The sequence below is a fragment of the Syngnathus typhle genome, linkage group LG15, assembly GCF_033458585.1.
Source record: "Syngnathus typhle isolate RoL2023-S1 ecotype Sweden linkage group LG15, RoL_Styp_1.0, whole genome shotgun sequence".
Classification (NCBI taxonomy): Eukaryota; Metazoa; Chordata; class Actinopteri; order Syngnathiformes; family Syngnathidae; genus Syngnathus; species Syngnathus typhle.
In genome coordinates, this window is record NC_083752.1 from 2,921,422 (window position 1) to 3,050,092 (window position 128,671).

A 128,671-nucleotide genomic window follows, 5' to 3' on the forward strand; every position below is an offset into this window, starting at 1 on the left:
TATTGCCGCATCCGCCAATATAATTATTTTAACTTGCAATATACAGATAACGTGATTAAAAAATGATGTAAAAACAAGTTTTAGAGAGTCTCGTCATTTGTAATCCATTTTATTTTAATAACACTGCCATTGTTAATTAGCAGCAAAACAAATTATTGTGTTCACTCACATATAGAAAGGTTTGAGATGTGCTTATACTCAGAACGCAGCTTTGCCAAATTAAAGATGTTAGTGATTAAACTGTTTGTGTAATAAAATGTATTCAAAGCCGGAAAAAGAGCAAATAAATAAATAAATAAATAAATAAACAAGCTTCCGTTGCAAAATCATTCGCCAATTCATCGTCCAAGAAACGCAGGTGGGAATGCGCATTTGTGCGCATTTTTCCATGAAGAAAATCTTGCCGGCATGAGAAAGATGAGGATGCTGCTAAGAATTGGGGGGGCGAGTGACGTCACTGAACGGTGAGGGCACGCAGCCCCCCGAAAAAGCGACGAGCCGCCGCACACGCTCCAAAGCAAACAAGTCGACGCACGTGAACGCACCACCTTGTGGATTTGAAGCGTATGCAGAAAGCCTGAGCTTCCGAGCACTTTTTTTTTTCATTCTTCTGTGAGCCGACACACAACCGGTAAGGAGAAACGACATTAACAACTATATGGACTCCATTTTAAACAGGGCAGGAGATTTTTTTTAAATGGGTATTTCAGACACCTTTGGCTGTTTGAAAGGGTGTGGGGTGAAGCATCTTCTTTAACACAAGCGATCTTTGGCAGCGGCTAGACTAAATCGTGTGTGCGCGCACGCGTGTGTAGTCAAACTAATCCAAATGTAAAATGTATTTACTCACTCAAAACTCCGTTTGAATTTATGACAATTTGTTGTTTAAATTAAAAATTTGCTCACCGCGATCCTTCAACACTGTAACATCTCGGATGGTTTGTTCATTGACGCGCACAGTTTAACCCCAACATCTTAAACAGATGACTTTTTGTGTTATTTTCATTGATTCCAATTTGTGTCTCTGTTTACAGCCCCTTGCCCCCCACCCCCCACCCCAGGCAGCTGGATTATGGAACTACATCTGTCCAAGAATATCATCTCATGCACGGGTGCAGGTACAAATCGAGATCTTACTTGACGATTGCAATTAGATGCAGTTGCATGCCTCGTCAGCTGCTTGCAAGGGGGGAGAAAAAAAGGATCAATTTGTGATGCTGACACGTGCTAAATGAGACACGACGACGAGCCAAAGTTTTCTTTTCAATACTCGCTGCTCTTACACTAATTAAAAGCGCATTTGTCACTCTCTGGATTAGGCGACACCATTTCCTGGTGTCTTCATTTTCTTTTCAGTCCAGACATATGTGATTACATGATGACAAGCTGCAATCCCTGCAGGTACGTTTTTGGTGCAACAATATGGATTTTTAATAGCAGAGCGCTGTGGGGCTATGGAGAAAATCTATCAATTTGAATTAAAAAGAAACATTAACTACACGAGAGGGGGGGTGAGACATTTGAGTTTCCGCTAAATACAAGAATAGAACAATCCTAAAATAATTTATACTTACAACACCAAAGACGTACACTAATTAAAATCTCAACTGCAATGTAAAACGCACGCAGTACATTTTCTGGCGTTTCCCCTTACTTTTGTGCTCATTTGGAGTTTTGTTTCCCCACCTGCCGACAACGCAGGTTGGTTAAAAAAAAGATATCACCAAGGTAATAATCAGCCGTGTCCTTCTCTTGTTACGCGGCATGGAAGCGGGCTCCACTTTCAGCCGAGTGCTTCTCGCTCATGTTTGGACCACTTTTTCACAACACGCGCGCGCGGCCTTTTTTTTTTTTTTTTTGCACTTCTCGACCTGCGGGCAAAATGCACCGAGCGCTGACCTTTAACCCGTCGGTGGCGAACGGCGGATGGAAAGGCTTTCTGAAGCCATCCATCACAAGCAAAGTGGGATGCGGCAGCGCGAGGACTACAGGGAGGCTGACTGTTTACATTAGCGCCCATCTATCAGCCTGCAAGAAAGAAGTCATGTGCGATTCATGCCAGGAGCAAGAGGAGGACGAGGATTAATTAGGCGCGTCATTAAGTGGAAGCGCTACTAAAAAGACGTCATCTGTCATGTTAGGATGCATCCGAGTGCAAAAAAAATAAAAAGACAATAAATGAATAGGAAAATTGCTGTCTAATCTGAAATTGGAAGTTGCAGCACTCAACCGTGCCTGCAATACCGATTAGAAAAAACATTTGAAATTTAAAAATGAATCACCCTGGTGCGCTGTTGAGACACGTGTCATAATATTTACGCATTCGGATCAAATTCATAATTGCCTTAATCTATAATAATCCCTTTAGAATGATCAAATAAAACACTTTTAGTCTCGAGATAAAAGTCCTTAACGCGAAATGTAACACGTCATTCAGACATGGGGACGCGGGCGGGGGAGGTCAGAATTTTGAAAGCTAAGGGCCTTCAGGGGGACTTTTCCGGTCCGACTGCATGGGATTTCATTTTCAAAAAAAAAAAAAAAAGGGTCTTACAAGAGGGGTTGTGGCGCCGATGACAATCCCAGTCGGAGCACGCTGACAGACAGACACACATGCACGCAACATACACACACACACACTAGTCTCCTGTGTTTATGAATTACTGCAGTGGCTCACCATAACTATAATCATAATCATAATCCTAATTGGCTTTCTAAATATAATAAGAAACATAATACACAAGTGGTTCAAATTATTTTCAAAAACAAGACGCAGGTTGTATTCCTTAAATTCAAGTATTACAAAAAAAAGGCATTTTCCAAGAACAAAGTCCAAATTTTACATGTAAAAATTGGACATGTATAAACTGGAACTTCACTTGGAAACTGATCAGTAAAGTGTAAGCATTTACTAAAGAAAGAGATTCCAAGAAAGAGACATTTAAGGATCTTTCTATAATCCTTCTATACACTCAAAAATGTAGGTAAACGTGGAAAATGAGTCATGGGGGCCACTCGCCATGCATCAAGAGGAAATACTGGTGGTGCGTTCAGTGACGAGTCGACGAAATTGGACATTTTATAAAAATAATAAAAGCGGGATGCCACATGGAATGTTACATTCAGAGACCGTTCATTAAATTTGAATATAGGCTATGGCCTAAGAGGCGCGAGTTGGCTGTGAAAATAAAAAGTAGTCAGAAGATGCATTCAATGACAGGGTCAATTGTCAAAACGTTAACTGTAATCAAATACTGTACAGAAACGGAAGTCAAGTGTAAGTGTTGCGTTCAATCACTCAATAAAATTGGATACACCCCGTCTCAAAGCAGCAGGTCGCAATGAGTTCAAGTAGTCATAAAAAGTAATAAAATTAAAGATCCTACATGAAGCGATGCATTTAAGGGCGGTCCGACAAAAACGGTCAAAAGGACTCGTGAGAGACGTAAAACAGACCATAAGTCAGGTCATGTGGAAATGTTGCATTCAGTGACCGTTCAATAAAACTGGATAAAGCCTGGGATTACTTGAACAAACAGCAGGTCATAACGAGTTCAACGCAATCATAATAAAAACAAGTTGTAAAAATAACATCTGAGGAGGTGCGTTCAAGGCTCGTTCGATAAAATTGGGCACTCAGACGTCAATCTTTGACGTCCATCCTCATCAATACACAAGCAGTACCATGTTTTGTCATTCGGTCGGAGACAACGTGGGTGCGTTCAAGTACACTGATACAAAATTGGAGATAAACCCAAACCGGTGAGATGATTGGCACACGTAAACGTTGCGTTCAAGCGAGGCTCGATTACAAGTGTCAGTGTGGAAGAGGTAAAATAAACACAACAGTCGGTGCTCATCCTGTCTTAAACAGGATTAGAAAAAAAAAAAGATTATTAAAACCGGATATTAGGGTATAGCGTAAACGTGACTAACGTGACTTAACATGTAATTACAACCCACAGAGTTTATAAGCACTAATGGCTTTAAAAAAAGTTTTCCCCAAATCTACGCAAGTGGTGCGTTTAAAACAGTACATTTGGGTATTTCTACTAAAATGTGGAAAATTTACGTGGGGTACTATATAGTCAACATTTCTATAAAAAAATAAAGAAATCTATAAAAAATTAGCTACAGAATTTCGATCATGACATCCGCCGGACATGCAAATCAACATTACCTTAATTACTACCTTAATTAGGCAAGTGACGCGCGTCCAAGGACGACTGAATAAAATGTTTATTTTTTTTAAAGCGTGCCTTGACCCTGTTGGCATTTATTGGAGCTGATTGTTTACTTATTAGACAAAAGGGTCAGCTGGGATGGCGATAACACACACGCACGGAGGCACCCACGCGCGCGTGCACGCTCAAAGCTATGTTACGTTGATTGAATAGGGAAACAGTAACCGGGCAGGCCCGTTTGCAAATGTTTGCTCATTCACGCGTCGATATAGAGGCCGTGTTGTGTGTGTGCCGTGGCGTGGCGTGGCGTGGCTCCGTGCGGGGGTGTCTGCACACATTACAAACATGCCTGCACTGAGCTAAAACCAAACCAAAAAAAAACTTGTATTGCATCGGTATGACAACGTTTTCTTGTATATGGATTCTGCGGGTGAATCCATGCACATTTTTCCCGAGACGTTGCGTGGGAGTGTTTTAGTTCCACGCCACTTAAAAAACAAAAGTTGCTGATTTGCGCGTTGCACATTTTTAGGTCTCGTCTGGTGACGTCACGCTCGGGGCAGGCTCAAGAGTGGGCGGGGCCGCGTGAATTGGGTCCCACGCAAGCAGAGCTCAACCTTCTCCTCCACTGTGGTCACGACTCGCGTGGAAGGAGCTGGCGAGAAGACAGAATTGCTCCAAAATTGCACATCCCCCTGCCTGTTTTTTTTTTTTTTTTTTTAATAGGACTATAGTGGATCTTTGTCTGTCCTTCCCTCCCATGTCGCCACGCGTGTCGGCTTCGGCGTGGACTTGTCTGCGCCTCGCTACGTCGAACCAACGCTCGGCGCTGCATGCAACGCGGGCCTGCCTGACTCGTCTGCATCCCTCCTTCTAATCTCCTCCAAGGTGTCATGAATTTGGAGAGACTCTCCGAGACCGCGGCGGTGGTGCGAGCCCACGCCAATCCGAACCCGAACCCACCTCCTCCTCCCCGCGTGTCACGCGACGTGAGCCCCGCGTTCCACTTGCAGCCTAGAAGCTCCAACATCACCACGAGCGCTCGCGGGGGGACTTTAGAGCACTCGAGCAGCGACTCTTCGGACGCAGAGCTGGCAGGTACATGAGGGAAAGGGGGTCATACGCAATTTTTTTGCGTGCCTAACAGTTGCAAATGACGTCTTTGGGGACCTTGATCCTGCCATGTATGTTAATAAGTCTTTAGCTAAGCCAATATAACCATGCGTACTGATCGAAATGATAAAAAAAAATACATTTGAGAGGGCATTTTAAATTACCATATATTTTTTTTAATTTGCAGTTTGATGCGAGTGCCGGAGTTATGATTATTAGATGTTTTATTTTTTGGAGGAAGCAAGAAACCAAGAAAATGAAATAGAAAAATAATCAAACTTAAATTGAGTTGCGGGACGCCAAGCGTAAAAGTTAAAATGATCATATTTATTCTTTTATATTTATTTTTTAAATTATTTAACAGTACATTTAAAAAGCAGCATTCAATTTTTTTTTTTTTTTTTAAATCCTCACGTCAGTGTTTGCAAATATTTAGTTAATAGACAGTGTTTTTAAAATGCGCTTTAAAAAGCATTTAAGATGCATTGTTTTTTGCAAGGTAAATTTGTTTTACTGGGAAAACCTTAAAAATGTATATTAGGGATATTAAAGTGTCCGTTTAAGGGGAGGTGGAGGTCATTTTGGATGATTTAATGTGGGGGTGGGGGGGTCGTGCACGCCAAAGCTGGAAAAGTCTTGTTTTGATGTCACGTCACTGAATAACAGTTTGCACTGGCACATTTCGAGGGAGCAAAAGAAAAATTATGGAGTTTGTGGAGGAGCCGTTTAGGGAAGCTCATTAGATTTTTGTTGCCCAACTTAAAAATAAGAAATTAAATCAGTCTTTACGAAACAACTTCTGGCAAGTAGAAGATTAATTTATTTAAAAAAACGTCATTTTTAAAAATTCAGTTATATAAAAAAATATTAATAAAGTATTTTCCTTCTTACGATTATGGTGAGTGACTCATGTACCAAAAATAGTCAGTAGATTTGATGTTTGGGTTTTCGACATCAAGCAGTTGAAATATTTCCAAATATGTCCAAACAACCATCAAGACGTTTCTGAGCACTGCACGGATGCCTGATTTGGGATTAACCTTTGCGCGCGTGCATGTTGACAAAAAAGTGCTGCATGGACACGTTGAGTCATGACAGTGAGGGGGTTATTTTAATTTAAAATTATTCAAATATAATCGAATATTTTATTTTTGCAATACTATAACCTACCCCTCCCCCCAAATGTTGACATAAAACTGAAAGTTGTGGCATTTAATGTAAATTTTAACCGCATCGTAAAACTCAACTTAAATAAAATACACTAGTGACGTCAAGGACATCGCCTTTGAATAAGTGCACTTATTTATTTATTAGAAAGCAGAACTCACTTGGACATTTACACTATTGTGTCCCTTTTTGCTGAACCGTTGGATGTTTTGTCATGCAATCTGCATGAAGTGACGGTTGCACTTTTTGATGTCGACTATGCAGCGGAAAAGGAGCGTAGCAGCAGCAGCTGCGGCGGCGGCGATGTGCGCGTCAGCGGCGGCGATGTGCGCGTCAGCGGCGGCGGTGATGAGGCGCTGTCGTGCGCCGACGACCCCAAGAAAAAGAAGCAGCGGCGGCAGCGCACGCACTTTACCAGCCAGCAGCTGCAGGAGCTTGAGGCCACCTTCCAGCGGAACCGATACCCGGACATGAGCACGCGCGAGGAGATCGCTGTGTGGACCAACCTCACCGAGGCCAGAGTCAGGGTGAGACGCGCCGCGCGCCAACAAATGGAAGGGGCGGGAGGATTTTAGTTGCGCAAGAAAGGAAAATCTGAAGGATATTCTCAAGTTTGTCAGTTGAGGGGGTATTTGGATGAATATTCACTCAACGTTGACTGCAGTCATTATAACCCCAAAGGTGTCGGATTTAGAAATGCATTTCCTAAAATAAATGTGTTTGCGTGAAGCGCGCGTAAAAGTGCGTTTCAAAGCTGAAAACGACGCATCGGCATAAAAACTATTCACAAATTTTGAGGGAAGTGCGTAATAATGAGGTCATTTCGGATATTTTTGGAAGGAGGTTTATAAGGGTAGTCATTACAACTTTACCACATAGCCCAACAAACAGGATTGTAGAAAAACATTTTGTCACTCCAAATCCCAAGTTTTTTTTTTTAAACATGAGAGAAATGCAAAAGGTCCATATCGGTCGGTAAAGAAGTGTAGGTATAAACGTGCTTATAAATATGTTTATGATGACGTCAGCACGAAGAGACAATTAAAAATTCATGAGCATTATTTTTCTTTTTGATTTTAAGCGGGTCAACGCTTCTTTCATTCAAGGAGTTCATATCAAAATGTTTTTTTAATCTTTACATTTTTATCTTTTTTTATATTATTTTAGGAGATTTAGGTGCGTGTTATTGTTTTTTCAAGCGCAGACGTTAGCGCTGTCATTTTCCCTATTTGTCTCCATATGCTTTTTTTCATTTGCTAAAAAACACCAATAAATAATTGTGTTTTATCCGTACCACCACCTGCGCTCATGGATTGCCGATGCTAACAGACTCATGATGGGTTGCTGATTTATATGTTAAAAAAATAAAATCAAAACGAAGCATGCCTAGCTGCATTTCAATCACGCTCACATCAAACAGGGGAGAAATAAATCCAACAGTTTGGAATTTATTGGCTGCTGCAGGTGCAGTCAGGCCCTTTTATACATTCCATATTTAGATTCTCATTTAGAGAGTGCAGGCAACAAATACAGATTTTGCCAGCTCGGACAATTTAGGCGACGACCTTTATTCCCTTTTTAAAATGTAAAGGTTAATTGAATGGGACTTTGAGCGTTTTCTATTCATCGATGTAGCCGCACTGCCAGCCAAAATATTAGGTCCACCCAAGAAATACATTTTATAGGTGTACCTTATAAAATAAAAAGGACATTTTTAGAAATGCGTATTTTTTTTAACGATTTGTAAAACGCTGCGGTCGTTTACGATTGATGCATTTGAAGATATACTTAATAAATTGAAACTTTGAGGGATGTATTTTTATTTAGAGTTGCCTAAAAACCTTTTGGGGGGTAAGAAACCAACATGTGACTTTTTAAATCAGCGCGTGTACTTTATAAAGAGGCATTCCGACCTATATGTAAAGTTTGGAAAACGGTTTCTCCTTCATTGCCAGGCGTGTTTTTATACAGCATTTTGGAGCAAGTACTGCATGTGCGCAAGCTTGCCCATGCAATTAAGTGTCTCCAATAATAAGGCTCACGCCATTTTCGTCGCATAGGCTATATACTGAGTGCATTTTGCCGTTTGTTGGTCGCGCGCAGGTGTGGTTCAAGAACCGGCGCGCCAAGTGGCGCAAGCGCGAGCGCAACCAGCAGATGGACCTGTGCAAGAACGCCTACCTGCCGCAGTTCAGCGGCCTGATGCAGCCCTATGACGACCCCATGTACCCGGCGGCGGCGGCTGCGGCGGCCGCATACACCTACAACAACTGGCCCAACAAGAGCCTGCACGGCCCCAAGAACTTCCCCTTCTTCAACTCCATGAGCCCGCTCACCTCGCAGCCCGTCACCATGTTCTCGTCGTCGCCGGCGCCCATCACGACCATGAGCGTGCAAGCGGCCGCCGCTGCCGCCGCGGCTGCCCACGCGCACGGCGGCATGCCCTCCATGGGCGGCCCCCCGCCAGGCCTCAACAACATCGGCAACCTCAACACGGCGCCGCCGCCGCCTCCACATGCCCCACCGGGCCTCAACGCAGCCGGCATGTCGTCGCCGGGCTGCCCTTACGCGGCGGCCGGCTCGCACTACGGCGTCTACCGGGAAACGTGCAACCCGAGCCTGGCCACGCTCAGACTCAAGTCCAAGCAGCACCACTCCAGCTTTGGCTACGGGGGGCTGCAGAGCCCCGCCTCGGGCCTCAACGCCTGCCAGTACAACAGCTGACCCGACCCCGCTCGCGACGTGACGTAACGCGACGAGACGTGTTGCTCTGTTGTCAATGGAACACTTGTTACTCTGTACATACGCCATGCACATGTAAATATATACTGGCTTAACATGGACAATATAGTTGTCTTTTTGTTTGTCGTGCCCGCTTAGCAATTCTAAAAAGAATTCTCAATAATGGCGTGGGGGCGCGTGGGCGTTTTTTTTGTTTTTGTTTTAGTCCAAAGTGAGGACTGGAAAAAGAAAAGTTTTTCGTGCGGCGTGCACAAGCCGCTAAATTTTATATAAGGGGGGGGGGGGGCGCTTGAATATGGTGCGACGAAAATAGAATACACAAGGCAGAGCTAAATTTAATTTCTAATTGTGCACATGAAATTTGCATGAAGTAACGTGAGCTTGTCCTTTTTAAAATGTAAAACGCGCCATTTCCGAGGTGCTCATCAAGTAATCTAATCCACGGGCCATTGATATCCTATCAGCACTCGACTGATATTGATTGTGTGTTTTAGATGATAACAAGGTGCAAGTGAGGATTAGGCATGTAACAAGAGTAAGAATAGGAATACAAAAGGATCATTGGAGGGTTTATGAGTGAAATTATAGGTCAATATTTGATGCGCTATTTCCGTCTACACCTGCAAAATGTGACGTCAGGAGTGGTTTTGTCTCATGAAATTCATTTTGTAAACATCATGCAGCTATAAAATGCAAAAGAAATCTTTCAGTTTCATTTGAGTATTTTCAGCCAAAGAAAAGGTGTGGGAACAAATTTTTTTTTGTCATGTAACTTAGAAATGAATTGAATTCACATTAAGCAGTGCGTATTTTAAAAGAAGGGTTTCTTTTTCGCGAGTGTTTTCTTTTGGACTAGTACCCTGACAACTCTAACTTTTCATAACATCAGTAAAATGTAATTACTCAAATTATTTGACTTTGTAACCTATACTTGGAAACATTTTAACTGCTTAAACAAACGAAACCTGACAACATTTACTGTCAGTGTCGTGCTATAGATAAATGTCCATTATTTTAATTTTGTTTATTAATTTGAAAAGATGGGAGGGGTGGTCGTGTGTCAAACATGATTGCTTATAAAAACAAAAAAGATGCGAGTTTCCCAACAAGTCCCAACAGTGAAAAAGCAACCAACTTGCGTCACATTCTTTACCTGGGCGTGGTGATGGTGCACTTGGTTCGGATCCGCTGCATTCGAACCCATCGACGGGGACAGAAACAGAGGGGGTCGCTTGCCACAGCTCGCGAGAAACAAAAAGGGGGGGAAAGTGAGATCTGTGATTATGAATGAAACACGAGAGGGAGCGCACGCGCATGCGCACAGGCTTGGCTTGCTAGCGTGACAACGCAGGAGCAAAACGCAATGACAGAATACAATTGGAAATGTTCACATTTTGTGAGATATACAAAATCGATGTTAGCTCATCATAAAATATACACACAAAGTTTACTCAACTACAGAGTGAAAAGCGCACCTGTTTGGGGGAAGGTGCGCTTCATAACATTGAATGTCTTCAAATGTATGCACATATTGGATGTAAATATATTATAAATGTTGTTTTCAGGGAACTTTGGGGTCAGTCCAATTCAGCCTCATTCTCCAAAGTGGCTGCCAGTAAAACATGGAGGTGAATGTTTTGAAAGTGCAAATACAGACCAAGTTGTGAGTGCTAAGCTAACTGCTAAGACAATCCTCACCACCTGCTGGCATTAGCATTGGTCACCTAAAAACAGGTATTATTGCTTTTAAAAGGAACTTTTGGGGTCAGTCCAATTCAACCTCATTCTCCAAAATAGCCACTGGTAAAATGTGAATGAAGTGAACTTTGGAAAGTGACAATTAAGAGCAACTTGCAAAAGCATTAGTGAGCTGTCATACCTTTGCCTGCTTCCATTGGCAAAAGATTCAAGCTTCCGGAAGTTTCTTGTAAGCAACCAATGAGAAATGAGAAAGGGGCGGGGTCTTTAAACGTCATCAGCCAGCAAAATGCTTCTGCTACATTATGGCACTGAAGATGGATTAGGAAATCCTGTCAAGTGGAATCCGGACACTCACAACATAAATCCACATTAGTTGCGTGTGCGCCGGGCGGGAATGCAACACGCACGCAAACGCCCCACGGCTGCACACTCATTTGGGGATTAGGCCAAAATGATTCGTCGGGTTGTAGCCACCGCGTGCAACTGTCAGTGCGTGGCCGCCGAAAGCGGTAGACGTGCAAATAAAAAAATAAAAAATAAAATAAATAAATAAATTAAAAAAAACTGAGAAAAAAAACCAAATGCATGTTTTCTAATTGCTCATCTTTTTTCCACGTTGGTTACCTGTCAGACTCTTCTAAAAAAAAAAAAAAAAAGCCTTTCACAAACAAAGCCCAATTCAAAAATCAGTGTAGAAATTCCATTTATGATTGAACGAAACAAGACAAACATGAACACAGTATTGGACAAAATAAAGTTGGGAAGAGGCAAAGCGGTTTTCAGACTTTTCTGCGAGTGAGCGCTCTTGTCTGGAGGAGCTCTCTTTGGAGCCCAGTCTTGCTGAGGTGGCTTCTTTCTCCTCTTTTTGTTGAGGGGGGATTCTAATGATTTTGTTGTTGGGGGCGAAAGACAAGTGTAAATCAACCCCCCCCCCCCCCCCCCCCTCGCAGCCCTTTCAAAAATACGCCAAAGAATCCACGAGAAACAGAGACTCGGAATAAAACTTTATGCGGTCGTCTGCATAGTCCCTCTTCGCATTTTCGACTGGAAAAAAAGACACTAGCGAGCATCGCGCACGGAATATAGGAAGAAATACATAGAGATGACGCTATGCGGGTGTCTGCAAAGTCATTTTAAGGCGCCTTTTTCCAATACAATAACAATTATAGCAATAATATGCAAATAAATATATATTTGTTGTATTTACATGGAAAGAGCCACCTTGTCAATAAACTTGGCCATCTTGATGTCTCGCTTGGACAGTCCGCCGCAGTCGTGCGTGGTCAATGTGATGTGCACCTGACACACACACACACACACACAGATTTTTTTTATTGGCCAGCAACAGCATTTACATATATTTTGTCATCTTATTAAACGTTTTAGCAATGTATATCTTATTAACACACCTATTAAGAGTTGCAGCATTTATGCAAAGTTTTTTTCATGTATTTTCAGGATTTACTGTTATTGTTAACACACATTTTCTACGTGTGACTTTCTTTAGAATGAACTTTGAAATGAAATAAATCCATAAAAACAAAACCTATATTAAATACTTCAAATGTCAGCTAGCTGTATTGTTAATTTGCTTCATCTGGAAAAGTTTCTTGGGTTTGTAGTCACCTAAAAATGTATATATTTTTTAAAAATGCAATTGTGAAAACGAAATAATGTTGAACAAAAAATAATTGCAATCGATGAATCTCGTAGTGATGTTTTGTATTTTGAGTGCGGTGTGTGTGTGTGTGTGCGGTCCCTGCATATCACCAAGACGACAAGCGTGCCAGCGCGTGTTGTCGGCGCTCACCTTGTTGTAAGTGTTGAACCACTCAGGATGATGGTTCATCTTCTCGGCCTGCAGCGCCACGCGCGACATGAAGCCGAATGCCTGAAAATAAAAATAAAAGCCGTCAAATTCAAAGGACATCTCGGGTGGCAGTAGAAGGAACCCCATTGAGAAAGCTAGCATGAATTGAAAAAAAAAATAGTTAAACAACATCAATGAGAATAAATGGAGTCAGCATAAAAATGACTTTTCTAAAAACATGCCGCTTACTTCCTGTGATCTTTTGGCAGAGCAAGAGAGGCTCATCTGACGCCACGTGCGCACACAGGAAACGGCGGCCGCACACACGCTTCCCATTGGGCGCGCTCCAATCAGGACGCGGGCGGCCATTACGCTTCTTGTAATTATCTACAAAGTCCCCAGCGAAATCCCCGCTCATTGCCCGCCGCGAGGAAAGCCCATTTCGGAGCAATTTCCCACTGCAATCTCAATTAAGCCCCTAAACACTTCCTCCCTGCCTAATTAGATCAACTGAAAGGCCATTGTTTACACGGCGGCCCGCGCCCGCACCTGACATGGGCAAACGGCATCGCCGGCGCAGGAAATTGCGCTAGGCGGCTTCTTTTCTTTCCCAGCGTCGGGAAAAAGTCCGAGCGACGGCGTAAGGTGAGCCGGCAGTCCGATTGGTTATCGGCCCCGCCGATCGATTGAAGTAATTGGCATATTCCTGCAACTTGACCTTGCTGCCACCAATTTGGCGTCCGAGGCGGGTCTGCTTTGTGTCTGCCGTGTCAGTCGTTGTCCTCGCTCAAATGCGACGAGCCCGTTGGACCGTAGGCCCATGGCCGTTGGCGCTTGGTTCGGGTTCCGCTTCAGAACCGCTCTTGTAGTTGGTATGAGCCAAGGTTTATCCTTGCAACATAGTTTTCGACTTGGACAAAATTCTAATGTGTCTTTGACAGAACAAGTCATTTGCTTCAAAGCTAGCATTTGGCTAGTTTGTCAACCTTAGCCGCTAGATAGCTTGTCAACACAAAGCGACAATTTTACAGGATGGCGCTTCTTAGCTTTAGCAAATCCACTGACCCAATTAAAATGCTGTGTTAGCTCATTTTAATCATACTGATTGGAAAATTGTCACAATTATACTGGAGCAACATTTTTGCGTGAGGTCATTAGCTTTTCCAGGTGTAGCAAGTGAGCGTGTACTCGGCTTGAGAGAGTCGAACGTGAAACCAATGAAGAAGAAGCGGGATGCAACACGAACCCTAAAGATGAAGACGTAGATTGGAGAGAAAAAAATGAAGGGGGTGTTAAAGTAGGTGGGGCTCCACTAATCCCACAGTACATATGATTAGGGATTGAATGTCCAGAGAGGTCGCCAGACATTGGCCTTCTCCCTCAGGGGCAGTAACGGGAGTGGCGGGACACAATGGCGGCCAAGTGTTGGAGCAGGGAGGGGTCAGCCTGCTAACGGCCCTCCACTTGGACACGGTCGACAAGGGTCAAGGACTAAGACGGTCAATGTTTGCCTAGCCTGAGCCGAGTCGGAGCCAAACACTCTGAATTGACGTGATTGAACGTACACCCTGGACTGGTCGCACAACTTGCCTGAATGACGTCATTTCAGCCAATCGGAAACCCGAAGGTGCGTAAAACACTGACCCCACCCCCCCGGAGCTGTCAAAGTCCGCTAATTTGACATGACGCTGCGCAGGCCCCCACCTCCAATAATCAGAACCACACCAGTCGATCGCCCCCGACCTCCCCCGATCTGCCATTTTGCAGCTATTACAGCATGATTGTCACACAACACGGGATGAGGCGCTCCGACCGCGACCGCCGCCTGGAAGAAACACATGTCTGTTATTTACAGATCGGCTTTCCGCCGCCGCGCCGTCCAAAAGAGGGCTTAAGACAAGCGCCCGCTCCGCCTTGCCAGGACTAAGTGCATGCAGATCTCTCTCTCTCGCCGGCCCGTGCGTACAAACGCGCGCACATTGTCAGCGCGCCAATCGCGCGCCCGACGCTTAGCGCCTGGCCACGCCCTCCAGGAACCGTTTGAACAGAGGCGGCTAATGAGACCGATGACGGGGTGGCCGCGCCTCTCCTTTGTCCTTCCAGAAGCTTCCAGCTGCTGCGGCGGGCGTGACCTCCGCCAAGGCCCCGCTCTGAGCAAAAGTCTGGAGTCTCGGTTCACCGAGGACGACGGACAATCGGTGTTTATGTTCAACTTTCGAGTCTGCTTTGTGCAATTGCTTCTCAAGAGCGGCGTACGCACCATGCAGAACGGTCGCTGCCAAATGCCAAGCAGATGGTCGCATCCGTAAACAATACGAGCGCATAAACAGACTTTCAAAAAGTAACCTGGCGCCATTAAAAAAAAAAAAAAAGCCGCCATCCAAATCCCATGTTGCCAATAGGAGTGGGCGCCGGCCCCTCCCTGACAGGACGAGCAAAAGTGGGCAACTGGCGAGAGCACTCGCCCGACACTTTCCACTTGCTTTCGTCAAAGGAAAACCAACTGGGGTAACAAGCAAGGAAGGTCAGATGGAAACGCTTCATCTTAAAGTTGGGGAGGGGGCTCTAGCGCCCCCTAAAGGCCACCCGTGAAAGTGAAAAAAGGAAATATTTGGAAGTGCTACAGAATCAGAAAACCTTTCCAGAAAATGTAGTAGTTCTAGTTGAGTAATTTGGGTGATTTTTTTTTATTTTTTAAATAGCATCTTTATTGGAACAAATGTCACAAAGAGGGTATTTTACAGGCAAATGTTTTACTATTTCATTGTTTACTGTCATGTATGGTTTTTATTTGTTTGATTTGATGGCTGAAGCCGCGTCTGAATGTTCTAAACTTCTGCTTCCAAGCCAAGCTTCCTGCGGGACTCGAGTCTGAAGCTCAACTTGCCATGTTGCGCTTCTGTGCCTTGCATCCAAATTGGAATTGTCAGTCTCCTGAGAACTTTTTGTTTTGTGGGCAGAACGAAGCCTCCGCATGTCTGATGAAAAATGAAATCTACAATGGCTTTTGCCAACATTTGTCCAGACAGCAGGCCTGCCAGGATTTTTTTTTTTTTTTTTTTAACGCTGGCCAGATGAAACTTTTTAACCAATTTGATTTGTTTGCAAAAGAAAGGGCCACCTGGCTCGTGTCAGCGTAACGCGGGGTGACACGCGGCGGTAAGGGAAGAGGAGGAGGCGGTCCGCAGGGGGAGGCCGGCCCCCCACTTCAAAAGCAGGGAAGTGTAAAAAGGGCAAAACCAGCACGCTTCCAGGGGCTAAAACAAGCGGCGGGATTAGAGGAAGTCCGCTAAGTGGCCTTGAGCGCTCCCACCAAGTTTTAAACAACTTGGGTGTTTTTTTTCTCTCCTAAATACAATACTACAAATTGTTCCATAAATTTAAACACGAAAATCTTGTCTAGTCACCCTAACTATTAAGCATATGTTGTTTTTGCTCATTCTCCTAAATAGTAAACATTAACCATTTGTTTATGTTTTTAATCCAAATTTATATTAGTAAACAGTAATAACTCTTGCGGTCATATTCCATTTTAATTTTGTGAAGTCACCTGGTTGAAGGTTTTAAAGTGAAGTTCTTTGAAGATGGCATCGCGGTCCTCCACCTCCATCCAGCCCGCGGCCCTCAACTCCATCACGTGCTGGTCCCGGTCGGCTGGAGGGAGCCAATGAGAGTCGGACGACTGCACAAAAGTGAATTTTAACTTTTGCAGTTAAAACGACACATAATAAAGCCGCTACACGCATATTCTAGTAAATAAACCCAGAGATAAAAAAGATGCGTTATGGGTGCGATATCCGCTGGAACCGCTAGACGGCGGTGCAACGCCATTAGCAATGAAAACCGACACGACTTTGCAGGCAGGAACCAACGAATTAATGACTATGAATGGCTGACTCACCTATTTTAAGGCATACAGTACTATTATTATTACTCTCGATTTAACACAATCCGGGCTGGGCTTCTTATGTTTTATGGCTGGATCTTTAATTGGGCGTCGTAAAGTCGTGACAAAAAAATATAAACACGCGTGAAACGCCATCAGTGGCCAACCCCACAGCGTACGCAGAAAACATGATAAAAGTTGAAAAATATCAGATACCTGTCGTCACATTTTTGCCGAATGACTCCTAAAACACTCAAAACAGTCTAAAATTGTGTTTAATCTCGAACTTTACGAGCGCAGACGTTTTTGTTTTTTGAAAGCCTTTGACCAGCAGGGACAGGCGGAAGTTTGACGTCACAGTACGGCCACGCGTATGTAGACTCGCTAATAATTCAAAACAAACACGCGACGTGACTATGTTACTCACCATTTTAGTAGTGTAGTTCCTGGAGATTAGAGCCAGATTGAGGCCGTTGATTTTGGGCAGACCGCGGGGCCAAAGGCTGCTGGCTGCCAGGCTAAACATTAACCAGGACATGCTGTGTGGAGCTCCGTGGGTTGTCCTCTGCCGCCACCGCCGCTCGTCAAGTCCTCTGCACCCTCACAACAAGCTAACACACTCCACTTATCTCCTCACTCTGCACTGGAGCTGTTCACGTCACTGCCTGATTAAAATAACCACTTTCTCCATGCTATGTTACTTGTTAAACATTTCCTACTTTCACTACAAACTGCATCAAGATGACCACGTTGACTGACCTGCCTCTATTAACAGCGAGGATAATTTACAACTTTCTTATTTTACCCCAATTCAGCAATTTAAACTGTATACAATTGGACACACACACACAGAAGCAATTTTCTTTCTCGTTTGACAGGAAATGACTGTTTTATCGGAAAATGTCAAATATGTTAAGCATCCAATAGTAAGAGAGGTACACACGCACAGCAACAATTGCTACACTGTTGAGGATTTTCCCTTGCTTCCAATTAGTCAGAAATATTGCTGATTAACGGATGTCTGTGATTTCCCCCAGTCACATCAAGTCTCCCACAGTGGAAAAACCACCTCAAGGCAGTGCCTTCAAAAGAAACGTCCTCCGTAAAAACATTGGGTCTTTTCCATCTGGCCTTTGGCTCAGTCCTGATGTTCGTGCTCATGTCCCGGGATGAGCCAGCGGATGCCGTCAGTGCGGAGGATCCCGTAGGTGGTGAATCCGGCGATGAAGAGCACGGAGAAGACCAGCAGCCAGTCCACGCCCTTGACTGGCACGCCGGCAAGGGGGCCCAGGCGGTCGGCGTCCGTCACGTTCCTCTCCGGCCCCGCCTCCAAGCCTTGGAAACAAGCGCATGGCTGCGGTCATTTATCAAGCAGCTTTTGGACCCGCGCGGCACGTTGGTTATTCACCCGTCTGGTTGGTGATGAAGGAGGCCAGCGTGTCCAGGGTTCTCTCGGTGTGGTTGAAGCGAGCCATGGGTTTGGCTCCTTGGAAGAGGAGGATGTTGGGCACCGCCACCGTCCCGAATCGCGTCGACAAGCTGACAAAAAAAATGCCCGGAGGCTTTGGACTGTGTTGCTTGTTGGGTTTGCATTGCCACCGCCTACAAGATGGGAGTGGAACTGCACAGACCGTGAGCCAGTCGGCCATCCACACTGCGTTCTCGTGAACCTAACACAGTCGGCGGCGCTCACCTGCTGTGCTGCGAGGCGTCCAGGGCCAGGAAGTGCACGGCCGGAAAGACCCGAGGCAGGGCGTTGAAATGCGGCGCCAGGCCGGCCGAGAACTGGCACCAAGCCGTAAAGAAAAGCACTACGGAGCACTCGCTGCCGTTGACGTTCAGAAACTCCATCAGGTCCTGAAGGGGATGTCAAGATCGGTCTTTGAAAAAATACCAAGGCCTTTACTTGTACAAAGTTTGGGCTTCACATAATCTCAGTCTCAATTTTTTTTAATATCACAGAAACCCGACATATGAGGTTGTCTAGACTTTTTCTTTCTACTGCAGTTCCTTCAATGAAAAGTGCTGCAGAGTGTGTGATGAAGGCATGTTACCTGCGACGCGTTGAGGACATTAACGCTCAAGGCGTCCACGCTGCTGACGTTCTTCTGCTCGCAGTTGACCTTGAAGGTCTTCGTGGCCTCCGCGTTCTTCTCCTCAGCGCCATGAGGGTGGACCATTTCCAACGCGACCTAAGCCACCAGAACCGTCAAAACAAGTCGGCACACGCGACGAGGAAATCGCCTCTTACCTGCTGGGACGACTCGGCGTCCTCGGCGCCCGCGGTGAGGCACTCTGCGCCATCGTCGCACGGCGGCGAAAAACCCGACTGGAAGTCTTTGACGTTCTTGAGGAAGAGAGACTCCATATCGAACGGGTCGACGGGGGCCTCGCTGACCATCACGGCGTCGGCCATCTCGGCCGTTTTGAACTGACGCTTGTGGTACCTCGGCTCTTCGCCCTCCACAAAGTCAGGGATGCCCTCAGACTGCAACGTTGCAGCCGATTCCTCTTCAGATGGCATTGACTCATCGTGCTCTGGGAAAGCAATTTTAAAGTTCAAAGGTAGTGGTCAGTTGTAGTCGTTGACTTATAAGAATGGCAAAGACATCAATTTACTCTGTTTGTGCAAAGAGAAATATTTAAATTGTCATAGTAAATTGAGATTGAATTCAAATGCTTATAGTGTTTTTTTAAAACGGCGTGTTTAAGCTTTATCCCTAATATTGTGGCCAGTGATGACAGATCTCGCCAAAAGTGGAAGACGTAAACGCACATTACAACTCAAGTCGTCGAAACTAGCTGATGAAATGAATTACATGTGAAGGAATACTTCATTTTGAAGGATTATGAGCGTCAGTTTGCCCTCCGACCTGTCATGTTTTGCTAGCACAGCGACTGCTAAGCTAGCCGTAACTTACCGTGGGATGTCACCGGCCAAAAGCTCAATACCAAAATGAACGAAACACAACATAGTCTAAGACTCGCCGAAACAGTCCCCGACATGTTTCTTAAGGAAAAGAGTAAAAGTTGTGTGTCGCTCCCGTTAAGACATGTTAGAGCCGGTGAAGTCAAATGCGCGAGGTGGAACTAATGTTTGCGAGTTTAACAGCGGACGATTTAGAATGTGACACGGTCAGTCCCTACGTCATTGTATTTTACTACGTAACACACTTTCAATTAAGTTCATAATTCTTTTGTGATTTATTTATTATTCCAATAGGGTTTTTTGTTGTGTTATGAGGCAATTTTAAAAATCCCCAAAATTGTGAATGTTATTTGTAAATATTTACAACAGCAATAAAAAGACAAGTGAAATGTCCAGCAAATGGGAGGGGAGAAATAAACAAGTTTCACTTCTGTCTTTATTACACAACTGTTGGACATTCCACAACAAGCATGCAGAAGTAATATGAACAAGTGTATACACAGGGGGATGAAAAAGTTGTTTTAGTTTGTTTTCACGTGTCACCGTTCACACGTCAACACATGATTTACGCGTCGTGACGTCATACTGGTGACGACAGCAGGAAGAAATGACTTCAGTCCATCTATGTGCACTTTCCCCGACATTTCCTGCACAAAACCACATCCCTGATGACCAATTTCTTGCACTCTTCATTTCTCTCGGACATAAATACATTCCAAAGCCTTGAAAAGAAAGTTTGCTCACAGTGCATCTGGACAACCTTTAGTAATTAAAGTCCTCTGACCAACAAATGATAACATAACAAATGTTTATTATTACAGTATATACAGGTGCATCTTAATAAATTAGAATATCACGGGAGATCTGCCACAATATGTGAATAATCGTAATATAGACACCATGTAAAAAAACTTTTTCTACTTTTACGCCTGCATCACATTTTAACTTATTAAAACAGAATACACACAATTAACCAAACAAATATGAAGGAATGGGAAATAATATATAGTGTCTGAAATGAGCGAGGGTGTGCATTGGGCTCTTCGACCGCCAGCCTAAAAGTGCAAAGGGGAGTGAATGAGCAACCAACATTTCAATGCTTGAAATTATTTTAGATAAAGAAATTGGGTAGAAATGGGACTTTTTTCAAACTACCAAATTCAAATTTATTGAGATGCACTTGATTGAATTTGTGAATTCAACCTGACACTTGTTGAATGTCCGCAGCCTCAAAATGGTGTCTACGGAAATATTACATATATTCATTTAGGAAAAAAAAGAAAGACTAATCTAATGTGAGGAACATTTACAGTGTGTTTTACAGGCACCTCATTCAGTCGCTCTGAGCCAAATGAAAGTTGTTTTTTCTTTTGTTTTCTTTTTTTGACAAAAAAAAACTTTCATACTGAAATGAATGACATCGTTGCTATTCTTTGGTCCGGGTGAGCCACGCGCATTTTTTTTTTTTTTAATCAAAAGATTAGCTAAAACATTGTTGAGTATGAAAGTTGGGACGCTACAAGACATGGAACATGATTATTGCACCAAAGGGAACATTTTTGGAGTGCTTAGCAGCACAAAAAGGGCCAAACGGGCGAGTTTTGCACTTCTTTTAGAAAGTCGGCAGTGCGTTCTACGAAGAAAGAGTAAAAAAAGTTGTAAATACTGTATCGACAATAATGCAAAAATTGAAAAAGGTGAAACAATAAAACGAACATTAGAAACAATAAATATCCATAAAATAATGTACATTGCTTCTGACTAAGCAATTCCTAAATTAAAAAAGTAAAAACTTTTATTGCAGGGGGTGGCCATGGTAGTGTAGTTTGGTGTAGACATTGGTTTGGCCCGATCACAAAAACTGGATTGGATGAAAAGAAAAATCAGTGGATACAAATTGACGGCGAAACTCTGTGTCATTACACAAACACACACTCGCACTGGAACAGTCCAAAAAAAATAATAATGAAGCCACGTCCATGTGATGTCCAACTTGCATGCAAACTGGATCCATGTCCGGAATGATGGATTCCCCTTTTTCAAAATTGCTGTTCGAGGGTTCTAAATTGCTGGAGGCAACATTTGCGATGCCTTCACAGGACGTGCGGTCGCACAAAGGTCTCCTTCTGGAGCGCGTCGAAATGTTGTTAGTGAGATCGTAGAAAAGAATCCAAAATTCCAACGGCATCGGGTTGAACGATACCTCACTCGGCATCGGTCTTGTCCTTGCAGGAGGCTTCGCAGAGGATCTCCTTGTGCGCGAGTGGGTACGGGAAGGCGGCCCCGCTGCAGGACCCGCCGAATGGCAGTTTGTTGAGTCGGGAGAGGCCCTTGATGCTGCCGGGTGGCCGCCCGGGGCTCACCTTGTAGCCCGCCGCCCGGGTGGTGCCCAGTGGCCTCCCGGGACTGGTTTTGAAGCCGGCGGCGCGAGTGGTGCCCAACGGGCGCCCGGTGCTGGTCCGGTAGCCGGCCAGCTTGGTGGTGCCCAGCGGGCGTCCGCGCCGCCCCGTCTTGCCGGCGCCTTTGCTCTTTTTCTTACTGCCGTCTTCCGCCGCCGGGTCGCCGCTTTTGCCGTCAGGGAGCTTGGCGGGCCCCAGGACGTCTTGTCGGGGGCACGCCATAGGCTTAAGCCCAGAGCCGACAGGCGACGCCATTGGGCCAAGAGTCATTTGGACGGATGAAGGCGGTGGAGGAGGCGTGTAGAACTTGTTGGGCTGCGTGGAGCACAGGTCAAAGTGTGCGGCGGGGTGGCGGGTGTCCTCGGCCAGGCACGACGGCCGGGCGCTCATGCAGAAGTCGCCGCTCGTCACCTGGCGCATCATCTTCTGCGTTGGGGGCGGGATAGCTGCTTAGATGGGCATGTATCGGTGAAAATGTTTTACAGTACTCCATCATGAGCAATGTTTGTCTGAATAATTCATGTCTGAAGCAACGAGGAGCTAACGGCAACGAGCGGAGCTTGCGGAAGAAAGCCAAATTGAAGAGAAACAAAGCAAAAAGGTTTGGGGGGACAAAAAGATACTTTGCTATTGATGGTGGAAAACAAAACTCACCAATGTCGCCTTGGATGACTCGAGTGCAATGATTTCAATGCTGTTTTGTGGCTTAATACGATTATGGACGTTGGTTCACTCCTCATCCTCTGCAATTTGCACATATGTACTACACTATCGGCCGGCAGAAAGACACTCAGGAAGACGCTGTGATCACGACGCCTTTGATGCACTGGTGCAAAGAGACTTTGAAATGCTCCTCTCTCATCTAGAACTGCTTAAAACTACAAGGCACAAAGAAGGATGGTTATGTTTGTATGATTGCCAATCTTTGTTTTGTTGTTTGAACTGTTCGGAAAGCGCTATATAACTAAAGATGTATTATATTGACCACCTCATCTGGATGTTCTTTGGATTCATGTGTGAAATGAGATGGTATATAAATATGACACCACAAATGTATTTATAAAGGCTATGTGGTAGGCTGTGACATTTTCAAATTAGGAAATAGGCGCCTTGGCTCAGTTATTTAGGAGAAATATTTTTTCAATGGCAATTGTCAACACCAGGTCTGCGAAATAAATGTTTTTTTGTCTTCACGTCCTGTGCGAGCACTTTCGACATGAAAGGGCAGAGACATACGTAATTGATTTCTCGGGAGGTGCGTGGAGCACTCAACGTACTTGTACTATGGGGGTGTCACTCATTCACAAAATATTTTTTTCTTTAAAAGTAAATTGGACACCGCTCACTTGCTTACGGTTCTGGCATCTTTTTTTCCAGTGTGACGAAACGGCGAGAAGTGCACAATGGTTCTTTTAGCATCGATGCTATTTAATAGCGGAGATGTCAATAATAAAACAAAAGTCCGTGTTAGCAATTAGCACTATTTAAAGAATGAGATTGTTACCTTGCTGCAACGTTTGTCTGGCCTCGGCGCGGAAGGAGTTAAGGAGGGGAAAAAATAAAAAGATTTTTCATCCCTTAGAGCGCAAAAGGGTTCATTTTTGCCCCTTCACGACACCGCTTTCTTCTTTCTTGCCTCTCGAACGGAGGGGGGGGGGGCGTCACCGCATCCCACGGCCGTGTTTTCAAACGCCAAAATATGAAATATAGCTTCAAAAATACACAAATATAAATTTTATCTTCTGGCTCCGCAGCTTTAGATGAGAAAAGCAGCCATTTTCCATTAAAAATTAATAAGCGTCGAGAGCGCTGTCGAACGCGCATGCGCACAAAGGAGACCCTCGGTCTCTCTCGCGTCCCCGCCCCCTCCTCCTTCCCCACAGTTGATGTCGATTTGTTGACCCATGAAAGTCCATTTTTATACGCCAAATATTAACATTTACAAACACCAATCGCCCCAAAACAAACCATTTTGTTCACCTGCTCCCCCGTGTTAATCTAGTTCTATCGCGAAGTGCCTTTGGAACGCCTACATCAACCCCAGTGTACCCCACCACTTATAAATAATATACAAAGTAGACTCTTAAATAATGTAAAATGCAGTCTGCATTGCAGCCCCATATATTAATACAAATGAAAAAAACATGACGTCCTCACCAACACGATTTATTTAAGGGGGGGGGGGGTTAAAAAAAATGGATTGCTTTTTTTTTATACAAAGATGAAACTCGGAAAAATTGCGCAAGGGTTCAGTGATGACGTTGATTTGTAGCTAGGAGCTACATATATTTATACAAAACAAAAACATTGAAAACCCGTGAAAATGCAGGAAGCGTTTTTTTTAAAAACAAAAAAATATTCTTTGATGACAAGTCTCCTTTCTTTACAACACTTTGTATCGTCCTTTACTAGTTGGCTGGTAGGAGTTTTGCTGGAAAAGAAAATATGTTTTAATAAATACATGTTGACCAGGGCAACACAATGATGAATTAAAATGCTACTTACTAATCTGATGAGTTCTTCCTTGATAAGACGCGTGATCTCTGTTTTGGCTTTTGTCACAGCCAACTCGTTTGCACCTAGAAATATTCCACAGTTTAGAATCAACACGAAATCAAACTTTTAACCTCCGGGGCTTGTGGAAAAATCAAAAAACACGTACGAGCTTAGCTTTTCTTGCAAATACGTACTTTCAATGGCCAGGTAGATCTTGCGCTCTCCCTCCTTGGGCTCCTTGCCCGGTGGGAAGTAGGTTCCTCTGATGGTGATGGCGGCCTCCGAGTACTCGCCGATCCTCTGCAGGGCTTCCTTGGACGTCACCTTCCACCTGGCCGTCTGTGGAAGAGCGCAATCGAATTGAAAAGTGACCCAAGATTGTTCTCTCGAGATGCATGACTCATTTGCACAAGATAAGACAAGTGGCAAATGTCAAATGAAACATGAATTGTAGGGACGCGTCCCACCTGCGGGAAGTCGTTGATCTCCAGCTCCTCCTCGTAGCGCTTGACCGTCTCCGACTGCTCGGCAGCCTGCCGCTCCTCCTCCAGCTTCTCCACCGGCGTGTAGTTGAGCTTGGCGTTGATCTTCTCGGCCAGCTGCTCGGCGATGGTCTTGGCTGACACCGACGGCGTCATGATGGTGCCGCCGCGCAGGATGGCGTTGGTGGCCTGCTGCATTACATCCTGGAAAACGCCAGACGTCTGCTCGTTGAGCTCGGGGGAATGCAAAGCGTTCGTAAAAAACAAAACAAAAAGTCGATCCCAACATTGTCGGGCTCAAGTCAGAAGCTCGAGGTGCTTCTTGATGATAGTTTCAGAGCAAGGGCAGAGACGGTTTCCTCGTGACGCAATGTTATTGGTCAACATACCTGAGCTTCGGCTCCCAGGTTCTTCTGGGCGTTGATCTTGAGCGCCAGTCGCTTGGCCATCTCCAGCTTCTGGATGTTTCCAGCAGACGTTGGTCCCAGCCCTGATAGCCCGCTCAACGAGCCCGACGAGCCGCCCGATGAGCCGCCTGACGCTCCGGGTGCCATCAGGTCCTTGACGCGCTTCTTGGAGTTGAACATGCTCTCGATTTGCTCCTCAATCTGAAAGGGGAATTTTACATTTCGGGGGCTGAGTTGGCGTGACAATTTCTCTGGGAAGGCTCCGATTTGTCCCAGCAAGGACGCAGCCCACTTGGGGCCCGTTTGAGTTCCTCACATCCAGAGCTCCATCCTCGTCGTCGGAATCTTGCAGTCCCAGCGCCGCCTTCTGCAGCTTCTTCCTCTCATTGGCCAGCGCGTGCTCCGTCTCGTCAAACTTGAAGCCTTTGCCCGAGAAGCCGCTGCTGCTCCTGATGCTCTTGCCCTCCTGCGACGGTGGCGACACGCCAATCAAAGGCCGAAGAGCTCCTGACGGAGCCGCTTTCTTTGTCTTACCGCTTTCTGCTGGTCTTTGAAGGAAGCCCAAAGCTGCTCCAAATCAGCCGGGACGGGGGAGCCGGACAGCTCCAAGGCTTTGATGATGTCGCCGGCGTATCGGACCTGATCCCCCGTGATGAAGGTGTAGGCGAATCCCTGGAACGAACGAGCGGACAATTCCAAAAAATTTGACGGTCGTTTTTTTCGCTCTTTCGAGAAGATGACGATGGCCGCATTGGGGGCGGACCTTGTTGCCTGCTCGGCCCGTGCGTCCGGCCCTGTGCACGTAGTCCTCGTAGTGGTTGGGGCAGTTGTAGTTGACCACCAGGATGAGTTGCTTGACGTCCAGGCCCCGCGCCGCCACCGAGGTGGCCACCATCAGGCGGCAGGCGCCGTTCTTGAAATCGTTGATGACGCTGTCGCGATCGTACTGGTCGATGCCTGCCGAGGAAAGCCGCCGAGTAAGGCTATGGAAAAGGAGGGCGGGCCGAAGCGCGAGGGCACAAGTGGCCGCGTTACCTCCGTGCAGGGACATGCAAGGGTACGAAGCCTTCATCAGGTCTTTGAGGAGAGCGTCGGCGTGCTCCTGCTTGTCCACAAAGATGATGACCGAGCCCTTCTCCTGATAGTGGCCGAGGATCTCCAGCAGCTTCAGGAACTTCTGGTCCTCCTCAATTACCAGCTGCAGGAAATAAAACAATGAGATTCAGCGGCTGCGGTGAACTCGCGAGCTCGGAGAGCTTAGCACATCCCGGAGACTCACCACGTGCTGCTCCACGTCCGAGCAGACCACGCTGCGTCCGCCCACCAGGATCTCCAGCGGCCTGGATAGGATCCTGCGAGCCAGGGCCTCCATGGCTCGAGGGAAAGTGGCGGAAAACATCACCGTCTGCCGGTCCGGGCGAACGTTGTCCACGATTCGCATGACCTTGGGGTGGCAATTGGGCGTCTGTGACAAATGTCCGCGAACGCGGCGGCGGGCGGGATGGTCGGCGGCGCGCGCCCGGTGCCCACCTGCGGCTCGAAACCCATGTCGAACATCCTGTCCGCCTCGTCCAGCACCACGTACGTCGCTCTGCGCAGGTTGGTGACGCGACCTACACGTCAGGATGGACAACCATCAGCCGAGTGTGAACATCCCACTTCGTAACATCATCAACTTGTGCGCCGCCGCGGACTACTTTAAGGTGGCAACTTTTCAAATTTGGTCAAACGCGGCTCGTTTTTTTTTTTTTGGCTCAGGTCTTGCGTACCATCTTGGCGAGGGACCTGAAAAAGTCAGAAAACAGCCTCAAGATACAAAACAAGAGATGGTGACCGTAGGCCTTTTCACCTACAGAAGGGGGAAAAAAAACATAATGCAGATTACCTCGCATGTGTGGAAGCCACAGAAGCCGCGTCAACGCACGTGCGCTCGTGACACTTTCCCATCACATTTTGGCGACGAGCTCGCCAAAAACGCAAAGCACCGTATTTGCTCTTGTTGACTTGATGAAAATAAATCAAAGCCATACGACGCACGAAAATCACGCTTTCCTTCCAGGCGGCTCCAACAACAGCGGGGAAAAAAAAGCTCCTGGTGGCCATCGACGATCAAAAGATGGGAGCACTCACCGCTGTTGGCGCCCAACATGTCAATCATTCTGCCCGGCGTGCACACGATGATCTCGGCTCCTCGCTTCAGTTCGGCAATCTGGTGCAAAAGGGAGGGTCGACTCACGAGTGCTGCCGCCAGATGTGGGAGCGCAACGGCCGGCCGTCTTTATACCTGCTCGCTGATACCGGTGCCTCCGTAGACGCACACCACCCTGAGCCCCAGCGACTTGGTGAACTTCTTGCACTCCTTGGTGATCTGCAGGGCCAGTTCTCTGGTGGGCGTCATGATCACGGCTGAGGGAGGACAACCACACATCGTTTCTTCCCTCCGTTTTCTACAGCGCCGGACTCCAAAAGTGTATTTAAAAAAAAAAAAAAAAGGAGCCGGGGAGCAAAAAGGTGCGCCTCTTACCGATGGGCCCCTCGGACTCCTCCAGTGGCCTCTGGTCCACGATGTGTCTGAACATGGGCAGGAGGAAGGCGACGGTTTTGCCGCTGCCCGTCTTGGCGATGCCAATGAGATCTCGGCCCGACATGACGGCGGGGATGGCCTGGGCCTGGATGGGGGTGGGCTTCTCGTAGCCTTGCCTACAATTGGGTAAGAGAGGTCAAACTTTGTCGCCACGGACTGACCATTCGCCATCGACGTTGCTACTGACTTCTTGAGGGCATTGAGGATCTTCATGGACACGCCGCACTGCACCCAGGTCTTAATGGGCTTGGGGCAGCCTTTCCCCTTTACCGTAATTCCCTCCAGTTCCAGCCGGTATGCGATCACGTCTGGAAGAAATCACAGACGGGTTGGAATCGCTCTGCCGGGAAACTCGACATGGACCCCCTCGCCAAATACGAACCCTCGTTGGACATCCGGGCCAGATCGGGCACCTCCACGTAGAAGTTCTTGCGGTAGGGCTCGTATTGGATCTTGCCGTGGTCAACGGGTTCCAGGATCTTCCGCTGCTTGGTCTGAAAGCCCGTCAGCGCCGTCTGCAAGTCCACTTCCTCCTCCTCCGACGAGTACTGAAATTGTGGCAGAAATGAGTTGGCTGGCTTTATTCGACTCGCACGAAAAACTCCCCAATGGCACTGACGGGAAAAGCTCACTATACCTCCATGGCGTCCTGGTCGTTCTCCATCAGCTCGCCCTTTTTCTTGTGAGTCTGAGGCCCTTTTTTGGTTTTGACCACCGTCACCACTTTGGTTATCATCGCTCCCTTCTGTTGATGGGGATCACAACAAATCAATAAGGAGTTTGCTGTAATTCACTTCAATTAGGGACTTTTTTCCTCGACTGTCCGCTCACCTTGTCGCTTCCTTTGACGCCTCCCATATTGAACTTCTTCACCTCCTGCTTGACCTCCTCCATGTAGGCGTCCAACGGGTCCACGTCGTCCTCGTCGTCCTGCATCTCGGCGGCGGCGGCAGCCTCCGCATCCTTCTCGCCTTCATCCATCTTTTCCTCCTTGGGCTCGGTCTCCTTGGCTTCCCCTTTGCCTTCAGCATCCTCGTCGTCTTCGTCATCCCCCTCTGCGGGGACGGGGGTGTCCTCGTCGTCATCTGTAACGAGGATGGCGGCGTTGAGAGCCGACAGAGCGCGAGGCGTGCGTTTGCCGTGGCCCGCGCTTACCGTCGTCGTCTTCGAGACTCCACTTCTTGCCCTGCTTCATCTCCTCCAGCTCTTTCTTGATCTCGCCGATGTTCTCGATGGCCTTCTTGCGCTGCTCCTCGCGCCACTTCTCCACTCGCTCCTTCCGCTTCCTCATCTCCTCCTCCAGCTTGTTCTGGTCAAAGTCCTGCTGCTGGGGGGCGCACGTTAGACGGCAGTTGTCACATTTGATTTTCGGCCTGCGCCAATTGGTGACTTGTAGACAGATTAGAATGCTCTTTCTGGGCGCTGGAGAAGTTTTCTCACAATTTTCACAAAACTTACATCCTCAACTTTCTCCTCTTCCTTTTCCTCCTTAATTTTCTTCTTTTCCGTCACAACATCAAGATTTTCTTTCTCTTTGCTCTTTGCCCTGCAAAAAAGTTAAAAGGGGACACCTTCAGAATTTTAAGTGTAAGTGTTATGCACCACTTTTTGGGTTAAGAAGACGGACTTTTCTTCGGTTTTCCTGCTCTTGCTGGGGCTGGCAGAGCGCGACCTCCTGGCTCGGCTCCTGCTGCCTGACCTCTTGCGTTCTCTGCTTCTGGATCTCCTCCTTTCCCTGCTCCTGGACCGTCTGAGCAGAAGAAGAATGAGATCACTCGAGAGAAAAGTAGCTTTCTTCTTTAACTTGTATACATGGTGGGTGTCTGCAGGGCCTGACCACTCATCAAGTGTACAGGTAACCAAGTAAACGTTTGGTTTTCGCTGCCAGTTGACTCAAATGCACTTGCATTTTCCCAATTAGTTGTGTTTGGCAATTTGTTTACAAGTGCCCTTTAGACTCACCTGGCTCGCTTTCTGTCTCGGGAACGGGAGCGAGAGCGGGTCCTGCGTCTGTCTCGGCTCCGCGACCTCTCTCTCCGGCTTCGGTCCCGGTCGTCCTTCTTGGAACGCTTGTCCGGAGAGCGACTCCTCGAGCGGCTACCGGAGCGCCGGGGAGACGTCGAACGTTTCCTGTAATGTCTTAACAACACAATAATAGTGGCATCGTTAACACGAATCATGGGTGGGAAAACTATTACTAGGATGGGATCGAAATCAGGCGGGCGATGTTTCGTCAAGTGAAACCACGAAGGCTCCGTTAGCACGCTAATGTTAGCTTTCTCGATTATCTCGTTGGAGAGACGCGGGTTGATTCTAAATGAGTTGAAATAGAAAAAAATTGAACAAACTTGCGGGCGTACCGCGACTCGCGACCCATGGTGACGGCACGAAGTTGAGTCGTAAAACAAGTGGTCAATTAATCCTTGACGTCGGTGCAGCGCTTTCACGGGGGCTGGCGGGCTGCTTCCGTTCAAGTCTGCTACGTCACTAACGTGCGACACATGCCGTGAAACTGTGGCGCCCGAACTACATTGCGCCACCAAGAGGTGGGAGGTACTCATCATTTTTTAATCTCACTAAATAACTGGACAAACATTTAATACTCTTGAATAAATATGTAAATCATAATGATTACGGTACAATATGCGCCCTTTTCCATTGGTATATATAGGCTAATGTCAAACTGAGCAAGGCATTGTTTCATGTTTCACGTAATAAGTATCAGGAAAAGAAACCATTTTCCAAGGACTCGATGTTGTTCTTACGCTTTTAAATTACAAGTTTGAATTTAGTGTTATAAGTTGAAAGTCGCTAAGTAAAAGAAGACATGACAGACTGGTTGTATTCGTTTGGCTTAACTGTTTTAATAATGTCAACACTGAATTAGTTCACATGTATTTGCAATATGTATTTCCAAGGGCAAAATGCGATACGAATGATAGCAGATTGGTCTGCAGGTGATACACACGTTGCTTACATCTGAAAAACTGTCACGATAATAAATTAAAAAAAGAGGCATCAGCGAGTATGTAGAAATCGCGTAAGGCGGACGTGGAACACTAAAGCGGAGAGTATACTGGTATCTCGACCTACGAGTTTAATTCCAACTGAAACTAAGTTGATGACTCAATTTTCTGAAACCAATGTACCTCATTAAAATGCCATGACGGTGGACTTAGGGTAACAATTTTGTGTCCGCGTTTGACCGTCCTCTTTAATAAAGTGCATCGGGGGAATTGGCTCGGTCACTGTGCCGTTGCCGCCGCAGGAGGAGCCCCCCCGCCCTGGTCGCCGGCCTCGGAGCCAACGAGGAGCAGGACCTGATGCGACAGGATGAAGGTGAAGAAGTAGGCGCAGAGGTCGGCAAAGACGTCGCCCATGCGCCGGTACGTATCCATGGAGCGGTTGATGACTTCGCCGGGGATGCCCGACAGCAGCAGAGCGGTGGTGAGCACCGTGGTCTGCGTCTTCTTCTCCACCTACAATCACAGCGATCAACATTGTCCAAAGATATTGTTACGCTAATCTTGCACTCAACAAATAAAACAATAATTTAATTAAAATGAAGGATTTTTTTCATTTAAAAAAAACCCAACATGTTTTCCAATATAAATAAGAAACTTAATTAAAAGTCAAAACTAACTAAAATGAGAAAAAAAACAAGCAATTCTAACCCAAGCAGCTTGATCTTGAGTGTGGAAACTCACCTTGGGAAAGTATTTGGACAAGCCCATGAAGGCCAATTCCAGCGTCAGAAATGGAGCAAATATCGACTAAAATCACAAAAGCCCAAACAGAGCGTCACCTTGCGGTCAAAACATCTCAAAAAAAATGCGACTTCTGATGACTCACCAGATACTTGCAGACAAACACTCGGACGAAAATGGCGAGGAGGACGCTGCAGACCAGCCTGAAAACGGCGAAGGGGTCAAACTCTTCGCTGTCAGCTTCACTGTCCTGCGACGGCTTCTCACTGCCCATCAGGCCCTTAAGCTTAAGGGCATCGTCAAAGCGGGAGAAGTACTGCTGGAGGCCGCTGGGGTCGTCCCCTGCCACCATCTCCGCCTTGGGCCTCTGCCGGACGCCTCGGAGGTGGCTGTCTACCAGCGCGGTGTCGCCCGGCAGGGGCGAATCTCTCCTCTCCGGGGTGGCGCCACGAGACAGGCTGGCTGACTCCGCCAGGAAGGGGGAGGGTCTTTGGGACGGCTGGGAGGACGCCCACGCCTCCGTGCGGTCCAAATCCAGGTGGAAGCGGGGTTCAGGGCGACGCAGGGGTGACCCTCCTGGGTATATGTGATGACAACCAATATGTGGGGGAGAAAAATAGTGTTGGTTTTTTTCATTGTGGTGCATGACTTGGCCACTGGGGACAGTATAACATAAACATAGACACGAAGAAACAAAGAGTCACCGCAGATGAAAAAAAATATAAGTACTGTGCTTTCTAAATGTGCTGCTCTATTGTTGTAGTTCCTTAAAGATTGATGAAGCCGCAATTAAAAAAAAATACAAACCAAGAAGTACCAATCGTTAATTATAGAGGTGGTTTTACAGAATTCGCCTTCAGCCCTGATGTCATGTCATGTCGATGGGAGAGCAAATCCAGCGTCAGTTCGTGTTCAGAAATGTGTCCAAAAGCAGGCTGTAAATGAACGTACCGTTACTGTCAGCCTCATTCTTGGTGTAGCCTACGATTCTGTTCATCCTGTCTTCTGAATTCATGAGTAGCTTCCTTCTGCGGATCTCCGCTCGCCTCTGCGTCGCTGACAGCGACGAGCCCGCCGTCGTCGTTTTATTGTCAGCGGCTGCTTCAGCAGGCTCCATGTTTTCAAAAGAATAAGCACGCGTCAACCAATACAGAATTAAGCACTGAAAAACATCAAAAAGAATTAAGCACTGAAAAATATCAAAATTGCGGCAATAAGTCGTTGGCCTGGACACGGCCGAGAATTATCACGCGCAACACTGACTGATCCGCCGCTGGTGTCGCGCGGTGATGACGTCATTAGTAAAGTACGCAGAAGGCGAGCGATAATTTCTTTATTTTAGTCTAGTTGTATATTTTAAGATCAATATCACCTGGCAATACAGGAGTGCGACTTGTAAGCATGGTATTCTTTATTAATAATTTTGAGACAGACAATTTTTACCTAATCGTCTGTTTCCTAAATACGTTTTTTTATTTTTATAATACATCAATTACAAATGACCAAATTACACTTTTTGAAAAAAAAAAAACCAGGTAACTACTTTGGTCCACGTTCTTCAGGTACAATCCCAAAAAACCCACTGCGTTTAAAAAATCCCAAAGATTTTATTTCGTTGACAGTTCACCTGAATGGTCATACTAAAATTTTATTAGCATCTCTCCAAGATTGACATAATGCAGTATTTTCAATATACAAATCTCAATAAGCATGATTAAAAAGAAATCAATGGCTTTTTGTGTTACGTCTTGTGTTAATAAACAATAAACAAAAAGATCCCACATCCTATTATATTAAAATAGTTGATATATATAGTCTGCGTTTTAACAGGAGGCGTGATAGTAAAACTAGAGTTCCCATTCAAGGCAATTATTGAATTTTAATCACATTGGGAGGCTCATAAATTAACGCAGCAAAGGGAGCGAAGAAAAAAAAAAAAAAAAAAAAAGCACATGAGGTTGCAACAACATTCAAGTGGGCGCCTGATGCCTTCTTCTGTCTTTTGTTCAGAGTGACACACGGATGAAAATCCCCAAAAAGTGATGACTGTTGAAAATTCTTGAAATAACAGTCAGACACCTCAGTTCACCTTAAACACACACACACACACACACACACACACCCTCGCGTGAACACACACACTCAAACTTGCATACACGTGACGTATTTGAGAAAAGGGCTCTTTCTGTGCTTTTGCCATCAACGAGCTCACATCTGAGCCATACTTCAAACTTTGGACATTATTGTTCTATGAGAATCAACACTGATACTTTCCATCTTTTACATACATATGTGTATGTGTGTTTATATATATTTTGAACCACCTTCGCGGCTAAATTCAAAGTGTCTTCCGCTCTTCGCGCGTGCACAAACTGATCATTTGGAGATCTGCTGCTGCAGGTGGAGAAGGAATTCGTAGTAGGAGAGCGCCGACTCGGTGCGGTCTTCGATCAAGTTCTGCATCAATGCCACTTTCAGCTGGCTCTCGTCCCTGGGAGCAGGCACAGGATGAGATTAGGGAAGAGAAAAAAAAAAAAGGAAACGAGGAAATAACACACTTGCTCCTTGTAGACAACACGATGGCCGCATCCTACGTCTAACCGTTGCAACAAAAATACATCATTCCTGCCCACCTGACGACATGCAGCGAGGGGAAGAAGGGCCTTTGCTCCCTCAGCCACGCCACGAAGGCTCTGGTCCTCTGCGACTCGGCAGTGTCCAGCTCTGGCAGCAGATACTGGCAGAGGAAGAGCGTCGTTAGCATTGGGCTTGCAGATGAAAAGAAAACCAAGTGGGTCGAATCTTACCAGGTTGTCAGGCACAGCGGCGTAGTTGGGGACCCCGAGGACTTGCGTGAGGAAGTTGGGGTTGCAGTTGCGTCCGATCCACAGATACATGACCTGCGACGTGACGAGTTTGTAATGGGTTTTGAAATTAGAATGCTGTTATTTGTTTCAACGTTAATTATTGAACCTCCCGTTGGCTATTTTGACAAGGGCTGTTATGGTGTTTTTTTTTAGGATTTTTCCCAGCAGGCTTTATTGAATGTACGCTTTCTGCTGGCTGCTTATCCGGCGGCCGGTTTGCAATACGTTGAGTCTATGAACTGATGGCACTGAAATTCTTGTTTTTCCACTTGCCTATTTTGAAGTCGTATTCTCAAACTTAAATCATCAATTTACACATCACAGTGACTTTCTTGCGATTGCGCACCGTTCCGGCATCCATGAGGAAGGCTCCCTCCCTGCTCAGCTTTTCCACGGACAGCTGCAGCACTCTGGGCTGAGGGACGGTCCGCTCGTTGACGTTCAACGCGCCCTGGGAGGGAAGGCGGAGACGTCACAAAAGTACTCGGAAAGTGAGCTGAGCCGGGTAAAAATATCCGTGGGGGGGGGGCACGCGACGCCGTCCTCACCTCGTCGGTCAGATCGTCGAGTCGGTACAACGCGGGATGGATCATCAGCATGGCGTAGGCCAGCGGCTGGTGCTTGAGATGACACATGGCAGACACCCGGTCGTCCAGCCTGGTGCTGGTTCCCGTCCGGAACGCTTTCTGGAAGAAGTGAAAAGGGGGGGGGGGGTAAACATTCCGCATTTAAGAACAAATAGAAAGTGAGCGCGGCCGACCTGCTTGAGCAGCGCGAGGATGTAGAGCGGGAAGAGTCGGAGGCAGGCTGGAGCGAGCAGGCCGGGCTGCTGGATGGTCAGCACCGACTGGCGGTACGACGACAGGGAGTCGATGGCGGCGTTGGTCATGGCGTCCCTGGCGTCGCTCAAGCTGGCCGTCACCGAGCGGTCCACGGCTGAAAGCAGAGCGCACCGTCGACATGGCGGCAAACGAGCAATTCGCAAGGACGTGCGCACGAGCGACCCTCACCCATGCACGCCAGCAGGCCGGCCATGGCTTGAACGTCGGCGCCGGCAAAGATGTCCGACAGCGACTGGACCACCGGGAGGCAGAGGGTGTGCACGCGGATCCTACGCTCTCCTGTTAGGAGCAGAACCAGGAAGGCATCACGACAGGAGCGCTTCTCGACCACGATGCCAGCCAATTTCAGTGACAGCTCCAATCGGGTTGCTGCCTTGACTGCAAGCGTGTGTGCGGCGTGCACCTTTGCTGGAGGTGTAGAGTAGCGCAGCCTGGAAGGAGACCACCTGCATGTCGTCCAAGTTGTCCTCGATGGACATTTGCACGGCAAAGCCGGCGTCCGGGTTGACGTTGGGCAGCGATAGCAGGTCGGTGGAGCGCACAAAGAAATTGCCGTGGAACGTGTGAATGGACAGACCTGCAGAAAGAAAGGGGGGGGGGGAAAAGTTGAGGCTTCAACCCACCATGGAGAGCACACGCTCTAAATTGGACAGAAATGGATTTCAGCCAAGAGTGGCCGGCACTTGCAATTGGCGTCGGGTTTACCTTTGGTGCAGCGGATCCTCATGACGGCCTCAAAGCCGATCTTCCTGGTCAGGTATCTCTTCAGGTCCTTCTGGAAGCGCTCCACCTGGGCCGGGTTGTGTTGGTGGTGGTATGAGGGGAAGTAGTAGATGCTCCCGGCGGAGTAGCGCGCGACGCAGCCTGCCAAAAGACGCAGAAAACAAGAAGCGCTCACTGCCTCGCCCGGCTGAAGATAGGTCACCTTGATCGTGACAAACGCGGCCTCACCGAGAGACGCCAAGTCGCAGTACTGCGAGCTGAGCAGAAACAGGTCGACGGCCACTTGCTGCCCCGAGCAGTCCAGCGCCAGCTTCTTGTAGAAGTCAGTCGCCGGCGATAGGTGCTGGATGTCCTGAGAGAAGAAGAAACGCCGGTGAGGACGCGAGCGCCGTCTCGATTCGGAGCTGGAGCTGGCACCTTGGCAGACGCTCTTTGGTTGGGGTCCTCCCTGGACTGGAGCAGCCCCGCGCCCAGGTTGGGCAGCTGCGTCTGGAAGACGGACAGGCGGCCGCCAGTGGGCGACAGCAGCTTGAAGGCAGCCTGCAGGGCCGAGCCCAGCGCCGACTGGGTCTCCATGGTTTTCTCAAACATCGCCGGCAAGCTCTTCAGGAGATCCTGCACCAGCTGGAAGCAGACGCAGTCACGCGACATTAGGCCCGTGCAGCTTTGGATACCGTTTGTCGAAGACATTGCGGTTACGTGTTTTCAGCATATTTCTCACCTCTTTGCTCTCGTTGAGGTTGACTAAAAGGCTGTCAGGCGTGGGTAAAAAGATATCTGCGGGGAACACAAGCACAAAGTGTCAAAACACAAAAGCTCACCATTTGCGGCAAACGTCTCGAGTGAACCGAGGCAAAAGTGTTGTAATGGCTTACAGAAGCCACAAGATGGCAGCAGCATCTTTTTAGACAAGGCTGCGATCAGACAACACTTCTCGGTGACATAAGATGACTTTAATTTGTTTTGGCGACCATACTCGTCACTTCTCGGTCAACCGCAGCATTTTCTGAAGACGATTTCTGTCTAGAAGCGTTGCTGCACCGTTTTTGTTCAGTGGCCTTTGGATACGAAACGCATCACCTTCGATGTCTGACACGATGAGCATCTGAGGCTGGGAGAGTCCCTCCTGGAGGTTGTAGAAGTGGATGGTGCTGTCAAAGGTGACGAAGCCGATTTTTGTCCGCGAGTCTCCGGGGAGCCTTTACCACCCGTAGAAATAAAGGGGCTGTCAGTATGAGGCCAAACGGAAGAACCGACGGCGTTCACATACGCGTTGATGTTGTCCAGCACCGACTGACAAAAGACCTTCAAGTAGCCCGTCTCCACCGCATTGTGGGACACGTCCAGGACAAAGAGGTACACGGCTGGCTGTGGCGGCCTCAGCTAATGGTGCAGATTGGAGGGAGAAGAGAAAGTAAAAAGAAAGAAAGAAACGAACTTTCTTTTTTTTTTTTTAATTCCAACTTGGGCCAACCAAAGACACCTACCATGTACTCTGCAGGAGCGATAAACTCAATGGTGGCATTCTGCACTTCGGGTCTTCTTTGTGGTTCCCCGTAGGATCGACTGACTGGATTATACATGAACTCCTCTGGAACTTCACACACACATGCACAAAGCTGAATGCACGCAAGCGAGCGGGCAAGGTCATAAACGGAGCAGCAGGCTAGGAACGGGTCCCCCCCCCCCCCCACCAACTCAACATCCTAAGACCAAAAATCAACACTCAAATGCAATTGATTTAGAATGAACCTTCACGAGGGGACCTAAAATTGGAATAGCTGTTTTTTTTTTCTTCTTACCATCATTGACCCTATAGCACATGTTGCACTTCCACCTCCTCTGGTCCAGGAAGGACACGAAGGGGTTGATGTAGGTTCTGCAGGAGCGACACCTGACGATGGCGCTGGACGTCACCACGGGCAGCTGCTATGAAAGGCAGGAAAGGCAAAATGAGCTCAAATTGCAGCCAGGGAATAGGTTCAAAGCTTTCCATGGGCTCGGCCTTACCGAGAGGTCTTTGAAGGGGTGCAGCAGGAGGCCCAGCGGCATCTTGGCTTTGTTAAGCAAAGACTGCGTCTGAGGGATGCTGGTCAGCGTGCAGCGAAAGACCCTGGACACACGGACGCGAGACTCACGTAAGTCGCATGCAGCGGCAAAGATGCGATTGCGGGATGCCACGTTTGGATGGGCTCTGGTTCAACTTGGCCTCGGGTGCTTACTCTGGACTGCAGTTGATCTTCTGCAGGTCTTGGGGCAAGCAAGGTGTGGGGGCGGGCACAGGGCCCGGCGGCAGCAAGTTGCGCTCCTGGAGCAGGTTGACCACTCGCAGGCTCTCAGGGGTGCCCGACTGCAGACTCATACCTGCCAGGGACGGGCTGAGCTGGGCCGGGCCGGGCCCGGGAGGTGCCTGCCGGGAACGCCGCCGCCATTAACTTAGATTGTAACATGCTGGTACTCATTGTTTTGGCTTAAAAAAAAAAAGAGCCTTTGCGAAGCAAATACAATGTTTGTAGTCAAACTTGAGAATGCGTTTATTCATGCAAAGCGAATGTGTGGCAAGCGGCAGAGCGGGTCAGGTCGGGTCGGTCCACAAACACTGAGACAACTTGATAATGCGTTTACTCTCGCTGACGGTGTGTGCAAAGCAAACGCATGACGAGCGGGACAGTGCGCTCTTGCGCAAACAGTCGGATTCACATTTGACACACGTGCGCAGATTAAAACCGACAGAGAGAAGAAGACAACAGAAAGGAGACACGCCCCCTCACCTGCCGAGGTGCTTGGACGTAAGGCTGAGTGGCGCTCTCGAGAGCCGGGTGCGTGTTCGGGGGGCCGGCGGCATGCTGGTACCCTGGTGGCAGGGAGGGGTAGTGGCCCAAGTGGCGGCCCGGCGGACCGTGCTGGGGTGGTCCGGCTGTGGGGGTGGGATAAAGCAACGTGAGGAAAAAAATTGGTGACATTGTGTCCGTCTTTTCCTGGACGTACCCGGTTTAGCATCCGCGTGATTGCCGCCGAAGCCGGATCCTGTTTTGAAAGACATTTGAACGCCACGAAGGTGAACGGTGTGAACCGGCAGCGACGAGATGGAACAAACCACAGAATGTATACAAAAAAAATATATCTCGGGGAAAGAATCTGCTCTCTCCAACGAGACATTAACGCAACTAAAAGGCCAAGGACAAAAAGGACAACCAGCTTACCATCTGCCTTTGGGGGCGGAGGAGTGGCGTTGGCCATCGGGGGCGCCGCGGGTTTCATGGAGGTGGGCGGGCCCGCCGGAGGGGTCCCGTAGGGAGCTCTGCTCGGGTGGTATTGCTGCACGGCTGGCGGATTCATCGGCGGAGGAGCGAAGCCTTTTGGAAGAAGAGGCGAACTTAGTGGCCACATGGATGAGCTCTTGCTTTGCAATAATTCCTCCTAATAGTTGAACTGACTGGAATGCCGCCACGAAAAAACCCAAAGGGGCCTTTGCACGGCAGATTCAACGACTTCCGTTTGACACAATCTTGCTATGACAAGATTATTTTCTTGCTTTGCGAAAAGCAAAACCAAACGCAATTGAAAAGGGGCCTGGTTTCCTGATCCAGATTTGTGTCGCACCGTGCCATTGAACTTTGAACAGAATCAAAGTGAACCGAGTCCAAGCTGCTGGCGTCAACTTGTTGGAAGCGGCAGCGGAGGGAGGCCAAGGTCCGCCCTCCAACACATCAAGTCTTCAGATACTTTATCTGCCAGCAGTGACTTTCATTTCAAGTGGCAGACACGAATAAAGCAGATCAAGACGGGATTTGTCAAATTTGGACAAGCTCTCCAGCGACAAAGTTCACCAATCACATTACGTCATTTTTATTGACTTGGCGACAGGAGTGCCCTGTTGCTATCTTCCAGATAAATTTCTTTCCCCCTTGGGATGATTTCCCTTTGTGATAGTGGAGGGCAATTTGATGATCTTACCTGGACCCGGCGGGCCGTAACCTTGCAGGCCGGTGGGGGGCCGCACGGCACTAAGGGACAAAGAAGCCGAAGGTGCCGAGCTGTAAGGCGCGGGGGAGCTCACGTGGTTGGGTGCCGGGCCCCGAGGTGGGCCGTTAGTGGCAGTGGGGGGTCCCGCGGGCGGAGGAGCCGAGTTGTACTGCCAGCCTGGGGCCGGCTGCGGATGATGTTGCGGGTTGGGGTAGTAGCCGCTAGAAGACACCGCAGGAGGAGGAGGGGTACTCATCGCGGGGGGCGCCCGGGGACCGGGGCTAGCAGACTGGGGAGGGGTGTGGGATGCGGGGCCGCCTAGAGGGGGTCGGGTGAGGTGAGGTTGGCCGGGCGGGACCGGATAGGACGCGGGAGGCGGGCCAGCTTGGTACGAGCTGACTTGGGGGACGTGCTGGTACGGCGCCGAAGGATAGATGCCGGGCGCGGGGCCGGGGGGCGCTGTAGCCTTGGCTTGCATTGGGCTGTAGTTGTAGTTAGCTTGGTGCGTCAGCCCGTAATTGATGGCAGGGAGCTCTTGAACCCCGACGGGATTCTGCGACGGACCTGCAAAATGTTGGAAACGTTATAGAAGGCGCAAAGCAGGAAGGGAATAGCATCAAAACCGCAAATGGCCAATAGCCCAAGACAAGGGCATGTCATGTGAGCAGAGTCAGCAAAACTGCGGCTACCGCTAATGCTAGTTCTGATTAACTCCACAAAGCGGACGAGAGAAGAGGAACAAATATGGCTTTTGCATTTCATTTTCTTACATTTAATTTTAGGTGATAAAGAAAACATCACTGAAGAATTCTTCACTTTGTGTCAGGTCACAGCAACTAACACTTGCGGCGGTGTGACGCCACTTTTGACGCATTTGTTGACTTTTACATCTACGCTTGGCATGCACCCGAACCGAAACCCACTCGTGCCGCCGGTCTTGCCGCCAGCGTTTGAATAATGGTGCGAGCAAACAAAGCGCACAAACTCATCAGTTTGGTTCTCGCACAACCGACGAGACCCGACAGGCGATGATGAAGGCGCGGCATCGGTAATCACCTGTAATCTGGTTACGTTAATCTTCGTCTTCTCTCGGTGGCTCATTGTGAGCCTTGTGCATATCGCTGACTCGCGTCATGATTCAAATTTCACAGATACAAAAAGTCACCTTTGCATATATAACTTCTCAAAAAAGGTGGAGTGTTTTAATACCACACGGCCTGTGGTCTTTTATTTTATTTTTTTTACCCCTGTTGATTAACCAGAATAAAAAGACCGCAAGTAACATGCATCGTAATTCCACCACCGCAGCATTTCATGAAATGTTGCACCCTCGTGGAAAGGGATTAAGAGGAAAAAGCTCTCTTCTCAACGGCCTGGGGCTCAATTAGCGAGGCGCCTAATCCGCTGAAAAGCATCTTCAAAAGTGTCCATTTAGAGCCCGTCTCATTTCAAATCAAGAACATCTTTCAAGCGTCAAACGTGGTCGCGCCCGGCATGTCGCGGGAAATTCGGGTCCGTAAACGCCGTGAGAACGAGAAGCTTCCCGTAGATGGCCACTTTGGATTTGAGATCTGCACAGCTTCTAAGTCGAAGATAAAAATGAGGGGGTGACTCTCTGCTTGTCGGGTCGTGTGACCAATGTCAAGTTTATATAGCGTGTCGTATAAAGTGAGCCTGCATTGTATAAAGTGCAAAAAAAAAAAAAAAGAACACCCACTAACTGTGGGAATCAAGAAGCACATCTAAAATGAGTAAGCAACAGTAGATTCGTACAAAAGAGTTGAAAGTCTTCCTCTGGATCAAGTCCAATGTGCCACATTGACAGTGAAGAAGTATCGCGAATATTAAAAAGCTATATTGATATCGTAAAACTATCCCAACTGTCGCAATGACATGGACGTGGATTTTGACCCACCATAGTAATAATTAAAAAAAAAAATTCCAGAAGCTTGAGAGCACATGACAAGGTTGTTCATGGAATCAAGAAGCGGTTGCAAACCGCAAGGGCCATCAGTGAAATGCTCTGAAACGCTCCTCAAGATGACAGAAGGCTCCTTTTTAAGCAAATTCAACACTCCGGCCCGAGCTTCCGCGGCCACTAATCAAAGTTAAACTCAAGGTGGAACGACGTCACACACAAGCGTTCATTTATAAAGTAGCAACAACTTTGAACAAAGTCATTTGAGTGTCTTGACAAACTTACGACGGTGTTTACTGTCTTTTGTCTCACACTTGTTCTAAAGTCGAGTCAGCAAGCTAACCGTTAGCAAGCGTTCACACGAGCGGACGAATAAGCGCAGCTTTGTAGCTTTTCTATCGGGTGACATTTGGTCTTGATACTTTACCGTTGGCGTACGGCTGTCCCGTCCCGTTCTGCGGGTTGATGCCCGCCATTGACATCTTGAAAACAAACACCGGGTTCCGATTCGGATTGGTTAGCTTGGGCGAGCGATTAGCAGCAGCCTCCTCCTCCCTCCACTCTTCTTCTTCTTTTAGCCAACTGGGTATGGAACAAGTCGCGGGGTTAGCGAGCAAAATGTCCGCGTTTCAGCGGCCTGGTTGTCTTGGAGGGGGGATAAATGGCTGGGTGGTTGGCTCGATCACACGGCCATGGCTGCGGGCCAAAGCGCGCCCGTCGCAAGTGACACTACGGCGAAGTGCCGATTTCCAAGGCCTAGTCGAGAGCAATCGTGGAGAAACCGGAAATTGGGATCACCCAAGAGGGATCAACGTTGAAATTGTCGGGCATGCGCAGTGTGGACACGTGGCATTTCCTCCCGTGTTCTTCTGTTTGCAAGTCTACGAGAAACAAGCGTCGCCGGGGTACGTCAGTTTGACTGTACCTCCAACAGGGGTGGGACAATATAAAACGCTCACTGTAAAATAGGCTTAAAGTGTCTTGTCAGAAACCTACGATCAATTGTTGTCACATACATAATACACACAATATTTACATCGCGTTTGAAGTTATTTTTTTTCTCTGTTGTCTTCTGTGGAGAATTAAAAACTTTCAGTGCATCAGTCAACTAGGCCCCCCGAAGAATTGTCACCTCGACGCGATTATTAATTTTACAGGTACTATAACCACCCTTAACTAAATCTAACAATATAAATGACAAAGCTTCGTTTGTTTAACTGTACATATGTTAATAATGTTTGTGATGATACGAGGAGGAACGTACGACAGAAGTAAAAGAATCCGATGACATCGGTCTTGTTGCCCCAGTCAAATGGGTCCGCTTATATAACACGATTTTTGCCATTAAAATGACTAAGTGCCTATATTGATAAATGCCCATAAGGTGATAATATTACTCGTGTTTCGGTTTAAGGCGTGTGTAATAAGTTTATAACTCATTAGACACAGTAATATGAGAAATAGCCTGTTAAAGTAGAGAGAACTTGGGGCCGTCGTCATATAGTTCCGCCTGAGTATGGTCATGTTCTGACAGCCGAACGACTCACTAAATAAAAATAGTATGTTTGAGTGTATTTAAATCTGAAACAGAGTGTTTTTGTGGTTACGATAACTGGCCAACCTCGGGTTGAAGAGTGATCAATAGGAGGCGGTAGTGCACTATTGCATTGGCAAAACGACGTTCAAAGTCAAGACGAAGAAGCGGAAGGAGCCATTGCGGTGTCGTGGCTCAGTTAACAAAACACGAAAAAAAAAGGGGAGACGGGCGAGCGATCGAAAGAGCGAGAGGGTGAGCTGGCTGTCAGCGGGATCTCTTTGAAATTTTCCCCGTGCCACATTCACATGACCAAACGAGCCAACGCACTCGGCCAACGAATCCACGCCTGAAGAACGAGTAAGTTTCCAGGCGGGTGACGCGCACTTAGTCAGCCGTTTTGACGTGAAACGTTCGCCATCGCGGTTGCTAGCCATGCTAGGCTATCAAAGCTAACGTCAACTTGGGCTAACTTGTCTCTTTTTCGATCCGACTATTACTGTTAAGAAATAGCAAATTTATTCCCAATACGAGGCGAATCAATTTTTGTAGTTCTTCTTAGCGGGTCACTCGATTTGTGTTCGCTCGATGCCGGGGTGTTTTTGGGCTTGTCGATGCTACGTCGCCGTTTGGACAAAATGACACGTAACTAGTAGCTTCTTGCTAGCTACTCAAAGAGCCTTCAGCTTAATCTTTCTCCTGAGCTGCTCCCTTGTTTGAGTTCCTATATTCAAATAAAGATCATATTAAAAAACAGTATGTCCTTGGTGTGACGTGGCGGGGTTTTAATATGAACCCACTGGTAGTCGCTGTCGTCACCTTTTATCAACTGTTTGGACGCAAGTTTTTCCGGTAGCTCGACCCGTTTTTTAAAGTAGCCTTATGAAGTTATTAATTTCACCGGTAAGACAAGTTTGCCCGTCTGAAGATGTACAAACTCCGCTGCTACGTCGACTGCAGGGCAAATGATTGACGTCCATATTGAACCCAAGTTATTTTAATTTTATTTTTTTATTTTTAGTTTGCAGTGTATGGAAAAATAACTTATTATTTGGCCCCCACCGAGGAAACTCGCCCTCTCGTTTTGTTTGCTATAATGCCATCACAATGCCAGGTCAACATTGTAACATTGCTTTTCTTGCGCAATACAAAAATTGCCATCCATTAAAATGTGCAGCTATGGCTTTCATTCACCTGTAGCTGAACCGAACCCTTCATTTAGAAATATTACTACATATATAATGAAAACTCAATGTCAGAGAAAAAATGTGGTCACCGTCTGAATAAGGGCAAAAAAAAACATGCATCTCTTAAAAGTTTTCAAAGTATAAACATTTGGGTGTAATTGAAAAGATCCTCCTTATTTATGTTGCATAGTGTGGCTTTTGTATCCTCTAGAATGGAATTACAGTAAATGTGTATTACACATTCATTATGTTAAAAGACTTTAGCAGAGGCATTGAAAGCGGAGGGATGAAACGGATGAACTGCCTGGCCCAGAATATTTCCCCGCTCAATACTGAGGAAAGACACCCTGGCGTACAGCATTCCGTTGCTCACCATTCAGAACTGCAAAATATTGCAATCACGCTCATCATGCAATTCACGGCCCATCAAAACAGCGGTCGGCACGTGCAAACTCGTGAAGGCTTCCGCTAAATTGGTTGCGCTTTGGAACCCTAAATGCGTTGACGTGGTGGCGACCTTTGATTGTTCCACTTTAGCCCTGGAGGCATTGCATCACTAAGTAGAGAAGAGGTCGCTAATAGTTAAGGGGAGGAGGGGGGGGGGATCCATTTTGTTCAGTGTGTACCATACAAGTTGTTTATTAATGCTTTGCACTTTTTTTTTTTTTTTGGTAATGTTCAGTAAAACCAATTTGAAAATTGACAAACGAGGTCAAATTGTGCCATGAACGTTTGGCCTGCATTGTAACTGATGTCCTTCCTTTTACAGGATTGAACAGCTCCAGAGATGTCATTCATATTTGACTGGATCTATAGCGGGTTCAATAGCGTACTACAGTTTTTAGGTGAGTGCGAGAACCTGGACCAGTATCCACCGTTGAAGCAATCTGCTCAATGTCAAATTGATGTGATTTTCCCCAAATGTTTTTCCCAGGACTGTACAAGAAGTCGGGCAAGCTCGTGTTCCTCGGCCTGGACAATGCCGGCAAGACCACGCTTCTGCACATGCTCAAAGACGACAGACTGGGGCAGCACGTGCCCACTTTACATCCCAGTCAGTAGCGCCGGCACCGACCAAATTGAAAATAACCGCTCCAGCTTACCCTTCGCTGACACTTTTGATTGTTTGCATCCTGCGCAGCCTCGGAAGAGCTGACGATCGCCGGTATGACCTTCACCACCTTTGACCTCGGAGGCCACGCGCAAGGTGAGTGGTCAGTCGTGGTCGCCACCAAGCCGAGCAGCTGCAAATAACCCATTTGTGCGCACGCCAACAGCCCGCCGAGTGTGGAAACACTACCTCCCCGCCATCAACGGTATCGTCTTCCTGGTGGACTGCGCCGACGGCCTCCGATTGGAAGAATCCAAAGCAGAGCTTGACGTGAGTGGCCTCAGATGGGATCGCAGACGCGTTTGCCTCTTGAGTCCCGGGTCCTGAAGAGATCGCAAGCAGTTGGAATAATCTTTTGCCACCCAAAAAGGCTTCAATTTGTGTTTTACGGTCAAAGAAAAGCACTTAACTCAGAGATCGTGTTCTTAGCGCCCTCAAGTGGCATAGGGTCGTCACTGCCATCACACCTGTAAAACTCGAGTCACGTGAACCTTTTTTCGGCACGTTCAGGGCTTGATGACGGACGAGACCATCGGGAACGTGCCCATCCTTATCCTAGGCAACAAGATCGACCGGCCCGATGCCATCAGCGAGGAGCGGCTGAGGGAAATGTTTAAGCTGTACGGCCAGACGACAGGAAAAGTGAGCGGCCGACACGGAGCTGATGGGTTGTCTGAACTGAAGCGGTTCTTAAGCTGCCCGTGTGTGTGCGCCTTACCGCAGGGCAACGTCCCACTGAAGGAGCTGAACACGAGACCCCTGGAGGTGTTCATGTGCAGCGTGCTGAAGCGCCAAGGCTACGGCGAGGGATTCCGCTGGCTCTCGCAGTACATCGACTGAACGCGGCGCCACCTGCCGCACCCTCACCGCAACTACAACAGACAGAAAGAACGGCGGCGGAGGGCGTGCCCACCCACCACCAAGACGACGACGACGACAACTCGATCCCAATAGACTTTTATTGGTTCTTTGGGTTCTGCACTTAAACACACGTTTGTTTGTCCCTCTTTATAGCGCAAAATGGACAAGTCCCCTCTCGTACTCCCACCGGCGTCCATTCAGAAGCTTGCGTTCTTTCTCTACATGGCATTTCTATTCATCACATCATTATTTTTTTGTTTACTTTTATGACAGCGTTAATAAATGGAAAGGACCAACATCCCTCCTTGCCTTGCTTCTCCTGCAAAATAAAAAAGCTTTTTTTTTTTTACATTTTGCTTTCAAAAATAGTATCATAGCTAAATATTGCAAATGTATGAAATGTACGCAAATATGCTACATGGATGTTGTATCTTTTACATTACATTATAATATGCATGTCTTGTTCTGTTCGCCACCCTTTTTTATGATTACGGTTAAGAAGATGCCATTTTTCTTTTTTGGACGGGAGGCAACATCAGCGCACAGTCAGGTTCCCTCGTGTCTCTTCATTCCAGCAGCAGGTGCCGACTGCATTCCTGGAGGTGGTGGTGGTCTTGTTTGCATCAAAAGCGTATAAGAAGAATGAGAATAAATGTTTGCAATGACAACAGGTTGTTTATATATTTGCCAATGTCAGATTCAAAAGTTAACATTTTGAAGATCAGGGTCAATCTGCAATGCTCCATTTTGAAATGTAATCTTTTTTTAATAAGTCATTCTAGGGATTACAAAATCAAAGCCACCCTTTTATCTACAAATTATTTACAAAGGATGGCAGGTGGCTCTTTATTTTAACAAAAGCTGTTAAGTGACAGTTAATGTTAAAGGTTACTTGGAGAACAGTTAAGTCTTACAGGTACACAACATGACCCTGAATGACAAAATTTCAGTCACCGTTTAGACACAGGAACAATTTGAATGTGGACCAGCTTTCAACATTTAAGTTCCAAACCGATTTGTTGCCCTTCACGAGTGACACAAATGAATTTCTAAATCATTTATTTTGGAGATCAGACCAATCCTGGACAACTTTGAAAAGGTACAAAAGAAAAAGTTAAAACACTAAAAGATGACTTCTTGGTACTGTATCTTACAAAAACTGAAACACAATTCCTTCTTTTGCAACACTATTTTGCACCGTTGTCGCTTCCTATGAAAACTTGGTGAGAGAATTAAAAAGCGAGTGGATAGAAAAGTCCAACGTACTCTGTATCAAAGTGGGTGTCGAGAAGACGGGGGCGAGGTCCGGTCTAAGGTGTGGGGGGCCCCGCGTCATTGCCGCTGTCCACGTCGTGCTCGGCGGGGTCGTCGTCTTCGTCGTCGTCGTCCAGCTGCTGGCTGGTGTAGTTGGTGATTTCCAGGAAGCCGCTGGGCTCCACCACCACGTTGGACTGGCTCGAGTCCGGCACGATCGAGTACTGTGGGATCACCTGAGTGGCGGAAAAACACAGTGCGTACTTTGGCTTACTCAATTATGTATAGATAGGGAATTGGGATGGTGTGCAGACGTACCTGAATGACCTCCAGGTGCTCTTTGGCAAAGTGTTGGGCGGTAGTCGCTCGCTTGGCCTCCAGGGCCTGCGCCAGGGGGGGCCGGTCGGCGGACGAGTCCACCAGCACGGGCTCTGTGCTGGGGTCGATCTGGGCCTCAATCATGGAGATTTTCAGGATGTCAGACACTGACGCTTCCTCGTCCGCCGCCGGCCCCGCGCTGGACTCGCCCGCCAGCTCCACCTCCCCGCTTGGAACCGGTGCCACGTGAGCGGCCTGCTGCTTCTGCTTCTGCTGCTGCTGCTGTTGGTGGTGGAGGGTGCTTCCGAAGGTGATTTTGGTGACAGTGGCACTCTGCGTGATGATTGGCAGCTGCGCTCCAACACGTGACACGACACTTGCCGTTAACTTGGTTCGCCAGAGGAAGTCACGCAAGTCATTTGTGTAAATGGAGCCACTTGAAAATATTTGTTTGAAGAACTGACCTTGTCGGTGCTGACCGGGTGGTGTGCCTGCAGGGGCGGGGGCTGCGACAGGGGCGCGTGCAGCGGCCGGTGGTGCGACGTGGGCGCCTGTTGCAATTTGGGCAGCTGCGGCGTGACGGGCGAGGTGGCAGCGCCCTGAGACTTGGCCGGACTCTGCTCTCGCAGTTTGGGGAGCTTCTTGGCCGGTGACGTCGTAGACGAAGACGAGGAGGAAGAGGAGGAGGAGGAAGGAGGCTGGCTGAGCTGAGGTTTACTCTGCAGTTGAGGAGGAGGTTGAGCGGTGCCCTCCGGTTGGCTGCCGGCGGCCGGGGGCTGCGGAGTGGCGTGGGGGGCTGGCTTGGGGGCATCCGTCTGATTGCCGGAGCGGTAAAACAAGCCTGTCTGAGGGTCCAGCGTGTCGCCTTCCAGCTCGCTCACCTCCAACAAGGACTCGCTTTTACCATCGGAGGGCTGAAACACAAAAGATGACATCATGAAGAAAAAGAAATACTCCTGGCCCTTTAAGAAGCTTCAGCTGGAGAAGTTTGTCAGAATTTGAGCCGCGCAATTGATTCAACAGCATAATGTCTGTTTCAAACGAAAACATCCAACTTCAATTGTGGCAATATTGTGCATTCTCCTCACCCTGACGCTGACGTGCGTCGCCGTGGTTACAGGTGGCGCAGCAACCGGCTTGGTAGCCATGACGACCTGACGGACGCTTTCTGAGGTATCGGCGGGGGACGGGGTCGCGGCAGCATCCTCCTCCGTCGACGCGGCCGGCCCACCGGCTTTACCTGCGGGGTAAACGTGAGCTTTATCGTTAGCTACGGAAGCGCGACGAGGCCACGCCGCGACTACGTACCTGCCGCCGGGGCGTCGGCCCTCGCTTCGGCCTCGGGGCCAGGCGGCCTGGACGACTCTGGCCCGCTTTTCTTCTCCTGGGCCAGCTGGATGGGCACGGCCATCTGGCTCAGGTCGATGTGCGTGTGCTGTTGCTTGGGTTTGGGCTCAGCCTTGTCCTTCACTGCAAGTCCGTGAATGAAAACGTATTCATGTTCAGTATTTAGAAATCCCCCCCCCTTTTTTTTTTAAAAAGAACTGATCCGATTGTCCGGTCTGGGCAACCTTACCTGAGCTCTGCTGCAGCTCCAGCAGAGCTTTAATGGTGGACGCGGCCGACTGGGAATCGATGGCGGTCACTTCCTGGTAGATGGCGGGGGCCGACTCCACCGACACCTCCTGCTCCGTCCACTCGTGATCTCGGGAGGCCGCCACGTGGAGCACCGCCTGTGTGTCCGCTAAGGGGCCGAGCGGGAGACCGCAGTCAATCATGGACAAATGCTAACACGGCGTCTTCAATACAGAACGCAAGTACTTTACTTCCTCTTTACCGTGTGAGGTTTCCCCAACTGAGCCGCCGGTTTCCGCGGGGGCGGCGCCTTCGTCCTTGGCAGCGCCATCTTGAACCTGGCTGACGTCGGCCGAGCGGGTGACCTGCTGCAGGGTTTCGCTGACCAGCTGCCGGGTCTGTTCGCTCACCGCGGTCGCTTGGAACACTGGCTTGGGCTTGATGAGCACCTGGACCAGCAAAGATATGTACACAGTCGTGACCAACATGACGGTGGTTCATTAAAAAAAAAAAAATTCAGTTGTCTGACCTGCGTTTTGCCCTGCTGGCCGTAGACGATCTTGGTGGGGATAATCTTGGCAGTGGCGGTAGACGGGGCACCGGCGCTCAGGCCTTTGGGCTGCGTGACGATCATCTTGGTGATGGGTCTGCCGGCGGTGATGATGGCCGGTTTGGCCCCCGAGACGGCCTGCAGGCTCTTCTCGCCCTGCCGCCGACGGACAACGCCCGTTGAAATGATCCCTCGCTTCATCATCGGCCTTTTCACCGCCTTGTGGAACGTACCTCCGGGTGGCGAGAGATGCCCGCAAGACGCAGCCGAGTGCGTCTATTGAGCAAGGGGCTTCGAGGCCGTTCATTTTCTGCCTTTTTGTGACAAATTTTCCCAACAGATTCTGATTTATTCATGTCAACTAACCCCTACAGCCACTCAATTTGTTTTTGTTGTTGAGGAAATGAAAAATTGGGGAATTTGCGGTTGAGGTGAGCAAGCGTCCCGCCACTCGGAGGTACCTCGGCGCCTGTTAAGAAACATTGCACTGACCCCCGCCGCGTTCAACAGCGTGGTAACCACGTTCTTGCCAGGCAGCCCTTGGATGGTGGCCCCCTTGCCGCTGGTCTTCTGGACCACGATCACGTTGGGTTTGGACGACATGGGGATGGTGGTGATCTTTGTGGTGGTGCCTGTTGACACAACACGCAGTTATTTTAGTGAGCGGGGTCCAATCAGATTCCAGCCTTGAATTGTTGCCGCGTCATCCAATCTGCCCGCCTCACTCAGACATCTGTGACGCCTTTATCTTTCCGTCTTCTGATTGGTCGGTCAGAGCAAGTTTTGGTAAACAAACATTCCTTGGAGCGGCCCCATCCCCGTAACCCTACCAGACACAATGTTGCTGCTGATGATCTTCCCGCCCAACGTGGCCAAGGACTTGGGCACCACCGTGATGATGCTGCCGCCGGTGGTCTTGACGTAGGTGGCGCCGCCGGCCGAGGCCGAGATGCGGGCGCCGAGGTTGGGCGTGACGGTGGGCCGCGTGTAGGTGGCCTGCGTGGCTGAGAGGCAAACCCAGAACAACCAACTTGAGCATCAAAGAATCGCTTTTGATAAACGACGTGCTTTGCCAGATGGACTTGTTGAAAAGCTAAGTGCTCACCAACCTGTGGGTTGAGTGACCAGCTTGGTGGTCATGATAGCTCCGTTGCTGCTGACCACCATGATGGGCGAGGAGCTGCCGCCGGACAGAGCCACCGACGACGGCTTGGGCAGGATTTTGCTGGGCTGCACCTGCTGCGTGATGATCTTCACCCCTGCGCACGCAAAAGGCCAACCAACAAGACGTGGGAAGGTTTCTGGGAAGGTCTGAATATTTTAATATCAGGGTGACTAGAATCAAAGTATGCTTTCTTACCAGATTCTGGCTTGATCTGAATGGTGGGCTTGGGGCCCGGCGAGGCGGCGGAGGCGTGGGCTTGGCCCACGCCAGAAGCCCCCATCGCTGACGCCTGCAGCTGCTTGGGGAACTGGCTGAGGATCTGCGGGGACGAGCCGACCAGGGTCTTGGGGGAGGGCAGCCTGGCCGAAGCCACCTTCACCCCTGCCGATGCGGCGCCTGAAGATCAAAACAATGACAACACGATTGGTCATCTCTTTTTGCTTTGAATTTCGCTCCGATGGAAAAACGGCCGCCAAAGTAACAATGCTTACAGGTGGAGACGGCGGACATGACGGCCGCGGAAGAGACCGCGGCGGTGATTGCGGGCGTTGCCGAGGGGCTGGAAGTGGCCGCCGGGAAGACCACCGTCTGCTTCTGGGTGGGCGTGGTCAAAATGGTGCTGGAGGCCAGCTTGGACATGCCGGCGTTGTTGTGGGACTTGGACAGAATGTTGGGCACAAAGTTGGAGCTGGGCGACGTCGTCACGATGATGACCTGCGAAAAAGGGTGTCGCTGTGAGCTGAGCAGTTTCTTTCGTTTTGTTATTATAATGACCTTTTGCGTAGCAGTGCTGGTGGTCTGGATGGTGGGCTTGGTGAAGGTGATCTTGACCGGCGACAGGTGTGGCGGCAGCGAGTTGGCGATGCTCTGCATGATGTTACTCATCTTGGGGCTGCCGCTCACCACCGGCGCCGCGATGTGCTTGGCCACGGGCGGCGACACTTTAGCCACCTCCTTCAGCAGCACCGGCGACGAGCTGGATGAGTTGGTGCGCCGTCGCTTGCGCGGCTTCTCATCCTCGTCGGAGCAGCTCACGCCTAATAAAAAAAAAAAGAAAGAAAAGCAAAACGTATTTTTTATGCATCTGGCACTTTTCAGGACACAGAGACAAGCAATTGGACAGACTTTTGACATAGACGGTGCTCCCGCTGGGTAGCACCACCACGCTGGACGACGGGCTGGGTGGCCGCGGGGACTTGGTGGCCGTCCGCGTGGCGCCGCTGGCGGCCGTGGAGCTGCTCGAGGTGCATGTCGTGCTCGTGTAGGAATAACACACCACCACTGGGAGGAAGAGGAAGACATTTATTTGCAAATATGAAAAGATGTTCGATAAAGATATGCTTCGAAAGCGCGACATGAGTTGGAGTTTTTTTTTTCTAATTCTGACACCATCGCCTCGTTCGCACCTTCCTTGTTCCCCGTCTCAGCCGGCAACTGCATGGAGGCGTTGTGAGTGGCTGTAGCGGTGGCGACCGCGTTGGCCGTGGCGGTGAACGCTGTTTGAGGGACCAGCCTGGGCATCAGCGGGACCAGCCGGCGGCCCTCGATGGACCACTCGGACGAGCTGTTCTGGCCCGCCATGCTGGGGAGAAGCCTCCAAAAGGTGAGCGAGGCGCATTTCATTCCAAGCCAATTACTTGTGGATGGTTAGTGGCTTACTGGTACGCGATGGTGCAAAGGCGCTCGTCATTGACGGCCCGGCGGACTTCGGCGCGGTGGCGCTCGGTTGAGATGCTGAGGAGAGGAAGTCAAGTAAAACCCTTTGCTCTCCCACAAACAATAAGAGAGCTAACATAATAGCAAAAGAATCGCAATGTGAAAAATATTTTGCAACGTATAGGGAAAGAGATGAACAAATTGATGTTTGAATGGTTTCGAATCATCGTGAATTTTGAGGGTTTGTGCAGGAATAGGGGTCCATGGTGGAGTTACTTGAGGATTTTGGTGAGCTCTCCCAGCAGATCCTTCTTGTCCTTGGTCAGGTCTCCTTGAGCTCGCAGGGCGCTGATGACGCCAGCATAGGCCTCCAGCTCTACAGAGCGGAAAACAACACAATCGCAAATTGGGACCTCAACTTCATAAAGTTCCATAGATTGAAAACTGAGATGCATTTTGCTACTTTCCTCATTTGCCAATGAGAGAGCATCTTGTGCCAATGAAAGTTAACAGTGCTTAGATGTCACTGAAAACCATATTGTGAGCTTTTGGAGGCCAATCTTTTCTTATAGCTTACCCAGTTTGCGCAGTATCCTTTTGCACTCATCCCTGCCCAGGTCAAGGATGGTGGGCCAGACCACTGGCATGGTCCCAGTCAGCACCGGTTTCTCCAGCTGAATCATGAGCTACAAAGACAACAGTAACAACAACGTTCCTTTCCCCAAAATACACTTTGCATTGCAGTCTTTTCCTGCTTCCCCCGTCAAAGGTGATTTGCATTTACATTTGTGGGGACAAACGTCATGCACAACTGCGACGATGCAACCATTTAATGAATGACAAATGGCAAGTGTCGTTATTTCTACAATAAACTCGCCGAGATCAATTAGAAATGGCTGTGGACGATGGGTGTGTGCATTCTGTTATTTTCTGACCATTTCGAACCAACGGGACCGTTTAACGGGCCTCGGTAGGGTGGCAGTTACGGAGCGTAACTTTACATGCACAAAAGGATATTTTGAGGAGGCAAAAAATACAAATGAACGCCGTTCGCTTAGCGTGTTAGCCTCTGCCGAAGAGGCTGATACAGTACCTTTCGTTTGCAGGACAAACTCACGGCCTCGGCAGCGTTAAAAATGCACGAATGTCAACACCCATAGCGGAGGGTAGCTTTTTATCCAAGCCGCTGCATAGCAATGGTATTCCCGGTTAAACCAAAGCGACAAATGCGCCCGAAAAGGGACGTTAAAAGTCAAATTATATGCTAATGTTTACGTTGTCTGCTAGCTGAGATTAGCCCAACTGGATGACGCCTGCTTCTTCGTGGGATATATTTTTTCTCCTTTGCGAAACGGTTTCATCCCGGTTTCTCAAATGCTGCCATCTAGCGACGAGAAATAATAGTGGTGTCTCCAAATCAAACAATCGCTTCGTGCGCCGTTCAAATACACGTGACTGTGGACAGAAAACACACGAGAACGACTTGATTGTGACTTTTTGAGACCTCGAGTTGTTGTTTTGGTCGTTTTTGTATCACTTTAATATTACTCATGACCATCACAGAGACAAATATAGACATTTTCAACTAATATGTGGCGTTTTCTCAACGTGTCGAGATAATTACGATTAGCATTTGAACGCAGCATTTTTTTCCTTAGTACTGAGGGGAAGAGAGTCGAGGCGAAAGCATTTCCTTCAATTTTGCATCCATGTGAAGTTTGGTTTTAAAAAGAAAAAAAAGAGAAGAGAGAAAAAAACCATTGCTCCGGTCGAACAAGAGACAGACGACGCATCTGAGACGGATAACTTTTAATTCTGGATTTTTAAAGTTTGACACGACTCCCCCTCCTCAGCGCTCCATCCGTGACACCAGAGTGCCATGACGGAACACTTTCCCACGGAAAATAAAAAAGATATGCACGCCTTGCTGTAACAAGGAAAGTATACCCGACGGAAGTGTTTTCCATCCTTTAATGCGGGACAACCGGGAAATGGAATATACTCCAAAGGTCAACCCTGTTGAGAAGCGGCAGTAGTGATTTTTTTTTTTCCTTCACCAGGAAACACTCCCCAAAAAGAATATAACGGACTTGGATGCTTCAACAATCCCGAAGAGACAGATGCCGTTTGAGTTGCACTAAAAGTGCTTTATAAACATGTTATTCGGCTGACAAAGACGGCCAAGAACAAGGGAAGCCCAATGAGTGGGATACAGACGACGCTCACTGATAGGTGAGCTCGCTCTTTCCCAACATTGCATAATGATGAGCTAACGAAGCTGAAGGCTCTTTTAAAGTTAATTTAACGGGGTGAGTGTGCTGTGTTCGGGATGTACACGCCGATCGCACGAGAAGGACGTGATTGAACTAAGGCAGTCTCAGAACGCTCCAAGTTGTCAGTAGTCCGAATAGATCGGCAGGCAGTGGCGTAGCCAAGCCGGGGCGAGCCGGGGCGGCGCCCCGGTTAGGACATTTTCATGCCGTTTTTTTCTTTCGGTCTTTTTTCCTGTGGGCGCGCGCCCCTACTGGAAAAATTCCTGGCTACGCCACTGTCGGTGGGCAACTTTAAATTCGCTTTTTGTGCGTGTAAAGCTAGTACGGCAATAGTTTAATTTTTGTCCAGCCGAGTAATTTTGTATTGGTTGCTTTTTAGTGATGTTGCAGCAAACAGCATTTGTTGTATTGAGGAAAATTCATTAGACAAAATGTCATGGCTGTGCAATTTATTTCTACCCATTGACGCCCTTAAATTTTTTATGTACTATTATGAATGATAGTAGATGGTTATTGATTCCGTTTGACATGAGTTTTAAGATAAGATAAGATAAGATAATCCTTTATTATTCCCTCAATGGGGAAACTCCTATGTTAGCGGCAGTACACGTAACATATACACACACACACGCATGCGGGGAAGGGGGTAAAAGATTTAAGAAGTAGAAGGTATATATAATTAAAAAAATATGGACAGTGTATACAAAATACACAATACACAATATACAGTGGAGATAAAAAAAAATAAAAAATAAAAAAATGTGATTTTAATGTGATTATTCAAAACACAGTCACCACACCCAGTTTACAGAGGGTGTGTGCACTTATGCACCAGTGTGATCTCAGTTGTTTGGCTTCCTTCCCCTCTAAAAAAAAAAAAAAAACTTCATTAGGTCACATTTGAAGAGGGGTGTGTAGACTTTGTATAGCCACTACGTACATGTCAAGAGTCTCAAGCAGTCAAGCGAAAGGCTCCTTTTCTGGCTTTTCTGCTCTCTAGGTTAGCTTTTCGAGACTTGAGCAGCCGGGTCGGGCTCGTCTGAGCCTTTCGGCCACAAAGCTTCTTTTGCTCTTCAAAACATGCGTTCATTTGTCGGTGACGACATGAAAGAAAACATTTCTTAAACACAACCTTCTCTGCTGCATTTCATGTGGTCCCCCCCCCCCTCTTACTGAAATTTGGCTTGATTTGTCTTCTATTATCTGAAGCAGGAAGCGCAGGAAAAGGTTGAGTTGCCCAGCAACGGCAGTGCCAACTTTTTTCCTTTTTTTTTTTTCTTCTTTCCAAGCGTTTCTCAGAGGAAAGAATCCGCTCCGGGATAACCGTTTGTTGCTAACATCTGGTGGGAAGTAACCAAATACTCAAGTACACTGAGTTTTTGATCCTATATTGGTTTTTTTTTCCTTCTCAGTATACGCACAATGCAAGTGCGAGAAAAACAATTTTGCCAAGTTATCAAAACGGGCATTTTTGAGTCTCGCTGCTTCTACGTGTGAATTTTTGTCCACTTGTGCCTTTGTGATTGGTTTTATCGTGAGCGAGTAGATAGTGGGCCAGACGCTCGAAGGCTGGGCTGGCCTGGTCTGCAGGCCCCCTTGACCTCTTATCATGGCAACAAAAACACTGCGCTCCGCCACGTAATTGACAAGACTTTCCGTTCTATAAATAGTTCGAAGGGGGAAAAAAAAAAAAGTCTGCAGCTAAGCTAATGTAGCTCGGCTCTCGCTTCCCTCTGAGACACGTGCACCTCCTCCACAACTTTCCCAGCCTCGTTTCACATTCACAACTCTCGAGCGGAGCCAAAAAGGCTCGCTCCCGTCGCTCGCTTTCCGGGAATGTGACCCCCCCCCTTGCCCCCTCACCTCCCCCGTGACGTGGTGGCCATTGTTGAAAAGCGCAGGGCCCCCATTGTCACTACAGTCCAAACAAAGCACCCGCCTGCTTTTCAACTTTAACCACGAGGTCCTATTTTTTTTTTACATTAATAATTTCATTTGGGATAAACATTTCAAGAGTAAAGTTGCGACAGTTGGCCATTTAAAACTGCGTTTCTTTTTTCGTGATGATGACGAGCGCGAGTTCGAGGGCAAAAGCCAAATCTGAAACGGAGAATAAACCCTACAAATAAACTCTATTTTTGCCCGTGTCTCTTCAGGACCCCAAATATTCTCAACAAGGAGAGTCCGGAGAGGAAATCAAAGAACGACAAATGCTCCGTCTCAGTCAAACAGGAGTTTGACCCCACCGGTGAGAAAGCCGCAAAAAGTCAAGTGCTTCACCAGCCAAGCCAAGCTGAACTTTTGTTTAGTTTTGTAAAGTCTCAAGGCCGCATTAGCTGCTCGTCTCAATTTTTTTTTTTTTCAAGCAGTGTTGAGAGACCGAAGGAAGAGTTGCTAAACATCTTCTGACAAATAGGAAAGAGATGAACTCAACCTCCTGACTGTACATAAGTGTCAAAGTAGCATGCAAAACGCCAGGGGGCTTAAAACAGAGCCCTGCGCAGTCCCATATTCTTTCCCTCGAAATTCCAAAGAACTTCAGCTGCATTTGACCTTCCATTATATTCCGCTTTTTGCCAGGAACTTCATGACATTGAATTGTTATGGAAAAAAAAAGGGAACAAACTGCTCTTCAAAAAGCCATTTGTGTTCTGGACCCTTGATCCTTCACTTCCTGTGAGGACACGCTTTCCCACCGCTGCGATTAAACGTGAAATATGAGCACCATTATCCCAGAAAATGCTTAGTGAATAAAATCAGGAGGAAGCCACACCAACCAGCTGACCTCATTCGCATAATCACAATTAAGATGAGTAGCGTGCAGTGAGTTGTGTCCACGGCGCGTGTGTGCTCATGACAGGCCTGGTCCAACGGTGCGTGATAATCCAGAGAGATGAAAATGGTTTTGGGCTGACAGTGAGCGGGGACAACCCTGTGTTTGTGCAGCTGGTCAAGGAAGGTGAGGCTCTCGCTCGTACGACGCTCGCGCACAAAACTGAGCCAAACGCTTTGCGCACCAACGTGATGGTTTGCCGTTCCCTAGATGGAGCTGCCATGCGTGCCGGCGTCCAAACTGGCGACAGAATCATTAAGGTGATTGACTTACCGCTGTCTAATATTTGCACTTCATTGAGAAATTCTGGGGGGCTTAGGACGGACCCCTGGGGTGCGCCGCATTGTGCAGTTTATTCACATCATTTCAAATACTAACCTAGAATTAAATGTTTTTTTCATCAGTTCTCTCGCTAAAATTGTTTCGTAGGTTAACGGGACCTTGGTGACGCATTCAAATCACACGGAGGTTGTCAAGCTGATCAAATGTAAGCACGTGTGTGTGCAATCATTTGCATTTTAAAGCACGGCATGAACTTTTTGTACCTTTGGTGCTTTTCAGCCGGTTCCTACGTAGCCCTCACGGTGCTGGGCAGACCTCCGGGTCTTCCTCAGATGCAGCTGGAAGACGACGACACGGTGGATGAGGAGGAAGAGTGCGGCAGCGACCAATCGCTGCAAAATTCACCGGGAGGGGAGCGCCGCGGCAGCGCCACCTGTAGCCATGAAACACGCTCGCTGCCTGGCGGGGTAAGCAGATGACCAGCTGTCAGAACAAAGTGTATTTTCTTTCATTTTTTTTCTTGTTGTCCAGGATGGATCCGTAGGCTCCAGGAACACCGAAACCGAAGAGTGTGACGGAGGGGCGTCGTCGCCGGGGGACGACGTTAGCGACGGGCTGGGTAGCAACAACATTTCGGTGGGCACACGAGCATAAATTGATTTTTGGCTTACAAGTACACAATCAATTTGGGAACCGACTAATAAATATTTTGCGGACCCCAAAGCCACGTCGATCATCTCATCAGATGAAAACAGGAAGCGAGTGTCGACGCTGCTCTTGAGTAACAATGTTCTCATCTGGGCCGTGTGTCCTAAAATAGCCAGCGAAGGCCTCCTCCCGCTTTGAAAAGTCCCCCGGAATTTTTTTCCCTGCCAGACTAAACAATCAATTTGGCTTAATTGTCGCGCCGTGTTCAGTCTATGTTTGGATTAGCCGAGCGACGGACGGTGGAGACCGCGCCCAGGGATTTAACGATTTTATTTTTTGGTATTTGACTTGAAAAGCTATCAAGAAGGTTGTTTGTGTCGAATGTGGTGACCACTCAGGACACGGACGTCCGGCGCATCGCGGCTAGCCCGCCGTACCTTCTCAACCCGCAGATCATCGGCGCGGAAGACGACTACTTTGATTCGCAGCAAGAACAGGTGGCTCGGCGAATCGTTTTGTGGTTGGTTTTGACTTTTGGTGGGCGCAATGCGAGCGTGCGTGTTTTTTTCAGATGAACGGCCAGTGCGGTTGCTTTCAGAGCATCGACTCGCTCAAGTGTCGGCCTGCCCATCTCGCCGTTTTCCTCCATCACGTCGTTTCGCAGTTTGACCCCGCCCCTTTGGTACCCATGCCGTGACATTTTGGAGGATGCGTCCGGACGACGTTGTGTTCATTTCTGTTTGTCCTTTTTAGCTGTGTTTCTTATACGCCGACATCCACAAACAAACCAACTCGAAAGAAAGCCGACGATTCTTTATGGAATTTCACTCCCTCTTTGTGGATCGAACGGCGGTACGAGCAATTGAGTTCATTCATTCATTTGAAATGTTTTATTCTATATTTAATTTATTTAATTTTTAATTTTAAACTTTAAACACTTCATTTGAAAAATTTGGTTTTAATCAGCCAATGATTTTGGTTTTAATTTAAAATTCTCTGTGCTTTGTAGAATCTGAAAGTCTCCGTGCCAGATGCCATCGCAGCTGAACTCGGTAAGAAGAAGAAAAAAAAAGTTCCGTCCGAGTTAGTTTGAAGGCAGCGTGTCGTGCACCGTCGCGGAATAGCGCCCTCTACTGAGCGTTTGTGTTGTCCTCGCAGAGAAGCGCAGGCTGGAGTTAATCCCAGAGGAGGTGTGCAAGCAGTACACGCAAACCTTACAGGACTCGCTGATGCCGGACCTGCACAAGAACCTGGACGACTTCAGGTAAGTGGCGCGCCGGGCGGACAAAAAAAAAAAAACGTGACGCGCTTGACGTGTTGCGTGCGCGCGACGGCAGACAGAAGCGCAGCATGGGGCTGACCCTGGCGGAGGACGAGTTGTCCAGGTTGGACGCCGACGCGGGCAAAGAGCCGCCGGCTTGGGAGAGGGAATGCTCGTGTGCCGAACACATTCTCGTCAAGATCGAGGACATCCTGTGAGGAAATTCAGCCTGACAGAAATGTTTCTCATTTGAATGGCGCTCATGGCAAATTTCCCCTTGCAGATTAACATCTCAACCCTCTGAGGAGGAGAAATGGTAGGACTCGTAGCTTGCGCCGACATCCACGCCACACGTCTGATTTGTTCTCGTGCGGCAGCCAAGCGATGCAGTACGTCATCCTGACCTACATGAAGCACCTGGGCGTAAAAGTCAAGGAGCCTCGTGGCCTGGAACACAAGCGAGCGCGAATCAACTTCCTGCCCAAGATTAAGGTGCCCGCTTGAAGCTGCGCGAGTGGGTCAAACGAAACCAAAGTGGCTTTTTTTTTCCTTTTGGCTTTCCCCCCCCACCCCCAACGAGCAGAAGAGCATCAAGCCCGACAAGGAAGGCGAGGAGAAAGTGAAAAAGCCTCGTTTTCCAAACATCTTGGTCCCGCCGCGCCGTCTGAGCAGAGTGGACTCTACTTCAGGTGAGCCGTGACAAAAATAATCGGCTGTCAACGGACAGCGGTGCAGGATTTGGTATGTGCGTGCAGTGGGCAAGGCGGCGGCGGCGGCGGAGGTGAACAAGCAGCGTTCCCCCAAGCTGCTCTCCCAGGCGGCTTTCGGCGTCCCCGAGCCGCCCGACCTGTCCCCTTCGAATTTCGGAAGGATCCGCGGGAATCACCTCAGCGAGGGTTCCGACGTTTTGAGCGCCTGGTCCACGCACAGCTCGCCCACGGCGACGCCCTCCGACGCCGGTGGCGGCGGGAACGACTCGGACAGCAGTAAGGAACGACCATCGGGACCCTGACGACATTTTCCCCATCTCTTTTGCTTTTGTTTGTTCCTGCCCTCCCCAGACATGTCACCGTTCTGCACCCAGCCCCGAGCGGGCGAGCTTTTGATGTGCGGCGAGCGGCAAGATGGCGCCTGCAGCCCCACCGCTATGCAGTTTGACTTCAGTCCTTCCAACTTGGAGCACTTACAGGAGGAGGGAGACCAAGACAACTTCAGGTCGAAACGCGGGCTAGCCTAATGCTAACGCATCATGTAAACCACATGAGATGGGCTAACGTATGTTAGCATTAATCCGACGTGACTCATTGGATCGCAGGATGGAGGTGACGAGCGCGGCGGACGTGCCGAGCGAGGACGAGCACGCGTGCGAGGCGGCGAGCGAGGACGATCCGCTCAACTGGCAGAGCCTGGTGAGCCGCGATGTTCTGGCCGCGCTGCCGCCGCAGGAGATCAAGAGGCAGGAAGTCATCAACGGTGAGCCGCCGACACGCCGAACCGTATCGTGAGCGAACCCGATACCACGCAACCCGGTATATTCACTCGCTTGTGCCGTTTGAGCAGAGTTGTTCTACACGGAACGGGCCCACTTACACATGCTGAAGGTGTTGCACGGCGTGTTCTACCAGCGGCTCAGCGGGGATGCCATCTTGGCGCCGGACGAGCTCCACAGCATCTTCACCAACCTGGAGGACATCATTCAGTTGCACGGTCAGTCACACCGATGCGGATCATTCACAGAATATATCTGCAATCTGGTTTGGCCAGAGAGGAGTTACTGAGAATTAAGACACACACAGTTTCCTTCACGGAGCAAATGGCCGCCGTCAGAAAGAGGAGCGAGACGTCCGTCATCGGTCAGATCGGCGAGGATCTCTTGGCTTGGGTACGATCGAAATGAAAGCTAACGTAGCGACAAGCTCAACTTCAAAATGAGCGTTTAATGTCCAAAAACGTTTTGGTTGATTGTAACAAGCCCACGTGCGTGCGAATTGCAGTTTAGCGGCGAGGAAGAGGCGAAGATCAGACAGGCGGTGGCCACCTTCTGCAGTAATCAACCATCTGCGCTGGAGCTCATCAAGAGCAAGAAGAAGAAGGACCAGAGATTCGCCTTGTTCATGCGGGTGGGAAACACGTACAACAGCGCCCCCCGCTGGCTGACTCTCAGCACCGTTTGGGCTTTACGCGCAGGCGGCCGAGAGCAACCGGCTGTGTCGGCGCCTGCAGCTGAAGGACATCATTCCCGTGGAAATGCAGCGAGCCACCAAGTACCCGCTTCTCTTGGACAAGATTGCCAAGTACACCGGTGAGGCGGGCACCACTTGGCCTCAGCTTTTTCCCCCATCTGTTCGACTTTTTTTTTTTTAACTCACAGAGGACGAGGACGAGGCGGACAAGGTGAGAAAAGCCGGTGAATGCTGCAGGCAGATTCTCAACCACGTGAACCAGGCGGTCAAAGAGGCTGAGAACAAGCAGGTAGACGTGACGTCACGCACTCGCCCGGTCCAAACCCAAAGCGCACGCACGGCACAAATGGCAACTTTCTCCCACCGCAAAAGAGGCTGCTGGACTACCAGAGACGCTTGGACATCTCCTCGCTCAAACCCAACGAGAACCCGCTCATCGCCGAGCTGCGGGTAGGAAAAGCCAGAACGAGCGGGTCGTCTGATTTTTGGGCTCGTGGGACTGATCAAAATGGATACCGTCCTCCAGAATCTGGACCTGACCAAGAGGAAGATGGTCCACGAGGGACCGCTCTCCTGGAAGGTCAACAAAGACAAAAGAATCGGTACGGCCAAACGTTGAAAAAGCGTGAACGTTGAACTTGCGCTGAAGATGCAAATGCGCTCAGATCTGTGCACGCTCCTGCTGGAGGACGTCCTGGTCCTGCTGCAGAAGCAGGACGAGCGCCTGCTGCTCAAGTTCCACAGCAAGAGCGCGGCGAGCGCCGCCGACTCCAAGCTCAGCTTCAGCCCCGTCGTCAAACTCGGCACCGTGCTCGTCAGACCCGTCGCCACCAGTAAATCGCCGACCCGATTCATTTGACCCGTGAGTAAATGGTCTCTCCATGCGAGTGCCCTCTTCTACTTGTCCGCAGACAAAAAGTCCTTCTTCGTGCTGTCCATGTCGGAAAACGGGCCACAGATCTACGAGCTGACAGCTCAGAGCGCGTCCGACCAGAGGACGTAAGCGGCGGCGGGCCACGTTGCCGCGACGACCGCTTCCCCCGCCTAATTACGCTTTTTGTGCCCATAGGTGGCAGTGTCTCATCACGCAGTGCGCCGACGCCATCAAGGCAAAATCACACGACAGCCGCATGGCTGCCACGCCCGCTCAGTGAGTAGCACAGCTCGGCACAAAGTTTTGTATTTGCAGTTATCAAAATTTAAAGTTGCTTTCCCTTCCAGAAGTGAGCAAGACGCTATTGAGATCATCAATTGTGAGATGGACAAGCCCAGCAAAGACAGCACCAACTCGTCAGGTAGCTGACATGTTTGACACGAAAGACCGAGAGCCTCAAATGGTCAAATCCAAAAGGTATCTCCTCAGGGTCATCGGACATTCCCCCCACGACAAACCCCTTTGAGGGCATGAAGTCGGAGGACGAAGATGAGGACGAGGAGAGGGAGGACGAGGCGGGAGCGGCGTCCGCCGACGACAGATGTGAAGACGAAGAGAAAGAAGAAGAGGAAGGCGAGATAGACGAGGAAGAGGCCTTCCCGAACCGAGACGAGGAGGCGCCCGCTTCGTCCTCCTCTCTGGGCTCTCCGTCGTCCGCCTCCAAAGCCGAAGAGGCTCTGCAGACGCGTGAGTTGACCTCATGGACGCTCACAACAAATTTGGCACAAAACACCCGGGCTTGCGTTTGTAGTGGTGCTGCTGAAGCAGCTCGTCTTCAAGCACATGACGGATGAGGAGAAGACCCCGCACGAGCCCACCTCTTCGCCTGGCGAAGGTCCAGACGGCGCCGCGGGGCAAAACTGCCCCATCGACGACGCCCGGATTGAACAGAATGGTACGCCTCGACAATTTGAATGTGAGGTTTGCTTAAAGGAAATGTGATTTTGATCATGTTCAATTAATTCATTCAAATTAAAAGAATACTACAAATTTGTGTTTTCGCTCAACAAAAGCATAAATAACACCACAAAGGGGTAAGTTTCAGAAAATGACTTGCCTGTTTTGGTGTAGGCGCGGTCGATCCGGGCGGCGGATTGGAGGACGACGGGGACGGCGTGGACGCGGTGGACATGAGCAAGCTCCTGTCGTCGGAGAACGGCGGGCGACCGAACCGCAGCAGACGTCTAATGACGCACATGCGCCTCTTGCAAGCGGACCTGCAGTACCTCAAAGTACACAAGCACGTCAAGTCACATGGGTCTGTTCAAAACATGGTTTAAATGTGGCGCTGTCCTTTCAGGAAGTGGAGCTGAAGTACAACGAGCTGCTCGGGACGCTGCCGGTTGACACGCCGGGCGACTCGGACAACGGTGGGTCGCTAGTTGTCATTTTTTGTTTGTCTGTCACTCGTCGCTAACACCTGCTGCTGTTGAATGCTTTTCAGACGGGCTTCGCTGAGGACGCCCTTGTCCCTTTTTGGGGTCTTGAAGGCAGAGCCACTTTTCTCTCCCACTGCTTTTTTCTTTCTTTTATTTGAACACTGGACGCTTAGCAAGTACAAAATCTTGTGGACGCTTCTCCGGCTTTGATGACATTATGATTATTTTTGGTTACAAAAAAAAAAAAAGTAAACATTCACAAGCTGCAAGACTGCACATGACAATTTGTTGCTCCTCCCCCCCCCCTCACCTTTTAGAGAAAATATGATGTAAAGAAAATTATGCAAACCTTTAAACACAGGACTGCTGTTAAGTCTTACTTGTATAATTAACTTATGAGAATGCTTTTCTATCTTTATGTCGTAACACGCAAAGATGCTAATTTACTCACGCAATATTATTAATCTTTTAGTTGATTTTCTTTTTTTTTTAAATGATGTATTTATTTGGCGTGACAGATATGCAATGTACATTGTCTCCTGTTAAATAAAACACACGCACATAATTGTAAAGACTTTAAAAATTTCCTTTTACAAAAATATGATATCCCAAATACAAGAAAAAAAATACGTCAATTGTGAAAACGTCGATTAGATTGCCGGAAGGGGCGTCTGAATGGAAATGATGGAACAAACCACATTCGGCCAGAAAATCTTTTTTTTTATATATAAAATTTGAACAAGTGAATACACAACAGGCTATTATGCATATAAAAAAATACAATAAAAGGGGAAAAAAAATAAATGAATCTTATCTTTTCTATCGGAAGCAGACGTTCAAGTTGGCGGATGAAATGTAAAAGGCACTAAATGTACAACATTCCAGTTTGTTTTGGATTTCTGTAGGCCAAAGTCATTCAGAGATGAAGAATACAAAAATAATAATCACAGGGCAGGTTTTTGTCTTCCGTATTTAAGACATAGTGCACGTTGTTTTTTTTGTTTTTTTGACAACAAACAAAGACGCTATCGAATAGAACAACTATTTAGCACACGGAGAGCCGAAAAGCCTAGGGAGGACCGTCCGTCTTTTCATAATTTATACTTTACAACATCACGTGGACGACGGCAACATGCACAAATACAAACACACGCGCACACGCGGCCCCCAGCAGCTCAAAATCACGACAGGAAATAAAGGAAGCAAAAGAGCTGAGCTATCATACAATGGATTGTTTTTGGTGAAGACACTTAACTCGTTAAATAAAAAAAAAAAAGGGCCGTGCCTGCGACAGTGTAGCCTGTTACCGTAATGCGGAAAAATATGGCTTTTTGTTTTTTTTTTACTAGGAGAGTTGTTTGTGGGGGGGTTTAAATAACTGAATTGTAATATTAGAAAGTAAGGTCAAGATTGTTAGATAGCATGTTAAGTGGTATCGCAAACGTTGCCGCCTGGTGGTCTATTCTAGTCACTACACGTCATCACTTTTGCAGGCACGGCTTTTAGCGCAAATAATGAAAGGGGGGGGGGGGGGCTATGCTCACGAGACTGGAATGCATTTTGAGTCAGCAGCACACATGATGGCGGAATGACACGTCGATTACATCAAGTCAATTTGGCTTGCACAAAGACAAGGATGCACTTCAAAGCTGGAGCATGAATGACGATAATGGTTACGAGAAAGACGTTTGGCCCGTTTTTGTTCTTTTCTGTTAAATAAAAGTTCAATGTTTACACGTCAACCAGCTTTTTTGTTCTAGGATCATCACGTTAGTAGATGGCATGCAAACCCCTTAGGAGAACTTCCTTTTTTTTTTTTTTTTAACTTCGAACATGCAAAAAAAAATTACTTGATGAATTTGCTTTTTTTTTTTTCAAAAAATGTTCCAGTGAGGGATGGGTGCGAGTGATCAATATGAGCATGTTGTCATCTTTTGTGAAAGGGACATTTTATGGAAAGCGCAACACGGAGGAGGGTCGCGACGTCGCCTCACCCAAGCCTTAAGTAGTGAAGGTAAAATCAGTAGTTTTTTTTTTTCGTTCCTAACACGGGATCAAAAGATCGTGTTTTCCTACAATGATGTCAGCATTTTCAAAAGATTTTGGGGGAGTATTTTCCTTCTTTGTGAAGTAATTGTAACCAATAATGTTATACAGTCATTGGGGATTTTTCTCCAGTACTTCCTGACGTGCAAATGTAAAATAATGCAATCTGTTAACTACCCCAAAAGTCAATCAGACGTGTGGTTGTTTTTTTTTGTCAGTATTCGAACCGTCGGCACAGTCGAGCTAAAACGAAATCTCAAAGAATTTCCAAAGCTCGTAGAAAATTCTGTCAGTGTGTCCAAAGGTGCGTCAGCATTTGGCTGGCGTGAGGACACTTCAAAACAACCAGTTACTATGTCATGGGAGTGTAGACGTGATGGCGGAGGACAAAAAAAAACAAAAAATAAACAAAGGCGTCCCCGTCCAAAGAATGGAGTGTTCCCGCGAGCAGCGGCGGATGCTTAAGCGTGTGTGTGTGTGTGTGTGTGTGTGTGTTTTGAACTTTTGGTTGCGCGTGGCTCCTTCACCCCTCTTAGTCCGTCTCAGTTTTTGCGAATGTCTGCGTAGACCACAGGCTCCATCTTGTGGAAGGAGTTTTTGCTTCCCGAGTGATCCAACTGGACGTATATCACCGGGCCCTGGCAAAAACACAACGCTCCACGTCAGTTCGACCGCCGCCGGCGATGCCGCCGCCGCCGCCGCTCCCCAGGCCCCGTTCTCGGGTTCCCGCCAGGCTCCCCTGGGCTCCTACCTGCACTTGGCCTGGGGGGAGGCCGGTACCGGTGGGGCCCTCCGGCTTGGGCTCTACCTTCTTGATGGGCTGTGGAGGCGGCGCACGCGCGCTTTCCAAGTTTATACAGCTAGTTTGGGGGTACGGTTTGGCCGCCGTGGCGTTGTCGCACAATGGAGGGACGAGCACAATGAGGACCCAGACAAGAATGGAAGAAAGAAAAAAAAAACAGAAAAATGATGAGCGGGGAGGTGGTGTCGCCATCGCCGCGCGGGCTTGACAAAGCATTTGCGTCACACATGGGGAAGCAGACTAAACTAAAGCTACTACTGGCCGGCTACGCGTGGAATGAGTGCGGACAAGTTGAAAGCTGCCAACATGCTTTGCCGAGCGATCGGGCCAAGCGAACGTGCGACGTAAAAGTGGACAGAGAATGAGAGTGTCAAAAGGATGGGTGGAAACAAGCAGCGGCTTCCCAAACAGTAACCCCAAAGATTGCCGAGCGGCCGGCCACGGCTCTATTTAACATCGTCGAGTGGTTCGGTTGCGCTCGGCTCGGATCGGTTACCCGGTTGCCAGGGAAAATGTTAAAGGTCCAGACGTAAACGCAGTGGCCATGCCGAGTGTTAAGAGGCGAGCGTCGCGTTAGGATTCTGTCATTCCACATAAAGCACGAAGACGGGCGACCTACCCTTCGTAATCGTTGCGATTGTGCAGCAGCTTCATGACCACGCAGACGGCCACTAAGATGAGCACCAGCAGAGCCAGAACGCCGCACACCGCTCCCGCGATGACGGCCGTGTTGCCCCGAGGGAGAGCTCCTGCAAAAAAAAAGTGGAAGCCCGCTCAACGTCTGCTCTTGGACCTTTTCCAAGTGCTGCAGGGAATGTCCCAGAGTGGTGGCGAGCAAGCCGCCACACGTAGGCGCACGCTTTCCAAGAAGATGCTCAAGAATGTGGAACTGCATGACAGCGGCAAGTTTGTCGGACACAAACAAAACCTCATGACAGTTTGAAATGCAACTGACGTGGATGCTTTCACGCAGCACTTGAAGAATCATCCCGACATTTCACGCGCTATTGCCTCACCCCGGGAGACCACGCGCAGCTCGGTTCGAGCTGGCGTGCCCATGAAGTCGGGCGGATTCTTCACGTCGCAGAAGTAGGTGCCGTTGTCGCCAAACAGCGCCGGGTTAAACCGGATGGACACGTCCCTCTTGTTGATGTCGCCGATGAACTGCACTCGGTCTTTGAACTCCTTAGGCGACGGGGCCGCCTTTCCATTGTAAAAGTAAAAGATCTGCCGCCAAAGCAAGGAAGGAAGGAAGGAAGGAAACAAGCAAGGGAGGAAGGAAGCAAGGAGGAAACAGAGGGAGCATATTAGTAGCTCTTCATTTTGATCACCGCTGAATCGTTTTGATACTACCATACTACAAAGGGTCCAGATCCAGCTATTCGCCGACTCACCGCGTAGGGCGCCTTGGAGTAGGGGGTGTCGGGTTGGCTGGACTGGAAGTTCCACGTGACGGCAATGTCGCTGCTGACCACCTCGTTGGACTTGAAGGTGCAGCGGAGCACGCACGCCGTCCCGTTCTCCGCTACCACCTCGGGATCCGTGTAGATGTCAATGGCCAGCGTCCGGCCTGAAAGACGCACATACGTTTTGGGAATCAGCAGCGGTCATAAAAAGCATATGACACTTCATCTGATATTTTTACAGCAATGACATAATACATGCATTTGAATACATTTGCATTGTTATCTGAATATGTTGACATGTTTGTTTTGAAAGTTACATTTTGATTTAACTTTGATGTTACATTTAAATTGAATAATGCAAGTACTTATTCTCTTTGTGAAATTGTTTCCTGTATTTGTGTACACTATTAGATGAAGAAGCAACGATGCACACAATGCGCAGTGGTCGCATTTGGCAATAGCAAAAAGGGGAAGCAAGCATCGTTAGTCAGCCTTTTCCCACGTCTGCGGCTCTGTCAAACAGTCAAACATTTGCGTAAGCGCACTCAAAAGCAGATCCGCCTCCATATCTGTAGGCTGCTCGCCTCCAAGCTAATAACTCTCAGAATAAAAACAACAATACTAAGACTAATTTTTGATTTCAAAGAAAAACACGCATTTCCTCATTCCATAATTTCCACATTAACGTAAACAATTGTTGGTTCCTGAGCACGTTTTTTGCTTGAAGGCCAAATCATAACCATCGGATAGAAAAAAGTACGAGTTATATTTATTTACTGCTTCATCTCATTAATAATTGACCTACCACACCTAACACACAACGGATACGCTGACATCCTGCCACTTACGTCCGAGGTGTTTGTTTTGTTGCATTGGTGTTCGTTTTTGTCAGCAAATGTTGCAAAATGGTTCTCTGCAAATACCAGTTTCACTAACATACCTAGCAAAGGTTGTTTTAATCAGGAAATGCAAGCAGTTTGACCAATTGTGCGGCCCCAGAGAGGCTAACGAGGCTTGTTTGTGTTTTGGTCCGGTTTACTCCAAAACCTCCAAATAGTGCACTCTCTCATAAGACATCGGGGCGACAGGAGGTTCTACTAAAGCAAACCCGACCTGGGATGAATTCGGCCGTGTTGGTTAATTCTAAATACCGGACATTAATCAGTGAAATCACGTCAAGGTGTCCCCCGTGTATGATACGTCGTCGAGTGTACTCAAATCACAACCCACCCGAAAAAAACAGAAAAAACATTTCACGACTAAATTGAACTCACCTGAGAGAATTAATACCACAAATCCTGTTAATAAAACACGCGGAGGAAGCATATCGTGCCGTTTATGCTCCATTGAGTGGTTAAAAAACGAACCGTTTATGCTTCTTTTTTCCCCCACCCTCTTAAAAGAAGCGTCGTCGTCTTCTTCTTCAACGGGTGTGCAACAGAGTTGACGTACATTCTGCCGCCCTCTGTTGGCCGACTGGTGTTTTGCATTACTACACAGCCATCTGTTTGACCCGTTGAAGCGACACGTAAGCACGTCCGCCATATTGGATGTGGCAGTTTTGTTCTCATTGTGCACCTGCCTCACAAGGGACACGCATCCACACCCTTAGCGCTAAAGCAATAATTCACATTTTTGCACGATTAGTTGATATTTTATTGACATAATGGGTTTAATGTATAAATTAATGACCAGCGACTGTATGGAAAAACTACTGATAAATGACAGGAAGCTTCAGTGTAGTACACTAATTTGTGGCCATATACGAATCATAACAATCACATTTACGCAGACTCGTAATGGTAATTGACTAAATGCAAAACTCTGCCCACACTGTCTTTCGTAAATGCCTCCAAAGTGGAACATTCCTAAAACCTGAACAATTCTGGAGTTCAATCCAAAACTAAACAATAAAACAACAAAAATAAAACAATAACAGGGCAGAATAATTTACAACACATATATGACAAAACTTTTTTTAAAGGCAGTGTCATCTTTTGTCACGATGATGGAGCAAGCTACCCGGGCACGCATCATGTTGGCGTTTCCCTCCCTCCTAAGTCATAATGGTGACAAGCCAAGATCCCACCACCCCTGTTGAAGGGATCCGGTGTCACCATCTACAGCTATCTATGTGTCATTACAGTAATATACAAACTAAACTTCAATTTTGGATGGTGTTCCACTTTGGAGGGCCTTTGTACTGGACTTACCTGTGCACATCAGATTGGGAGGGGGGGGGTAATATGAAGAATAAAACTGTTCAATGTTTTGTACACATGGGGGTAAGGTGGGGGTGGGCTGAATCGAGACGCAGTGGCGTTGCCTTTTTGGATTGTATTCTTGTGCAACAATTGCATTAATTCCTTCACGTGGTGCGCCTTGGAGGGCATGGGCTCTCAGACTTTCCGGCTTTTTGGCCAACTAAACAACTTTCACGTGTGCCACTAAACATCGAGGAAAAAATGCGATGTCATTCCAATCATTAAATCCTCGGAAAAAAACAGGCTGTCATGTCAGATGTTGTGATGTCACAATCGCATCAGAGCTTTTAATAAGCCCAAAGCTGTAATTGGTGACTTGAAGCGATGCAAAATAATTTGTTACGCTTATGTGTGTAGCCCTGAGGTCTGGACCCCAGTTTGAGAACCCCTGGTGTTTAAAATAAAAAAAATTAAAACAATCACTAAAGGGGCGGGACTAGCAACATATAGGATGAGCAATTGTGGAGCAGTCCGGTGAAAAAATAAAAAAGCATCCAAGTTGTTAGCCGGTAAAGGGAAAAAAGTGCTTCGATACCACGACAAACCTTTTTTTTTTCCAACGTTGTTTAAAGCTAATCAGACGTAATCAACGCAGTCCTATCTACAGTTGGAAGGAGACGTCCACAGGCAAGGTGGCACTCAACCACCCTCGTCCGTCCGTGAGCACGCTCGCAATCTTTTTAGTAGTCTTCTTTCTTCTTTGCTGTTCCGCCATCGAATGTACACAAAAAAAGCCGCCGCTCCTTCCTACCTGCCTTGGCTTCTTCCGCGATGGTGACGAGGAGAAGAAGCAGGATCGATCACGTCGGAGGGATGGAGGAAGGGCGGAAGGAAGGAAGCAAGGAAGGAAGGAAGGAAGGAAGGAAGGAGGCACTTCATGTATCTGGAAGCTGGCTGATGTCAGTCAAGTTGGTGTCGTTGAGAATGAGAGTGATTCGCTCCAAAGAGTCCGCCTGTCGTATTCGCTCTAGCTGCACCTGGCGACACAATGTGTTGAGACGCGGCGTGGGAACGCGTGCGCGGCCTCGTTGGTTACCTGAAGCGTCTGCGAAAGCTTGACAAAGTCCTTCTGGACCTGCTCGCTGACATCCAGCTCCGTTTGCAAGCGCTGCGCTTTGTCTTTTTCTTCAAACAGCTGACTCTCCAGCGCACTCTGCAGAGGAACATTGAGTCGCATGACGTGACATGCCGCGCTGCTCCGCATTTTGGGGAAATAACCTTGGCGGCGTTGAGATCTTGGAGCTGACGCTCCAGGCCGCTCCTCAAGGTCCTGATGCTTTCCAGTGTGTCGGTCGTTTGCGACAAAGCGCTCCGCAACTGCACGCACAAACGCACGTCAATTTGGAGAGCCGAATGCAAAAAAATAAAATAAAAATAGGTTGCTGCGGCTTTTCAAGCGATCAAAGCGAGATTGGATGACAAACCTAACCTGCTCCTTCTCCGCCTTTATCCGTTCCAGGTCCGTCTTCAAATTGGAGAAGGAAGCTGTGTGAGAAGAGACAGCGGGCAGACGATGACGGGAATATAAAAAGCCCTCCCGAAAATAAATGGGAGAAAAAAAAAAAAAAAAAAAACACTCCTGACTCATCCTGGTCTCAAGTTCACCACGCTGGTGTGATTCATCTGACACTCAAGACCATGATGAGGACAGTGAGCTAGCTCACCTAGCTCCTCCTTGCAGCCCTCAATCTCCATCTGCAGCGTGTCCTCCAGGTTTTCCTTCAGGCACTGCTCGGCTTGGATCTGCTCCTTGAGGAAGAGGATCTCGGCCTTCAGCTTCTCCTCCGTGTGCTCGGCGAACGTCCGCAGCGCCACCGTGTCCTGGCGTAGCTGCAGCACGGCGGCCTGCAGCTCCTACAGCAGTTAAAGGTTGTTGTTGTTTTCTCCCACATTGCAGGCGTGTGTTTTTGTGGAGGAGGCGGCTCGGTTGCTCTTTTCATCTCGTTGGAGGTTAAACAAGCTCCACGGCAACATCCCGCCTCCACATAAGCTGCCTTGCAGCATTATGCAAAAATAGACGAATACCATATTTTTGCACAAAGGTCATCAACGTGCTGGGTGTGTTGAGGTAGCGGTTATCTGAAGGTTTAAAATGACCACAAGCTCTATGCTAATTCCCATTAGCATTTATCACCTCATAAGCTCGCTAGCACATTGATGCTGTTCACCTACTTGCACGGTGTGGGGCATGGCGAAGCCGTCTTGCTGCAGGAGCTCCGAGTGCAGACGGTGTTTTCCCTGCAGGGTCTCGTTGTCCCGCTGGAGTCGGCTCAGCTCGTCGGCCACTTGCTCGCGTGAGTGCACCAGCGCGGCCTTCCACCCGCGCGGAAACATTAGGACGGCCTCGTCCTCTCGCCGCCCCGCCCGACGATGCTCACCATCTGTCCTTGCGTGTTCCTCTTAGCGTCGCCGAAGGCCTCCTGAAGCGTGGCCAGCAGCGTTTCCGACTCCTGCACTCGTTGGACGAGGGCGGACACCTGAGACAAACAATAACAACCAAAAATATGAAATACCATTCTTGTTGGTGAGGGTTTCCAGAAAAATCCAAAACAAAGCTGAGGAACCGGTTGTTGCTCTGCAATCAAGATGTTTCAGCAAGTTCTGTTCTCAACAAAACAAAGTGTAAAAATCTGAACGGACCTTAGCTACGATTTCCTCATTGCCGAGCTTAACGGACTCTTCCAGACTCAGTTTTTCGGCCACGCTCCTCTCAAGATGATCGTTGGCCTGCCGCAGCATGGCCTGCAGTTTCTTCACCTGCGGAGCGAGCCGGAAGACTTGGCCGTCAGCACCGAGCGCAGCAGACTGAGCGAAACGTACGCAAAACCTGACAACCTGGTCTCGCGTGTCGGCTTCCTGGCCCTGGATGACCTGCAACTGCTTCTCGTAGTTGGAGCACATGTCGCAGCGGCGGCCCAGTTTCTTGCCCGCGTTCTTCACCTGAGGCGGCAAACAAATGCCACCGAGGACATGATGCAAGCGCCAGGAATCATTCGAAGATAAGTTGCCCGTATCGTGGCCTCGATGAGCGGAGCGTACCTCCTGTTGCAGCAGGTTCCATTCGCTGTCGCTGACCAGTCGGTAGCCGGCGGGCGGTAAGTAGGCAGTGTCAGGGGCTTGCGAAATACTGGACAGCAAGGACGCCGTTTCCTCCTGCTCGGGCGTCATGGCTTTGATGGCCTTCTCCTGATCTTTGGTGAGCAGGAAGTGGCCGGGCGTCAGCTTGATAGAGCTGACGGACCAGGTGTCGCCCAAGCCGGCGTCCACCGCGCCGCATTCGGCCCCCACCAGGGGCCCGAAATCCGACTCGTCCAAGTGGCCGGCCGATTTGGCCTTGTGGTTCAGGCACTGCGTGGCCGACAAGGTGGAACCCAGGCTGTCGGTGGATTGCGCCCGTCTCAGGTTGTCCTTGTAGGGGTCTAAAGGGCCACCCGCCACCAAGTCGGCGTCCAGGGAGTGCATGGAGCCGTGTGCGCTGCAGTTGGTCGGCGGCTGGGGAGGACAGAGCCAAATATGAAGGCAAAAGATACCGACGTTGAACGGAGGGCCGGTCTACCTCCTCCACGCTCAGCCCCAGGAAGATATCCTCCAAGGGCTCCGTGTTGTCCGCGTCGTCTTCCTCGGGCGCGTCCTTCACCTGGCTCAGCCTCTCCTTCTCGTCGTCGTCCTGGTCACCGCGAGAAAGGCCGACGCAATTGGGAAGATTTGGAAAATGGAGCGACGTTAACAGAACCGAGATGGCGAACAAGCCGGGATCCGAATTTTCCAAGTATCGACCTGGTCTTTCTTCTTGATCTCCTCCACCTGCCGCAGCTGCTCAGAGGAGAGGACGCTCTCGATCCTCTGCATGTCCCTCATCAGGAGGCGCTGGGACTCGAGGAACTGGTCGTTGGCGCGCTGCCACGTGTGCTTGAGCTGGTTGTGCTGCTGCCGCTCCAGCTCCAGCTTGTGACATACTGCGTGCGAGCCACACACACACACAAAGAATTCAAACAAGAAGCATGCAAATGAATGTCGATGTCACTCGCACGGGCGAGTACCTTCGTGAAGCTCCCGGCGCAGTTTCTCGGCGTCCTCCTGCAGGACGGACTTCTGCGTGTTGAGCACGGCCACGTACATCTCCAGGTCGGTGCGACACGACTTCTCCGCCTCCAGAACGTGATTGAGCTCCTTCACCTAGCAAAGAACTTTTGCTTTGTTGTCGTTTTGCTTTACAAGTTCAACAAAATATTCCAGGGATACGATTGTACAATCCAGCTGTAGGATTGTAAAAAAATAAAATAAATAAAGTTCACCTTGGACGCCTCCAGCTCCTTGACCCGGTCTTCGGCTGTGGTCAGCTTGGCTTTGAGCGTGCCGATCTCCTGCTCCATGGGCATCACCACCGAGCGGAGCTTGTCCGCATCCTCCTGAGCCTTTCGTTCAGTTTGCGCCGAGGACATTTCATTTAATTCATTTCTTATTGTTACGTGGCATGAGTGGCGGTTGCACCTTTTTCATGTCATCCTCCAGGTTTTGCTCCTCCTGTCCCTCGGTGAGGCGCCGCCTGAGGTCTCCCAGCTCCCTCTCCATGGCCTCACGGTACTGGCCCCACTGAGCTCGCTCCTGCTCCAGACGCCGGTGGAACTGGACCTCGTACTCGCGAACCGTTTCTGAGGCGGTACGTGACAAGGATCACAACGCGACTCCCGGCACGCCGGAATGGGTTTTGAGTGCGTGACAGGGGGAGACGCTCAACATGCCTTTCATGATGGCCTGCAGCGAGGCCACCTCCTCCTGCCACTGGCCGCGGACCTGGTCGATGGCTTCCTGCTTGGTGTTCTCCGACACGGTGGCCACCGCCTTAATGGTCTCATTCTCGGAGCGGGCCTGGGTCAGCTGGGCCCGCAGGGAGCTCAGTTCCGCCTGGGCCGACTCCAGCGCCGTCGTCTGCCTTTTCAGGTCCTCTGGATCATATGAAAAATATGCAACTAGCTGATTCATCTTTTTCAATTTTCCATAGAATTCAATTTTTTCTTAAGGTAGATTGTGTTTTGACGCCAGAGCCCTCTTACCCTCTTTGGCCAAATAGAGATCTTTGAATTTGGCTCTCTTCTGGTTAAACTCGGCCTCCAGCTGCTGCTTGACTTTGCCGAATTCGGCCCGCTCCCGCTCCAGAGCCTGCATGCGCTGCTGGAGCTCGTCTGAAACCACAAGATGGACGCTTTTAAAGCTCGGAGAGAAAAATGTGGATGTATGATGTAAACATTTTGACAAGCCTTTTTGTCTTTGTTTTGGAATGTTATTGGAAATGTGGGATTACAACAACAAAATCAACAATTTAATGATTTTAATTGTTTGAACAAGAAATGTGGAGCTGTGAATTAAATTTGGAACATGCCTCTTCATTTCAATGGGATTTTATTCGTGGAAAATGTGGAATTCTGCACTAAAGCGGTTGAGAACGTTATGATGGGGAAACGGCGGCTAATTGACAGTATGGCAATTTGGGGAGCGTGCATATTGACGTATTAATAATAATAACGCAATGTGTGCGCGTGCACAATAACGTGTGTTATCACCAATAACAATAATGATGAGTCGCTTCAACCTCGCTTTACGCTCCATTATGACACTTGGCAAGTTAGCACAACACACTACGACTAGCTAAACCAGCTAGCTCAAATCAACATGTACTAACGCGTTACGGAATGCTATCATATGTCATTTATTAGCAATTGACATCAGTACACATCCAAGACATGGGGTAATAATGACTGACACATTGTCTGTGCATGTGTGCGAGTGTGTGACACGTAGCCCGGGAGGGGGGCGTTGGAGGTGAGGTGGGGGGGAGGGATGCTAACAAGCTAATGTTGTGAAAAGATGCCGAGGCCGCTAAGCAAGCGCGAGGCTAAAGGCAGCTTTCCGCGCACAGATGCGCCACTACACGTCACAAAACACACAAGACATGTTACCGTCATGCTGGGACGACGGAGGGGCTCCCGCGGCCTGTTCGGCCATGGCTCGGTAGGGGAGGGGGGACCTGACGATGAGGAAGGGGATGCGAGCTAGGAGTGTCCCACCAGCCAGGCTAACAACGTGACAGCCGCCATCAAGCTAGCCAACGCAGGACGTGACACGTCCGTTTAAGTCTTCATAGTAAATATTTGACCGCTATGTTTATTTAGCACGTTTGTGTGCAATTAAATGGCGGTAAAAATGAAATAAATACATTCAACATTATGAAACAGCTATCTAAACTAGTTTGTATTCACTCAAACAGCTCTTTTTTTCCCAAAAGGGGGTTATTTGAGCAAACATTTTCGGGAGTTCCGGCTTTTCCTTTCAAAATAAGTGTTCAGAGAACTCTGTAAAGCGGATTCATTAATTACCCATTATACAGGACTAATCGAAAAAAGCATTTTTTTAACAGAATGTAGTCTTTAATCATGAGTTTTCGATCGAATCTTTCAATAAAGTTTGGTGTGTTTTAATTCATCATTTAAATTTAATGAATCATTTTATTTGGTGTGTTTTTATGCAACCATCTTTTAAATTCTTCAGAATTTAAATATTATTGACACCCAGGCCATACTGGGAGCAACCTTTCTCTCAAGTGGTCATAATTAAATGCGCTATAGGCCTCTATAGGAGAGCACCCGAGAGTCTCATCTCATTTGTAAAATAAAAAGAATTTGACGGGAATAATCGTCGATAGGATATTACGTCATTATTTTCAATGAATAAGCGCAAAACCTGTCAAATATGTCAAACTCTGTTGTCTTTTATCTACACAGTGTATAGGAAAGTTTCAGGGGCCAAAACAACACAGTGATTTGACGCCGTGGTCCGAGTAACAAATGTGCTTTATTGACAAGTCCGGATGGAAATGATGTCACATGTAAACACGTTTTGCGTAAGGTCACTTGAATGTCAGCGGACGGGAGCCAAAGGAAGTTAGCGCAATGAGTTCGGATTTTTTTTTTCTTCCCCTTTGCACATAACGTACATGAAGGCAATGGCAAATGCTACAGACAGACAAGTGGAGGTGATGAATTATTTTTTCATCTGCTGAGACAAAATGGAGCCTTTTCCCTTTCCATAGTGGACACAAAAGTGCGCGTTCAGCCACCAGTGCTCAGCAACAACTTATCAGTAAGACGAGCAGTCTGTTTTTTCTCTGTCAAGCGCAACGGGACTCCGCTGCGCGAGTATCTAGGTCGATTTTTTTGTGCATTATTAATTTTGGAGGCCATTTCAAAAGGCTTCAAAACAATAACACGCACGTCTTTCGCAGTTGGGGGGAGGAGGAGGGGGGGGGCAATTTGAGAGCTGATGGGTGTGACTGGGCACTGGTTGCCGAAAGGCACTTTCTCTCAACTCGGAGTTTGTCGGACCGGCATAAACCTTCTCTGATCAGCCGGCGAACGGACAAGATTACAGTCTCCAGAAAGCGAGAGCAGCGTCTAATATCGCAAAGAAAACACGTGGCGGCTCTATGAAGGCAGCCATGCAAAATTGGATTTATGACAATAAATACAAATTTAAAAAAAACTAATCAAACACCGGAGATGGATTCCACAAGTGACGCCTGCGATTTTCTGGGCTGTTGGACACCAGCGGCCTTGCGGAGAACTGGAGCCTCGCCCCGGATTGGTCGCCAGTCCATTCAAGGCATTCACATTTACCAAACCATTTTGAGTCTTTGATAAAACTGAGATTCAAACCTGGATCCCTTGACTGTGGGGCAGCCGTAAGAACCACCAGGACACCGTGCCGCCACAATAATCCAACTGTCTGCTCAACACCCCTGATTGGTCGCCATCAGAGGTGGGTAGTGATTCTTACATTTCTGACTTGTGCTTGAGTATGTTTGTTACAACTTTGATTCTATTCCATTGAGCGCACTCGCAGTCATCACTCACCGACTACTTGAGGATTTTCAAGTCACTATTTGAAGGCCAGCTTTTGACTGACTGGAGTCATGTGATTGTAAAGTAGCAGCACTCTTACGGGAGTCCCATTCGTGGCTCCTTTACCCACCTCTGGTCCCTAAAATGTTTTTTTGAAATCCGGGAGGAAGTCAAACGAACCCAAAAGAGAGATTCCGATCCGATCCAGATGGCTCCACCTCAGTGAGGCTGCTGCGTAAAGCGCGAGGCCGCCGTGCTCTGAGAGAATGTCGTCTTCTCAAATCAAATATTCCAACGAATAAAAGCGCGCGGCCGTCTCAGGACGGATGGCCGGCTTTTGTAGGTTCCGCCTTCAACCTCGCAGAGAAGCTTTGGCCCCCGCCTCCTTCCCCATAATGGCTTAACGGAGGGAAGGCTGTGGCTGTTGGGGGTCGGGCCTGTAGAGCTGCTGCAATCGCACCGGCCGCCCGTTGGCCGGCCAGCCCCCGGGCAGCTGTCCGATCACCCTGAGGCCCACCGGGTGGAGGGGGGCGCCGGAGCCCAGGATGGGCCCCGGCGGCTGGGGATCGGGCGGGGGAGTCCTGGCCTGCTGCGCCGAGGCCTGCTGCGGCGGGGCCTGCTGCGACGGGGCCGAGAGCACGGGCGAAACGGGAGAAACGGGGTAATGCGGCAGCAGGATGGCTGGCGTCAGGCCGTAGCGTACTTGAAAGACCCGCAAAGGTCCCTGCGCCAGGTAGCCGTTGGGCCGCGGCAGCTCCGCGGCATCCGCCTTGGCCTCCTTAGCCGCTTTAGAAAGCGCGTCCTCGACGCCGCCGGGTCGCTTCTTGCTCAAGTCCTGCATCTTCTCCGCCTGCACTCGGCGGGTGTGGTAAGTCCTCCTGGAGCGCTGGAAGGAGTCCAAGAAGTCCTCCAGGCTCAGGTTGCCCTCCATGAACTTGTCCAGTAGCTCCTGTCAGGACAAAAATCAAACATCCAAAGTGTGAGGACAAAAGAGCAAACCCCCCCATCCAGTCAAAATGGAACAATCCTTTTTTCTCCCACGAGGGGAAGTCCCATCCATCAGAAATAGCACCCGGAGGAGAAAGAGAATTTAATAAGCGCGGAGGATGTTTACGTGTGAACTTTGGCCCACATTGTCTGCTGGAATAATTGGCCAATGCGCAACTCATCGGCGCGGCAACTGTTGCTTTTGGCAACATATAAAAGCAGAGTGCTTCCCGCCCAAACGGGTTCCGTATCCGTCCGTTTGTATTTGCAAATGCAGCTTTAAAATCTCACGCCGCAGAGACTGCACCAGATGATGGGAGATGATCACATCCGCCGCGTCAGCTCCGGATAGAAAAATTGGCAGAAAACGGAGAAAAGGAGCAGAGAGAACAATGCCTTGGTTGTTGCTTGGCCATTATTGATCGGCGCTTGGCGGGGTGGGGGAGGAAGCATATGGTGTCTGCACATCCGTTTGGTTTTACCTCCGAGTTCTCCTCGGCGCGCGTCACCTCTTCTTGCAGAAGGTTCTGGGCGCTCTGCAGGCTGTGCTTCTGGACTCGGGCTCCTGCAAGGGTCAAGTGAAAATGAGATTCAAGTGAAACTTGCCTCACAATAAAACGAGATCCCACGTTTGAATGAGAAGATTCACAGCCGAGGCGGGATTTGCGTTATTAGACTGCATTACAGTGACCTTTCGTTGCACTCCAACTCCCCCTCCCCCTTCCCGACCCCCCGGTCGACAATGAACCCAATGTGACCCGCGGGACGTCACGGCACTCCTTTGAGCGACGGGAGACGCCTCGCTGTCGGCGCGGTCATGCACGTTCATGCCAAACAAGCCGGGAGCGGTCGCGTACCGATGAGTCTCCATCAGCTCGTCCTCTGCTGTACACTTTTAGACGGGGAATTATTTACGGCGCCCGTCAAGCTGTTCAAAACAAACGGGGGATGGGCGCTATGTAATGTGCTATGGGCGGGGCCGCTAGCCCGCGCGGTGTCACATCGCCGTTCTTTCCTGCCGCTGTCACCGGCTTCCTGTTGCTGCACCAGACTCTGGGATTAAAATAGGAGAGGGAGAGGAAGGGGCCGTGTACCCCATTGGAGATAGCACACCATTCGAGACATCTTGAATTGTTAGCGATCAAAGTCCCAAACAATGGACACAAGTCAAAGGAATTCTTGCTTTTCAAGGGAGGATGACCAAAAAAATAAAAGAGGACATGTCTGTTCTTAGTCGACGGAGTGTGTGATGACGGTACAAATCACGGCCTCCGGAGACGTGCCGACGAGCCTTTTGCTGTGTTAGCTTTGTGCTAAGCTAATTGCGTCGCATCGAGCCGATTAAAGGAGATTAGACGGAGAAGCGCAAACAACGTGCTGTCTTATTGTCAGCGCAAGATTTGGAGGACGTCATCCGGTGCCGGGCTGTCACAAGCCGAAGCGGGTCCCCGTGGATTCCTCGACAAGCGTGTGTGTGTGGGGTTGGGGGGCTTCCAACTGACATTTCATATGCTCCATTTGGTTCCCATGAGCAAACTCCGGAGGCACGCCGAGGCTTTTAGTCGAGCGATTGACAAACTCGGACTCAGGCTGATGAGAGACTTCCAGTTCTGCCGAAGGCGCAGTCGGGTTCTCACAGTCGGCTCCGTGTGAACACGTTTCATTCATCTCAGCCAGACGCATGCAGCGGCGCACACAGAACACAAACAAGTGACAAACACATCGCAACTCCCAGCGTCACTATTTCTCTGGACTCACTCACCGAGCTGACTCTGTTTTTCCCAGCACGTGGTCGCCAGGTTGGACAGCTGCCGGTATTTCTCGGCCAACTGGATTCTGCCATTATTGAGGCGGGGCCGGCGGGCCAGACTTTCGTCGGCCAGGCTGCGGTTGGACGCCATCATCATCTCCCTGTCCACTTGGAGCTCCTGAAACTGGAAGGTGTGACCTTGATAACGTACGTTTACGGGTTGGATTGAGCGCGGCGAATAAATGCAATTCTAGCCAGCAAAAGCGAGGACTTCATTTATGCAAAGCCGGATGTTCTCCCCTGAGGCTTGTAGCCAATCTATTGGCACGTCGCATAATTAACGCTTTGGGCAATTACGTAACGGCGCAGTCGGTTTTCAATACAGTAACAAAAAAAGGGAAGCGGCAATGATTCAGTATCGTGAATCATAACAAGCGAATCACTTTGCATAATGCTTCGGTGTCGGGGTAAATGAAACAAGCGGAAATCGTCGGATGAGTTGCAAACTGAACCAAACAATGTCGCTGGAATCTTCCTCGCCACCCGGTGTCAAATCTCGAGTCCTTTTCGTAAGAAAGCCCAAGACTTAACAAACAAGCGACGCTTTTGCTAAGTAAACGCAGCATGTTGGTGTCAATTGGAAACACATCCCCAAAGGTGGGGCATCTAATAAAGATGCTAGAAGAACCATCATCCCCTTTAGCAGGTTTTTACAGGGACACTGGGAGCTGCAAAGGAAATTGAGTGCATGATGGAGACTATGTTCAAGAGGAGCCCCGGACACCCGTCAGGTCACCAGAAAGCAGCATGTGCCGCAAAGCTGCACGTTCCCTCTGGTCCAGACAAGGAGAATCTAAAAAGTTCCAACACCGCGTGTTACATCGGCGTGGCTGCGATGCATCCAGACGAGACACAACACCGATTAACAACAGTTTTGGTCGGAATGGGATGAGGTTCCATGGGCACTTCGGGGTCATGTCCGAAGGGGGCACATGCAGCTCCGAAGATTTCTGTCGAAACTGAACGTATTGATGGTTTGAAACAAAGCCGAATTGTATAATAGAGTACAAAACGCATGTTTAAAAAGGTCTGGTGAAATTATTGAACAATATGAGGAGACATTTTAAAGGGGGGGTTTGCATTAAGCCACAAGGACGTGGGAAGCGTTGTCCAGCAGCGTGTGTGTGTGTGTGTGTGTGGGGGGGGGGGGGGGGGGGGGTTAGTCTAGGTGAAGGTAATTTTTAATGGTCAATTGATAAATACATTAATTTGACTCATCTTGGAAAATACTTAATTTGGTTCAAATGTAATTTTTGGGGGGGGGGGGGGAATCGACCGCTCGCCACGCAGACAATCGACGAAGCATGTAAAGCCGATTTGCTGCAATTAAAGATCCAATAGGATACATTCTGTCATTTAATAAACGATAACCCCAAAACAAAACAACATGTAGATAACATTACAGGAGACACTTTGAGGGGGTGGGGGAGCTGGTTGCGAGCGATATGTTGTACCCACCTTCTCATTGAGTCCAATGATTTGCTCCATTTTGTCGTCGCTTTGTAAAAGCTCCCTCAGCTCGCCAGTGCTGAGAGCCCTGTAGCCGTCGGGGCAAGCGGTAGGATCCATTTCGGGGAGTTTTTAGTCCTTCACAATGGACAGACGACAGCTTGAGGAAGGCAGAAAGTCCTTTACGCGGCCGGCTCACATCTCCGCTGCTGCTGAAGGCTCACGTTGGAATGTGAACGCGACGCCGCAAACAACATGCCAGCTACGCCAAGCTAGCACCTGTGCGCCGTGCCGATCCACTTCCGGTTAGCTCCCGACAAAACAAAACCAAGATTAGAATATTTGACCTCTAAAATAAAAGCTCAACTTAGTTTGTACAAAAGTGGCGAAAGTGATGGCGTGCGTGCCTTGTCTTATCAATTTGAGGATAAAACAGAAAATGTACATTGGCAAAACTCCAGCAACGTTGACGCTGGTTTCAAAAGAACTAGAAGACAAAGTGAAAGCGTTTTGCTAAAATCCACAATTTAACTCACTTTTCTATAAAACAGCTCTAAAAACAATGTGTGTGTCCCTTTGTTTTACTTTGTATTAAAAACACTTCACTATGTTTAGTCTTGACCCAAATTTCTCTTGCTTGAGTTGCATTTTTCTCTCAAAATGTCATTTCTGGCTTCAGGACGGCGACATTTGATAATACCACAAAACCACCACCCTCATCCATTAAAGCTCTCGAGCTCAAGTGAAGAAGTGAGAGATATTATGATTTTGTGGTTAGCATTTTCTTTTTTAGCTGTACCGCTCTCGCCATGTGAAAAAAAAAAAGCACCTCGAGGCGAGCAGTTCACATTTTTGAAGACAACTTCCAGCCCGGATGAGGGGAACGGAGTTGCATTCTTTATTATTGATCAACATCTGATGTTTAACCGTAACCAACTTGTATCCAACATTTAAAAAAATAAGAGATAACCTTCAGGCTTGCAACAAACGTTGGCAGACGTTAGCATCTTTGTGACGCTAACACTGTTGCATTAGCTCACGCTTGAACAAAAAAAAAAAAAAAGCCTCATTTTAGTTAGGCCTCATTTTAAAAAAATGCACTTTGGTCTCCATCTAGCATCAGTCCCTGCCGCAAACGGAGACTCAATTGACATCGTCATAGACCTGGTTACTGTCTTCGACATCATCATAGTCATCTGCGGCATCTTCCGCCAGCTTCGCTACATCCTCGTACGATGGAACCAAAGAATACGGTTCTTGGTGTTGCTCCTCCACTTCCACGTAGTCCATCTGATCATAGGGGATCTGGTCATAGTCCTGAAAGTTGTTCGGGTCCAAAGTCTGCCTTTGCTTAAGAAGGTCGGCCATGTCAAGCTCGTGCTCCACTTCGGGAACCTCTGTAATGTTTTCATAGCTCTGGGCCTCATCAGAACATAAGAACTCTGCAAGATCATCGTGATTTCTACTGAAACGTTCATTTCACCTGCCAACAGGAACTGGTGGCGAGGAGGCACTGGCGGAGTAGTCTGCTTCCGTTCTTGATATTTGCTCACTCTGAGAGAACGACAAAAAAAAGACAATTTTGTGGAGTTTCTTTCTGAGCCATTTCAAAGAATGTGACCTTATGGGGTTAAAACTCAAAACCTAAAAATAGCTCATGATTACGTATTTGGATTACTTGTCTTTGGAGTCTTTGTGGTATCGGTACTTCACTGTGAAAATAAAAAACAACAACAATTAAGAGCACGGTATGTAAAATAATAACCAATCAAAGGATGGATTGCAAATGATGTTACTGATTTTATTCCTTACAAAAACATTGTTGATATTGAGAGTTAATCAGAACGTCGAGTTGAGAAATAAAACTCCACGGCTGCTTCTTGTTTAAGGGAGAAAAAGCGAGCAGAAAAGTGCCCTGTCACGACATCTGAAAATGGGCATGAAAGTTTAGCTTGGAAGGCGAGAGCGTGCTTGGATGTTGCACCAGAATTCCTGGGAGGAAAACAAAAACTCCAGCTGAGGTCTGGGTCTTTTTTTTTCACACTAACCGGCTCATGTTTTTGGTGGGGTTCGCCGCACTACGGATTACACACAATCCTACTCAGATTAGTTTGATCCTACAATGATGATTAGAATTCCAATACACTCATTACGTCTAACACTGACAACATCTCAATCTCATCGATGATGACACCAAAAAAAAACCAACCGTTACTGCACAGGTAGATGAAGAACCAAATGATGCATATGAGCAAGCAGGAAGCGATCATCACAGGGATCAACACCTTCAAAAAGTTATTCAGATCCATTGGCAATTGTAAAAAAACACATCCGAGTTGCTGCTACTGCTGCTGCTTTGGAGTGTACCATCGCCAACTTCCTCTTTCTGACAAATGCGGCACAGCAGACAAGTAACCAAATGCGCTGTCTCCTGGGACTCGTGACTAAGCCAAGTTCCTGCCCTGGAAAGCGGCACCAAAGGCAATGTTTTTGTGCATTGGTCGATAAATATGCACACAAGTCCACATACGCCAATACATGATTCCCTTTATCTGCATCCTTTTGAGTTTGCAGCTTCCTTTGACGATGACATGGCAGATCAGGGGTGGCCAACCAGTCAGAGACTAAGAGCCACATTTTTTACTGTGTCATCGCAAAGAGCCACATCATACACATGAGCACACCCCCACACACACAAACACAGTAGCTAATTTTAACGGCAATAACGTGAACGTGCGAAAAGGCCCGAGAGCGTTAGGATTTTTTTTTCCCTCCCGCACACGGCGTAGTTTTTCATTAAAACTGACTCAGACGTTAATCTTCTCAAGAGGTTCCCGCTGTGCCATTCACTGTTAATGCCTCTTTTCATTGCCGTGGACTTTCAACGTCCTTCAGAGTTGAGCTCAAGCCGGACGAGCGCCAGTTATGCCAAAGCTCCAACGGAGGCCTTTCGCTCACATAAAATGTCTGACGTTGTTTTTGCCAAAATTTGCCAATCGAGGACTCTCAATTCGCAAAATGACAGCTGGGGACATTTGATTAGTTTTACAAATTTTATTTACATATTAGATTTCTCTACAAATATCCATGGATGTAAATTTGTAATGTCTCGCGACTTGGTCAAAGTTCGTTGTGGTTTTATTTTTAACTCATCTAGTCACTTGTTTAACAGACAGGGGTGACAGTTAAGAACCTTCCTTGTGTCATCTGACCCTGGACCCGGTTCCAACCTGAACAAACGGTACCCGTGCTGATTTTCCTGGACCCGTTTGACCTTTTCCATTGTCATTTATGAGAATCATCTCAATTCACATTTTGGTGACGTCCCCGACCTCATGAATGTCGGTGACTTGGAATGCCATGTTGTGGATGCCCATCTTCTGCTGATTCTTCTCATTGTCCAGCTTGTGGACCTGGTGCTTGGCCTCCGGTTTGTCCTCAAAGCACTGGGCGCAGTGCGGCGTTGCCACCCGCACGCTTTTGGAAAAGTTGTAAAAATCCACGCAATACTTGCCCGTCTTGGTCCGCGAGATGATGGGCAGGAAGCTGTGCCCCCACTGGATCTCCGGTGGGATGTAAGAGGTCCGCACCTGGCAGACGGAACTGGTGGATTCTGCCGTACCATCCAAGAAGACCACCAGCTCAAAGTCCTGATGGGGCAGCGTGTCTGCGGAGAGCTCGTAGAAGGGACTGGCCCCGTCGATCACGTGGTAGAGCGTCAGGGGACAAACGAAGAAGAGGTTGTCCTTGCCGGCGTCTGCCGTGAAATGGATGTCTAGCTGGTCCAGGATCAGGGTCTCGCCGTCCATGGTGGTGGTGGTCTTCAAGAGCTTTCCGTAAATCTGGCTCCCAATCAGAAGCGTCTTGCGGAGGTTGGCCACGCGGATCTGAAGGCAGAGTTTGCCGTTCTTCAAGCAGATGACGGCCGTGTCGCTGAAGCTCACCGTCTTGGCCCGTCTCTTGGGGAGAGACATTTTGGCCAGGATGATCCCGCACATGAAGCTGTTGATGAAGACACCCACCATGGACTGCAGGATGATGAGCGCCACCGTGCCGGCGCACTCTCCGGTCGGGGCCCGCCCGCCGTACCCGATGGTGGTCTGCGTCTCCAGGGAATAGAGGAAGGCCGTGGTCAAGCTGTTGACGTTGGCGATGCACTTGGTTCGGTTGATGCGGTGAGACGCCGAGATGTCGCCGTTGCTCCGGGCGATCCAGTACCACAGCAGGCTGAAGATGAACCAGCTTCCCATGAAGGAGGCAACGAACAGAAGCAGCACGAAGCGCCAGCGGATCTCCACGAAGGTGGTCCACATGTCCACAAGGTAAGGCAGGTGGTTTCCTGTCTCCCTGTTGCCAAACTCGATATTGCAGCGCCCCTCTTTGGTCACCAGCCGGCTTTTGCGACCCGGGTGCACCTTCGGTTGGATGTGACCCTGGATCCGCTGGAACATTCTGGAAATACCTTACGAAGTGCGGGGCAAACCATTAGTTTCTCCTGACATTAATGAGAGAAATACAGCGGTACCTTGACTCGCGAGTTGAATTCTTTCCGTGCTCAGGCCGAACAACACGCCATCTGGTGGCGGATTGGTGTCATGGAAATAAAAGTTGTCTGGCGTCGCCATCCCTGGGCATCTACAGCCAATCGTAAACCCGATTTTTTTATGTTGCTTTTATTGCAGTATGTTGCGGTTTGAGTGTTAACTCAGTCCGATTTTCAAGTTTTCTTCATTTAAATACAGTGCTGGTCATGTTGCAAAAAATCAAATCTCTATCTTGACTTTGATGAATAGTTGGGCCCGCTTTGCTACACCATTTTGGTGGTACGTGGAGGGCAGTGTAATATTGTTAAGTGGCATTTAATTTCAGTCGTTTTTCTCAATCATAGTCTTCCCCGTCCAAACGCAACAAGTTTACCTGGCACGCGCGCTCCCTTGATAAGAATAAGAATCAGCGTGCTGCAAGAGGCTGTCAACGCGTTCATTGTTAAGCTAAAGTGCCGCTAAAAGTCACGACGGCTTTTGTCTTTCGTGTCCGTGACCTGTCACGCTTGCTTTTATGAACGCGACGTAACACGTGAAGTTGACGTCGTTCCAGGAAGACGTAGGGTCCCTGAACGCACCGTGCGCGAAAACTGATGGACGGATTGTTGCAACAATATACGTATACATTCAAAATATCATAAACACATTGTATGCATTTTTAAAGGGACGAGGTAAATTACGATAAAATTGTCAAATATAATGATTAAATATAGTTAGTTTGGAAAATACGCTACATCAATAAGATAAAAATACTTTTTCAAATTCAGTGCGTCAAAAAAAAAAATCGAACTAAAATAAGATTTCACTTATGTCAACACTTAGACGTTGACATTTGTTGTTAATTAAATAAGTCAATAAAAATTAAAGCCACAAACGCATACCTGAGTCCGGCGTTGAGCTCCTGCTGCCTCAGCTGGTGCGACTGCCTTTCTTCCAGCAAGCGCGCAACGATTTTAAGCCACATTGAAATGTTCTAATCCAAGCCACATGCCAGCAGTGTGGACGCATTCAATACACCATCCAGGCGGCCTTGCAACGTGTGTTTTGCATCTGAGCCGGCACGATTAGTTCAGGAATGACTCGATTATACAATTCAGAGTAACAATGTGGAGCTGATCAATTTATTTGTTCCCGCCGTCAAGTGGCAGCTTTCCTGGAGGATGTTACTACTAGTTTGTTTGGGAGTTGATAAAATCATGGCTTCTTGCATTTAAAAAAAAAAAAAAAAAAAAAGTCCCCCTGATAGGCGCTGGAGAAAACGACGACCTCTAGACAATGTTCGTCTCCAACATGGGCTCGCCTTCAATGATGCGGCGGAAGCCGAGCCGGCTGAGGTCCAATGTGGTGAAGTTGCCGTCCAGGATGAGCTCGGCCACGGCGCGGCCCACGGCCGGAGAGTGCTGCAGGCCGTGGCCGCTGAAGCCCGTGGCGAAGTACATGTTGTTCACCAGCGGGTGCGCGCCCACGATGCCGTTCTGGTCCAACGTGTTGTAGTCGTAGTAGCCCGCCCATGCGCTCCTCACCTGCCCGCAAAGTGTGGCGAAATGCTTTTTGTCATAACCTCCATCCTCAATGCATGACGGAGGTTGCTCGTCACGCTGCACTCACCTTCAGTTTTTCAAAAGCTGGAACGCGATGCGCCAGTTCAGGCCAAATTTTGTCCTGGAAGAACTGGTGGTCCACATCCAAATTGGTCACATCCGGCTCTTCTCCCTGACACACAACAAAGTGGCACTCGTATTTGCGCTCAATTTGAGACCTTTACCTAATCATGTTTTGAGTCAGATGTCCAAACCTCGTCGGGCGACCTGCCGGCGATATAGTTCCCACCGAGCCCCTCCCTCCTGAAGTAAACGCCCGAGGGATCAATGAGGAAGGGCGTGTCCAATCCGGGACCCTCGGGACAATGGAACACGTAGATGAACCTGAAACACAATCAAAATCGCCACAGCTCCACAAAGGGGCCTTTCACACAAGTGACATGATTTTTGGTACCTTTTTCTCGGTTCCACAGGGAGCGAGATCCCCGCCAGGGTGTCCTTGGGTCCGAGTCCCACTCCCAGCATGCGGGCCACTTTTGCCGAGAAGGCCCCGGCTGTGTTCACCACGATGGTGCACTCCACCGGCTGGTACTCCAAACTGTGAGGCATCTGCACCTGAAAATGGTGCCAAAGTACTACTTTTATCAAAATGTCACTGACTAACAGTTCCTCGACATCGCTCACCAGAACTTTATTGATCCTGTGCAACTTCAAACGTTGGCCGTCCTCAGTCACGGCTTCGTTGGAGAAATATTTGAAACCTGGCAAAGGGACACGGCGTCATCACGCGTCGACGCCAACACGTCGCTAAAGTTTTAGGAACGTATTTTGCCACCGGTGACTTCTCCGCAGCACGGCACGACGCCCATGGAGACGGCCTTCCTCCTCAAAGCGCTGAGCAACATCCACGGGTCGAACCAGCCCTCGTTCTCCAAACCTTAACAGACACATGCCGGTAATCTCTTGGTTTTGAAAATCGAATCATAATATTTATGAAAGTAATCAATAGCAACACCCTCACCATAGGCAGCAAGCGCCACATCTTCGGTATTTATCCAGGGAAATTTCTCTCGGAGTTGAGTCGGCGACAGAAGTGCCACTTGCGCCCCGGCGGCTCTTCCAAAAGACAAAAGGGGTCAAAACGACCTCACGTCTGCTTGACTTGGTGGAAGGTAAACGGCAGGCTGCCCACCTCTGCGTCTTGAAGTTCTCCTCCATGATGTGAGCCCCCTTATGGCTGGCCAGGAACAAGTAGCCTGCCTGGTTGAATTGCACGTCCACGGCGTCCTCGTTCAGCACGCCCAAGTGCTCCTGAGGAACGAGACTCGCTGAGAGCTCGACTCGGCGAGCGCTTCGCTTGGCCGCCGGGGTGCCCACCTACGTTGATGTTCCTCAGGAAGTCGGCGGATGCCATGGACAGGCTGATGTTCTCCAGCAGGGAGAACTGCTGGCGGATGCCCCCGGCTGACAACACCGACGACGCCTGTGAGTACTGCCAACATCGAGGGACCGGTCACATGGACGCGAAGGTCGATTGATACTTTATATGAATCCATTACGTTAGTCTGTATATTACTTTTTTAAAAATTACATTGCATAATGAATGCAACTTTTTCATGGTTCATAAATGCAAGGCTCACCGTCGTGTCTTTCTCCACCACGATGACATTGAGCCCCCCGCGGAGCCCCTCCTTCTTCTTGAGCCAATAGGCCACGGACCAGCCCATCACGCCGCCTCCCACGATCACGATGTCGGTCCTCTCTGGTGGAAGGTTGGGGTTGATCTCCAGCGGGCTCCAGGAGCTCCCCGGCAGAGCGTCAGCCACCTTCTTCCTCGTGGCGGCCAACTGGGCCTCCAGATCTAGAATGAACACATTCTAGTAATACTTCATTGGAAGGTCAAATGACGTGGACCATTTATCTTGACTGAGTTCCTGAATGTTTCGGAGGAGCGTTTATATTCGGCAAAAGCTCCAACGCACTCACATCTTTTGCCTGTTTATCATTATTATGATGGTTATTATTACTTTGCTTTAGTTCGTGGCACCTAACGACCGTAGCCCACCTTTAAAGAAGTCATTCCGCAGCGGCGTCCCGGTGCCCAGGTTTCGGCGTGACACTGCGAGTCCGCACAGCAGCCGGTGGTCCGGTGCGACCCCTGCGAAGGTGAGCGCAGCCCGAAGCGTCCGCACATTTGCACGCACGCTACGCCACGTTGACATCGCGTTGCCTCAGCTAGCTCACACACACTCAAACATATTTCAGGTATGCAGAAATAGGCAGTCAAGCCGCAGGGATGTTAATGTTTAGAACATCCCGTAGAACTCCACCACTCGTTCCATGCGTGGTGACTTTCTTCAAAATAAAAGCAGACTTTAGCTGTCGCCAATTTCTAGATCAATATTTTGCTTACATATTCACACTTTCAAAATGAAAATAATTAAACACATCTCAATAAAGCACCTAATCTACGAAAAGAGACTTGAAATAAACAATTTATTGAGGGGAAAAAAGCCATCTACAGTCAGCGGCATAACATTGCTTTGAAAAGATCGCCACGGAACAGTGCTGGTACACTTGCACGAGCTTTGACAAACCAGAGGAAGACCTTCCCATGTGACCACAACTGACCAATCGGCAAAAGCTAGACCTTGTCATCTGGCCACAGTTGACCAATCAGAGACGAGACATGCTATCCCAAGTTACTTGCACGCTTGAAAATCTCAAATAAATTATATTTGAATGCAATTAAATGTGTGTGTCGGGAGTTAAAGACTTTAGTTACTATCGTAGGATAACTTTTTTGATTTAATGAAACACGATAGTAAGCAACCCTCCGACATAGCTTGCAATGATACAAAAATATAAAACTATAGTTGTAAAATTCCCAAAGAAAAGTGTTTTGCCGCCCTCTTGTGGCAGCTTTGGGTCATTGCAGAACAACATGCAGCCTTTCTCTGTTTCTCAATCTGCCATTGATTGGTCCCTCTCGGATCTGTGAGTGAACGAGTCAGTGAGTGATTTGCATTTCTAGTTCATCGTGAGAACGAATCAGTGAGGGAACGAATCCTGACTTTCCCGTTCGCGAACGAGTCAATGGGTGAACTGCCTTCCTTCCCGTGCATCAACGGATCAGTTAGTGAACGTGTTGCGTCTCCCTTCTAACGGTTAGGGTTAGAGCTGGAGATAGGGTTAGAGCTAGGGCTAGAGCTAGGATTAACCCTAACCTCAACCTCAACCCTAACCCTAGCTTTAAACCCTACTTTGAAACCCTAACTCTCTTTGCCCCGCCCCCCTACATTACTGGATTTCGCCCCGCCCCCTTGGTAGCAGACGTGATCCATTGGTTTGCTCGGCACACTTGGGGGCGGGGCCACCCTATGTATTCACACATAAATACTTGCATTTGAGCCCGTGTCACTAACCAGTCGGCTAGTTCGGCTCGGCAATCAAGGGCCGTCTGGACTCTTTTGTACTTACCCAACGCGCGCGGAATGAAATTTGGCGAGTGGCTCCGTCACTGGGTTTGAACGAATCTTTTGAGTGAACTGATTCTAAAGATTCAGTTCAGAACTAGAATGCACATCACTCCCACTCAGGTCCTGGAGGTGCATCAGAGTCCAAATCATTTAGAATGTACCACAAGTGAATTCGAATTCATATCAATTGATCGTGTTTGAGCTGCTTCTCAGTTCAATTTATTTTAACATTTTGACTTTCAAGCATTATTTGACGTCTTGCACGTCCACATTTTGTAGGTGGTTGGGGTCTCTAGTGTGTCTTGAGTGTTTGGCGGATGTGGCAAATTGTTGTCAAAAGGAAGCCAATGCACGCGCTTCACAGCTAATGTCGAATCAAGTCGACACACAAAGGAGAGCGGCCGGACCATTGAAGGTAACACGCAGTAACATCGTTAAATACAAGAATATAAGAGGTTAATTTCATATGTAAAAAAAATTGTGCGGCGCATGAAAATGTTTCTTTTAGGAAATTTCTAATTCTGCGCAGCATATTTTATTCAACAGGTAATGCTGTTTCAAATTGGATGAGCGATGGGTGCAATCTAGAGTGCTTACGAATACTTTCATCAATATATATCTGTCAAACAAAATACACACTTTTGCTCCTCTAGTAGTTTTTTTGTTATTTTTGTTAAATAACCAGAATGAGAAGAGTTCACTGCACTTTTGCTTTAAGGCACAAGACCGCAAGCTCTCCGTGTTTCGGCCAACCACTTCCTGAAGGCGCACATACATGTGCATTGTTCAGGGCCAACAACAAAGTATCACAAGGGCAGTGTGTGAATAAGTGCTACTTTGCAGGTATGCTGGGAAATTCCAGCGTGCAGTGTGCGGTTGGAGGTGTTGCGTCGCTGGCCTTGCTCAGTCTGCTGGGTCTGCTGTGTCTGAGATGCAAGACCAAGTCCAGTAAGTGTTAAGAACCAGCTGTTGTATGGGTGGGATCAGAAATCCATCATCTTAGAACGGCTTTTCCAATACTTCCCAGGCCCCTTTGGTTTTCCACATTTGTCAAGCGAATGATTTTGTGTTAAAAAAGACAAATTTAAAAGACTTAAACTGCATATTTTCACAATTTTAAATCATGTTTTAAATTAATTTATATAATGTATTTGTTTGGTTTTCGGGCGACCGGCTTGAAAAAAAAGAGTTTTTGTGACAAAGCGCACTGAAACCCATATGGCCTGTTTCAATATTTCCACAGAGATACACGGAGAAGCTCAAATATACAACCCCCACACGTTGTGAGTGACAAACTTATTTTGTGACAAATATTTCAAATGCATTTGGCACATTGTGAGATTTCTTCCTCTATTGACAGCCAGCGTGAAGGAAGCAGATTCGCTGTAATGCGATCCAAAACGGGTAAATCATCCATCACAGAGTATTTTTTATTTCTTTTCTATTTCTATTTATTCTATTTTATATTTCTATTTTGTTTTGTATTTTTCAGTCACCAAAGCCAATCAAATGACCCCTTCCATCAAGTATGTTTTTTTTTGTTTTTTTACATGAAATTAAAAGCAAAATGTCAAACAGACACAATCACCTTATTGAAACTATATTTTCCAGTGAGGACATTTATCCAGGTGAGTTTTGCACAATTTGCACTATTGCATTTCTGTCTTCCAATCTACATACAAGAAAAGCATTTTCTCCGAACCGCTTACAGCTATATATTCGGTAGCTGAATCTCCAACCAGAATTTGGGAACATATTTATGTGTAAGTATTTCAATCTCATGGACAATCTAGCGCAACAACTTCAGCAGGGATTATTTCGCCTTTGCAGAGAACCGCTCCCCGTTACAGTGTATGAAAATGAACCGATGCCATCGAGGATCAAAGGTGGGCTCTCTAAAGTGACTGAATCGATGAATTGCCTTTTCTGAGCGGCTAACATCATGTCGTCTCCAGATTGCGACGCCGCTACGGGTCATTACGCCAACTGCTCTGGCGAATCGCCAGAAAACAACGCGGGAGGTCGAGGTGTTGCGTTTAACCAAAGGGCCGTGTCGCCTCCCCACGCAGACGCCGACGATTATGAAAACTCTGCGTTCCTGGCGCACAATGCGTGCAAGCTGGAGAACGGTAAGCAGATGACTCACAATGCATACACGCTCCTTCACTTTTAAGCGTCCTGTTTTTGCGCCGACCAGATAATTGGTACGAGAATGAAAAAGCAGGCTGACACGGACGCTAAAGAGGACACTTTCCCTCATTTGGTGAACCGAGGCTGCCTCCGGATGATGTGGGAAGAACATCCCGCGGGCTGAGAAATGAACGAATGGCTCTTAATTATTTATCGATGGTACATAGAAGAGCGATTTTATCCATCCATGCATGCAACATTGTAATTTTGTATGTTTTTATTATTTAAATATACGAGAGTGCTAATTAAAATCATTACAAACAAGTGTTTGTTTCTTTTTTGAAACGGATGAGCAGATTTTGCGTTATGGGTCAGGCCTGACCGATGTCAATTTTGAATGGATTTTTTTCATGTAATTGCATCTCGGATCGATCGGAGCATTTTTAAAATCGTAGGCCGAGTTTAGAAGCAACACAAGAGCAGCGCAAAGGTTTTAAGGACATTTATTCACTAGAAGAGAAGGGCTGTGATGTTACAAGGTCGACAAACGCCACACGAATCGTTTGTTAATATCTCTCTCAATCAGTAGCCATGCTGTGACTGGACAAGTTAGCGGGGAATGAGCGACACCCGCTTTTCTCAAGTGGTGAGGTGAGGTCACCTTTCAACCACAGCAAAATCAAATTCCACCTTGACAAGCCGTCTACTCGAATGATCAATAAGGCAGAAGTTCTACAAGTCCAGATGGATTTGCGATTCGGTTTTTTTCTCCGTAGGTTTGTTTCTCGCATGGACTAACACCAGTCTGGTTTTAGTAGCTACTCACCTCTCGGCATACACACATTCACACGCTCTCTCTCTCACGCACACGTGCAAACACGTCAGTAGGTTGACGGGGAGGAAGTTTAGACGTTGCTCAAGGCATCCACTCCGGGGAGAACTTTGCCTGCAAGAGCACAAAGAAGAATTGATCAATTATAGTGAGGAGACAAAAAAACAATATTTACAGTCAATAGGCAGGTTTTTGATTTTTCTGCATCATGATGCTTTTAGTGCTCCACTCACCTTCCAGAAGTTCCAGGCTGGCTCCGCCTCCTGTGCTCACGTGGCTGACCTTGTCCTCAGTGTTCCACTTGGCACAGCAGGTGGCAGTGTCGCCCCCACCTGGACACCCCCACCCAGACATTTACATGATTGTTTTCCAAATGTTGCATTGTCAAAACCATTGCAAAGTCCGGCACGGCTTCTTACCGATGATTGTGACGCAGCCTGACTTGGTGACCTCCACCACCTTGTCCATCAGGTTCTTGGTGCCCTTGGCAAAGTTGTCCCACTCAAACACACCGACTGGGCCGTTCCACACGATCTGCTTGGCTCGGCCCACCGCCTCGCCGTACGCCTTGGAACTCTCGGGACCGCAGTCCAAGCCCTGCAGGGGGAGTGAGGGGGCGGGTTTATGGTAGCATAAGAAAAAGTCAGGGCTAGCTGGAAAGGGGACTCGGCTAGCTTTTACCATCCAGCCGGAGGGGATGCCAGCGGCGACGGTGGCGACGCCCGTGGTAGCCTTCTCATCAAACTTGTCAGCGGTGACAAAGTCGACGGGCAGCGTGATCTTGACGCTGTTCTTCTCGGCCTTGGCCATCAGGTCCTTGACAATGCCGGCGCCCTCCTCGTCGTACAGGGAGTTGCCGATCTGAGAAGAGGCATGGCAAAATGATCGATTGGCATCGCCAGCCGAGACCCAAATGAGGACAAGCGCTCTCGAAAGTGAGAGACGGAAGAATGCTCCTGAGCAAGCGTTGCAAAGCTGCTTTATCACGCTTCTGCCACAAAGACCCAAATTCACCTACAAAGAAGTTGAAATCAGTTTTATGGCTGAGCAAATAATGGTCCAGAAGTGAAACAGTTTGCAGATTTCACATTGCGATGTGAATAAAGCGCAACGCTGATTGATATCCACTTGCGGTTGCGGCGTTATTGTGAAAGCAGGCCACGGGTTTGTTACGTAACTGCCGAGCTGTGCAAAATGCCCTGGTCTGGTAGTTTTGGGGTCAAGACCAAGTTCATCAAGAGGTCCTTTGAAGCGATTGCAAGAGTGTGAGGTAGCATATATGGGTATCATTTTCATTTCTGGTTGCATAGCCTTTTTTATTTTTTTTATTTTAAGGGATCAGGAAAAAGTCTGCAGATGAGGAAAATAATTTCATTTCACTGTGCCTCACCTCCATGTTGTTGAGCACTTTGAGGAAGGTGAAGGCCATGCCGCCACCAATGATCATCTCGTCCACCTTATCCAGCATGTTGTTGATCAACTGGATCTTATCTTTCACCTTTGCCCTTTGGAAGAAAAAAAAAAAACAAACACCAGATAAAAGACCAAAGCCTTAAAAATGTAGGACACACCGATAGCAAAATCAATAACACCAACGTCAGAACGGTCACGTCCTCATCTCACCCTCCGAGGATGGCCAGGAAAGGCCTCTGAGGTTTCTCCAGAGCCATGGCGAAGTAGTCCAGCTCCTTCTTCATCAGGAAGCCGGCCGCTTTCTGGGGCAGGTTGACGCCCACCATGGAGCTGGAGGGAAGGAGGCCTCAGCGAGTTACGTCCCCATCCCCAAATGTCCAACGTGTGGAGGCGGGCGGGCTCACCTGTGGGCTCTGTGAGCCGTGCCGAAGGCGTCATTGATGTAAACATCTCCCAGTTTGGACAGAGACGCCCGGAAGCTGTCAATCTGCTCCTGGGATGCCTTTGTCTGTCACGTTTAATATAGAAAAGCAAAGGAAAAAAAAAAATCATTATGTGAGTGTCGTGAAAATCGGAATATTAGATAGATTGTTTCTGTTACGATTTGGGGAAAAGTCTGAATTTTATGAAGACTAAAGTAGCAACACTGTATTCACATAAAAAAAAAGTACACTTTGTGTGTAACTCCAATGCAAATGTCTGCGCGGTGGAAATGAATCCCGGCAAGGCCGCATACCAAGCAGGCCTCGTAGGACAGGAAAAGCAACAGCGACCTTCAGCACAAATGTCAGCAGGCTGCAGAAGCAGCCCTGATCTTTGATCCCGCCTTATATCGGATTTATTCACAAGTGTGTGTTTTCCTTGGGGGTGGGGGGGCTCGACCTTGTTTCCAGAGGAGTCCTTGCCCTTTCCCTCCTCAGCCACATGGAAGCGGAGGTTCTCCAGCAGGATGACGGAGCCGGCGGCGGGGTTGGCGCAGGCGGCCTCCACCTCGGCGCCGACGCAGTCCTTCAGGAAGGTCACGTCCCTGCGCACAGCAGTATCTTTTCTAAGGCCTTTCATTTGCGACACCAGCTTGTCACTCACAGATATGCGCTTACTTTCCCAGCAGGGACTTGAGCTCAGTGGCGACGGGCTCCAGCGAGTACTTCTCCGGCACAAAGTTCCCGTCGGGGCGGCCCAGGTGACTCATGAGAACCACCGACTTGGCGCCGTTATCCAGGCAGTGCTTGATGGTGGGAACGGCGGCCTTGATCCTAAAACAAGATTAAGAAGGTCATGACCTCTCTCCATAAAAAAATGGGGCGAGTGCAAGGTTTACCTCTGGTTGTTGGTGATGTGCTTGTCCTTCATGGGAACATTGAAGTCAACCCTAAAAGAATGATGATTAAAAAAAAAAAAAAAAAACGATCATATACCAAAGCTAAAACAGGAACAAAGGAATAATTGTGTGTATATATATATATATATATATATATATATATATATATATATATATATATATATATATATATATATATATATATATATATATATATATATATATATATATATATATATATATATATATATATAATATATATATATATATATATATATATATATATATAATATATATATATATATATATATATATATATATTGATTAAAAAAAAGATAATTAAATAAAAATATGATTGGCTTTATATATATATATATATATATATATTACAAGAAAATAGTTTGGAATTTCATTGGGGGGATAAAACCCAAAAGGAAAGGGCAATTAATGCTTGACTCAAAACAACTGTTGCTTCTAAAATGGTCCACTGGAGGGCGCACCACTGAAATGACCTCAGTCAGAGTGGCTGTGATGCAGCAGCAGCAGCCCAAGACAACATGCTGCATAACGTCCCTCCTCCCCACCTGAAACGCCATAAGCCCACACTCGCCTGTGCACAATGCCGGCCAGTACTGTAAAAGCATTGTCTCGTCTGGGAGCACAATACTCAGCTTTTCGCCGGCATTTTTGGCAGCCCGAGGCGAGCATCTGATGACCCGCAGCCTTGCAAACGCAGCACTTTTGATAATGGCAGGTAGCCATGTCATTGTTAGCTTCTGATCCGGCCTAACAAACGGGCAGACGTTAGCTCATTTCAGGGGCAGATTCTTGGGCTGTCGCTATAGCGACAGCCCAGCTCGCCACATTCGCATTCAGTCTGACGTTTTTTGCCGAAACGCTCGCACGACAGGCCGGGGCATGTCCTGGGCGTGATATTACGAGAGCTAATGTGCTGCTAAGACGTATCAAAAAGTCTTGCTTGTGGTGAACCCTGACCTATGCCGACTGGACCCTCTGACATTTCCACAGTGGATGGGTGTCGGGTTCAAGTGATCACGGACGAGTCCAATGCTAAGACGCAGCCTTAAAAAAATCATTATTGATAGGAAGTCCAGCATCTAGGCCGGATCAGTTCCAAGAGTGTAATTCACATTGGGCAAAAAGACACATTCATTCATTCATTTGGGTGGTGATTTAAATTTTGGACAAGTCCAAGATTTGCAACAACATTGATTTGACTACATTGGTAATTATGTAAAAGCAGTTTTAACTTGTATTCAGGGATTATCGCCTACAGTGTTACAGTATAAAATCATGCATTCAAGACGAAGAATGAGATTTTGCTTCTTTTTTTTCCTCCACTTGTTCACACTGTTGGCCTACTCATCAAAGTCGTATATTCTTGCTGTCTTTATTATAGATTTAATGGCATTTTTTTGCTCATATTTAGCATACCCAAGACTCTAATCACCAAAACCACGCCACGCTACAATTATATATATTGATTTGTGCATGTACATGATTGAGACATTTAAGGATAAGTTTTTCATTTGCAAATTTGCATTATTCGAGGGGTTTGTTGCATTTCAACGAAATTTGCAGCAATATTGATGATACGGCAAGTGGCACTCGACGTCACTATAAAAAACAAAATTCACTTCCGGTGTGGTCAACATGGACCCTCACGCCCCTCTCGTTATATAGTTACACAGAAATGATAGTTATAAAAGCCATCATTGAACTAGCTGTTATAATCGTTATAAAAATACGACAGCATGAAGACATACGAATAAATAAGAACGCGTTAGCTATGGCAAGCTAATCGCCACTTGACTTCCCATGAAGCGCTCACCTCATGATGACTCTCTTCCCCTTGACGTTCACCTTATCCAGGGTGAGCTTGTTTGACAGAGACATGTTGTCGTCTTTCTGCTTGTTCGTCACGTCGCTTGCGTCGCCTCCGCTTCGGTGGCTTCGATGGCTGTTCGGTGGATGGTGGCTCCCGAATGACAGCGATGACCTTAACAGCAAGCGGGGATAAGGAGGTTGGGACAAGACACGCCCACCTGAAGGCGATTGGCTGATGCGAGAAAGGAGAGCGCTTGCGTTTGATTGGCTAGCCTTGGTGTCAATTATCCTACGTCACGTCAAGTTTAGCCGACTTCCAAATAGAAATTAATATAAATATTTACGTACTTTCGGTCCAAGGATAAAAGATTGACGAATGTTAAATGCATCTACAATATCGCAGTTATTAAAATTAGGACTTTTGCAACAAATATTTAAGTGAGCATACATATTGGGGAAAACAGAGCAAAACAGTCTTAAAATGGCACTGTCTATACATTCAACATCAAACTATCATCATAATGTTAACAGTATCAAACAAACCTTACTCCTAATGGAAAATGAAATTCTTGCTCAAATTATTTTTACTGAAAAGCATCAGTGTGTGTTTATCTTTTGTAATAAGCAAATATACAGTTGTACTCAGTGCTTAAAGGGGAAGACAACCAATCAGATCTAGAATCACATTTAATTTATTTGGACAATAATGAAACACACTCAGGCAGGTATTTACTACTCAGCTGTACAGTCAAAAGATTTCTGTTTGGATCTCAACCATGGCTGCTTGTTTTTCTTTTACTCATCAGCCTCCCTCCATGGTTGGGGCTTGATCTTCCCAACAGGGGACAAATTCCAAGTGATGCCTGTCTGAGTCACCACCTGTAAGGGAGAAGGGGAAAAAATAAGGTTTGATTTTGGAAAAATGATGTCAAGTTGCTAACAAAAGGAGAGCTACACTTACGTATGACCACACAGCGGTGCAGAAGGCGAAGCCGCCGAGCAACACGCCGGTGCCATACTTTGAGTGGAAGTCCTGCGGAGCGGTGGATCCGTGTCTCACTTGGCGTGCTGCTTGACCTGGAAGACGACAACCATGGACCATGTTTCATCTTTATATTAACTGTGAAATTAGTTTTGTTGAGACGACGCGGTTCCGATTGCAGTTCCCAAAAAGAGTCCATCTTCACAGTAAATCGTCACGCAATCATCATCAACAACACCAATTAAAACAACATTAGCAAACTGGCTGCAAAATTGAAGCTCTTGGAACTCATCTCAAAACATTGCTGGAAACATTAGCTTGCGTGTGTTAGCCTGCCGACCGGGGTGACCCATTGGAGACGCGTCTCCAGACTCGCAGACAAGTAATAGCTAAAGGTATTTTTTGAGTACATACATATATAAATATTCCATAACAAGTCGTCTTACCGCTGATGTTGACGACGGCTTTGGTGAATCTATACATGTCGACGAGTCTGGCTTTAGGTAGGTGGAAGATACCCTTGAACAGCACAAGTGCAAATATGGCCGTTTTGCAGCCAAAGAGCGGAAGTGACGTTTCGTTGTCCCGGCGCATGCGCACCGGACAAATATAGCAAGAGAAAATGTGTAACTTTACGTTTCTGTAGCTTTCAAACGACAAAATAGCAACAAATCTAACATATGTATCATGTCAAAAGAACTTTAAATCATTCCAAAGTTGATTAGAAAATAAAATGACTGTTTTGCCACAATGATCGTCAGTGTCAGGATGGCCGAGTGGTCTAAGGCGCCAGACTCAAGGACTTAACTCCTTCCGAAGGACGGGATTTCTGGTCTCCGAATGGAGGCGTGGGTTCGAATCCCACTTCTGACACAAACTTTTGATGTTCTTTCAAGTTTATAAATAGCTATGGCTCCCACAGATGTAAGCTCTTATTTGATTTTAAATGTTGTTTTTTTTCAGTGTAATAATTTAACAATCGCTTGTCTTTAAATAAATGTAATTGTCCTGGTTTTACATTTTGTATCATCTCAATATCACATAGGGGTAAACTGTGTTTAAGATTATTTAATTGAGGATTTTTTTTCAGTGCAATGTTTGCATGAACTGCCATTTATGTATTTATGTAGATTATAATTCTTCAAATACAGTGATTTTTTTGCATGAATTACCACAAGGCAACACTACAATAAAACAAAACAAAGAAATTGCTCTTTTCAAAAGTTTATTTATTAAATGGATATCATTTCCAGGCTGACGGTATTATAACATTCAGTCTGTCCGTCTGTACAAAGCTTAGCAAATGACATTTATTACCTCACTGAATTTACAATAAAGATGAGTATGTGGCGTTTTGGAACGGGAATGACGGTGAAAAGTGAGAAACATGATTTCATATGAAAGGAGTACACTTGGTCCACCTCTAAAAAAAACAAAAACAAAAAAAACCATCTTCCTTCACTGGTTACAGTCGTTCTGAATGGCCCCATTTTCCTTTCTGGAAAGCGGTGGCAGTCCGCGCTGCCTCGGCATAAAGTCACCTGTGACATCAACATTTATTTGAGCACGTTGCGCGACGCTAGTCGCAGTTACAAAATCGGTAAGCGCGTGAAGCTTATGACATCTCAGGAAACAAGGTGACACTGATGTAAGCACTTGGTGTGAGATCAACAGTATTTCAATAACATTAGCATTATGCCTTAATGCTAAAGCCTTCATGATTAAGGCATCGGCGGCTTTTTCTACCTTCGCGTTTCACTCTTTAGTCTGTTTTCTTGTCCTTGACTTCCTCGTCGTCTGTGTACTCTGTGGGCTCCTCGCCGGGCTTTAGCAGCTTCCCGATATAGTCGTATTTAACTGGAATGACAGAAAATGAGACCGGTATTCAAGTTAGCTTGACAGTGAGCAAAGAAACAAAGTCGATATTTGCCGGACTCTTGTCGGCACTCACATGTGAACTGGGCCTCCCACTCGGCGAGGCTCTCCAGCTCCGTGGCATTCAGGTCAGACAAGTCGTCGTGTTCGTCTTTCAGGGCCTCCTTACCCAGGCAGAAGGTGGCCAGGCCTCGGGATGCGTCCCTGCCGGCAAACACTCCGTATGGACCGTCTGGAAAACACGGGACATAATCTAAGAACTTTGGCTGCACACTAATTGGTAAGTGTATAAAGTGCTGCCTTTGCAAATGAAAATTATTTTTCTTGTCTTTACCTCCCGTATTGATTTTTTTTTTTTTTGCACAAATAAGGATCAAGCAGCTTGTAGCGCAATAACAGAAAAAAAAAAGTTTGCATGAACACAAAGTGAGCTCAATGGTTTTACAATGACTGATCAAAATAAACGGTCATCCATTCATTCATGCTGGTCAGAGGTGACACGCAACAAAGGTTGCAACGCTCACATGAGATAAACCAGGTGAGCTTCCACCAGAGTGCGCATTTCCTAACTAGTGCAATTTGGTATTTGACCACATGTTCGGAATATTTTGGTAACCCGGATCAGCTCGGAGTTCCGAAATAATTTTCAGTTTGGTAGCTTTCTTGGAATTCGGCCCAAATAAACAAACAAACGAACAGTGTGTGTCTGTCTGCTGATGCAACTCACTTGGGTTAATTTGTCAAACAGACACAGTTCAACCCTGTCGTTCATTGCTATTTGTTCCTTTATAAGCGGACTATTTTTATCTTCTACTATGTTGTGGAAAAGGGATCTAAGTCAGAAAAGCTCAAATTGAGAAACGTCGACCTTTTATGCCGTTTTAATGCTACAACGGGAGTCCCAATAAAACATTCAGCCTGTGTGAAACTGGAAAGCTTACCCGGCCCATAGAACTTGCTGCCCCTGGTCACGTCGAATACTTTTCCATTGACAGCCATGAGGATTCTGGGACTCTGCAGCCCATCGTAAGGCTTCAACTCGTCTCGGGTGAAGTCTCGCTTTTTCAGTTTGGGCAGCGGCGGCTCCGCTGCTTCCACCTCCAGAGGCTTGTCCCCGCGGAAAATTTTGTACAGCAAGTAAAGACACAAAGCCAGCAGGGCCAGGTTCAAAGGAGACGTGAAAATCTCCTGTAAGATTCCGCCTGAAGTTGTGTCGGGGTCGTCCGCTTCAGCCATGTTGACTCTGTCCGTATTTTCCTCTGTGTGGGCGTGTCTGGAGAATGGGGGGGGGGGGGGGGGGGGGTCAGTAAAGAGCTTTCAACCAACCTCGGCCTCGGAATTATGACGCTATAGCAACTTCGTCCAATCGCATGACGCTAGACGCCTGCCAAACTCTTACATAAAATACCATAAATCCGATTAAATTTATGGTAAATTATGGCCGTCAGACAGGTCACGTAGTGTGATTGTGTAAATCACTATAAACAAGTGTGTTTAGTTGTGTTATAGTTGTTTGCCATTTTTCACACGTCCTAAGTGTTGTTAGCTCAAACATGGCGAATAAAAAAACTCTTGAATCTTGAATATAGTTACTGCATTCCCCCCAATAAACTTGGTCAATGGGGCAGATTACCGTGCAATTAAGTAAATATGAATGAAACGTACGGAATGCAATAAAGATACGTATTTTCAGGTTTAGAAAGCAATGTAACGTATTTTACTAATCTAGTACGCAACGCTAATTTGATGTTTTGTACCTATTTTTTACAATAACGCGACTTACCGTGCTTTTTATGTAATAATTAATGAATTTTTAAACAAAAACAAAAAAAGGGAGATAAACTGAAATTTCAGTCAAAACAACTCGAGTGCGTGTTTTTTTTATTCCGTCCAGATACAAGCCATCCGTGACGTTTATGTTTAGTTCCTACCTCAACAAACAAAGCTGAGTTTAATACATTTCCACCTCGGAAGCACCGCTTCGTTCCTCTTTTCGCATTTATCCAACATTTCATAACATCTCCAATTTTTATCATTTTGGAACTATGCTTATTTTGTATTTCTGGAACGTTTTGTAGTTTTGTGCCATTGCGCAACAGGGGAGGGCACGTTGGCGAAGAGCGACCGGCTTAGCTTTGCTTTAGCTCACTTTAGCTTGACAAGGCTGGGCTGAGATGACAAGCGCCTCTTCTGCCACCTTCTCGTTCGTCCAACAAAATATTTTGTAGACGCCCATGTCAACATCACTTTTCGGCTTTTTGCTGCTGCCGCTGCTGCTGTTGTTGTGGAGCGACGATGAAGACGTGTTGAGTTCATCTAGCTGCCTCGTAAGAGCTCGAATTCCCCCCCTAGCCAACAGATTTATTTATTATTTCGTTTTTAGGGAGCTACATAACAAATCGGAAAAATCTGTTCCAAGTAAACACGAGTGTTGATTTCAGGCCTCGGCATTGATTAATATACCCGAATTCTGCATTTCTCTCGCAATAAATTGCTAACTGACTAAGGTATGTTTTAAAAACAAAACATTTTTATTTATGCTCCGTTCTAATGAAATAGTTAAAAAACAGATTGGTTTGTTACACGGGAGTAAAGAACCACCCTGAAAAGTTAAAAGCATAAAAAACACGAATATCGAGTTAGCTGTAATCCCGTGAAGGGCAAAAGTTATGTATTCTTGACTAACGATATTTCTCTTTAATAAAATATACTTGAGGAAAATGTGTCTATTTTCCTCATTAAATAATTTGATAACATGTTTTGTAGATATTTTTTTTTTCAAGGGAAAATGATCAGTATGATTTGACAAATCATTTTATTTAGTTAATAGCTAAGGCTTTTGCTTAAGTGCAGGATGCTGAAAATACTCACAATGGACTTCTGTACTTTAGTCTAAAACAACACATTGTGTAACTTCCTTTGAATTCGATCTCCAAATACGTTCAGAATCCTTTAAGTGTTGTACATCTTTTTCTTTTCAGAGGCCAGCTCTTTCTTCTTTCCTTACACACTGACTTCCGTGATTGAGGAGTATGAGCGGCATGCGCGTGGACGCCAAAGTGGTGATGTTGGGCAAGGAGAGCGTGGGCAAGACCAGCTTGGTGGAGAGATACGTCCACCACCGCTTCCTGGATGGACCTTATCAAAACGTGAGATCCAGCGCAAGAACCTGATTTGAATACATCTATTTAGCTAGCAGGTTATGAATCTGTGGATTACAAATTGATATTATGAATTAACATCGGAAAGGTCTTTTTTTTGTTTTTGTTTTATCTCCTCCTTGCAGACTATCGGTGCCGCTTTTGTGGCCAAACCAATTCAGGTGGGAGACAAAGTGATCACCTTGGGAATATGGGTGAGTCAGGTTCCGCCTTAATGGCCATCTAGCTCAAAGCAGAACCTCTCGCCCTTCCGCTTTATATAAGCGTTTCATTCACAAGGACGTTTCTGCCATGCTACCAGGACACGGCCGGATCTGAACGCTATGAAGCAATGAGCAGAATCTATTACAGAGGAGCCCGGGCAGCCATCGTCTGCTACGGTAAATGGCATGTGCTGACGGCCATTTTATGTCTCATATCTGCTGGCTGTGTGGAACTTTTTTTTTCTGTGCATTTTTAGATCTGACAGACAGCAGCAGTTTCCAGCGAGCACGTTTTTGGGTGCAAGAACTACAAAACTGCGAAGAGGTACGAGAGCTTCTCAGAGGCTCTTATTGTCTTTGAACATGATTCCTATTTTTCTTTCCAACTGCCGTTAGCATTGTAAGATCTACTTGTGCGGTACCAAAAGCGACCTGATCCAAGGAGACCGGAGTCTCCGTCAGATCGACTACCACGACACTCAGGACTTTGTCGAAGGTAACAAACACGAGGCGCCGACTGAAAAAGGGGAAACTGGGCTTTCTGAAATGAACTGTCAAAACAGGCTTTAGCGGAAGAACCGAAAAAGTCAAATGCCCTGATTGTAAAATAGTTCCTGTGCCGTCACATCCTGAACGACTTGTCCGTTTGTCTCTGTAGAGATCGGAGCGCAGCATTTTGAGACCTCCAGTAAAAGCGGAAGCAACGTGGGTGAGTCACTGTCGCCCGCAGACGTGCTTGCTCACATCTCACGCTTGGATTGATTTATTCATAGTCTGTCCATTCCTCGAATGATCACATGGGCAACCAAATGGCCACGTGCTAATTTTATGAAACACAAAACGGAATGCCCCAGAGCACAAGGGAATTGTTGTTCCCTTGTAACGCAGCCGTTGTATGAAATCAAATGAAAAGCAAAGTCTCTCACCGCCACAGATGAGCTGTTCCAGAAGGTGGCCGAGGACTACAACAACGCCACCTTCCAGTACATGACGGGTGAGCTTTCACGCGTTCTCTACCTAAAAGGATCTCAGAAAATATTTGGAAAATGTTAAAAAGAACACAAAGCTAAGTCGTTGCGCTGTGCTTCAGCAGAAGAATCAGGAGTGAACTTGGGCCAGAAGAAAGAGTCATACTTCTACTCATGCTGCAACAGCAACTGACGCTGGACCAGAACTGTGGAAGACGACAGGAGAAAATAAAACAGAGAGCGAAACGGTCATTTCTTTTGTGCCATGACAAACTGCGTGGAGGAGGCGTCTCTGCCGGGGTGGAGCTTTGAATTAAAGAACATTTCATCCAGAAGAGGATCTCCCGCTCCAAAGCTGTCGATTGAAGACAACTGAGCTGCTGCGATTTTTTTTTTTTTTTCTTTCTCTGCTTACCTTTTCACTGTAATGCAGTTTACACCCGTCATGACTCTACTTGAAAAGGAACGCTGGCGAATTCAACTTTGTGTCTTGACTGCCTGTATTGCTGCATCACATGATCAGCTCATCACAGCCTGAGTGATTGACCTTTTGACCCTTGTCTGTCAGGCACCTCCCCCCCTTTTTTCGGCGCTGATTTCCTCCAGCGGGAGATTTGGTCAAGAAAAAGACCTCAATGGCACAAAACTGACAAGTCAACCTCAGAATAATGTTAACATTTTTTGACGCTCAGCCATCATGTTTGCGCACTTATTTATTGCCTTTTCAAATCACAGTGCCGGATAATGCTTCAAACAACTGCTTGAATGTTTTTTTTTTTTTTTTTTTAAATACAAGCTGTCAAAGAAAAGTTCAAATATAAGCGCTCCTGTGGAATTACAAGTCTCAAAATGTGTCATGAGTCATCCTTAGCTGGGCTTTTTTTTGCTCATTTCACACATCCAGCTAAACTGTGAAATAAACGATTGTGCATGAAAAAAAGAAAATCTCCCCCTCTTTTTAAACCAAATAAAACAGTTTCTGTAAAGTCATATTTTTCAAAAGATTTTAAGTTTGAAACGGTTTTTAATTGTAAAATAATAAGCGGGGGGGGGGGGGGGGGGGACACAATATAGTGGCGAGCTTAAACGTGAATTTCTTTTCACGATCGTCGCTTCACACATCAAATGCACAATAGAAACGTGGTAACACATTATTCAAATGGAAATTTGCCACTTGCAGTTCTACTTTTTATTTTGGCTTCATGATGGAGCAGAAAAAAAAAATGAGGCCAGTACAAAGTGCTTATTTCACAACATCTCTCTTTCTCTCTCTATATATATATTTATATATTTACTGTATATTTTGCGTATGGATGACGGCAAGACGGAACTGACTGGAACGAGATGTTAGTAAGGGGGCGCCCGATCCATTTCTTCAAAATAGCTCCAGGGAGAAGACACTTTTAGGCAGATCGCTCTCGCACACACACACACACACACAATACTTGATTTAGTCTTGAGGACGATACACACGCTCGCACACAGAAGCAACACGGTGGCAGTTGTGCGTCACAATTACAGTAATATAAATAAATGACTACGGCATACACACTGCAACTTAGTGCCATCTCTCTGGTGTTTCAGTGTTAAGACCAGGTTTTTTTTTTTTGCCCTCCATAAATGCATCATAGTGGAAAATATCTGGACAAAAGTATCGGGACACACGACGTAAAAAAAAGAAAAATTGGAAGCACGTAATTATCCAACGTTTCTTGTTCAGGGGAGAGCAAAAGGTTCTTAAAACATCAATGTGAAAGGGAACCTTGACCGATCCTGGTTGGACCCCACTTCATTTTTTGGGGGTAAACTGCAAATGAGGACAAGCACGATAAAAAGAGAAGTAAACTAAGTTCAACCACTGAACCGTTAATTGATTAAGGGTCCTGTCCCAATACTTTTGTCCATCTCGCATTTGCCCCCTCACATTCTGAGAAATGTCTTTCGGACTCGAGTGCTATGTCAAGATCCCGCCCGTGATGTTTTGTGATTGTTCACCTTCACATTTGGATGAAAGCGCCGTCAAAGGCGCGTTGCGTCGCTCCCTTGATTAGTCCAAAGGTCCAAAATGTCCGCCTGCTGACAAGGAGGCAACAAGTGTCCAGTGAAACGGGAAAGGCCAGTCCAACAGAGGCTGACTTCTGCTCAAGTGGGATTAGGAAGCGTGAGAATCAAAATGAAAGCTGGCTCAAAAACTTTTACACTTCAAATAAATAAATTAAACGGTCTGATGGATAAAAATGATTCCCTGACGAAGGAAAGTCTCCCACCAGGTTGCTGGCGGAGCGCACGACACTGGCATATGTGGGTGAGACGGTGTGGTAGCCAGGGCCACCCCCTAGCGACGCCCCTGGATCATTTGGCCAATTGTTAGGTGTGTAAAAGGCAGACGACAGCTCTCATATTGAGTCTCCTGAGGTGAATGGCTGGCGAACGCTGGAAATGAGGTCATGGTGCAACACCGTGCCAATGAAACATTTGTTATTATTATTATTTTTTTTTTACAGTTGTCGCAAATATGTGCAAAGGGTCCGAGCTTGCGTCGCAAGTGCTTCCTGTAACAGAATAAACGACACGCTACGATCGGGTAGTAACAAACCGCTGCGTCACTCCTCCTCTTCCTTCTCCTCATCATCTCTGATCTCAAGATATTCCAGAGCCTCCTCCTCGTCCTCCTCGTTCTCTTCTTCCGGCATCTCCTCCTCGTCCTCCTCGTAGGAGGAGATGGGCGAGTACTGCGGGAGGTCAAAGCCGCCGCCCGCAGGAGGCGAGGCGGCCGGCGCCGAGACGGGAATGGTAATGGGCATCGATATGGAAAAGGCAGGAAAGGAGTCCCGGCTGACGTCCCGGAGCCCGGTGGGGGGCGCGCCGGCGGGTCGGACGCGCGGCACGGTGGACGATGACGGCGGCGTGACGACAGCCATGCCCAAGCCTGACGTCAAGGTCTGGTCGTACTCGCGGATCTCGCCCGGCTCCAGCGGGTGGGGCCCGCACGGATCGTGCTCGGTGCAGGCAAGCTTTCCGTCCAGCTTGGAGATGAAGAGCAGGCCCTCGCGGTGCTGCTCGCAGAAAGAGCTGGGACACGCCTCGCAGAAGGACAGTGCCTCCTTGCCGCAGATGTCGCACTGGTGACGCGGGCACTCCCAGCGGCCTGGCAAGAAGAGCAAAAAAAAAAAAAAAAAAAAAAATCATTTTGACACCTGCAAAATTCCAATTTTATGGAAGGGGGAAGTCAGGGATGAGCCGTTGTGCAAACACTGACCGGCGGGCCTCCTGGTGAGGTTGAGGCAGTCGGCGTGGTAGACCTTGGGGCAGCCGGGCTTCTTGCAGGAGACCATCTGGCCGCCGTCGCCGCAGCTGAAACACTCGTCCTCGCGCTCTTTGGTCACCACCACCTTCTTCTTCCTTCTGCCGTGGCCGCGCCGCTTCATCTTGCGGCCTTTGTCGTCTGACGGCGGGTTGTTCTGTTGGAAAACAGCCAGTAGGATACTCAATTCCATAAGTGCAGCCGAGCTAAAAAAAAAATAAATAAAGAAGAAGGAAGCGGACCTTGGGCCTCACGCCGAGGAAGCCGCTGCAGTTGGGCGCGCCGCACTTGCACACCGTCTTGCCGTTGCCCAAACACTCCAGGTTGTAGTTGAAGGTGAGTTCGGTGCCTGCGGATGACAACATTTGGTGAGAATCTGTCCATTTTTTTCTTACGATTGTTTTTGTGGAGGAGCCTACCAGCCGGGATGTCCACCAGGGCGAACAGTCCGACGCGCGTGTCGCCGCTCACCGTCCACTTCTGCGTTTCGCAGTTGGGCTGGCAGCAGTGGTTCATGAAGCGAGCCTCGTTCCCTTTCGGACCGGCGTCGATGATACGATCCTAGTCCCGAATCCATGGTGAGCACCATTGCTAGCTTTGTATTTGCGCCTGCACGTACCTTGTCCAGAGTTAGCATGTAGAAGTTACAGATGTCGTGCTCCTGGGCGTGTCTGATCCTGTTCCGGCACTCCTCCTCGTCGATCACCTCGCCGACGTACTCGCTCACGAACTGGCCCTGGCGGCAAACGTGAGGAAAGCCTCAAGCGACCCGATTGAAGAAGCCAGGTGGGAGGAGCTTGTTCTACCTTCTTGATGTCATGTACGCAGCGGAGGCCCCAACCTCGAGACAGCGTCCTGAAAATCTCCACCTGGCTGTACTGACGCCTGCTGAACGTCTGGTTGAGGCAGCGCTCGCCGGCCGGGCAAACCTGCGGGCGCCATTGTATTTCTTAGACATAGAAGCGAATGGAACGGAACAAGTTTTGTTTTGTTTTTTTTGGGGGCGGCACCTGCGGGTGACATTCGTAGAGCAGCATGCGGTTGATGCACTCCGAGTCTCCGCCGCACGGGTTCTCGTCCGTCGCCTTGCAGTTGCAGCGCGGGATCTCAGACAGGTCGGCCGTGACGATTTGGACCTTCCCTATTGGCCGGTTCACCTGCGGGAGGCGGAGTCAAGACGGGTCTTCGAGTAAATCCAAGATGAATGTCACACGGTCAACTCTGGTTTCGCTGTAGGCATCATTCAGAAAAGTTGACTGGAAATGTTTTCTGTTGTCTGACCTTGATGTGTTTGTACGGCGGCGGCTTCCTGTCGTTCTTTCTGTCCTCTTGAAGCTGCCGAAGCTCCTTCTCGGCCTGAAGCTCACGAAAGCGTACGGCCGCCTCCTCCAGAGCTGCCGAGGAAGCGCAAATGTCACCATTTGTCCAGACGTGGCGGGCGGCGTTTCCTGACCTTTCTTGTAAGTGTTGTCCACGCCTTTGCCCATCTTCTCTCTGCTGTTGGCGTCCACGTCCATGTAGGGAAAGACGCGCGCCTGGTAGGTCCACAGGTAGTCGTTGGAGCCGAAGAAGTGGACGGGGAACTCGCCCACGTCGTGCCTCATGCGCTGGATGTTCTCCGGGATGCTTTTGGGGTGGCTGACCTCGGCGGGCCACCATCTTGGCGCAGAGAGCAACCAATCAAACACATTTGCTCTACTGGTGGTTTTCTTCCCTCTGTCGTGTGTTACCGACCTGTAGCGTCCCACCTTGACCCACAGAATGTCCTGGTAGCGGGGTTTCTTGCCGGCCTTGCAATCGTTGCAGTACCAGCTGCCTTTGGGCATCTCCATGTTCAGACACTCTCGGTGGAAGGCCGCCGGGCACGACTCGCAGCACAGCAGACTGCCCCCTGCAGGACGAGATTATAACAATGTTTTTGTTTTGGCTGTAACGTCTCCGGATGTTGCAGCTGCACAAAAGAAGATTTTTTTTTGGTTTCGGCCCGCCGATGGCTACCTTCGGTGCAGACGAAACACCAGCTGACGTTCACGTGCTCGTGGTTCTTGACACCGCGCCGCGGCGTGAAGTGGTTAGGACAGATGATGCTGTTGCTGGAGAGGACCACGCAGCCGGCCGCCATGCACATGTCGTTGGCGTGGTAAGCAACCGGGCAGCGTACGCAGCGCACCAGACGACCTGGCAGCAGTGACAGGCGTGAAGCCAGCAGAGAAGGGCGGGCGTGAAGCTAAGCGGGCCGGCAGCGACTCACCTTTGGAGACGGAGGGACTGCCGGGGTTGGCGATGAAGCAGGCGAGGCAGGCGTGGATGGAACAGCGGAAGCCGCGACTGACGGGCGCAGTGGGCGCGTAGGCGGCGATGCACTCGCCGTGGTAGAACTTGCCGCACACGGGGATCATGCAGCGCCGCACGTCCTCGCTACGCTTCTTACACACGAAGCAAGTGTGAACACCTGCGTGATGAGGAGACACTGTTTGCGTTAGCCTTTCTCGAGAAGAAGAAGAAAAAAAAATGTTCTTCTTACCTGACTTGCATTCCGGGCACACAAACTTCCCCTTGGGGGCCTCGGCCAATGAGATGCAGGCCAGGTGAAAAGCGCCGCAGCATTGCCCCTCGCAGAGCAGCAGCTCGCCTGTCTTCTCACACACCTGACAATGCGCAAGTTGCCTTTAGAGAAAAAAAAAATCCAAAACTACAAAAGGTCGGGCGCCGAATGTGAAGTCACCTGACACACGTTCTCCTTCAAAGAGGCCGGGCCACCTCGGTCACCGATGATCCTCCGGCCTAGTCCGAGCACGTCGCCACACGACTCGTCTCGGGTGGAGGAGAAGCTCTGGTCCAACACGGAGGCTTCACCCTGGAGAGAAAAAATTGAAATAAAAGAATGAAGACACGCGTCCAAGAATTCTTTGACCGGATGAATTCATTTGCTATACCTCCGACTCCGTCGTGTACTTCAATCCATCGTCCGCTTGAGGAAAGTCTGAAAGCGTCCCGTCCGCCTGTTCGGACAGCGCCGGCGCCAGCGCTGGGGGGCTGGCTGGGGTCAGGTGGGTTGCCGTCGCCAGTGACGCGGAAACTACCGGGCTCATCGGTTTTAGAGCGGGAGGATCAGGATCTGAATAAGCGCGAGTGAGGTTAAGCTGCATTTTCTTTTCATAGCTTTTCAACTGAAATGTAATTGGAAGGGCTTGCTAAAATCCGAAGGAGTGCAAATGATCTTCACTGACCTGTTTCAGGAGCATCGTACGAGTTGCTCTTCACAATTTTGATCTGCAAAAAAAAACATCAAATCTAAATCTGTGCAAAAACTATTATGGTCAGTTTTGATTTTATAATAATAATAAGCAGAATTTGGGAGCTCCTCATGCATCGGATCTGATTAACTGCACTTGATGTAGCAACCATTTGAAGTCCACGGAGGACAGTACCTTCTTCTTCGGGCTGGCCGAGGCCTCGGCTTCGAGACAATATTCCAGGATCTTGGGAGTTGGTTTCCTCTTCCGCTTCTTTTGCAGCTTGCCTGAAAGGAAAAGGTCACAAGAATGTTTGACGGATGACAACCGGAGCCAGCAGAGGTTATCGTCATCTCACGGTCGTCTCTGGCGAGGTCTTCCATTGGTGGCGGTTCGGCGTCGGCCTCGGGAGGCGGGGTCAAGGTGTCGATGGAAAGCGCCGGCGCTTCCTGCGGGGATGCGTTTTGGGCGCTGGGGATTTGGAGTTCCGTGGTGAGGGTGATTTCCTCCGGAGGCGGCGTCTGCATTTCAGGAAGTGCGTTCAAGGATGGAGGCTCCAGCGCGTTCTTGTCCACTACAGGTGCTTGAGATGAAAGTGCTTGGTTGTCCTAAGGGGAACGCCAGATAGGAAGTTTGTTCAAACAGAATCAAAATGGTCTTTTTATTTCCTTCTTAACTTACCATTGAAATTGTTGGAAGAGGCTTTTTAGATTTCTTCTTGGAGGAAAAGATCTGCTCGTACTCTTCAGTCCATTCTAGGAGCCTCTTGCTTGGTTTCCGCACTCGTTTATTGGCTAAAAGATGTCAAAACGTTTTGCATTTCTTAAATGTGTACTGCAATACACAAAATTGAGCAATGTTGAGAGCATAATTTTTTTTTTTTTAATTTACAATGACCAAAGGAGTACCACAGGGATGCGTACACATCCCCTTTTTGTTTTTACCCTCAATCTCACGTGCATAACCAATAATATGCTATCAACTCAGAATTGAGTCAAGAGTTAAAACTTCTGAGAACTGTAGCATCGTTGGAAAGGCATTGTAGAGAGCATCAATACTTCATACAAAAAATAATCTTGAAAATCATTCCTTACCTGATAAATCGTCATGGCCTTCTCGGGTGTTACGGGCCAGGCTGGTCTTGGCTTTGGTGCAGTTGGAGACAAAGTCATTCATCTGTTCAAAGTCTCCGCCCCACCTCAACAATCCTTCATCGTTGCCGGGTTGGCCCTCCCAGTGGCAGGCCTGGACATCCAACAGGGACCGAACCTTCGACGAGTAATCTAGTACAGAGGAAATGTCGATCCCCAGCAGGGATCCCACGCCTGGGTAGCCGGGTCCAGACCCGGCAGGCCAACTAGGCACTTTGCGGTCAGCTTTACTCTTCATCCAAGTGGAGCTGCTCCTTCTCTTATAAGGCCCCCTTCGACTTGTGTCCACGTATGGGCGAAAATCTGGATCAGCATTCACAATGGGTTGTTGTTGTCCTGCGAGTGGAGCCGTCCCAGGCATCACCGAAGGTTCTTTCTTGACATGGGCACTTGGCGGTCCAATCTCCAGTTCTAAGGGGGCCCCGTCGCGCTCTCGAGTGTCGTGCATGTCTTTCATCATCATAAGAAAAGTGCTGAACTTGTAGTTCATGTCCGGTTTGAAGGCGAGGGCTTTGCCGTCGGCTTCGTCGGTCAAGGATTGGAAGGAGACCTCCTTAGTGTTTTTCAAAGCATTCATAAAAGAAAATGGCGGTGACAAAGAGGTGCTTTGGTTCGCCTCCTTTGTCTTTACATTGGAGGTGAGGGGGATGAAGTCCATTGGTGGGGTTGAAGACACTGACAGCACTTCCTCTTCGCTCTTGACTTCAGTGGAATGGGAATAGATCGAGGGAGGGCTTTTACAACTGGACACGGTGTCCTGATCAGAGTCACAATATTGGGCCTCTGCCGGTTTGACTTTAGTGCTCAGGTCTAAATTGCTTTCTGGGTCCTGAGAACGGTTGTTGTGGTTTTTGCTCTGACGCAACAGTTCTTTCTGTGCAGCCTTCCTTTTGGCTTTTCCATGCTTCAGCTTTTGCAGGACCTTCATGGTTTTCAGCGCTCTCGACATCAGTCGGTTGCTGGCTGGAAGATGGGCGGGCGGAAGAACTTCTGGCAAGTTATCAGTGATGGGCTTTGATGTAAGACAATTGGTCTTGGGCGATGATGGTTCTAGGGGCACTTTCCCAGATTCGGGATTCTGATCATGTTGAGAGGGCACAGGGGTTGTGATGTGCACCACACAAGGTTGCTGAGAACCTTGTGAAAGATCGCAAGAAATTGGAGCACACTTTGCTTTTCTCTCCGTCGTCTCAGAGTCTGAACAGTCAGCATCTTTTCTGGACACACCGTTTCTGGAAACAATTGTCTTCTCACATTTGTCTGCAGTATTTGTAAATACATATTTGTCTTCAGTGCATCTAGAAACCCTTATGTCTTCAGTTTTGGAATCAGTCATTCTGGACATATCTTTGTCTTCACTTCCACAAATATTTTTGTCTTCATTTCGTCTGAAAACATGCTGGTCTTCAGCAATTCGGAAAACTATTTTGTCTTCCCTATATCCAGACACACTCTTGTCTTTACTACTTTGACACACATTTTGACCCAAAACAAGTTTGTGTCCACTATGAGAAGAAAAACTTTGGCCATCATCATTTTTTCTGAAAATATGCTCGTCTTCACCGACTTTATGATCACCATTTATAGACAAAATTTTGTCCTCGTTTTTTCTCAAAACATTTTTGTCTTCACTGATTCTGGAAAATTCCGGAAAAGGGTTTTCTTCACTATACCCGGACACAGCTTCATTTTTCCCGGAAAGCCTTTTGTCCTCACCATTTCTAGAAACATTTTTGTCTTCGCTATTTCTGTACACGCTTTTGTCTTGGCGATTTCCAGAAACACTTTTATCTTTGGTATTCCCCAAAAGACTTTTGCCATTGGTATTTCCAGACACACTTTTGTCTTCACTGTTTTGGGGAATGTTATTGTTCACACTAGTTTCAAAGATACTTGCTGCTCGGTCCATCTTGTCTGACTTAGAAGAGGGGTGAGCAACTGTTGTTCTTTGGGGTTCATTTGTCTCTGGACATCCAGTTTGGTCGTCTTGGCTCGGAGTACTTTGAGACTTCAAGTAATTCTGAATATTCGTGTCTTGGCGCATCAATTTAACAAATGGTAGTTTACATTGGGCAATCAGAGCATCATGAAGGTCTGTTGATACATCAGTCTTGGTATTGACTTCCCTTTCTTCTGTCTGGTAAAGAGCAATTTTTGGACCGGCGCTCTTTTGACATGGATCACTTTGACTGTTGAACGTTACACCGGGTCGCTTGCTGATACTTTTAACAGGTGTGCTACTTGAAGGCCTCGGACTTTTGTGTTTAGAATTAGGGATCAGTTGTCCACCCTTTAAAGAAGCAGACTTCTCAGGGGACCTAGGAGAATCCACAGACGCTTGTGAGGATCCCTGGGGATCAGAGGAATTCCGGTTTTGCAGTTTTTGGGACGATACTCGCGGGTCGGAAGAATCCAATGACTGCTTATGTGACGATCTTTGGACCTCAGATGGATGCGGTGATTTCTGCTTATGTGATGTTCCACGCGGGTCAGAGGAAACCTTGGAGTCCTGTTTTTGAGATGAATCGGCTGACTTCAGCTTGTGAGACAAAACTGGAGGATCAGAAGAATACTTACAACTCTGCTTTTTTGACGATGCTTGGGGGTTGGAGGAATGCCGGTACTCCAGCTTTTTTGACGACACCCCAAAGTCGGAAAAATCCACCAACTTCTTCTTATGGGGTGATTTTTCAGGCTCAAACAAATCTATTGATTTCTTCTTATGTGATGATCTACAAGGGTCAGAAGAATCCTTGGATATCTGCTTTGGTGGTGACCCACGGGGATCAGAAAAACTCACTGCCTTCAGCTTTTGTGACAAAACTTGAGTGTCAGAAGAGTTCCTGGACTCCTGCCTTTGTGATGATCCTCGAGGTTTCGAGGAATCCACTGACTTCAGCTTCGGGGACAAAACTCGAGTGTCCGAGAAATAGTTCAACTCCTGCTTTTGCGACAACTGTCTCCGGTCAGAAGAACCCAAGGACTCGTGCTTTTTTGACACTTCACGAGAGTCACAAGCAGCCGTCGACTTTGTCTTATGTGACGATCCTCGATGATCAAGCGAATCTCTGGAAATCTGCTTTTGTGGTGAAGCTTGAGGGTCAGAAGAAGCCACTGACTGCTGCTTCTGTGATGATCTATGGGCATCTGAAAAATCAACTAACTTTTGATTTTGGGATGATCCTTGAGGTTGAGAAGAATTCACTGACTTCTGCTTTAGGGATGATCCTTGAGGTTGAGAAGAATTCATTGACTTCTGCTTTTGGGATGACTTTTGAAGGTCTGAAGTCTGTAGGGATTTCTGCTTTTGTGATGATTCTTGGGTGTGAGGTTTCTTCTGGGGCGATCCTCGAGAGTGAGAAAGCAGTGACTTCGGCTTTTGGGATGATCCATGAAGGTCAGAAAAGTGGCGGGACTCCAGTGTTTGTGATGATCTTTGAGGGCTGGAAGAATCCATTGCCTTCCACTTTGGTGACACTATTTGGAGGTTCGAAGATTCTCTTAACTCCTCCTTATGTGACAATCTTTTCAGACCAAAACAATCCACTGACTTCTGCTTTTGGGACGATCCTCGATGGTCAGACAACTCCAGAAATTTCTGCTTTTTTGATGAGCCTTGAGTGTCTGACAAATCCCTGGACTCAGTTTGGTGAGGAAAAGAATCCTTTGACCCCATTTTTGACAATGCTTGAGGTCCAAAATCACTGACTGAGTTCTGCTTTTGAGATCCTTGAGGGTCAAAACAATCCTTGGACTTTTGTGACCATGTTTGGTGGTGATTCAAAGAATCCCTTGACCTCTTTTTTGAGACTCTTTCTGGGCCAAAATAATCGACTGACTTCTGCTTTTGAGCCGATTCTCGAGATTTAGATGAATTCCTAGGCTCGTGCTTTAGTCCTTGACGGTCAGAAGAATCCACACATTTTTGCTTTTGCGGTGATTTTTGAAGGTTTGAATAAGTCACTGATTTCTCTTTTTGTGACAATGATCCAGGATAAAAAGAATTTTGTAATGATTTTTGAGGGCACAAAGAATCTGCAGTTTTCTGTTTTTGTGATGATCCTGGAAGGTCAGAAGAATCCATGGATTCCCGTTTTTTTCGTCGAGTATCAGAAGAATCGACGGATTTCTGCTTCTGCGACAGTTGATCAGAAGCGTCGACAAACTTCTCCTTTAGGGTTAATTTTGGAGAGGCTGAATAATCCACTGACCTCTGCTTTCGTGGGAATATTTGAGAGTCAGAAGAATCCCTGGACTCCTTTTGTGACAATCCTTCTGGGCCAAAACAATTCACTGACTTCTGTTTTTTGGATAAACGTTGAAGTGATTCCACCGATTCCTGCTTTTGGGGCAATTCTTGATGGTCAGAAGAAGCCACACATTTATGTTTTTGTGATGTTCTTCCGGGGTCAGAGGAATCCACTGACTTATGCTTTTGGGGCAATCCCCGAGAGTCTGATGAAGCTTTATTCTTTTGACTAGACCCTCGAGTGTCAGAACAATTCCTAGACTCGTGGTTTTGTGATAGACCTTTAGAGTAAGAGGAATCCACAGATTTCTGCTTTTGTGACAACCCTCGAGGGTCAGAAGACAATACCGACTCTTGTTTTTGTGCCAAAACCCGAGGGTCCGAAACATCTTTCAACTCTTGAGGGTCAAAACGACCCTCAGACTGCCGATTTTGCGAAGATCCGCAAGGTTCAGAAAAGACCACGGACTCTTGCAATTGTGACAATCCAAGAGGATCCGAAAAATCTGTCGACCGCTGGTGTTGTGACAACAGCTCAACAGTACCTTTGGAAGGTTTGTTAGCTACAATGGTATTTTTAGAGTCCAACTGCCACAACTGCTCAGACACAAGCTTTGTTTCGCTAGTTACCAATCCAGCCTGTTCATCTTGCCCAGAGAGGGAGGCGGAATCCTCTTGAGCCATGATGTTTTTATTAACAGCGGAGATCTTTTTCTTACTGAGCAGATTGCTGAAGAGTGTAGGATCTGACCGATCCGGACTAACAGTTTTAGGTCGCCTGTCTTTGCCTGATTTAGTGAACCACAGACCACTTTGCATCTCTGGTTGTTTTTTTTCCTCCTTGGCGACATTAGCAGGTGAATGAGTCGATGTAGTTTGACGTTCAAGTGCTTTAGGACACAAAATCTTAGGGACCGAGTCAAGGTCAGAATAAGGGCACTCTACATTCTTATCTGATTGGTTGGTGCTATTATGTCGGATCTTTTTCGACTGCTTATTTGAGGAGTTCAAGTCTTCCCACTTGTCAGAAGACTTCTTTAAAGTGCCTTTGTTATTTTCTACTGGGGATGATACCTGGGAAGATGATCCATTGATTGTGTGCGAATTTTCCAGAAGGTTGGAGATTGCCGCGGGGTCAGAAAGTGAAATAGATGGACAGGACTTGGTCACCATTGAGGAATTGTCCATGGTTAAAGAGTCTATGTTGGGTCTTTGCTGGAGAATACGTTCGGCTTCAGCCACACTGAATTTCCAAGATGCCTCGTAGCGTTTAGCGATCTGTGGAAAGACAGAATCAGTGAAGATCCAGATTGGATTGTTGCCTACAGCAATTATTCAGACACAAAGAAAAAAATTACCCTGTATTTCTGCCCCCTTTGCTTGGCCTTCCGACGCAACTGCGCAAGCTGCTCGAACTGAAAGCCTCCGTGAAAAATATGAGTTGATTTATCTTCCACCCAGGCTTGCTCCTCTGGTTCCCCAAAAGTCCTGATGTAGTAGAGCCGACACGGCCGATCACTGGGCTCTTTAAAAAGTCACAATGATCAGTCAGCATCCAAACGACAAGACACGAGTCTACAGTCAAGAAACTTTACTGGCCCACCTTTCACCCTGTGATAGACTCCCTTCGCAGGGTCAACGATCACCTCGCACGGCCACCATGGCCGTCTGTTGAACTTAGCCCAAATGACCTCGCCCTCTAGAAACTTGACGGGTGGTACAGAGCTTCGTTTCATGTCGCTCTGCTGTCGACCATGCAAGAAAAAAAACAGCCATGAAACATTTATATGTTCAGTATAATGCTTAATACTAGTTCCTCAACAACAACAAGCACCTGGAATGTGTTTCCATTTTTTTTTTCACCACCTATTGGGGCAATCTAATTAGCTAAACTGCGACTAATACAAAAGACTGTGTAGATAAAGTTGAGTATTTACAACAGCTTTAGTGCAGATTAGAGATAGATGGTGCTCCATTAAAAAAAAAAAAGATGGAGGATTGCAACTGTGACCTGCTGTACTTTGTAACGGGGAGAGCACTTGCCATCAAATGCCTGGAGGGGCTGTCACCAAACAGGAAGAGGTCCGTGTCGCTCTCCCAGTCGTCGTCGGAAACATCCCAGTACCTTCGGCGAAAGCCCGACGATTGAGACCGGGTGATGACTTTTGCCGATGAAACCTTTGTATCCTTGGGTGCCGAGTGCGAATCCACAGAGGCGGACTGAAGCTCATTCTCTGGAGTCTTGTGTTTATCCCGAGAGTCTGTGACGGCGAGGTACGTCGCCTCCCGCTGCTCTTTGTCACAGTCGTCGTTGTCCTCGTCCTCGAACAAGGAGGATTCAAAGTGAAGGAGGCCATTTGCAAAGGGGCTGCTGCTATCGAGAGAGAAGGCCGGGCTTGCCGGGCATGAGAAACAACCGTCCGTCTTCCTTTCTGACACACTGGGACTGCTACAGGTGGCTGCCGGCTCCTCTTTGGAGCCGCCGCTTTGGACTTCGGCTTGTTTTGCAAAACTGCCGTCGTAGTAATCCCTGTCCACCCAAGAGTCCCCCTTTTCATCCGACCCCCAATCCCAGCTCTTACCTGGGCGAGCGGGCAGAACTAAGTCGGGCTGGCTCACCATGGTGGTGAGGTGCTGCAGCCTCCTCAGGGGGCTGTAGGTGGATGAGGGGGGCGAGGGGTCCCTTTGCGCAAAACCGTAGAGGGATGCGCGCTGCAGGGAGGAGGCGGCGGCGGACATGTTTGGGCGGGGGCCGTTATTGTGGTTGGATCGAGGATGGCGGGAGACGTCACAAGCAGGGCTTATAGGGCGGCTGGACTCCCGGCTTGGGCCTGCATGTGGCCCACTCATGCTGGCAAGCTTCCTCCCTGGAACGGGAACAAAGACACGAGTTATTCAAATGATGATTCACCAATGTATTAATCTGGCGCCAACTACTGGCCAGGAGGTCAATGTCATTTATTTTTGCCTTAAGCATCAGTGGTTGGTATCGGTAGTCTCCACGATAACAGATGCCTTAAAATAAGGTCGGTATCGAACAATTGACACTACTGTCTTCTTCTAGAGTTTCAACGTGTGTCTTGAAAAAAAATGTTATGGTGAATTAAAATAAAAAAATAAAGAAGATATTAACTAATTTAATAGACTAATTTGAGCAGAAAACCGCGATTCTGTAGAAAAATACTGCCTATCATATCGTCGTCTTCTCCTTTGGTGTGCTGCAGCTTGGGAAAGCTCGCCTTGAGGTGAAGATGACAAGAAAAGCCATCATTGTGTGTCAAATGACAACTGGACTGGGTGACATCTTGGAAGACATGTTTTGTTTGTGGCCGGTGCAGCCATTACGGGATGAGAGGTCCATGTGATGAAGATCATGTCATGCGTTTGTATGTATTATGTGAGCGTGTTTGTGTGCGTGTATGTGCTGCATGAGGACACACACTCACGGATGCATTAAAATGGCCCTCGTCGTGCGTGTGCGCGTGCCACTGCGTGTGCAAATGCACGTTTGACACTGTGTCTATCTGTAGTGTGTGGTGTCAACATACAACAAAACATGCAACAGAGGACGACGCCAGAAACACACACACACGCGCACGCAGATTGGGTAGACTTGTGTCTATGCGTGCGCGCGCATCAGTGTGGTTAGAGAGGCACGTAAAAAAAAAGAAAATCACGCGAAACGCGGCCGAATGCGATATCCGGGACGAGTTTCTTACCATTCCCATGTCAAGCAGCTTCCGCGCGAGGCCCGCCGCCTTCATTGTGCCCCCCAAATAAGGCAATTCTCGGATTTTTGACAGCGGATGAGAGCGACAGGAGAGTCCCGGCGGCGGCACTACTAGGCCCGGATCCCGAGGAGCACTCACCCTCCCTCCCTCCTCCGCCTCTTCTTCCACCACCCTCCTCCTCTTGCTCTTGCTCCAACACCTCCCCTCTAATATATGCTCGTGCAAGACAAATGTGCCCCCACTCTATTTGGTACACAACTTTCGAACATAAACGTGGATTTTATCGGACACAAACGCCCATTTCCTGGCTACAAAATGCACCTTCCCACATGTGCCCACCTCGGCTTAACGAGCCGTCAATCACGAGCAGTCGTCGGCGGTGACGTCACGCGCCGAACTCCCACCCAGCCGTCATGTTGATCTTCATCAAAAGATCAAGATTCACACTCAAGACGAAAACACGCGTGAAGCCATATTGCATATCGTCTCCCTTTTCTTCCCTGCGACGAGGACTTGAGTTCAGTGGCCGCACACCCTTCAAAATGGAGTCCTCCACTCCACTCTCACGGGAGGTGACGGTGGAGGGAGGGAGAGAGGGGGGTGTGGGGGGTGACAAGCGAACAAATAGGCCCGCAAAGTGTTAACACGCGTGGGTTTGAACGTCGGGGCAATAGTGACAATATGTATCCCTGCAACTAACGCGAATGCACTTAAATGCATTCGCACGCGACATTGAATAGCAGAAGCGGCGTCAATCGCAAAATGGCAACCTTCCTCCTCTCACAAACTCGAACCTTATTGTTAGGGGGTGGAAAAAAAACACGACGACGCGAATTAACTGCGCGTACGGGGCGCGGATGGGCTTGTTCACCACCGTCGTGACGAAACTCGCATGTTTTGAGACATTCTGTTGGGGGGGTCATTTGCGGCAAGGAAGGGAAAAGGTTGAGATATGGGAAGAGGGGAGAAAGTCGCCGCCGCGCACAGGCTGACAAGAGAGGGCCCGTAGCACAGTCGGAGTGGGGCGGGCTGAGCTGAGCTGAACTGCGGGACATCACCGCCCTCTGTTGGTAGACGCGCGTAACTACATGAGAGCCGCTGTTAGTGCAGGCCGAGCTGCCTCGACTTGTTATTGAGGTCAAAGCGGGCTGATAAGAGTTACTAATCCCTTGTTGGGGCTCTTGCTAGCTAATAACTAAAGCTAACTTGCAGCTTTGCTCAAAAACGTAATATGTTTATTAGAAAGTTTACTTAATGGCCAACCATGATTTCACCAAACTTTATATATAGATCAGAAATGGGCAACTTCAATACTTTATATAGGACCACAGACGTATTACAAAAATGCTATTTTAAATATGGACAAAACACATGCATATGCATACCTTAACATATTTCATTTTTGATTATATATTTTTAGATTTCACAATAGAAGACCCAATGTAGCACTTTTTTCTCGATCTTGCATGTAGCACTCATCGGCTCTAGAGGGAGCCAGAGTACCTCAAATGAGACGCAATAGATTCAAGCACTTGGTTTGTCCCCATAAATCTTTTTTTGCTCTTTTGCCGGATTTTAAATCCACACCAGTAGCGGGTTTTGGCATGGGTATTTTGTTACGCCACGTGGGGTGCGGCCCCCCCAAAAGATAGGTGGTGGGTTCAATCCTCAAGCCTGGTGATGATCATGTCCAAGAGTCCTTGAGCAAGACACTGGAGTTTGTTTTTCTGCCAGTAGGCCCTGGCAGCACCATTCATGGCAGCATCCATTGATTGTCTTCTTCTGACGAGTCGTGAACGTCCTTTTGGCACCTCTGCTGTTGCGGTTGTTATGGAAGCAAGTAAAAAGGGCAAGTCATCGATGACTACGCACAAGTATGTGTGCATGTGTGTCTTCCTGTTATTTTAAATTCTGCTTTGCTCCCCCCACCGCCAATGCTTGCCCTCTGACCTCAGCTGAACCCAGCTGTCAGCTGTTCTGGCCCGCGTGGGATCTCTCTCTTTCCCTCTCTTTCTCTCTAATTCTCAGTTTCATTCTCTCATTTCTCTCCGCACAAAGTCGACTGGCCATGCCAATTTCTGACAAGTTTGCACAGGAATGCTGAGATGAGAACATTTTAACGGTAGCACATTGCATTAGTGTAATAAGAGGACCCCTAGTGGCCGTGAGATGCAATATTTGATTATTTCATAGATGACATCTTAATACATTTTTTATTTATATCTATTATTACTTGTTTTCTAATAGAAGTAAAATAAATTATGAGTGGTTTATTGTAAAAATAAGTCTTGTTTCATGAGAATACATACGCAATACGTATTCAACTTTTCATGTTTAATTTACATACATCACGAGTAATTTAACTATAAAAGAATATATAAAAATAAAATTAACATTATCGCTTTTTTATGAAAAGTACGTAATTACGAATGGCGTAGATAAAAAATACATAAAAATATTGAATGTTAGTTATTTCTACTGGATTTGATTGTAGTCCATCTTGCTTTTTTTCTCAATTTATTATTCCATAAATTTTTTAATCTTATTTCTCAATATAATTGAGCCTATTCCCAAACAAAGCCTTTTCTAACTGCACGCTCCATTTTCAAAATAAAACCTTAGCTGGGGGGCTGCTGTGCAAGAAAAGGCGCCAAAGTCAGCTGGCCAACACGTAAAAAAGCCACGAGCGGCCAAATCGCCATTGGCTGCGTTTTGTTTGGAAAAAAAAAAAAGTGGCGGCCCTCACAACTCATTACCTCGCCTCATCTCCATAATCCTCATTAATCCTACTCCAAAGTGGGAATGGGAAACGCTTTGAAAAGGAGAATCTGCCTCAACTGCCTTGGGACACAAATATCACCAGAGACTATTATGATGAAAACATCAAAAAAAGAAAGAAATCTTTGAGGCCTTGTAAGAGAACGTGCACACAAAAAGGTGTGTGAGGAGTGGGACTGAAAGGAAGAGGAAGTGGCTCGGGGGCTTTGCAAGCGTGATTGAAAAAGAGAAAAGGTGAATGAGAGGCGCTGCCGGCTGAGGGAGAACCCCCGCACCCTCCCTCGAGGGAGTGAAGGGGGTCCCAAATCTACGCTTAATGAGAAATTCCTGCTGCTTTCGAGGGGCGTAGAGGTCTTCATTTTCTCACTGCGCCCATGTTTAGACGGGTGGCCGGGGTCTTCTTTCGAGAAAGGAAGAGCCCCCTGCCCCGCCCCGCCCCATCCCATCCGCCCCCATTCAACAGGACCGGGGGGGCAGTACGCGGGATTGTGTATTATGTTTGTGAGATGTGGCTTGGAGGAGCACATCTCTATTAAATGTGTAAAAAAAATGAAGGGATGAAAGTCAAAATATTCCTCTGAATTAATCGTACAAGATCAATATTGCAAAAGACGCCCAAAATATTTTTTTTTCCAATCCACACAGGGAAAGTTTGATCTGTTTTTCATCTCAGTGTTTTTTGCACAAAGCTTGCACCGCGCGGCCTCAACGTGTCCACTTCAAAAAGCTCTCCACTGCAAAGTACCTTTAAAACTCTCCAGCGTGCTTTTGTGCTTCCCTGCCACTCTCATAGTGTGGGTCACATGAGGTCCACTGCGGGCGGGGGGGCAGGGGTTCTTCTCCAAGCGTCCCGCCACGGGAGTACGGAGGGGGGCGCCGAGGTGGGTGCGGCAACTGCCGGGCCTGTGGACACAAACAAACGCACATTTCAGAACTTTGATGGCTTCCGGGGAGCAGAACCGGCGTCCTTCCTCGACGGGACGCAGGTGGATAGAAAGGAGGGGCTACGCCATGGATACTCTGCAGCACAAAGGCCGCAAACCGTGAAGCGGTTCCGCTAAAAGCGCACCGCTGCTTATCTCATTGAGATGTCAATCGGCCCGGCGGGGCGGATCTGATCAGCGGGAGTTGGCGGGAGACAGATGAGGCGGCATATCTGCGCACACCTCCGGTCTGGTCTTTCTCAAGTCTGAGGCTGTCAAGAGGAATCCCATCTTTTGCACAAGCGGCTCGGCCCACTGACCCACGTCCGACTCGGTCTCGTCTTTGTGTCTTGGACGGCGATGTCTCCGGTGATGACTTGACGTCTCTGTCTGTCAGATGACGCGCCGGCCGCCACTGTCGGGTCAGCCGGGCCGGCGTCCCCATTCAAAGCTTCCGCGGGTGTCAAGTCGACGTGACAGATGACGGCTAGAAACCTCTACGGGGATCCCGCAAGCTTTTTTTTTTTTTTCTTTTGACCACTTCAGATTTTGACATCAGTTGGTGACAACTGGAGAGGGCTCACTTTTTTTTTTTGTCATTTAGCAGTAGCCTCACGGCATCTTCTTCCAAGTTCCAATCGTAAGAGAAACGATGACCTTTGACCTGCCACATATGGAGGCTTGCAACGTCCAATCAGACGGCGCTCGCATGAAGCGCGTCCACCTGTCTGTCTGTGTCTGTCTGTCCACGGGCTGACCTGTAGCTCTGCGGCAGCTTGAAGCCTCGCGGTCAGCGGCCCCCCCCCCCCCCCCCCCCATCTCAACTGCCGCCAGACAGACGGACGGCAGCCTGAGGTCTGAGGTTGCGTAAACGCAAATATTGCCGACATCGGGCCCAAAGACGGATTGACGACTTGATGAATGCTCTTTTGTTTTTGAAGGTATTTTTGGAACACTGCGGTTGCCCTCGTCAGGTCACCGCAATATTAGGAACCTCTATCATCATGCCGTGCATTGACTGCTGTAAGCAGGGATTGCAAATCCATAAAAAAAAAAAAAATGAAAGATGGCCTGCTGGCTTGAGTCTTGTCTTGTTTGGCGGGAGAAGGCTCGTCGCTCCCCGGGAAAGACTTATCTGTCTGTTTGAGCAACCGAGGGCGTGTAAACAAAGCGCAGATGGCGTGTTTACATGCACTGTTCCACTTTGTTTGTCGAGAGAAGAAGACATCTGGCCGCAGCGGCCGGCCAGCCGACCGGCCATACGCGCACGTTTCCCGCACGACGACGTCGGAGCAATTACAAACGAGCGTGCCGTAATTATTCACATGTAAGGATTCCTTTGGAAGTGGATAAATGTCCGCACCTGGATTTGAATTCGATATGGATGCTATGAGCCTCTAATTGCGGCGGCCATTA

The 128,671-nt window shown here is 47.9% G+C and overlaps 20 protein-coding genes, 2 long non-coding RNA genes and 1 other non-coding gene across 49 annotated transcripts in view; 6 read left to right on the top strand and 17 right to left on the bottom strand.

Annotated features, from left to right (window-relative positions):
• Positions 1-4,508: 4,508 nt before the first annotated feature.
• pitx1 (paired-like homeodomain 1) lies at positions 4,509-9,908 on the top strand. The gene is made up of 3 exons (XM_061299313.1): positions 4,509-5,282; positions 6,729-6,991; positions 8,568-9,908. The coding sequence occupies exons 1-3, from the start codon at positions 5,078-5,080 to the stop codon at positions 9,186-9,188; spliced, it is 1,089 nt and encodes a 362-aa protein (XP_061155297.1). The 5' UTR covers positions 4,509-5,077; the 3' UTR covers positions 9,189-9,908.
• Positions 9,909-11,593: 1,685 nt separating this feature from the next.
• LOC133168065 (pterin-4-alpha-carbinolamine dehydratase 2-like) lies at positions 11,594-17,281 on the bottom strand. Of its 2 annotated transcripts, none has more exons than XM_061299317.1 (4): positions 17,031-17,281; positions 16,268-16,399; positions 12,718-12,798; positions 11,594-12,206 (listed from the first exon to the last, which is right to left on the bottom strand). In XM_061299317.1, exons 1-4 carry the CDS (start codon positions 17,139-17,141, stop codon positions 12,111-12,113), a joined length of 420 nt encoding a protein of 139 aa, XP_061155301.1. In that variant the 5' UTR covers positions 17,142-17,281; the 3' UTR covers positions 11,594-12,110. The 2 variants fall into 2 exon arrangements, with proteins under 2 accessions (XP_061155301.1, XP_061155302.1); XM_061299318.1 differs by lacking the exon at positions 17,031-17,281 and adding an exon at positions 14,422-14,542 and having other exon boundaries at positions 16,268-16,400.
• A 180-nt stretch (positions 17,282-17,461) lies between these two features.
• txndc15 (thioredoxin domain containing 15) lies at positions 17,462-19,714 on the bottom strand. Its single transcript, XM_061299315.1, has 6 exons — positions 19,525-19,714; positions 18,855-19,141; positions 18,658-18,795; positions 18,297-18,460; positions 18,012-18,142; positions 17,462-17,938 (listed from the first exon to the last, which is right to left on the bottom strand). The coding sequence occupies exons 1-6, from the start codon at positions 19,607-19,609 to the stop codon at positions 17,742-17,744; spliced, it is 1,002 nt and encodes a 333-aa protein (XP_061155299.1). The 5' UTR covers positions 19,610-19,714; the 3' UTR covers positions 17,462-17,741.
• A 236-nt stretch (positions 19,715-19,950) lies between these two features.
• lg15h5orf24 (linkage group 15 C5orf24 homolog) lies at positions 19,951-23,778 on the bottom strand. Of its 4 annotated transcripts, XM_061300234.1 has the most exons (3): positions 23,436-23,778; positions 22,586-22,809; positions 19,951-22,377 (listed from the first exon to the last, which is right to left on the bottom strand). In XM_061300234.1, exon 3 carries the CDS (start codon positions 22,352-22,354, stop codon positions 21,737-21,739), a length of 618 nt encoding a protein of 205 aa, XP_061156218.1. In that variant the 5' UTR covers positions 22,355-22,377; positions 22,586-22,809; positions 23,436-23,778; the 3' UTR covers positions 19,951-21,736. The 4 variants fall into 4 exon arrangements, with proteins under 4 accessions (XP_061156218.1, XP_061156219.1, XP_061156220.1 ...); XM_061300235.1 differs by lacking the exon at positions 22,586-22,809 and having other exon boundaries at positions 19,951-22,357; XM_061300236.1 differs by lacking the exon at positions 22,586-22,809 and having other exon boundaries at positions 19,951-22,380.
• A 303-nt stretch (positions 23,779-24,081) lies between these two features.
• On the bottom strand, positions 24,082-30,401 carry ddx46 (DEAD (Asp-Glu-Ala-Asp) box polypeptide 46). 4 transcript variants are annotated; one of them, XM_061299764.1, is made up of 23 exons: positions 30,261-30,401; positions 29,863-30,039; positions 29,528-29,650; positions 29,359-29,446; positions 29,056-29,224; positions 28,732-28,985; positions 28,538-28,645; positions 28,283-28,448; positions 28,088-28,208; positions 27,841-28,016; positions 27,601-27,722; positions 27,447-27,525; positions 26,847-26,929; positions 26,596-26,760; positions 26,352-26,514; positions 26,080-26,273; positions 25,851-25,988; positions 25,633-25,782; positions 25,299-25,517; positions 24,895-25,113; positions 24,622-24,766; positions 24,437-24,510; positions 24,082-24,362 (listed from the first exon to the last, which is right to left on the bottom strand). In XM_061299764.1, exons 1-23 carry the CDS (start codon positions 30,275-30,277, stop codon positions 24,315-24,317), a joined length of 3,198 nt encoding a protein of 1,065 aa, XP_061155748.1. In that variant the 5' UTR covers positions 30,278-30,401; the 3' UTR covers positions 24,082-24,314. The 4 variants fall into 4 exon arrangements, with proteins under 4 accessions (XP_061155748.1, XP_061155747.1, XP_061155746.1 ...); XM_061299763.1 differs by having other exon boundaries at positions 29,056-29,227; XM_061299762.1 differs by having other exon boundaries at positions 30,249-30,386.
• Positions 30,402-30,739: 338 nt separating this feature from the next.
• Positions 30,740-32,893, bottom strand: camlg (calcium modulating ligand). The gene is made up of 4 exons (XM_061300158.1): positions 32,559-32,893; positions 31,753-32,183; positions 31,608-31,673; positions 30,740-31,379 (listed from the first exon to the last, which is right to left on the bottom strand). Exons 1-4 carry the CDS (start codon positions 32,722-32,724, stop codon positions 31,146-31,148), a joined length of 897 nt encoding a protein of 298 aa, XP_061156142.1. The 5' UTR covers positions 32,725-32,893; the 3' UTR covers positions 30,740-31,145.
• A 164-nt stretch (positions 32,894-33,057) lies between these two features.
• sec24a (SEC24 homolog A, COPII coat complex component) lies at positions 33,058-42,798 on the bottom strand. Of its 3 annotated transcripts, none has more exons than XM_061300066.1 (23): positions 42,351-42,798; positions 39,997-40,569; positions 39,243-39,395; positions 39,028-39,066; positions 38,811-38,956; positions 38,262-38,449; positions 38,050-38,152; positions 37,842-37,965; positions 37,527-37,636; positions 37,310-37,422; positions 37,120-37,238; positions 36,761-36,816; positions 36,457-36,663; positions 36,268-36,391; positions 36,022-36,180; positions 35,720-35,893; positions 35,485-35,595; positions 35,235-35,410; positions 35,023-35,160; positions 34,821-34,925; positions 34,415-34,507; positions 34,241-34,344; positions 33,058-34,098 (listed from the first exon to the last, which is right to left on the bottom strand). In XM_061300066.1, exons 1-23 carry the CDS (start codon positions 42,403-42,405, stop codon positions 33,984-33,986), a joined length of 3,285 nt encoding a protein of 1,094 aa, XP_061156050.1. In that variant the 5' UTR covers positions 42,406-42,798; the 3' UTR covers positions 33,058-33,983. The 3 variants fall into 3 exon arrangements, with proteins under 3 accessions (XP_061156050.1, XP_061156049.1, XP_061156051.1); XM_061300065.1 differs by having other exon boundaries at positions 37,842-37,968; positions 42,351-42,797; XM_061300067.1 differs by lacking the exon at positions 39,028-39,066 and having other exon boundaries at positions 37,842-37,968; positions 42,351-42,797.
• A 221-nt stretch (positions 42,799-43,019) lies between these two features.
• sar1b (secretion associated, Ras related GTPase 1B) lies at positions 43,020-47,284 on the top strand. 2 transcript variants are annotated; one of them, XM_061300071.1, is made up of 7 exons: positions 43,020-43,080; positions 45,414-45,489; positions 45,579-45,698; positions 45,786-45,851; positions 45,922-46,025; positions 46,266-46,397; positions 46,479-47,284. In XM_061300071.1, exons 2-7 carry the CDS (start codon positions 45,432-45,434, stop codon positions 46,593-46,595), a joined length of 597 nt encoding a protein of 198 aa, XP_061156055.1. In that variant the 5' UTR covers positions 43,020-43,080; positions 45,414-45,431; the 3' UTR covers positions 46,596-47,284. The 2 variants fall into 2 exon arrangements, with proteins under 2 accessions (XP_061156055.1, XP_061156054.1); XM_061300070.1 differs by lacking the exon at positions 43,020-43,080 and adding an exon at positions 43,617-43,817.
• Positions 47,285-47,658: 374 nt separating this feature from the next.
• emsy (EMSY transcriptional repressor, BRCA2 interacting) lies at positions 47,659-54,485 on the bottom strand. 3 transcript variants are annotated; one of them, XM_061300063.1, is made up of 20 exons: positions 54,228-54,485; positions 53,712-53,820; positions 53,411-53,510; positions 53,138-53,212; positions 52,885-53,072; positions 52,604-52,759; positions 52,253-52,515; positions 51,970-52,192; positions 51,674-51,874; positions 51,423-51,572; positions 51,144-51,317; positions 50,806-50,945; positions 50,293-50,469; positions 50,026-50,212; positions 49,765-49,932; positions 49,497-49,658; positions 49,277-49,428; positions 48,653-49,102; positions 48,189-48,575; positions 47,659-48,106 (listed from the first exon to the last, which is right to left on the bottom strand). In XM_061300063.1, the coding sequence occupies exons 2-20, from the start codon at positions 53,815-53,817 to the stop codon at positions 47,927-47,929; spliced, it is 3,639 nt and encodes a 1,212-aa protein (XP_061156047.1). In that variant the 5' UTR covers positions 53,818-53,820; positions 54,228-54,485; the 3' UTR covers positions 47,659-47,926. The 3 variants fall into 3 exon arrangements, with proteins under 3 accessions (XP_061156047.1, XP_061156046.1, XP_061156048.1); XM_061300062.1 differs by having other exon boundaries at positions 51,423-51,614; XM_061300064.1 differs by having other exon boundaries at positions 52,885-53,060; positions 54,228-54,484.
• A 99-nt stretch (positions 54,486-54,584) lies between these two features.
• On the top strand, positions 54,585-65,499 carry arhgef12b (Rho guanine nucleotide exchange factor (GEF) 12b). Of its 5 annotated transcripts, none has more exons than XM_061300059.1 (35): positions 54,586-55,366; positions 57,564-57,655; positions 58,268-58,366; positions 58,451-58,500; positions 58,670-58,727; positions 58,802-58,989; positions 59,054-59,158; positions 59,569-59,667; positions 59,742-59,852; positions 59,924-60,022; positions 60,180-60,222; positions 60,329-60,434; positions 60,508-60,645; positions 60,715-60,747; positions 60,809-60,923; positions 61,015-61,120; positions 61,187-61,417; positions 61,493-61,646; positions 61,747-61,904; positions 61,992-62,138; positions 62,228-62,313; positions 62,426-62,551; positions 62,619-62,733; positions 62,803-62,903; positions 62,987-63,064; positions 63,141-63,216; positions 63,280-63,447; positions 63,526-63,613; positions 63,684-63,764; positions 63,836-63,909; positions 63,966-64,235; positions 64,300-64,464; positions 64,620-64,780; positions 64,849-64,918; positions 64,993-65,499. In XM_061300059.1, exons 1-35 carry the CDS (start codon positions 55,335-55,337, stop codon positions 65,004-65,006), a joined length of 3,837 nt encoding a protein of 1,278 aa, XP_061156043.1. In that variant the 5' UTR covers positions 54,586-55,334; the 3' UTR covers positions 65,007-65,499. The 5 variants fall into 5 exon arrangements, 3 of the variants coding, with proteins under 3 accessions (XP_061156043.1, XP_061156044.1, XP_061156045.1); XM_061300060.1 differs by having other exon boundaries at positions 54,587-55,366; positions 63,978-64,235; XM_061300061.1 differs by having other exon boundaries at positions 54,588-55,366; positions 64,300-64,443.
• Positions 65,500-65,626: 127 nt separating this feature from the next.
• mpzl1l (myelin protein zero-like 1 like) lies at positions 65,627-70,624 on the bottom strand. Its single transcript, XM_061300069.1, has 6 exons — positions 70,456-70,624; positions 69,170-69,345; positions 68,792-69,002; positions 68,395-68,524; positions 67,725-67,833; positions 65,627-67,611 (listed from the first exon to the last, which is right to left on the bottom strand). Exons 1-6 carry the CDS (start codon positions 70,526-70,528, stop codon positions 67,516-67,518), a joined length of 795 nt encoding a protein of 264 aa, XP_061156053.1. The 5' UTR covers positions 70,529-70,624; the 3' UTR covers positions 65,627-67,515.
• A 189-nt stretch (positions 70,625-70,813) lies between these two features.
• Positions 70,814-77,563, bottom strand: rabep1 (rabaptin, RAB GTPase binding effector protein 1). Of its 2 annotated transcripts, XM_061299755.1 has the most exons (18): positions 77,403-77,563; positions 76,500-76,628; positions 76,188-76,391; positions 75,937-76,097; positions 75,741-75,860; positions 75,486-75,621; positions 75,223-75,401; positions 75,002-75,112; positions 74,485-74,937; positions 74,281-74,385; positions 74,086-74,202; positions 73,824-73,922; positions 73,618-73,758; positions 73,110-73,299; positions 72,875-72,930; positions 72,664-72,762; positions 72,482-72,598; positions 70,814-72,422 (listed from the first exon to the last, which is right to left on the bottom strand). In XM_061299755.1, exons 1-18 carry the CDS (start codon positions 77,446-77,448, stop codon positions 72,321-72,323), a joined length of 2,565 nt encoding a protein of 854 aa, XP_061155739.1. In that variant the 5' UTR covers positions 77,449-77,563; the 3' UTR covers positions 70,814-72,320. The 2 variants fall into 2 exon arrangements, with proteins under 2 accessions (XP_061155739.1, XP_061155740.1); XM_061299756.1 differs by lacking the exon at positions 70,814-72,422 and having other exon boundaries at positions 72,870-72,930.
• A 712-nt stretch (positions 77,564-78,275) lies between these two features.
• Positions 78,276-83,905, bottom strand: vps37d (VPS37D subunit of ESCRT-I). 2 transcript variants are annotated; one of them, XM_061298881.1, is made up of 4 exons: positions 83,596-83,905; positions 82,090-82,255; positions 80,810-80,892; positions 78,276-80,289 (listed from the first exon to the last, which is right to left on the bottom strand). In XM_061298881.1, the coding sequence occupies exons 1-4, from the start codon at positions 83,704-83,706 to the stop codon at positions 79,741-79,743; spliced, it is 909 nt and encodes a 302-aa protein (XP_061154865.1). In that variant the 5' UTR covers positions 83,707-83,905; the 3' UTR covers positions 78,276-79,740. The 2 variants fall into 2 exon arrangements, with proteins under 2 accessions (XP_061154865.1, XP_061154864.1); XM_061298880.1 differs by having other exon boundaries at positions 82,090-82,261; positions 83,596-83,900.
• On the top strand, positions 79,119-83,149 carry LOC133167859 (uncharacterized). Its single transcript, XR_009718118.1, has 2 exons — positions 79,119-79,257; positions 82,113-83,149. It is a non-coding gene; the product is annotated as an uncharacterized LOC133167859 (long non-coding RNA).
• Positions 83,906-84,429: 524 nt separating the features above from the next.
• On the bottom strand, positions 84,430-89,147 carry LOC133167856 (ATP-sensitive inward rectifier potassium channel 1-like). 5 transcript variants are annotated; one of them, XM_061298875.1, is made up of 5 exons: positions 89,012-89,147; positions 85,796-88,048; positions 85,265-85,298; positions 85,070-85,140; positions 84,430-84,983 (listed from the first exon to the last, which is right to left on the bottom strand). In XM_061298875.1, the coding sequence occupies exon 2, from the start codon at positions 88,035-88,037 to the stop codon at positions 86,895-86,897; it is 1,143 nt and encodes a 380-aa protein (XP_061154859.1). In that variant the 5' UTR covers positions 88,038-88,048; positions 89,012-89,147; the 3' UTR covers positions 84,430-84,983; positions 85,070-85,140; positions 85,265-85,298; positions 85,796-86,894. The 5 variants fall into 5 exon arrangements, with proteins under 5 accessions (XP_061154859.1, XP_061154861.1, XP_061154860.1 ...); XM_061298877.1 differs by having other exon boundaries at positions 85,252-85,298; XM_061298876.1 differs by having other exon boundaries at positions 85,399-88,048.
• Positions 89,148-89,222: 75 nt separating this feature from the next.
• On the bottom strand, positions 89,223-91,972 carry foxred1 (FAD-dependent oxidoreductase domain containing 1). Of its 2 annotated transcripts, XM_061298872.1 has the most exons (11): positions 91,737-91,972; positions 91,312-91,532; positions 91,053-91,163; positions 90,864-90,982; positions 90,693-90,787; positions 90,507-90,608; positions 90,356-90,432; positions 90,126-90,286; positions 89,926-90,055; positions 89,739-89,843; positions 89,223-89,653 (listed from the first exon to the last, which is right to left on the bottom strand). In XM_061298872.1, the coding sequence occupies exons 1-11, from the start codon at positions 91,891-91,893 to the stop codon at positions 89,399-89,401; spliced, it is 1,533 nt and encodes a 510-aa protein (XP_061154856.1). In that variant the 5' UTR covers positions 91,894-91,972; the 3' UTR covers positions 89,223-89,398. The 2 variants fall into 2 exon arrangements, with proteins under 2 accessions (XP_061154856.1, XP_061154857.1); XM_061298873.1 differs by lacking the exon at positions 91,737-91,972 and having other exon boundaries at positions 91,049-91,163; positions 91,312-91,330.
• Positions 91,973-95,767: 3,795 nt separating this feature from the next.
• pgk1 (phosphoglycerate kinase 1) lies at positions 95,768-100,874 on the bottom strand. The gene is made up of 11 exons (XM_061298874.1): positions 100,699-100,874; positions 98,847-98,897; positions 98,626-98,781; positions 98,408-98,552; positions 97,930-98,033; positions 97,736-97,855; positions 97,503-97,617; positions 96,794-96,973; positions 96,532-96,709; positions 96,346-96,444; positions 95,768-96,226 (listed from the first exon to the last, which is right to left on the bottom strand). Exons 1-11 carry the CDS (start codon positions 100,761-100,763, stop codon positions 96,186-96,188), a joined length of 1,254 nt encoding a protein of 417 aa, XP_061154858.1. The 5' UTR covers positions 100,764-100,874; the 3' UTR covers positions 95,768-96,185.
• Positions 100,875-101,370: 496 nt separating this feature from the next.
• On the bottom strand, positions 101,371-102,272 carry LOC133168155 (cytochrome c oxidase subunit 7B, mitochondrial). Its single transcript, XM_061299473.1, has 3 exons — positions 102,123-102,272; positions 101,656-101,771; positions 101,371-101,573 (listed from the first exon to the last, which is right to left on the bottom strand). The coding sequence occupies exons 1-3, from the start codon at positions 102,268-102,270 to the stop codon at positions 101,490-101,492; spliced, it is 348 nt and encodes a 115-aa protein (XP_061155457.1). The 5' UTR covers positions 102,271-102,272; the 3' UTR covers positions 101,371-101,489.
• A 166-nt stretch (positions 102,273-102,438) lies between these two features.
• Positions 102,439-102,549, top strand: trnal-caa (transfer RNA leucine (anticodon CAA)). The gene is made up of 2 exons: positions 102,439-102,476; positions 102,504-102,549. It is a non-coding gene; the product is annotated as a tRNA-Leu (tRNA).
• Positions 102,550-102,884: 335 nt separating this feature from the next.
• Positions 102,885-105,482, bottom strand: pgrmc1 (progesterone receptor membrane component 1). Its single transcript, XM_061298796.1, has 5 exons — positions 105,335-105,482; positions 104,493-104,824; positions 103,628-103,783; positions 103,423-103,533; positions 102,885-103,217 (listed from the first exon to the last, which is right to left on the bottom strand). Exons 2-4 carry the CDS (start codon positions 104,785-104,787, stop codon positions 103,439-103,441), a joined length of 546 nt encoding a protein of 181 aa, XP_061154780.1. The 5' UTR covers positions 104,788-104,824; positions 105,335-105,482; the 3' UTR covers positions 102,885-103,217; positions 103,423-103,438.
• Positions 105,480-108,670, top strand: rab24 (RAB24, member RAS oncogene family). Of its 2 annotated transcripts, none has more exons than XM_061298794.1 (9): positions 105,480-105,878; positions 106,533-106,700; positions 106,838-106,906; positions 107,014-107,092; positions 107,173-107,240; positions 107,312-107,411; positions 107,574-107,624; positions 107,850-107,909; positions 108,006-108,670. In XM_061298794.1, the coding sequence occupies exons 2-9, from the start codon at positions 106,584-106,586 to the stop codon at positions 108,074-108,076; spliced, it is 615 nt and encodes a 204-aa protein (XP_061154778.1). In that variant the 5' UTR covers positions 105,480-105,878; positions 106,533-106,583; the 3' UTR covers positions 108,077-108,670. The 2 variants fall into 2 exon arrangements, with proteins under 2 accessions (XP_061154778.1, XP_061154779.1); XM_061298795.1 differs by having other exon boundaries at positions 105,481-105,878; positions 108,009-108,670.
• Positions 108,671-109,049: 379 nt separating this feature from the next.
• On the bottom strand, positions 109,050-123,701 carry nsd1b (nuclear receptor binding SET domain protein 1b). Of its 2 annotated transcripts, none has more exons than XM_061298792.1 (24): positions 123,543-123,701; positions 121,867-122,690; positions 121,427-121,565; positions 121,182-121,348; positions 115,518-121,101; positions 115,105-115,217; positions 114,782-115,031; positions 114,619-114,710; positions 114,418-114,460; positions 114,124-114,305; positions 113,913-114,044; positions 113,712-113,835; positions 113,439-113,639; positions 113,186-113,365; positions 112,922-113,078; positions 112,641-112,846; positions 112,469-112,581; positions 112,198-112,344; positions 111,994-112,116; positions 111,807-111,923; positions 111,607-111,748; positions 111,430-111,536; positions 111,143-111,344; positions 109,050-111,031 (listed from the first exon to the last, which is right to left on the bottom strand). In XM_061298792.1, exons 2-24 carry the CDS (start codon positions 122,671-122,673, stop codon positions 110,487-110,489), a joined length of 9,873 nt encoding a protein of 3,290 aa, XP_061154776.1. In that variant the 5' UTR covers positions 122,674-122,690; positions 123,543-123,701; the 3' UTR covers positions 109,050-110,486. The 2 variants fall into 2 exon arrangements, with proteins under 2 accessions (XP_061154776.1, XP_061154775.1); XM_061298791.1 differs by having other exon boundaries at positions 121,427-121,568.
• A 1,164-nt stretch (positions 123,702-124,865) lies between these two features.
• LOC133168260 (uncharacterized) overlaps positions 124,866-128,671 on the bottom strand; it is a 10,342-nt gene continuing 6,536 nt past the window's right edge. For both annotated transcript variants that reach the window (XR_009718177.1, XR_009718176.1), the window contains exon 4: positions 124,866-127,235. This is a non-coding gene — a long non-coding RNA (uncharacterized LOC133168260). The remainder of the gene's footprint in view (positions 127,236-128,671) is intronic.

What these genes read in the sequence shown, in the direction of transcription:
- emsy (XM_061300062.1), bottom strand. Translation starts at nt 53,817, where the DNA reads ATGATTCAGCTGGAGAAACCGGTGCTGACTGGGACCATGCCAGTGGTC. An exon ending in CATGTCCGCCGTCTCCACCT is followed by an intron (nt 51,875 to 51,969) that starts GTAAGCATTGTT and finishes TTTGATCTTCAG; the next exon opens with GCGCCGCATCGGCAGGGGTG. An exon ending in AGTTGGGGAAACCTCACACG is followed by an intron (nt 49,933 to 50,025) that starts GTAAAGAGGAAG and finishes TCGGCCCCTTAG; the next exon opens with CGGACACACAGGCGGTGCTC.
- pitx1 (XM_061299313.1), top strand. Translation starts at nt 5,078, where the DNA reads ATGAATTTGGAGAGACTCTCCGAGACCGCGGCGGTGGTGCGAGCCCAC. An exon ending in TTCGGACGCAGAGCTGGCAG is followed by an intron (nt 5,283 to 6,728) that starts GTACATGAGGGA and finishes TCGACTATGCAG; the next exon opens with CGGAAAAGGAGCGTAGCAGC. An exon ending in TCACCGAGGCCAGAGTCAGG is followed by an intron (nt 6,992 to 8,567) that starts GTGAGACGCGCC and finishes GGTCGCGCGCAG; the next exon opens with GTGTGGTTCAAGAACCGGCG.
- nsd1b (XM_061298791.1), bottom strand. Translation starts at nt 122,673, where the DNA reads ATGAGTGGGCCACATGCAGGCCCAAGCCGGGAGTCCAGCCGCCCTATA. An exon ending in CAGTCCCTCCGTCTCCAAAG is followed by an intron (nt 113,366 to 113,438) that starts GTGAGTCGCTGC and finishes CACTGCTGCCAG; the next exon opens with GTCGTCTGGTGCGCTGCGTA. An exon ending in CCTGGTGGACATCCCGGCTG is followed by an intron (nt 111,537 to 111,606) that starts GTAGGCTCCTCC and finishes TGTCATCCGCAG; the next exon opens with GCACCGAACTCACCTTCAAC.
- camlg (XM_061300158.1), bottom strand. Translation starts at nt 32,724, where the DNA reads ATGGAGCCTGCTGAAGCAGCCGCTGACAATAAAACGACGACGGCGGGC. An exon ending in TGTTTGTCTGCAAGTATCTG is followed by an intron (nt 31,674 to 31,752) that starts GTGAGTCATCAG and finishes TTGTGATTTTAG; the next exon opens with TCGATATTTGCTCCATTTCT. An exon ending in TGTCCAAATACTTTCCCAAG is followed by an intron (nt 31,380 to 31,607) that starts GTGAGTTTCCAC and finishes CTGTGATTGTAG; the next exon opens with GTGGAGAAGAAGACGCAGAC.
- pgrmc1 (XM_061298796.1), bottom strand. Translation starts at nt 104,787, where the DNA reads ATGGCTGAAGCGGACGACCCCGACACAACTTCAGGCGGAATCTTACAG. An exon ending in CAGCAAGTTCTATGGGCCGG is followed by an intron (nt 103,784 to 104,492) that starts GTAAGCTTTCCA and finishes CGTGTTTTCCAG; the next exon opens with ACGGTCCATACGGAGTGTTT. An exon ending in GTGGGAGGCCCAGTTCACAT is followed by an intron (nt 103,534 to 103,627) that starts GTGAGTGCCGAC and finishes CTGTCATTCCAG; the next exon opens with TTAAATACGACTATATCGGG.
- LOC133167856 (XM_061298879.1), bottom strand. Translation starts at nt 88,037, where the DNA reads ATGTTCCAGCGGATCCAGGGTCACATCCAACCGAAGGTGCACCCGGGT.
- vps37d (XM_061298880.1), bottom strand. Translation starts at nt 83,706, where the DNA reads ATGGATCCTACCGCTTGCCCCGACGGCTACAGGGCTCTCAGCACTGGC. An exon ending in TCATTGGACTCAATGAGAAG is followed by an intron (nt 82,262 to 83,595) that starts GTGGGTACAACA and finishes CACACCTTCCAG; the next exon opens with TTTCAGGAGCTCCAAGTGGA. An exon ending in GCGCCGAGGAGAACTCGGAG is followed by an intron (nt 80,290 to 80,809) that starts GTAAAACCAAAC and finishes TTGTCCTGACAG; the next exon opens with GAGCTACTGGACAAGTTCAT.
- LOC133168155 (XM_061299473.1), bottom strand. Translation starts at nt 102,270, where the DNA reads ATGCGCCGGGACAACGAAACGTCACTTCCGCTCTTTGGCTGCAAAACG. An exon ending in AGCCGTCGTCAACATCAGCG is followed by an intron (nt 101,772 to 102,122) that starts GTAAGACGACTT and finishes GTCGTCTTCCAG; the next exon opens with GTCAAGCAGCACGCCAAGTG. An exon ending in GCACCGCTGTGTGGTCATAC is followed by an intron (nt 101,574 to 101,655) that starts GTAAGTGTAGCT and finishes TCTCCCTTACAG; the next exon opens with GTGGTGACTCAGACAGGCAT.
- arhgef12b (XM_061300059.1), top strand. Translation starts at nt 55,335, where the DNA reads ATGAGTGGGATACAGACGACGCTCACTGATAG. An exon ending in GGTTGTCAAGCTGATCAAAT is followed by an intron (nt 58,728 to 58,801) that starts GTAAGCACGTGT and finishes GGTGCTTTTCAG; the next exon opens with CCGGTTCCTACGTAGCCCTC. An exon ending in GATTCGCCTTGTTCATGCGG is followed by an intron (nt 62,552 to 62,618) that starts GTGGGAAACACG and finishes CTTTACGCGCAG; the next exon opens with GCGGCCGAGAGCAACCGGCT.
- rabep1 (XM_061299755.1), bottom strand. Translation starts at nt 77,448, where the DNA reads ATGGCCGAACAGGCCGCGGGAGCCCCTCCGTCGTCCCAGCATGACG. An exon ending in TCCGTCGTCCCAGCATGACG is followed by an intron (nt 76,629 to 77,402) that starts GTAACATGTCTT and finishes TTGTGGTTTCAG; the next exon opens with ACGAGCTCCAGCAGCGCATG. An exon ending in GGAACCTGCTGCAACAGGAG is followed by an intron (nt 74,386 to 74,484) that starts GTACGCTCCGCT and finishes TTGCCGCCTCAG; the next exon opens with GTGAAGAACGCGGGCAAGAA.
- sec24a (XM_061300065.1), bottom strand. Translation starts at nt 42,405, where the DNA reads ATGTCAATGGCGGGCATCAACCCGCAGAACGGGACGGGACAGCCGTAC. An exon ending in GTGCTGGACAACATCAACGC is followed by an intron (nt 37,239 to 37,309) that starts GTATGTGAACGC and finishes CGGGTGGTAAAG; the next exon opens with GCTCCCCGGAGACTCGCGGA. An exon ending in ACCAAAGAGCGTCTGCCAAG is followed by an intron (nt 36,392 to 36,456) that starts GTGCCAGCTCCA and finishes TTCTTCTCTCAG; the next exon opens with GACATCCAGCACCTATCGCC.
- pgk1 (XM_061298874.1), bottom strand. Translation starts at nt 100,763, where the DNA reads ATGTCTCTGTCAAACAAGCTCACCCTGGATAAGGTGAACGTCAAGGGG. An exon ending in AGGCTGCGTCACAATCATCG is followed by an intron (nt 96,445 to 96,531) that starts GTAAGAAGCCGT and finishes GGGGGTGTCCAG; the next exon opens with GTGGGGGCGACACTGCCACC. An exon ending in CAGCCTGGAACTTCTGGAAG is followed by an intron (nt 96,227 to 96,345) that starts GTGAGTGGAGCA and finishes GTGCTCTTGCAG; the next exon opens with GCAAAGTTCTCCCCGGAGTG.
- foxred1 (XM_061298872.1), bottom strand. Translation starts at nt 91,893, where the DNA reads ATGTCAACGTGGCGTAGCGTGCGTGCAAATGTGCGGACGCTTCGGGCT. An exon ending in GCGGAATGACTTCTTTAAAG is followed by an intron (nt 91,533 to 91,736) that starts GTGGGCTACGGT and finishes TGTTCATTCTAG; the next exon opens with ATCTGGAGGCCCAGTTGGCC. An exon ending in ACTTCCTGAGGAACATCAAC is followed by an intron (nt 90,983 to 91,052) that starts GTAGGTGGGCAC and finishes CTCGTTCCTCAG; the next exon opens with GAGCACTTGGGCGTGCTGAA.
- ddx46 (XM_061299761.1), bottom strand. Translation starts at nt 30,277, where the DNA reads ATGGGTCGCGAGTCGCGGTACGCCCGCAA. An exon ending in GGCCCGGATGTCCAACGAGG is followed by an intron (nt 28,209 to 28,282) that starts GTTCGTATTTGG and finishes GATTTCTTCCAG; the next exon opens with ACGTGATCGCATACCGGCTG. An exon ending in ACGAGGATGGAGCTCTGGAT is followed by an intron (nt 25,518 to 25,632) that starts GTGAGGAACTCA and finishes TTCCCCTTTCAG; the next exon opens with ATTGAGGAGCAAATCGAGAG.
- mpzl1l (XM_061300069.1), bottom strand. Translation starts at nt 70,528, where the DNA reads ATGGAGCATAAACGGCACGATATGCTTCCTCCGCGTGTTTTATTAACA. An exon ending in GCTGCGCGTGGTCTCCCGGG is followed by an intron (nt 68,525 to 68,791) that starts GTGAGGCAATAG and finishes TTTTTTTTGCAG; the next exon opens with GAGCTCTCCCTCGGGGCAAC. An exon ending in TCCCCCCAGGCCAAGTGCAG is followed by an intron (nt 67,612 to 67,724) that starts GTAGGAGCCCAG and finishes TGTTTTTGCCAG; the next exon opens with GGCCCGGTGATATACGTCCA.
- lg15h5orf24 (XM_061300235.1), bottom strand. Translation starts at nt 22,354, where the DNA reads ATGATGCGCCAGGTGACGAGCGGCGACTTCTGCATGAGCGCCCGGCCG.
- LOC133168065 (XM_061299317.1), bottom strand. Translation starts at nt 17,141, where the DNA reads ATGTCCTGGTTAATGTTTAGCCTGGCAGCCAGCAGCCTTTGGCCCCGC. An exon ending in GGAACTACACTACTAAAATG is followed by an intron (nt 16,400 to 17,030) that starts GTGAGTAACATA and finishes ACTTTTGTGCAG; the next exon opens with TCGTCCGACTCTCATTGGCT. An exon ending in ACTTTAAAACCTTCAACCAG is followed by an intron (nt 12,799 to 16,267) that starts GTGACTTCACAA and finishes TTTTATTTTCAG; the next exon opens with GCATTCGGCTTCATGTCGCG.
- txndc15 (XM_061299315.1), bottom strand. Translation starts at nt 19,609, where the DNA reads ATGTCGGGGACTGTTTCGGCGAGTCTTAGACTATGTTGTGTTTCGTTC. An exon ending in TTGGCCGGTGACATCCCACG is followed by an intron (nt 19,142 to 19,524) that starts GTAAGTTACGGC and finishes TTGCTTTCCCAG; the next exon opens with AGCACGATGAGTCAATGCCA. An exon ending in CTTCATCACCAACCAGACGG is followed by an intron (nt 17,939 to 18,011) that starts GTGAATAACCAA and finishes CTTGTTTCCAAG; the next exon opens with GCTTGGAGGCGGGGCCGGAG.
- rab24 (XM_061298794.1), top strand. Translation starts at nt 106,584, where the DNA reads ATGAGCGGCATGCGCGTGGACGCCAAAGTGGTGATGTTGGGCAAGGAG. An exon ending in GGCAGCCATCGTCTGCTACG is followed by an intron (nt 107,093 to 107,172) that starts GTAAATGGCATG and finishes GTGCATTTTTAG; the next exon opens with ATCTGACAGACAGCAGCAGT. An exon ending in CACCTTCCAGTACATGACGG is followed by an intron (nt 107,910 to 108,005) that starts GTGAGCTTTCAC and finishes GCTGTGCTTCAG; the next exon opens with CAGAAGAATCAGGAGTGAAC.
- sar1b (XM_061300071.1), top strand. Translation starts at nt 45,432, where the DNA reads ATGTCATTCATATTTGACTGGATCTATAGCGGGTTCAATAGCGTACTA. An exon ending in TAGCGTACTACAGTTTTTAG is followed by an intron (nt 45,490 to 45,578) that starts GTGAGTGCGAGA and finishes TGTTTTTCCCAG; the next exon opens with GACTGTACAAGAAGTCGGGC. An exon ending in CGTGCCCACTTTACATCCCA is followed by an intron (nt 45,699 to 45,785) that starts GTCAGTAGCGCC and finishes CATCCTGCGCAG; the next exon opens with CCTCGGAAGAGCTGACGATC.